The following is a 138265-nucleotide window of genomic DNA, read 5'->3' as shown; positions in this document are numbered from 1 at the left end:
CCTAAATCATTTACTCAAATGGCGCTCTCGGCTTCTGTTGCTTTTTATTACTCCGCTTGTTCAGACTAGAAATCTTTACATCCTTTTGGAAAGTGGCAAAGGACAAGAACCATAGTTTTATAGACCGTTGCCTTAGGCTGTTTAAGTTGTCATTTTGCATTGGTTGGTTGTTTCATGTTTGTACCTCTTTTGAGCTTTTACCTGTTCTTACAATTTATTGCAGGCATAAAGCATTTCCGAGGATTTGACAGTTTATGCAACATTAAACCTACAACAAACTTACTTTCACTGCTCTTACTTACTTTGCAGTGATCCACATAATAAATATAATTCAAATGCTGGTGAAAATAAACCAAACTCGTGTACTTTCTGCAAACAACTTAAAATGAAACATGGAGTCTGAGATAAACCGAATTCCAACATAATTGGCCACCATTTTTTTTTGCCTCTTCCAAAGTTAGGTGAGGGTTTGCTTTCAACATAATTCAGAAAGCTCTACTTGTTCTCCTTTCTATTAACGATTGCTTGGATATGATAGATTTTTGGGTCTTTTTCTTGCTGCAGCTCATCCTCTTCTTCCCTTGCGTTACTTCGCTATGCTAAAAGAAGGAAGAAAGATTGATAAGAAAAATTTATTACCTTTCTTTTTAAGTTTCACTGTCTGTTTCTAAATAAAACGATGTCAAATGGAAACAAATAATTACAATGTCAAAATTTCCTGTATGTTGAATCCGGTTGCAATGTGGCTGCAGCAAGAGAAAGAAGGTAGTTATTAATTGGGAACATCTCTGCAAAGAAATCTGTTCCAAGAAAGGCTATAGATGGACTCCTCTAAGCCAAAAATCCTTCACTTGCACCAGCCTTGGCTTAAAATTTTGTTGCTAACACCGAAACTGCTGCTACTTGTAGTGCCACTTGTAGTTCCCTTGTAGCCCAGATCTGTCAGTTATCTCCTTACTTTATTTCATAAAAGACATATCTAAGTTCCATTTTCACCCTTGAAGATAAATCCCAAGTGTGGATTGCTTTTAGTAATTGTGGAAATCGTAAGCAGTTATCAGTGTACGAGTGGCTTGAAGGTCTGAAAATGCCCTCTCTCTAACACTACTGAAACGCATTGAATGCAGCTCCTTGTGTGGTCCCTTATCAATAATCTAGTGGTAAGAAAATTCTTCTATTGATCTCTCTTCTCAATCCAATGATCAAGCTTCCTTTTTCAGGGAAAGAAAACAAGGGACAAGGAGTTTGAGTCTAGTACTATTTTGAATCTAGCCTTTTTTATGAGGAATCAAGTCCTGTTATATTGATTCTTGGCTATCGGCAGTCAAACTAAAAACAAAGCTCCCTCAGGAATCAACCGTACCGAACTTGAAGCCAACAGGCCTAATAACAGTTCCTACCAATGTTTTACCTTGCGCTGCATTGGGAAAGTAAATCCTGATCCAAATTATTTGCTGGTATCGTTCGGCCTGTTTCAGAAACTAGCTCTTTAAAAGGGCCCTAAGTTGGGTTCTACGAACCTGTTCCGTGATTTATTTTATTCATTTTTTACATTGCAAATTCTTTCTAATTCAAGCTTTACTCAGATTTACACGCACTTAAATCTCATTTTCGGTACATTGCTGATATAAACTATACGCTTTCAAAATGCTCTAAAGCGACTTCTACCAAACTTCAAACGGCTCCCTTTCATCAGCCATTCTTTTAGGTGTGAGCTTGACAAATTGTACTTGCGTTTGTTGCAACTAAACTGATTTATATAAGTGGCAATTATTGTTATGTTTCGTTGAGATTATTTTTAAATAAAGAAGATCATAATGTGAAAAAAAAAAAAAGAAGGATTAAAGATAATAGATTTCGTTGAAATTATTGATACTGTAGTTTTTGAACTTGGCAATTTAAATAGAAGATGCCTTGGATCGGATGTAAAGTTCAACTGACCAATCTCTGATTATCCATATCTTAATCAACATGAGATATTTTTTTATCATTTCACATTCTCAATTCTTGACTAGTTAGCAAATTTATTTTTGCAGAATTTAAGAAAGGCCAAATCATGAATTAAGTAACTTGCTACCTAAGTCTGATGATTAAGCAAAGGACAGCAAAATATTCATCAAATTTTTTTAGAATCTGTCCCAAAACGGTGTGGTTTTGTCTCGAGAATTTTCTCCACTTAAGCTCGTTTGATTACAATTCAACTTCCATTTGAAAAGTACAACCGAAGGGGGCCAATCAAACACCAATTATTATGTCAATATCTTGGGGTTAGAAGAGCAACTCTTTCACCGAATGTACAGGAATTAAGTTTTTAGTGACGTTTTTATTCATGTTTAACGACGTTTATAAACGTCATTGAAAGATTTATGACATTTGTCAAAAATATTTTTAAGAGTATCAGTTATACATGCATTAGAAAAATAATAACGTTTTTAAAAAAATATCGTTAATTTAGTGATATTTTTAAACACAAATACCGTTAAATTTAGCATTTAGTGATGTTCGTATCATAAAATCTCATTAAATTTAGCGGTGTTTGTGTTTAAAAATGTCGCTAAATGCTAAATTTAACTGTGTTTATAATAAAAAATAATACTAAATTTAGCAATATTTATAGTATAAAGCACCACTAAATTTGACATTTAGCGACGTTTTTAGACACAAATGCCATTAAATTAAAAAATTTCTTTTAATATTGATTATTAGCATTGAATAAAAAATGTTAAAAGAAATAAAAATGGATTTAAATTCATAAACTAAATATTATAAATACATAATTTGCTCCCAGATGTAAGAAACACAAAGTTTAATACATGCAATAACATTCAAATTTTTTTAGTACATTAACCAAAAATTTTAAATGTATGAAATTGATGACTACATAGATTTACAACACTGTCATTTGATGAAAGATTTTTTTCATCTTGGTCATTAACATGCTCAAGAACCTATTGAATAAAGTAATACAAGTTTTAACACTTAATAATAAGCTATTTTTTACATTAAAAAATATAAATAATTACTAAATATAGTACCTGAATTGGTGAGCCACCTAGATTAGTTCCTGAAAATTGTTATTGCATAAAATTCTTAGAAGTGTCAAATCGATCATGCAACTGTTGAAATCTTGCATGCTCTTGATCCATTCTAACACATTCTTCTTCAATTTTAGAATATTCCTATTCAATTCTAGCATGCTCATGTTTTCTTTCTACTTTTATTTGCTTAAAACATTATTGCATAGTTTGCAATCCCCCTTTTAATAAGAAAATGTCTCACGAAAATTGACTTATTGAGAAAGTAAATTGCTAAGAGCTACGTCCATAATAATTAGATGGTGTTGGACCCAATTCAAGGCCTTGGACCCGTCCATGTCTTTCTTTTCCAGTAACTTTTGTGAAAATTTAACTTTTCAATTTTTGTATATTGACAGAACCATCAGATGCTACTTCAATTTCAACGGCCATTTTCTCTTTTGTTTTCTCTTATAAATTAATAAAATAAAACTATCAAGTTTAATAATTAATGCATAATATATTTAAAATAGTAGATATTTACTTTCTTTATAAAACGAATCCAATAAATTATCATAATTTTTTGTGTTTTGACATTTATATAAGTCTTGTTTTTTTTTTCGTGGGTTAATGAAAAAGTTTCATATGTTCAATTTTTTCATCCATTTCAATCTCCTACATAAAAACATATTATTGTTAAACACATATTAACTGTAACTTATTTATGCATATCAATCATAGAAATCAAGTTCAATCATTTGGATAAATTTAATATCATGTATTGAAGCTATCCAAACTGTTAAAATAGAACAATAATAGCAAATTTGTAATTTTACCTTTTAACGGTACAAAAAATCTTAAACAAATGTAAATGGTAGCTTATTCACACATATCAATTGTGGAAACCAAATTCAATCATTTAAAAAAATTTAATATCATGTATTAAAGCTATCCAAACTATTGAAATAGCATAATAATAGTAATTTTGCATTATTGCCTTTTAATGTTACAAAAAAGTCTTAAACATATGTAAACAATAACTTTTTCAAACATATCAACTGTGAAAATTAAGTTCAATCATTTGAACAAGTTTAATATCATATATTAAAGCCATTCAAATTGTTAAAATAGCACAATAATAGCAATTTTACATTTTTAGCTTTTAATGACACAAAAAGTCTTAAATAGATATAAACAATAACTTTTTCACATATTTCAACTGTGAAAAATAAGTTCAATTATTTGAATAAGTTTAATATCATGTATTGAAGTCATCCAAACTGTTAAAACATAACAATAACAACATATTTACATTTTTACCTTTTAACAACACAAAAAACTTAAATAGAGGTAAACAACAACTATTTCACATATATTAACTGTAAAAATCAAGTTCAATAATTCAGACAAGTTTAATATCATGTATTGAAGCTATCCAAACTATTAAAACAGAACAATAATAGCAATTTTGCATTTTTACCTTTTAACGACACAATAAGTCTTAAACAAATATAAATAGTAGCTTTTTCACACATATCAACAGTGAAAACTAAGTTTAATCATTCGAACAAGTTTAATATCATGTATTGAAGCTATCCAAACTGTTAAAACAGAACAATAATAGCAAATTTGTACTTTTACCTTTTAACGGCACAAAAAATCCTAAACAGGTGTAAACGGTAGCTTTTTCACATATTTTAACTGTGAAAATCAAGTTCAATCATTCAGACAAGTCTAATGTCATATATTGAAGCCATCTAAACTGTTAAAATAGAACAATAACAGTAAATTTATATTTTTGCCTTTTAACAACATAAAAATCTTAAACAAAGGTAAACAATAACTTTTTCATATATAGAAACTATGAAAACCAAGTTTAATTATTCGAACAAGTTTAATATCGTGTATTGAAGCTATCCAAACTGTTAAAATAAAATAATAATAGCAAATTTATATTTTTACCTTTTAACGATACAAAAAATCTTAAACAGAAGTAACCAACAACTTTATTACACATATCAATTGTGAAAACTAAGTTCAATCATTCGGATAAGTTTAATATCATGTATTAAAGCTATCTAAACTATTAAAATAGAACAATAATAACAAATTTGTACTATTGCCTTTTAACGGCATAAAAGTCTTAGATAGACGTAAACGGTAGCTTTTTCACACATGTCAATTGTGAAAATCAGGTTCAATCATTCAGACAAGTTTAATATCATGTATTAAATCTATCCAAACTGTTAAAACAGAACAACAACAACAACAAATTTATATTTTTTCCTTTTAACAGCATAAAAAATTTTAAACAGACATAAATAATAACTTTTTCATACATATCAATTGTAGAAACTAAGTTTAATTATTCAGACAAGTTTAATATTATGTATTAAAACTATCAAAACTGTTAAAATAAAATAATAACTATAAATTTATATTTTTACCTTTTAATGGCATAAAAAGTCTTAAATAAACATAAATTATAACTTTTTTCCACGTATCAACAATAAAAATTAAGTTCAATCATTTAAATAAATTTAATATCATAAACTTACTTTTTTATTTTGCTTTTTTGAAAGCTTTTTGATTCACTCGTATTGGCTATATTTCTGTAGCTTTATAGTACCAATCCCAATCTTTTTTCTTTCCTATCATAAAAAATAATTGCATATCTACTATTCATTCTACCCTGTTTTTCTAAGCTATGCTTTTTAGCTCGCCTATTATTTGAATTTCTTTTGTCGCTTTCTTAAGGAGTTAATGCATTTGATTATAATGGTAGTTAATACACATTTTAGTGTTTTCTATTTTGAGGTCAGAGGGTAGGTTATGCTATCTTAAGCTGTTTCTAACTTAAAATGAAATTGAACTAGAATGAACGGTACCTGAAATGAGAGAGGAGGAAACAATCTAATAGAGAATCTGCTAGAAGGTCAAGGTTGAGGAAGCAGGTACAAACAAACACATCTTGTTTCTAGTATGCTTAAAACTTATAGTTCTTTCTATGAGCCTTTTTAGATTTTACCACATATGAAGCATAACAATGAATGATCCGAAGCTAATGCTATATATTCTTTTGTAGGCTGAGATAGAAGAACTTGCCCGGACAGTTGAATACTTGATTGTAGAGAATGCAACACTCCGATATGAAATAAATCAACTAACTAAAAAATCAGAGAAACTAAGGCTAGAAAATGCTACATTAGTGGTAGGCACTTTTAGCCTTTTATTTTTTTTAGTTTATTTTCCTCAACTTTTGTCAATTTTGATTTGCCACATGCCTAATTCCTAACTCCATGCTTCTTGTACTGACTTGTGAAGTCTTTTGTAATACAGGAGGGACTAAAAAATGCTCAACTGGGACAAGCACAGGAAATTATTATGAACAAGAAAGAAGAAAAGAGGGTGAAATGTATGAGAAAAAGTCAAACTCCGGTGCCAAGCTGCATTATATCGAGCTAAAAAATTTTTCCGATTCAATGCTAAAAAATTTCAAAACTGCATTATATTGAGCATTCATTGAGAGGAGAACTTAAATTCTAAATAGAGAAATGCAAAATTCAGCCTCGGCACAACAGAACAATTCAAAAGCAGTAACAATTATAACCTGAATTCAAACCACAAAAATAACAAAAAAAAGCAAGCAGAAGAAGAGTAGTAGAGTACCTGTGTTTGATTTCAGCCCCCACTGGAACAGCTCGAAACTTTTCCACTGTAGATGCTGTGGAAGCTCGAAACCAAATGGGTTTCATTTAAAAAGAAAAGGAAAGTAAAATAAAACAAAAGGATCGATCTGGGCAAAATGGAGGAAAAAGGAAAGAAAAATGAAAGTGGCAATTTCAATGAAAAAGTAAAGTAAAACAATCTGGGTAGTCAGGGGGGAATAGAGGGAAAATGAAAGAGAAAGCAGCTCAATTGATTTGTTGAAATCAGAGAAAATTTAGGGGTGTTTCTAATAATAAACGCCACTAAATTGCGTTTAATAGGCGTTGCATGTAGTTTTTTTAGAAGAATTTTGTCAATTTATTTAATTTTTATAATTTCAATTGTGGCATTTTAATCTACAAACACCATTAATCTTTACTATTTACAATATTTTGATTTAGAAACGCCACTAACTCTAATTAATAGTGGTGTTTTCTGTTACAAACATCACTATATAAATATTTAGTGACATTTACTTCATAAATACTATTAATTTTGTAAAAACACAAAATTTAACGGTATTTATTAGTGAAACGCCTCCAAAAATTTGCTACTTAATACCCATTTTCTTGTAGTGGTATCCCATTTTTTCAGAGTCTGTGCACTTTCTCAAAAAGGGAGGCCCTTTTCCCTTCACTTTTTTCTTTTAATAACTCTTCAAAGTTAAAACTTCAAAGTCTAATCCCATATATAGAAGCCTTTTCAACACGTTAGAATTTATGGTCTACGACAGCCAAGCCAAAACCCTTTTCTTCTTTCTGATCCAATTCTCCTAACCATTTGATCAGTCATAATTAGACGAAGGCAATAGTTTTACCACAGAAAGGATGAGCCAATGTGAGGATATTGCTTATGATTTGGTTTTGGTTCTTCTCTCAATCTCTCTTTTCATTCTTGGCCTGGTATCGTCCTGATCGTCATCTGCAGAAAGAAACCATTAAAATCTGATAAAAAACAAGAACTGCCTGTCAAGCTTTGTGCAATTACGTATCAAGTAACTGATATAGGTGCAGCGACGGATGGCTTTAACCATAGAAGAATCATGGTAAAGGCCGTTTAGGTACTGTTTACGCAGCCATATCACCAAGAGGGGAGCTTGTTGCGGCGAGCAATGCTGGTTTCGGGTTTGCTTCAATAATCAAAACACTTCTTTAGCTCAACATCCCCACATAGTCCATTACAGGGTTTTCACAAGCACCGGGTGAGAGAATCGTTGTAATGGAGTTTGTCGGTACGGTGAAATTGGATTTTTATTTGCATGAAAGCTCCGACGCCGCATCATTATTAGATTGGAATAGGCGTCTGAAGGTTACTACCGGGGTGGCTAGAGGGATCGAGTATTTGCATGAAGGAATGACACCAAATAATGTACATGGATGTATTAGGGCATCCACTATATTACTAGAAGTGAAACTTGTTGCTAAGTTATGCGATCACGGGCTTTGGTTCTTGGCATCCAAAGAGAAGAGGGGGCTCAAGGGTTATGTAGATGATGAGTATTGGGTTGATAGAGGAGGCGATGCTTGCAAGGAAAGCGATGTTTATGGTTTTGGGGTGGTTTTGTTGGAGCTTTTGACTGGGATGAGAAGTGGACAAGGGTTGCTTGTTAGATGGGCATTGCCATTGATTAATGTGAGAAACTTCAGTGAACTTTTGGATCCTAGACTTATAATTCCTTATGATATATAAAAGCTAAAAATCTACGTAAAAAAGATGAATTGATTGTGATTATAATTTCGATAAATTCAAATCGAATGAAATAAATTATATTATTTTTGAAAAAAAAATTACTTTTCATAAAAAATGATGTATAACGATTTCACATCTATTTAGTCCATGAGATCTTTATTATCCAAACAGATAATAACCCATTGGTAGATCGGTTAAAGTGGCTTCAGCTTGTGTTGGTAATTACAGAAAGGACAGGCCCCCTATTTCTCAAGTGGCAACCATTTTGACCAATTTGGAAATTGAGGCCTGTCATTAGAGTATTAGCTCCATTTTAACTCTTCCAAAGCAATTTTGTTATGAAGTCTTAAATTGCCAAATTGGAAATATTAGGTTTGTTTTTGACATTGCTAATCAAAAGGTTAAATCAGATTGTACAAACGTGAGGTGTCTACAAAATGGGCTTTAGATACAGTTGGCCGATGAAGAGGAATTTTGTAGGAAACATTGAAATGAAACTATCAAACAGATGGGAGCGGGGGCTTCCCCGGCTTGTCTTGTCGTTGGGCGGTGATTAATTAATTGATCTTTGTTTCCATGTGGAAAATTGGTGATCTTTTTGGTGGTGAAAGGGACCCTTTTCTTTGATTTCTTTCAAACACTACTTTATTCTGTTTACCCCTTTTTGGCTCCATCATTTGACCAATATTCGACTAAAACTTATAGTTGCACAATGTTGTTTATAAATTATATTTTTTCGGACCCCATATTCTCTTGACTAGACTTTTGATTCTCCCTTCCAATTATTCTTGTCCAAAATATCCTATAGTTTCATTAGACTCTGCTTTCCTCGTCTGTTATAGTAGCATTTTATGGCTAAAGTTTTGTTCGAAAATAATAATGTAATTTCCATGTATATACAGCATTCTTTTGTTCATAATTATCTATTAAGTCCAAATTTTCTTACTATTTTAAGTTGAAAATTGTGGCAGAAAGCAGTGGATCTAACCAATAGGATGAAGTGTGGATGCTCATCAAAATATCTATTTCATGATGAAATTATTCATAGTACTATATATATATATATATACTTGAAGAAGAAAAATATATAAATGGTCAGCCTCTGGCCGGGGAAGCTCGAGAAAAAGTCAAGGAAAATTTAGATCCAGAGCAGGCTTAGCCCGAGTAATATGCCTAATAATTAGGGTCCTGGCCCATTTAAATGATGGAAAAGTTTTCTTTTTTTTTTTTTTAATATTTTTAAACAACTATTGGTATTTGAATTTGAAACCTTCTTTAATAAGGGATTCCAATATTGAATTATGGTTCATTGGTAAGTTTTTTTATTACTTGATGTTAAAAGATTTTTTTCTTTTAAAATTAGCAATGAGATATATAGCTTATATTGAAAAAGAAAATATAAGAAGATTTTTTATTATTTAAATGTCAAGAACATGAATAATTTTTAAAAAAATTTTTTTATCATTTATTAATATCCTTTCTAAATCAGCAATGAGATTGAAATTAGCTTCCACATATCCAACTTTCAATTTTTTTTTCAAAGTGACAGTTTTAGGAATAGGAGAAGACATTATAAATGCTAAAATTTGAATTTTAAATCTGTTAGATATCGTATCTTAAGGTTAATTACATAAATTAACTGAATTAAATTTCAAATTTAATTTATTGATTAGAAGCATCACATAACAAGTTACCTTTTGTGACTTATAACATAAAATAAATCCTCATATGTAGAAAGGATTAAATTACTTTCTAGGTAAGTAGCAAATAATACCATAAAAGCTTATTAGGTAAGTAGCAAATTAATTAATATATTCTTGTTAATATAAAATTTTTAGACACAAATTAAAGAGAAAAACTTAAAAGAAGATTTTTAGGTAAAATTCGTGAAGTTTTTTACTAGAAATGATTAAATAAAAACTAAAATAAAAAATCAAAATCGAAATATTAAAAGGTTTCATTACATAAATTAAGTGTGTAAATTTTGAAATATTTTTTTTATAAATTTTGATATATATACTTTTAAATAGATATTTTTAATAAAAATGTTAATAGAATTTTTACCGTTGAATAAATATCAATCAAATTTAAATTATAAACAATATTTTTAATAATTTTTTTTATATATTATTGATTTTCACATTGAATTTTATCAATTTATCAGTTTTGATTTTTTATTAAAGTTTTTATTAAATCATTTTTAAGAAGTAATTTAATAAATTTAACCTAAAAAACTTTATATAAGTTTTATCCCAAATTAAATGCCATTGGCTTAAATAATCATTCATTTTTGCAAGTCAAAGTGTTTCAATGTCTTTTACATACTAGAAAATTCATTCCATTTCAATCAGTCAATTTGTATTATCCCTTGGTATAGTCCACAAGAAACACAGAAAAATACAAGTTGCAATCAATCATATGATTAGTTTCATTTCAAAATTAATTAATTCTTAAAATCATGGTCTAAATCATTCCTTCACCATAATGGAAAATACTAAACACATTCCCAATTCAAAAGAAATATCTCGAACTAATATATTTTCTTCATTATACTTTATCTCATCGTTTTCAATATTAAGACACATTTTTCCTTGAAAAATATAATGTAATGTAGTGATCATACATATCATCATCATTAACCATGATTTTACATTGAATATTTGAGTTTAATTAATGGTATAGTTCATTATGTTTGTCAATCATAACTAACAAAACGGTGCATACAACATGTCAAAATCACTGAAAATATTGGCTAATTAATAGTTTGCGCAACTGAAGGGCTAGAAAAATTGTTTGTGAAAAAGTTTGGAAGTTGCAAAGAGGTGGTTGATTCCCCATTAATTGAAAATAGATGACTTTGAAAGAAATGAGCTTTCACTCTCGGTTTTGAATGGAAAAGCTGTGAATTCTTACTCTTATCCCTAAACTTGGGTTGTGAATTAGAAAAAGATTTATATGAAATTTTAAAGTTTGTAAAATTTTTTATGAGAAATTTATAAATCAAAATCAAAATTAATAAATTGAAAGATCTCATCACATAAATTAAACATGTAAAATTTAAAAAATTTTATATATTTATTGAATGGATATTTTTAATAAAAACATTGACAAAAATTTTACAGTTAAGTAAATATTTATTATATTTAAATTATAAATAATATTTCAATAAATTTTTTTATATCATTGATTTTTACATTAAATTTTATCAATATATCAATTTAAATTTTTATTAAAATTTTTATTTATTTATTTTTAATAAAAAATTTCACAAACTTCGTTTATGAAATTTTTTTGTAAGTTTTATCTTACGAATTAAGCGTGGTAAACAAAATCAATCGTTCACCTGTTTGATTTTAAACTACGTTTCCATTGGATATATAGTTTTTAATTTCTTTAATACTTTCTTAATCTGCCAAACAAACAAAATTATTTTTTTTTTTTGGGTGAACGAAGGTATATGAGAAAAAAAAAAAACAATTTTGAAACAGGAGAAGCACATCTTGACAAAGTCCTAAAAAAACCGTAAGTAAGCCATAAGAAACAGCATAAGCTTAATAAAGAAGTTTATTCTTCTTGTTGCGTGGCTTCTGAGAGAAGCTCTCAAACTGACATAACATGAAAGATGAAAATGACCATTAATGTTATTCATGTCGGCTATGGTATAAGTTAATTACGTACAGCATTGTGATTTTCCAGGCACGTACGTACTTTTGCACTCCCCTACGATTGTTCACCTCTCACCCGTTTGATCAAAAACTACACCATCAGATCATCTTTGGTGATCAATATGACGTTTAAGAGAGAAAAACGTAGTTTCAGAATCGTGCAGGCTACTGATATATGATTTCATTATCCAAAATTTTCTTTCGTAACTGCTCATTGGGGTTTACTAATTTTTTCTGATGTATAATGTTTTAAATTTATTCAAGAGCTTTCTTTGAAAAATTTTTTCTCTTATTTATTACGTAATAATTGCAAAACTAAAAGACAGTGCATATACATATTACTGTCACCAACTTGAAAAATGGTGCAGTTCATATGTTACACGAAAAATATACTAAGAATGCTACATTACATTAATCTCTTATAATTATGGCTATAGGAGGAATTGTCAAAACCATAAATAACGAAACACTTTAATTAGTTGTAAACTTAATTTCAAAGTGAAAGAATTAAATTTTAATCATTAAAATTAAATGTTTAATATTCAAAGAGAAAATCACATCATTATTGATGATCAATATTGATAGTTGAATCGTATTTTTCATGTTACATTAATATTGTATATTTCGCAATGTATATTTTTCATAGCTTTAAGAATACTCCAGATTTGACAATGGAGCTAAAAGCTTTTTTTTTTTTTTTTCCAAATCCCCATCTCTGTCTTAAGAGGTAAAACGTCCTGGAAAGAATACCTGCTTGCCTCCTCGCCACTCAGCTCTTTTTTTTTTTTTTGTGGTTTTATTTTTAATTGTCAGTTATTTTAGTTAAACAAGTGTAAATCCTTCTAATGTTTAGACCAAGCCGAAAAGCAAGGTCTAACGACTGCATTTGTTCTGTCATACATATCGTATATACAATGGCATAACCAAATTGACTTGACGTCCAAGTAACATGCATCATAAGTTTTTTTATTATGATTCTGAAAAAATAATTAAAATGAATAAATCCCATTCTTTCCTTTCTTTTATACCCTTCTTTTAACCTTCTCTCCCTCTCTTTTTTCTTTGTTTACCAAGAAGGAGGAGTATATAGCACACAGCAGCTGCTATCCTGTACCCTCTACCATTAGCAGAAAGTTTGAAGGAAAAAAAGAAGAATAAAAAAGCGTGGAAGATTTAAATTCCTTTGCCAAACATCAAGCAAAGAAAAAGTGGGTAACTGAAAACGTGCTCTAATTTTATTTTAAGACAAGCTTTGCTTTTGTTTTGGTTTTGTTTTATGTGTCAATCTTGCTAGAATTTCGTGTGCGTGTTCGAGAAGTAGGGGAAGAAGATAGAATCAGAAGTCAGCTATGTGATGGGAATAAGATCAACAGAACCAGAGAGATGACATGGTGCAACAACCCTAGCGATGATAGAGCTCTACAGTTAGTTACAGCAGCAGTCACTAAAGAACCCTCCGTCTGCGTCGTAGCCCCCACCACCGTAGCCGTTGCCGACTCCAAAATCCATGATATCCCAACCATTATTTGCCCTTCATGTGGCCATAACATACCCTACCAAGATCAGGTAAACATTTTAATCATATAATTTACTCTCTAGTTTTTTTTTGTTGGTTATATATATGTAATATTCCACACTAGTTTGATACACTAAAATTTCCGTGGGGTTAGGCCGGAATTCATGATTTGCCGGGGTTACCAGCAGGAGTGAAGTTTGATCCAACTGACCAAGAAATTTTAGAGCATTTAGAGGCAAAGGTAATATCTGATTTGCGCAAGCTTCATCCGTTGATTGACGAGTTTATTCCAACCCTGGAAGTAGAAAATGGGATTTGCTATGCTCATCCAGAGAGGCTGCCAGGTACTTCGATGCTTTAATGTTACAACTATGCTTGTCAATTTACTAGCTTTCTGAACTTAGGGGTTTTCTTCGACTGCTTTTCTCTTCAGATACATTAGTTTTTCATTACTTTATTTTTAGGGCTATAACAATGATCTGTGTTTTTTGGTTTGGGCACTATCAATGATCTATGTTGGTAGATGAATTTGAGATGAAAACGTAAAAACTTACCGCATTTTTCAGAATCCAGTTAAGTATATTGTAAGAAAAGTATCTAAGTTGGCTAATACTAACTGCCGAGGATATTGCTGGTGTGTAGTGTTTCTTGGGTGGCCTAATCATGTGAGATCCTTTGGTTCTACTCAAAGCCACATATTTTCTGAGAGACATGTGAATTAGTCTAGCTTAACTCCAGGATATAGGCATTGCCCTTCATCATTCCATGATCTTAGTAATGTTTTCTAGTTTGAAAGTTGTGTTAATACCGAACCTCATGACTGGTGAATAGTCAAAGTTAGGATGACCTGATATAGGTTTTCTAGCCATTGCTTTAAGTGGCCTAACAGCTTGTCTAAAAGGCAATGAGTGGTCAGTAATCAAATCAAGTATATCTTATTTCCATTCTGATTGAATTAAGCTATGCACTCTAATTAGTTTCATGCATAAAACCAAATCCTTTGATCTGTTCACAATTTAATGGTGCAGGAGTGAGCAAAGATGGCCTAATCCGACACTTCTTTCATCGACCCTCCAAGGCATACACAACCGGGACTAGGAAGAGAAGAAAAGTTCACACGGATGACGATGGAAGCGAAACAAGGTGGCACAAAACAGGCAAGACCAGAGCAGTGTTTGCTGGTGGGGCTGTAAAGGGTTTCAAAAAGATTTTAGTACTCTACACCAACTATGGCAGGCAAAGGAAGCCAGAGAAGACAAACTGGGTGATGCATCAGTATCACCTTGGCAACAATGAAGAAGAGAAAGATGGAGAGTTAGTGATTTCAAAAGTTTTTTACCAAACTCAACCTAGACAATGCGGTCCAAGTAGTGTTAAGGACAAACTTGATAGAAAGCTGAAAAACCGAAGCCGGCATGAAAGTCCTATGGCAAAGAGTACTAGCACCCCGGCTCTTGTTGACTATTACAATCCACCTTTTATTTCATATGATCATGGGAACCATCATAATAGAGAAAGCCCACCTCAGCTAATTCCAAATTTGGTTGTTCAAGGTGATGGATCCACGTTTATCCGATTAACCTCTGATACAAGCAAAGGAGACTTGACAGAAAATAGCAATGGAAAGATCAGCATTTGGTAGAGCAGCTACGTCAAAGACTTATTTGGTTGGTGTTGTTGCTGTTGCTCTGTAATAGTCATATAAATTATCAGATTGTGATATTCCTGAGGAAAAGAGGGACTGAAAGAAAAAGGTGAATGTCTTCTTTTGTTACCATTAAAAGAGTCGGATGCTTTGGAAGATTTGCCCATGAACACGCTCTTGAGCAAAGGACTAGACAAGGCAGCTGGTGCCCTATTTTTATACCCATTTGCTTAATATTTATATACATATATATATATATATATTTGACCATATTTTATCAATTTATAGGGTTTGATGGCACTTATAGCAGGACTGTACAAAGATGACTCATATAAACTTCAACTGGTAGTCCTACAGGTTTAATTTGTTATATCATTTGCCATTTATTATGTTTCAAAATCCCTCATGATTGAAAAAAGACAATTGTTATCAATTCTATCATGGTTTTTTTTTTTTTTTTGGTGTGATTGTAAATCTGAATTATTCAAATAGGATTTATTCTCATCCCTTTTCTGCATATTTGAATATTTGAAGAATACTTGTATCGTACTTGTGTGAATTCTTTTGGTGATCCAAATGAATTACTAGCTGATCAAAGGGATAATCTCAAAGAAAGACATACATACGCGAACATGTCATGTAATTGTGTGAATATGATAGTTCCCTTACCCTAGAAGGTGCTAGAAGAATGGCGTAATAATGACCAACTTGCTTGCATCTCAATATCTATATATTTCAAGTACTGGAGATCACTTGAGGATTGGAGATTAAAAATGTCGAAAAAGTCAGGCTTTAGCTGCCATTATTTTATTGATAACGCGTTTTCAACTACGAATGGAAAAACATTCAGCAAACTTGTCACGAAAGGAAGGTTGGAATTTTAGTCAAAATTCCTAGTCAAAAACAAAAGAAAAAATATAATATTTTGGCCATTAGAGAAACCATTATGCTAACCCTCTTCGAATCAAGCACATTTTTTTTTTAAAGAAATGTGAAATTAAGTGTTGATCCTTCCTATCATTTGTAGTTTTATTTTTCTAAAAAATAAAAAATAAAAATTTGCAGTGAGGATGATTATACAGAACAAAAAACTTAATCCCAATAAATAACACCCTTTACAAAGGAGGAGATTAAGGGGATTTAAAATCACGAAACTCCATTTCCTTGCGATGGAAGAAAATGCACAGCAGGAAGGTAAATACCTATGGCGGTTCTCTTGAAGAGGCCAAAGAAAAAAACTACAAAGAGTTTAACATCAATCATCTGTCAAAGGAGACTTTTCTTAGCGGTCCTCGAGAAAGAATCATAAAAAATTTGCATCAGCTACAAACAATTCAATAACTATCTACTTTTATAAGATGTTGAATATTTTTAGCCAATAAACAAAACTCAATGTTCCCAGAACAAAAAGGACATGCAGGAATTCTCTTTTTGAAAAATCAAATTAGAAGAAAAATAGTAACGTATGTTCTTGTCTTGCAGACAAAGCAATACCAAATCTTTCTTATTTCAGGATTTAAGAGATGAAAAATACAATAAAAATTGAATATTCCTTCAAATAGGGTTCGGAATTTGGATACAATCTGAGCTGCAAAAATCACACCGTTGAATAATTCAGGCAATCAAATTCACATATACATATGCATATATATAAGACAGACAAACCTTCTCCCAAAAGTATTTAAGTCATTTTTAATCAACGTTGCTGGACTCTAGGGATATTCCAAACTTTGGACTAACAGAATTTCTAGGATTTAAAACTTCACCTAGGCTCATAAACTCATAACTCTATCAAGTAAAAATAGATTAAATGCCCCTCTATATACAAGTCATAAGTAAACTGAAAAATCTGTTAAGATTTCTGCAGAACACATTTTTCATACAGTGCGAGGATTTCTTTCTTATTTGCATTCCTCAGCGCAAGCAGCTCGCCACCAAAATTATGCTTCGTGAGTTCCTGCTTAAGTTTTTGCACTGTGAACTTGGTATAATCCTCCTGATTGTGTTGAAGATTCTGGTTGTAATCATCACCTTTGAATACTGACCTGCCATCTTCTGATTGTGAATACCTGAGGGGGCTAGTCGTGCTCCTGGGCTTCTTATTTGCTCTCAAAATTCTGTCACTTGTGTCCATATCTTGAACAGATCCCACCCCCATTTCACAATCATCTGCCCTCAATCGCTTTCCATGGGAAGCAGTTTTCAGCTTACTGTCTAATGCTGTTTCATTTAGACGAACAGAAGTCAACTCTTGCTGGAGCGAATCAAGTTTTGCCTGTGCAGCCTGTAGCTGAAGAGAGAGGGCTTCAGCCCTGTCATTTGCATCTGCATGTGCTGCACGTTCAGAGTCTAAAAGATCTTCAAGCGCTTTAACTGTACTAGCCCTCTGCTCATTATTTGTTTTTAATAATGACTCTATCTCTCTCTGCCTCTCTTCAACTCTAGCCTCTAACAATGCAACTTTAGAAACCGCATCCAGCTCTGACATACGTACTCTATGTAGTTCATCCTCCAAGTCTGTTTTCTGTCTCACTAAGTTCTCAATTTGCCTCTCGGCCCTCTCAATCTGAGCCAATCTTTCCATTGCCATCCTCTGTATCTCACTTTTCTCCTTTTGAGCAGCTACTGATTCTGCCCGAGCTTTATCGGCCAATTCTGTTGCCTTCTTTGCTTCTTTCTCAGCTACTCTACACCTTTCTTCAACTTCTGCAAACCTCCTGAACTCGGATGAATACTTCTCCTCCAAATGGATCTTCTCTTGCTCCAATATCTTTGCTTCTCTCTCAAATGACATGGCCTCGGTATTAGCATTTTCTAGCTTATCAGCTAATTCCCTGATTTCAACCTTTAGCGATGATATCTCTGCATCATAACTCCTATTTTTTGACTCAGCAGCCTGCAAAGCATTTCCCATTTTTAAATACTGCAATCTTTGCAAATGCACTTAATCAATAAAGAATGTAAACCTACTAATCCAGTCAGGGTTACGATCAAATGCAGTGGTTGAGTGAATTATCATTGTAATCATAGTTAACAATTCTTTAAGTGATCATATTCCAAAGCATTACATGGAGTATGCATAGATACACATGCATAATTATATATCTACATATATAATACACTAACCTTCAACTCTAACTTTAGAGTCATCAAGCACTGCTCAGCTTGCTCAATCTTTGCTGACTTGTCCTTTATTTCAACTTCCTGCAATGTTTATCAGCAGATAAAAATCACATTCGTCCTGCATCTTACATCTGCATGATACATGATTGTGAGAACAAGAATGTGTGTGTAAATGTGAGGTGAGCAAGAGGGTACCTTCTCTGCCAATGTATGTGAAAACTCTTCCCTCAGAGTATCTTCCCTAAGTTGAGTTTCCTTGCTTGTTCGGTCTTGCACGATTGCTGCCTTCTCCAAAGCAGCTTTTGCCTCTCTAATGGCAAAGTCATACTTTCTTTTCCACTCCTCTGCCTCCTCTTGAGCAGACTCAGCTTGCTCCCTCGCAGCAGCCAGCCTTGCTTCAGCAGCAGTGCTACGGGACTTGAGCACTTCAATTTCTGAGGTGGCTTGATCTTCTTTGGCTCTATGCTTCGATAACATCTGATCATAATTTCTTCTCCAGTCTAATGTTTCTTGCTTGGCAGCATCCAGTGCTTTCATTAAACTAGAACATCTCTCCTTCAGTGAACTGTTATCACCTTGCAAATTATTCATACGACTTGAATACTCATCGGCAAGCTTCTTCTTGTCATTGATAGCATCATCATAACGCTTCACATATTCAGATTTATATTTCTCACTATCTTCCAGTTGCTTTTTAAGTAACTTCATTTTATCGTCAATTGAACGGCATTTCAATATAAGGGAACTCCTCTCAGATCCAATCTGATCTATAACTCTCTTCATGAAATCCAGTAATGGCCCCTCCATACTGACAGTTTAATAGGATAGACAATGAAAGTTAATATCCAAACTAAAGACTTAAGCCCAGCGCAGTTGGTACAACCCTCTTCAAGAAAAAATAAAAATATTGATGCAAACCTCTGTTGTAAAAAAACAGCCAGTTTCTGCCATTTTCCAGGGCCATGGCATGAGGCTTCATACTCGGATAAAAGTGCATCAAGAACCTGCATATATAACATTCTAATAAAACCCAGTAAAAGGCATTCTATGGAAAATACCATTACCACATAATATCTCTATAACTTGTCTTCATAGATATTAAAAACAAAAAAAAAGTAACTTTCCATAGGGTCAACACGAAGGTAATTAACTATGACTGAGAAGGACAGTAAAAAATAGACAACTCCACTCAAGTTGGTTGATTAAATAGCCTTCATCCTTATAATTTTAGTGATGTAAAATCTAAATTTGGAATATCATCTCAAAACAGCAGTTAATGAAGAGCAAAAAAGTTCTGGAATTAGATTGAAGTCCTTAATATGATGGATAAGGGCAACTAGACAATAATTACCTACCTTCACAATATTATCTATGCCTGCATCAGAAGCATGGCATGCTGCTCTCAACCTCTTTCCCATGCTATGTATGGCATTTGAACATTGCAAATCTGCTTCCATAAACGCATTCTTTTTATAGTCCTGCATAAATGACCAATCCTGTAATTCAAGGCTTACCATGCATTTTGATAACATAGAAAAAACCACTTAACCTATAGATGTAGCCTTTGAGTAACTGCATACCTCAAAAGCCCTTCTGAAGAATTTCTGTAGAAGCTCCTCATATTTTTTCCTCATTGAACCAACCCCTACAGCACTAGCATTATAGACAGCCAGTGATCTTTGAACTGCTTCTTCATGAGCCTCTCTCAATGACACCTAGGACCAGCAAGATTAGAAATGATAAAAATTTATCTCAACAACCGCACAGCAATTAGGATAAAAGCATCTCTTACTTCCTCCGGTGGCTTTGAGCGGTCGAAAGTTGACATATAAATCTCCGCAGCAGAATCATATGCCCTTTGACACTCAGCTTCTTCAACACTCTGAACGAAAATAACACCAATATGAAAAATGAGGAAATTCTTAATTTTTTTTATGCTGTGTAGTCTTTTTAACTTTTTTCAGCATCTTTTTTTTATATATATATTTTTTATTCCATTAAATGATATTCCAGGTAGTATTTCTCGACAACAGTAACTGACCTGCCATGAGGAAGATATTGTGGGCACTGCACCATTATTCAACGCATCCAGGTAAGATTCAGTGATACCAATAAGAACAGGACCCGTCATTAAAGTAGCCCCAACCTGCTTTGGCCTTGTTCTCTCAAAAACAAACTTTGTCAATGCATCAAGCCCAGCTCGAAATTCAGGTCTCAGTTTGTCAAGCTACATATGAGAACTAAGGTTTTAGTAAATAAATGATGCATTCAAAGCAGAAAAGGCACAATCAAGACTGAGAGTGCAAGAAAGAGAGATGGAAGGGCAAAAAAAGGATGACAGAGAAAAGTTAGATACCAACCAAAATTTGATCAAGCCTTTGGAGATCATTTTCATTGTTCAAAGGCCTCACAAGGGGAAAGCATTCTCTATCAGGAAATAGAGCTCGAATGGAGTCTCGGATCTATCAATAATTAACCATGCATAATTAGTACCTCTAACACACAGAAGAAAACATCAAATACTTTAGTTCTTCACATCCTTTACAATAAACATTGGAGAAATGAATCTCTAATCTTTGAAGAGAGGAATACTATTAGGAAAATACTAAGGACAGTCCTCTTATTAGAATCTATGGTATATCTAACTTCAGCCAATAAAAATTATTCAAAGAGCATCAAAATTTACAATATTAATCATTAAGACACTTTCTTTTCATCATACCTCCACAGTATTGGTATTGCTTTCTTTTTCTTCCCCAATTAAAATCCATGTTAAGAATTACCTCATTTTTAGCAGCAATATCTTTCCCACTACCTTGAACTGGCCGTAAAGCAAGCTCAAGGTATTCACGGGGAGTGATTTTCCTATTATCCTCCACCAAATCCAGATAAAAATCCTGCAATTAAGAATGGCTATTTTATAAAAGAGAACTAGAAAAAGTACATTTTATAACTGATAGAAAGCTTATGACATCCATGTTCAAGAAAAAAAATGTAATAATCAATAATAAGACAAGTGTGTTCTGTGTCTGTGTGTAATTAAATATTACCCTAAGAAGCCAAACAAAGATTGGGGAGAACTGCCCAAGTTCAGAAGCTGTGGTTGTTCTTCCTCCAGCTTTGACTCGGATATGTTTTGTCATTTGAGTGACAAGAGAGAGACGATCCAGGGCAGTTTCATCTATGCCTCCCATCTAAATATCAGAAATATACAGTCAAAACTTGGGGAGAATGGTGGAAAACCTTATTGACAACCCACTCAAAGGATAATGTCCCATTAAAAGAAGGGAAAAAAAATAATTACCCACCTGGTTGTAGATGAACATACTAGATAAGAGGACAGCTAAGGAAAATATCTGAGTGCTGTATGTTCCCTGTCAAGTTTGCAAGACAAAAGCATAAGCAACTCAACCAATCAAAATAACCAAACTGAAACATAACCAAAAGCTTCCCATAAAAAAAGCAGGTGAAATCTAACCGTTTGATCATAGGCATCTATTCCTTCAGTATCTAATAGCAAAAGATTGTACTCAGTTCCATCAAGAGCAGTTCTCTTTAACGGTGCACTCCACAACCAAAGCCCTTTGGTACATGGTCGATGCGTTGATGCTACTTGAAATCCACTACTCCTTCCAAGAAGCTACAACAAAAAAATGAAAGCATAGCCACCACTCATAGGTAAAAGAGACTATATACATCAAAATGGTGATATAAAGCTGATCTCCATACAAGCTTAAATAGGGGAAAATCATACACAAGCATGTAATATTTAACTGTGATGCCAAAGATAACTCACCAATTGATGCTTTCAAAGATTGAGAATAAAAGGAGACATAAAAAGTTAATCCAGCTCAAATCTTGAAGAGTATAAACTTTATCTGGTCAGATTCAGTTCATAAGAATAAGTTTTATAATAACGTTGCATATAGTGAATATGTTCATGTTAATCACTTATATAATTTTCTCTATACTCATACTGGCTTATAAGTCATAAACTCAAAACTATAATTACCTCTATCGATGTTCTTTTGTCTAGCAAGCATACATTACCCAACCTCATTAGTTAAGCTCCACTCAAATGCACTTATATGAACTTAAATTGATGTTGACATTTTCCTTTTACAGGTATAACAAATGAAGGCTTCTAAAAATAGAAAATTCATACCAAAAGGGCCTCCAATCAATCACAATTTCAACACTTGATCTCTCTAAAACACTAAAATTAAAAAATTTTCTACTCCTAAAGTCACAAATCCTAGACTTTATTATTTCACCTAGCAAAACACCAAAAGAACATAAATTTACTCCAATTTACCTTCAAAACAAGTAAAACAAAAAAAGAGATGAAATTACCTGATTTAAAATGAAGCTCTTGCCCTGACGAGCCCGGCCACAGACCGAAACGACTCCAATTGGTTCCTTAACAAGCTGCAAAGCCGCGACGGCTTCCGGATCCATCCGGAACTTCCCTTTCTCATCGCAGTACAACAACCGAATCGGTCTCGCGGGACCGGTCACCGGAGATGCCGACGCCGACGAAGGAGACGCCGAATGACCTAACGATTGCGCTGACACATCATCGGCGGAGCCTTTTCCTCTACCCAAAAATTTCATCATCTTTGCTCAGATCCTCCGTGGTTCAGTTGATTTTCTCTCTAATTTTCTTCGCTTTGTTACTTTAATTATCAATTTTAGAAAAAAAATCGAGCCTTTGATTTTACAATGCTTTATTGGTTTTTCCACTCCACTGAAAAAGAGGTTCAAAATTGTGGGGGGGAAAAAGGAATCGAAGCGAAAGGGACCTTTGGGCTTTATTATAGGATACGGAGAATAGAGATGTAAAATTCCGCTGATACACTTGATTCTTTTGGTTATCGTCGGTGTAGAGGAAGGGTGTTTTGGTCCTTTTGTGACGATTTAGTCTCATAGCCTGAACGACAGCGTGGTAATAAAGCTACTTTATGGACTTTCTTTTTTGTTTTTTTAGGACTTTATTCTTTTTATTTATTATTAGGGTTATCAGCGGAATTTTCTTTCTCACTTTATCTCTTTAATTTGCATAATGAATCAAAATTTAATATTTAATTGAAGGAAAATAAATAAAAAAGACATTCCAATAGTTACTTTTTGTCTCAATTAAATTGTCACAAACAACTTCTTTTCATCTAAATTTTTTAACTTTTGATTGTTATTATTTTAAATATTTTAATCAATTAAATTTTACAAAATATATATATATTCAAATTAAAGTTTAAAAAAATATAAAAAATAAGAAATTAAATTTTATAATTTAAATATAGAAAGTGAAAATATGATAATTCAATTGGGATAGAGAGAATAATATTTAATTATTTGATAAGTTTAGTTGTAATTATTTAGTTTGAGAGCAAACGTGGGAGCCATGTTAAGTTGTCATTTGAAAGTTTAAGTAACAAAATCTCACTTAGCTTATGGTTCTCTCTTTCATTATTCTTTTTCTTTTGTTACTACTAATAAATATCTTTGATTCTTTTTCTTGTAGCAAAACAAATCAAACATAATTACTATTGTTAGTATAACAACATAAATAATTTTTTTACTTTGTTTAATATTGTAGACACCACAATCTGTTTAGAGTTTTGATTGTTTTTTATAGAAATAAATAATAAAAAAATTGAGTTTGTATAAAAACTGTCTATTTGAGTTTAAGTTGAACTTAAAAGCTGGAATTGAAAGAAAATCAAAATTTCTTTCTAGTTTAGGATTCTCAAACTTTAAATCCTATAAATATAAACCTACATGAAGGAGCATAAAACACAGAGAGAGATCGAAGTAAAATATATAAGAGAAAGTAGTACCAGGTTTTGTTTTTGGCAAAAAAAATACATTTGGGTTCTCGAGTTAGGAATGTTTGATTTGGGATTGAGAGAGAGATCTAGTGTTAAATTTATTTCTAGAAAAATCTAAAAAAATTTTAAATTCTAGTGAAACTTTTCAATTTTCAATGAAGATTTCGACGAAGTTTGAAGTTTTCGATGAAAAAATCCATATTCTTGCGATATTTCAGTGAGTTTTGCAAAATTCGACAACTTTCAGATACAGGTTTTCAGAATCTGGTGAAGACTTTAACTTATGTTATTGGGTTCTAGAGAGAGAGAGAAAAGAGAAAAAGAGAGAGAAAAAAAATTTAAAGAAAAAAAATTATTCTTTTATATCGTCTCAAAACGATGTTGTTTTTGCCTTAAGTAATTCCAGGATCCATGCATTTTATCACCTGGGGACCCAACTTGTAGCATCGATGTACCTTCGACCCGCATCCCTATCATTGGCTCGAGCCTAGCCAAGTTGTCCCAACCGCTTCCTCCCTGCAGTCGAACCAAGCCTATTAGTTGTCTACCTAAGCCATTCCTATTTTTAGTGTATTTATTTATATATTTATTTATTTATTTAGCTATTTTATTTGTTTTTTGGTATTTTACATGATTAAATTATATGAAGAATTGAAAAAATATAAAACAAAATAAAGTTTTTTTTAAATGAATACTAATTATCTAATGATGAAATTTTTAGAAATTACAAAAGGTTCATTTTTATAAAATTTCTAAGTGAGAAATTTTTTTAGATTTGTCCCAAATGATGAAATAATTTAGATAAAGTTTTAATAATAATAATTAATATTTATTTTCAATCTAAAAAATAAAAATAAGAAAACACTAAATTTAATAAAAATTTTGAAATTAAATACTAATTACCCAATAATGAGATTCTTAAAAATTTTAAATGGTATATTTTTTAAGAAATCTATATGTGAGAAATTTCTCTAAATTTATCCCAAATTATGGAATAATTTAGATGAAATTTCAATAAAAGTAATTATATTTTTTTCAAATAAAAATATTAACAATATAACTTAAAATTTTTGGTTGAAAATATTTAATAATTATCTAAGAATGAGAATCTTCAAAATTTCAAATGATAAATTTCTTAAAAAAATTTTAGGTGAAAATTTACTTTAAATTTGTCCCAAATTATGGAATAATTTAAATGAAACTTTAAAAAAAGTAATTATCATATTATTTTCTTTCCAAAGATAAAAAAAAAAAAGAGAGAATTTCTAAATAGACCCAAGTGATGAAAATTTTGGAAATAAAAAAAATTTTCTAAATAGGCCCAAATAGTAAAAAATTTATAAATGAAAATAAAAAATAAAAATAAAATTCAATGATAAAATTCTTAGTAATCACAAATGGTTAATTATCTAATAAATTTTTAGATAAAAAATTTCTAATTTTGACCCAAATGGTGGAATAATTAGATATATTTTCAATAAAAACCAAACAAAAATAAAAAAATGAATATTTTTCTGATGATTGAGCCTTATCAAGAAAATAAATTGGATTCTTGAATACTCTTGAAGTGAAAAAATATTTTTAAGAATTCTACCAGATGGATAGAGAATTTTAAAATGTATTTTTAATATTCAACATTAAAATTTATGACTATTAGAATCAAGACCTTAAGATAATTTAAAACAAAATGGTACTATCTTTTGGATGGGCATGTGGGGGTATTACAGCCTACTTCATATGTAACCAAAATTTCGAATCATGTTCTAATTAGTAAATTAGTACATATTCTTTTAAGATACATTAGTCAAGCTTAGAAGCTCCTTAAAATGATAGATTCATTAAATGGCCAATCACCCATAAAAAAAATATTAGTGGTGACTCCTCTTATTAAGTCTAATTATAAATTTTTGAATTTATATGTTATGATAGTTTGACGACTCCACTGGGGACAACTATAGAGAGTCAGGCTATAACATTTTAAATTTATCATATCTTTTGATCTAATGGTTTTAAGTGTAAAGATTGTGTTATTTGGTTACTAACATTTTTTTTTTGTTTCTCATTTGACCTATGGAGGTTGAAATTATATGTTCATTTACACACATTATCACATGTAATTGCATTACATGAGCTCTATACCCAGGCTCCGTCCTTCTTAGAAGGGAGTAAAGTACCTACACTCTTGTGAGATAATAATCTCCGTAATGGCTAGCAAAATACTCTCACTTAAATTGAATATTTTTCATTGGTAGTCTATGATAGGTGAGAATTGAAATGCTTTATTAGTTTGTGATAGACAATGATGTAAGGAATAATTTGAGAACCTTTAGTGGTCAAAATCACTTAGCCTAACATATAATTTACACTTAAGAGGTCAACCTTAAGATAGTGACCTCTTTACCTCTTGATAGACTTAACCTAAAGTTATTGATAAATCATATCTCATTCCTACATCTATAGAAATGTACTAATGTAAAATGATAGCTATGTAGCAAATATTAGTATATTACATTCATGCATTAAAATACCGAACATAAAGCATAACATTTCTAATAATAACACAATTATGGTACTCAAGATTCAAAGATAGCCCACTAAGTAAGAACTCAACACAATCAACTCATCAATACAAAACAATAGCTCAAGCTAGACAAATGAAGTAGAAAAATTTCAATCATCTTAAAAAGATAAAGAGAGGTTAAAAAAAGCTTGAAGGGGAGTTAAGTAAAATTCTAGAGGCTTTGAACAACTTAAATAAAGGGAATGTATATAAGAAAATACTAGCCAACAAAACCATCAATCACAAAAGGTGACTGACCCTTTATATCCGTCCAGTTATGGGCCCACTATAGTAATTCACACGCCCTATAAGGTATATATACTCTAAAATGCCATCAGTTTTAAATTCAGGGCATTACCAAAGCTATATAAATCCTATCTTTATCAAAAAAATAGTAAAACCAATCTAGATCCCTGATCTAAATGATCTAAAAAAAATGAGAAAGAGAAAACAAAAGTGGTAAGTCGTTGAAAAACTCAATAACAAATAGAAAGATGTGAATGTTGGAAGAAAGGTTACGAGCAATAAAGGGAATTGATTTTTATGATTCTGTAGATGCTGCTGGGCTCTGTTTAGTCTCAGATTTTATTATTTCTCCAAAGTTTAAAGTATCAAAGTTTAAAAAATATGTGATACAAAGTGTCCAAAGATACACATTATTATGTACTATCGCAAGATGACAACCTATGCTATTCATGAAATGTTATTAACGCATCTATTTTAAGATAACCTTATTGGCTCTACTGTTAAGTGATATGTCTAGCTGGACAGGACCCGTATTCAGTCTTGAAGTGATATAGTTTGTGACTTCATCAGTGAATATCGATATATTATAGATTTAGCTTTTAATTGTCTGTCTTTACAAAATATAAAAAAGAAAGCAACTGAATCATTTAAGGAGTATACCCAGAAGTAGAGGGATATAGCTACTTAAGTTTAGCCTTCTCCAATTGAGAAAGTGGCTATAGTATTATTTGTGAGTACTTTAAAATCTTCTTATTATGAAAAGATAATAGAGAATGCATCAAAAAATTTTATCAATATGGTAATCTCGGGTGAAATCATTGAAAATACCATTAAGAATGGCAAGTTAAAAACAGAATAAGCTTTCACTAAGAAAACCTCAAAGAAAAAAAAGACTGAAGCTCAAGCTATGAAATTTAAAAGACAACAGTTCAGGGGTTAACCTTATCTACCATAAGGTTACTCTCTATACTATCCTACTATAAATAATACTTCACCTTACCCATACCAGCCAACTCCACAGTCATCTTAACCACCAATATATCAATTCATTTTTAGACCCTAAGCTCTTTTATATAGTCTAAACATCCAACCTCCTACAAAACCCCAAATTCATCCTGTTAACCAAACAAATGGTTCGTAAGAGCTATGAAACACTTGAGAAAATTCATATTTGACCTAATCCCCATGACTTATATGAAGTTATATCAAGAGCTCTACAATAACTTTTTAATTACCCCTAATCGTCTGGAGTCGCTCAAGCTACCTTATCTCAAATGGTATGATCTTACAGCTCACTGTGACTATCATCATAAAATTACTGGTCATTCTACTGAGAATTGCACTACCCTAAAACATAAAGTGCAATGGTTGATCAAAGATAAAATGATAAACTTTGATATAAGAAGGATAATGTGACATCAAATGTTAGTGATAATCATTTGCTTAACTACAATATGAATGCTCTAAGTGAGAATCAGGAGCATCATATAAAGAAAAAAATAGAATAAATTAAAACTCTTCTCAGTCAATTATTTGATATTTTACATGAAGCTGATATGATACAACCGATCGATCTTCATAATTATCGTAAAGGATATGTATAAAAAAAAGCTGTAAATATCATAATTGGGCAATTGGTCACTCCATTGAAACTTATGAGTAATTTTGCCAAAAAGTACAGAAGCTCATGAATTTTACCAAATTGAGTTTTATGAAAAGAAAAAGATCTTAAGAAATTTTGAAGTATTCATGGTCAACAAGCCATCGAAATTGGTTTCAAAACTAGTGACAATTTACTGTAGGGAGATCCTACACCTTTATGATACCTTTAAGCTTAAAGGGTTCATATACCCAGATGCAGAGGAAGATTTTGAACTGAGTATAGATGAGGCATTCTCTAAGTTATCTATCCATGCAATTAGAGATAAAAGGGGTATAAACAAGAAATGTGGGTTTGTTTTTGTCTACTAGGTTACAAGTTGAACAATTAGAACACCATTAAAGTGCCTGTTATCCTTGAGACCATTTCAATGTAATTGGACATTCTAATAGCTTATGCCCAACAGCATTATGATGATCTTTTATGTATGGGCCATTTATCTATTATTATTTTAATAAAGATTAGAAAGAATGCATTTTCATTCATTTCTTCTATTGTTCTTATTTTTTTTATTTTTCTAATACATCTTTCCAACATATCCAATTTCATTCAATTTCAAGTCCTTAAATAAACATGAAGATAATTATGATAACGATCAAAGGGTTAATTTTAAAAATTCAATTAACACTGATGAACTTGATAACGAAGATGATTCTGAAGAATATGCCCTCCTTCAAGACCTAATAAGATTAATTTAGTAAGAAAATAAATCAATTGAGTCTCATTATGAGATAACTAAATTGGTGAACTTAGAAAATGAAGAGAATAAAAAAGAAGTTAAAATTGGCACTTCACTTTTATTGACAAATAAGCAAAAATTAAAAGATCTGCTCCAAGAATTTATAGATATATTTGCTTGGTCTTATCAAGATATGTTTGGGCTTAACATAAAAATATTAAAACATAAATTACCCCTAAAGCCAGAATGTAAACTAGTCCAACAAAAACTAAGATAAATAAATCTTGAAATACTACTAAAAATTAAAAAAGAAGTGAAGAAGTAGTTTGATATAGGTTTATTACAAATGACCAAGTATCCAGAATGAGTAACCAATATAGTATCAATCCCTAAAAAAGATGAAAAAGTACGAATGTGTGTGGATTACCTTGACTTGAATAGGGCTAGCCTAAAGAACAACTTTTTTTTGCCTTAAATTAATACACTGATGGATAATACAATTAGGCATTCTATATTTTTCTTCATGGATAAGTTGTCAAGCTATAATCGGATAAAGATGGCTAAGATGACATGAAAAAGATTACTTTCGTGACCATGTGAGGTATATTTTAGTACAAAGTTATGTCTTTTAGTTTAAAGAATGCTGGAGTAACATATTAAAGAGCCATGTTGATGTGATGCACAAAAAGATTGAGATATATGTAAATGATATGATTGTAAAATCTTAAAAAAGAGAAAATCATATCACCAACCTCATAAAGTTGTTTGAAAGGTTGAAAAAATTCAAACTCAAGTTGAACCCAACTAAATACACATTCGAGGTAAAGTTAAAGAAGTTGTTAGGCTTTTGGTGAAAGAAGGATTGAAGTCGATTCAGATAAAATATGAGCTATTTAAAATTTGTCACCTTCAAGAACATCAAAAAAAGTTTAAGGTTTTTTGGGTTGATTGAACTATATTTCTCAATTTATTTTTTAGCTTACCTATAAGTGTGATCTCATTTTTAAGCTTTTTTATAAGAATAATATTAAAGAATGGAATGAGAAATGCCAAGAAATTTTTAATAAAGTTAAGCAATACTTATCTAATCTTTCATGTTGGTACCACTGGTTCCAAGAAAATCTTTGATATTATATTTGATAGTGTGCGAGAAGTCAATGGGATGTATGTTGGGGCAACAAATGAGTCTAGCAGAAAAGAAAGAGTTATTTACTACTAGAGTAAGTTCATAGAATATGAGTTTAAGTATTCTTTTTTAGAGAAAATGTGTTGTGCATTAGTTTAAATAGCTAAAAGACTTAGATAGTACATGCTCTATCATACTACTTGGGTTATAGCAACACTAGATCCAATCATATATTATTTTAAAAAAATTTTATTGTCTGAAAGAATTGCTAGATGGTAAGTGATGCTCTTAGAATATGACATCATATATATGAGCCAAAAAATAATTAAAAAAAATGTTATAGTCGAGTTTCTCACAAATCATGCTGTTGAAAATTATAAGTCAATGAGGTTGAAATTTTTATATGAAAATTTGGTGGTTTTTTTTTAACTTGAAAAGAAAGAGCATGATGAGAAGTGTTGGAAAATGTACTTTGATGAAACTGTTAATGTCTTACAACATGAAATTAGGGCAATTTTGATTTCTCTAGAAGATGCTATTATCTTATAACAGCAAGGTTGAATTTTAATTACACAAATAACATCGCTGACTATGAGGCATGTGTCATGGGTTTACAAGCTGCTATAAATAGAAAGATTAAAGTATTGAAAGTGTTTGGAGACTTAGCTCTAGTTATATATTAGTTGAAAAGAGAATAAGAGACGAGCAATTTGAAATTCATTCTATATCATAAATATATCCTAAAGATGATCAAGTAGTTTGATGATATACAGTTTGATCATTTATCTTAAGAGGAGAATCTGATTGTTGATGCCTTGACTACACTGGTAGCAATGATATAAATTAATGATAACATGATATTTAGCCCATCAAGCTAAATGTTAAGGATATGACAGCTCATTGTTCTAATGTAAAGGAGGAAAAAAATGAAAAATCATAGTATTATGATATTTTATAGGACATTAAGAATCAGCAGTACTCAAATCAAGCAATTGATAATGATAAAAGGTTATCCAGAGACTAACTATGAGTTTTTTCTTGAATAAAGATGTCCTGTATAAAAAAAATCATAATCAAGTATTATTGAGATGCATAAATGCAACTAAAGTGAGAAAGATTATTGAGAAAGTGCATTATAAGATATGTGAAGCACATGTAAATGAACATATGATGACAAGACAGATCATGAGAGCTGAGTACTATTGATTAACAATGAAAGGTAACTGTATTAACTATGCTTAAAAATATCACAAGTGCCAAATCTATGCTGAAAAGATCTATGCTTCACCGATTGCTTTACATGTTTTGGCACCACCCTGGCAATTCTCCATATGGAGCATGGATGTCATTGGTCTTATTACCTTAAAGGTTTTTAATGGGCATATGTTTATTTTTGTGATGATAGATTATTTCACGAAATGGGTGGAGGCGGTTTCATTTGAAAGTGTAACACGATTTGTGATTTGCAAATTCATAAAAAAAAATTATTTATAGATATGGACTTTCAAAAAGAATAGATAATATCAAGAATATGAATAGTAAGATAATGTAAAAAATATGTGTTCAGTATAAGATCAAACATCATAATTCGAAGTCATATCGCTTGAAAATGAATGAGACAGTTAAGACGACAAACAAAAATATAAAAAAAAATAAAAGATAATCAAGACCTATAAATATTAGCATGCGAAGTTACCATTTGCCCTCCATGCTTATCAAACATTAATGCGTACTTCTACTGAGGTAACTCCATTTTCTTTGGTTTATGGGGATGGAAGTCGTATTGTCAGTAAAAGTGAAAATCTCATCCTTGAAAGTTTTAATAAAAGTAGGAATGAAAAAAGCTGAATGAATTCAAAAGAGCTGAGCAGTTGAATTTCATTGAAGAGAAGAGATTGATAGCATTATGTTATGGTTAGCTATATCAAAAAAGAATGATAAGAGCTCATGATAAAAAAGTCTGACTTTATTATTTTTAAGCATAAGAGTTGATTTTGAAAAAAATTCTTTCAAGGCTGACATGATAATAGAAAAAAAGTGGACTTTAAATTGAAAAAGGTCATATGTAGTGAAAAGAGTTTTCTCAGGTGGAACCTTAATATTAGCATAGCTGAATAGAGATGATTTGTCTATTCTTATAAATTTTGATGCTGTGAAAAAATACTACGCTTAAAAAAAATAAAGAAAAAATAAAAAAAGAAAACTCAAATCGAAAACCCCAAAAAGGTGGTTTGAATCAAAAAGGGTTTATCTAAGTTAAAAACCTAAAAAGGTAACTTAGATGAGGAAGGTATAATATTGAATTTGAGAATTCACTAACATGGAGGTTAACATATTCTGATGAGCTTTAAGTTGTTAGGTGTATCAATTGGTTAAGTTTTTGGAAAAGACTTCAAGATATGTTATCATAATTATTTGATTATTTATTTTAGGCATTTGTTATCCCATACCCATTTTGTAACCATTCTATCTTGTTAATGGCCACAATTGTTCTATCATTTGATTTCATTCCTTATGTCTCTCTTTTGATGACTATTTTTTATTTATTCTCAATCTATTCATTGGCTTTTCCTTTTAATACCTTGCAATAGAAAAAATGTGTGATTACATTTTTATTTTTTGAAATTGAAACAATAATTGATAAATGAATAATAGCATGAAAGATTTCTACATTATCTTAGAAAGGTTGAAAGTGACAAAAGTAAATATGAAATGTTCAGTTCCTAGTAGGGACATTAAATTTGGAGAAAAAAAACATTTTTTTAAAAAGAGAATATAAGAATTAAATGAGAGGGATGATTGAGAATTAAATCGATTTGATCTAAGTGTTTGAAGATTGAAGAGTTCAAAATCTAAAAGGAAGAAACTTGAGAATCTGTGTACCACAATTAAAAAAAAATTAATCAATTGATATTTGCATAGCATGCATTGCATTTAAAAATGTATAGTGCATGAATTTAGAGAGTAAGAATATTTAAGATCCCACATGGAGAAAATAAATATGAAGGCTTTTCAATAAAAGAATTTCAAATTCTTATTTGAAAAAAGAAGACCTCTGAGGTAAGGTTTTGATCCTTGAAAATAAATATTTCTCAATATTATGAATGATTTATAAGACCTCCGGGCATAATCTCTTATAATTTATTCTGATGGTCTATAAGACCTCTTGACATGATTGTCAATGAGCTTTATTTATTTTTTAAAGTTGTTAAGACTCTACTTAGAGGAACCCTATTTTTTTTTCAAAAGTTGTTAAGCCTTTACTTAGAGGAGCATTACTGTTTTTTCAAAGTTGTTGAGCCTCTATTTAAATGAGTCTTACTTATTTTTCAAAAGTTATTGAGCTTCTACTTAAAAAAGCCTTATTTATTTTTCAAAGTCGTTGATCTTTCATTTATAGGAGCTTTATTTTTCAAAGTCATTGAACCTCTGTTGAGATAAGTTTTTTTATTTTTCAAAGTGTTAAACCTTTGTTTAGAGGAGTTTTTATGTTATTCAAGAAGTCTAAATATGCTTTAAAAAAGAGAGAGAAAAAAAATATGTCGAGTTGATTCCTGTTTAGGTCATCTACGTTTTTGTACAATTCTTGTTTAACAAAAAATACGCAAAGAGAGGTAACTGTAAATTCCTTAATCTGTCTAAGGTTGTGATTTTTTTTTATAAAAAATAAAAAAAAATGAAAAAGGTTAAGTTTATATGAAACTATTTGTTTGAGTTTAAGTTGAACTTAAAAGTTGAAATTCAAAAAAAATAAAAATTCTTTTCCAGTTTAGGGTTCTCAGACTTTAAACCCTATAAATATAAACCCACATGAAGCAACATAAGACACAGAGAGAGAGATCAAAGAAAAATATATAGGAGAAAGCAGTATAAGGTTTCATTTTTGGTAGAAAAAATACATTTGGGTTTTCAATTTGATTTTGGATTGAGAGAGAAAGATCTAGTGTTAAATTTATTTTCGAAAAAATCTAGAAAATTTTTAGATTTTGGCAAAATTTTTCAGTTTTTGGTGAAGATTCTGGCGAAGTTTGAAGTTTTCGACGATGAAATCCAGATTCCAATGATATTCTAGTGAGTTTTACAGATTTGGACAACTTTCAGGTAAAGGTTTCCAAAATTCAATGAAGGCTTCAACTAGTGTTCTTAAGTTCTAGAGAGAGGGAGAAAAAAAAAAGATGAGGGAGAGAATAATAAGGGAAATCTAAAAAAAAAAAAGAAAAAATCAGCCTTTTATACCATCCCAAAATGATGCTGATTTTGCCTTCGGTAATTTCAAGATTCGCACGTTTTACTGCTTGGAGACCCAACTCGTAGCACCAACCCATCTTCAACCTGTGTCTCTATCCTTGGCTCGAGCTGAACTGAGTCGTAAAGCTAAGCTGTCCTAGCCACTTCCTCCTTGCAAACTGAGCCGAACTGAGCCATTCTTATTTTTGGTATTTTTATTTATTTATTCATTCAGCTATTTTATTTGTTTTTAAGTATTTTTGCATGATTAAATTGTAAGAAAAATTGAAAAAATATAAAAAAATAATTTTTTTAAATAAATACTAATTTCCAATGATGAAATTTTTAAAAGTTACAAAAGCTTAATTTCTATAAAATTTCTAGGTAAAAACTTTTTCTAGATCTATCTCAAATGGTGGAATAATTTAGATAAAGTTTCAATAATAATAATTAATATTTATTTTCAATCTAAAAAATAAAAATAAAAAACCACAAAATTTAATAAAATTTTTTAATTAAATACTAATTATCCAATGATGAGATTTTTAAAATTTCAAATGGTAAAATTTTTAAAAAATCTTTAAGTGAGAAATTTTTCTAAATTTATCCCAAATTGTAGAATAATTAGATGATATTTCAATAAAAGTAATTATATTTTTTTCAAATAAAAATATTAACAATATAAATTAAAAATTTTGGTTGAAAAGGATGAGAATCTTAAAAATTTCAAATGGTAAATTTTCTAAGAATCTCTAGGTGAAAATTTTTTTAAAATTTGTTCCAAATTGTGAAAGAATTTAAATGAAACTTTAAAAAAAATTTCATATTATTTTCTTTTCAAAGATTAAAAAAAAAATTTTAAATAGACTTAAATGATAGAAAATTTAGAAATTAAAAAAAATTTCTAAATAGACCAAAATGATAGAAAATTTAGAAATAAAAATAAAAAAATAAAAATAAATTTCTATGATAAAATTCTTAGTAATCACAAATGGTTAATTATCTAAGAAATTTCTAAGTGAGAAAATATTTCTAATTTTGGCTAGAATGTGGAAGAATTAGATATATTTTCAATAAAAAAATCAAACAAAAATAAAAATATGAATTTTTTTTTTACAATAAAGTCTCGTCAAAAAAACAAATGTGATTCCTGAATACTTTTGAGGTGAGAAAATAATTTTAAGAATTGTACCATATGGATGAAAAATTTTAAAAGTTATTTTTAATATTCAATATTAAAATTTACAACCATTAGAATCAAGACATTAAGATAATTGTACCATATGGATGAAAAATTTTAGAAGTTATTTTTAATATTCAATATTAAAATTTACAACCATTAGAATCAAGACATTAAGATAATTTAAAATAAAATGATACTATCCTTTGGATGAGTATGTAGGAAACCTATAACATTCTTTATATATAACCGAACTCTCAAATCTTATTTTAATTAATAGACCAAAATTTATTCTTTTAGAGATTTTTAATTAAGCTTAAAAGCTCATTAAAATGATAGATTTATTAGGTGATCAATCACACCTAAAAAAATTATTGATAGCAACTCTTCTTATTAAATCTAACCATAGATTTTCGGACGACAAATATGAAACCTCAACCTCGGTGGACTATTGGGATTTGGGAAGCGCTGCTGATACGGACGGGGCTGGAGAAGAAATTTGAAAAGGGGATGCTTTGCCAGTACTGTTCTTTGAAGTGGAAGCCTACAATCTTTTCTCTGGTTGTGATGGCAACTGCATTTCATCCAAAGCTCCGACAGAAAGTACTTTTTAAATGGATTTGAGCACGTCTCTTACATTAGAATCTATGGCTGTTTGAGAATTGAAAGTAAGAGTTGAGAGTGACTATCCTGGAGAGCCTTCTTGGAACTCCATATGATCCTTTTGATCATCTAGTTCTTTGCTTTCCAGTGGAGTCATCTGATACTCTGCAGGAAGCTGATATTTATTACCTTGCGGATTGACCTTGTAAGTACCCACGAGTGAATGGAGGGGAACAGCTAGAAGTGCCATCACAGTTTCTTCCTCCTATAATTTGTTGAGGAACCTTGCTTTTCTGGTGGACAAGGCATAGAACCCAATCATCCAACTAACAACAAGAAGACAGAAGAGACTAAAGCTAGACTCACAGATGAAAGTTTGAAATGCTTTCATAATGGTTTTGAAACTTTTTAAAGGTGCATATGAGAATTCTTGGGGATAAGCCTATTGTATATTTGTTAGTGGTTTCCAGCAGGAAGAACAATGTAGCCCTGCTGCATCTTACAGAGTAGACCTTCTGATTGGCCGTTAAGCTTTTTGCATTAACCAAGTCATCATTTTAAGAGATTGATGATGAGTTCGTGGCTAATCGGCAAATCTTTGTCGCATATGAGTCTTTTACTTAGGAAGAAAGTGACTTACTTGCATCGTTCCTTTGGGCCTTTGAGATAGAAAGTAATGGTGGGGAAGCCTATACTCGACCATCATCCAATCAGTTTTTACACCTTTCGGAGGACGTTCTTTGTAAAATACAAGAGCTTTCTTCATTCCAAGACATTGTGATCCAACAGAGGTGATGACTGGTTTATCAGACCCAGTGGCTTTCCAATAGCCAGATGCAGCTGCTCTTTTCGGACGTGTTCCATTGGATACTTCCAATCTCTTGGACTAAAGAGAACGACTCATTCTCCCCCAAAAAAGCCTTATCTGTAAACATAAGCCAAACAAACATGAATGAATAAGAAATTGATGAGTATACTCTCTTAATTTCTGTCATTGTAAAAGCACATGCAGTATGATGTATGCACATAAACACAGTCTCAGACACAGATGAAAAGAAAATTACTTGCTTATTCTTAATACAATGAAAGTTATGTGGGATACTTAAGGCTATTCGTCGCCAAATACTACTAACAGCAAGGTGTTTTCTTAGTGAATTATCCAGTCACGAGACCGCAGAAATTAGTTCAATTAGATATAAAAATGGGTATAACAAATTAACAACTGGACATTGATTGAGTCTGAGCCCAGCCCCAGAATCACAGGGACGCAAAATACTATTGGAATATGATGTTCTTTCCCAACAATCATAAGTCGAACAGTCAATGATTATTGGAAGTTTCTAAACTATTGTCATCATCAACTCGTTCACGTAACAAAAGGCTGTTAATAGTTGACTTGAGGAGAGCTTTAATTTGCCTCTAATTAGTGGCCAAGTTAGTTAGTTGGATGGCCAAGAAATATGATATGATTAGGTTTATCCGACGAATGTAGATAATATACCAAATTAGCGTTGCAAAAGGTACCTATTGGGAGGAAAGGAACGCCTAAGACATAGTAAGATAAGCCACTTTTTGGGGTGAATTACATGGGTGGTGGTCCTAAATCATGGAAATTAACCGAAAAGATTGCAGAAACAAAGGTTTTTAAGCTAACACGTGTGATTCATATGGACCAAATTAATGGTAAAACACAGCTTCCATACATATATGTCCTCCACTTCTGTAACGGTCCACTATATATAGTTGCCTGGTTAATTACTTATCTAATCACACTTTCTATTTTTGGGATGGCCAGGGATCATTATTGAACACATTTAGTGGAGATTACCCTTCTTTTAATCAAATTAATTCATCCAGTTAGAATCTTAAAATTTTGTTTGGTAATATGGTAAATTAATTTGATGAATACCCTCAAATTTTTGTAAAATATTTGATCAGATACTATTGGTTTTTATAATTTTACAGTTCTGCCATGAGAAAGAAATGGCCATAAATATCTGCTGCATCATCAACTTTGTTCTTTAGCATTTGATCATTCACAAACTATATCTATAAAATATGTGGCCTGCTGGATAATTTCACGAGCACAACGATCCTCCTTCGCTCCCCAATTCTTTTGAAGTAAGCACCATAAGTGATGTGATTAGGTCTAGCTTGTCAATACGAAATGCAGCCCTAATCAACTTGAATTAATTAATTGCAGAAACAAAAAGGAAAATGGGAAAGGGAGAAAATGGAAAAAGAAGAATAGACAAAGCTGGCCCTACCATGATTTCTTTTTTCTAACTCCGATCCCCCTCTTTGGCCAAGGCACCTATGTTTGGCACTTAGTGCCATTATCAACAGGATGATTTGTCAAATTAAGCCCAAGAATGTATTTTATGTGAAAGAAATCGTTGATTGATTCAATAGGAATTTATGCTAATAATTTATGATTTTTTTCCTTATCACATCCTTAAATAAATTTATCTTTGTGGTAAGTGTACTTAATTAAGGCAACATGACTCATACAATACTATTCCGCAGCATTAAGGTATTATCTGAGGTCAAATCAAAGAAAGAATTTCTTTGCATAAATTAGGTAATAATTTACATTCTTTGACAAACGCATGGTGGATGGTTGATTTGTTTGGTTTTGGTTAATTTTCTTGAATTTTAAAGACTGTCCTAATCCAGGTTTGGCCTGTGGAATATCCATATCCTGATCATGATTCAACCCTTGAATCTTGCATTCAATTTCAGTTCATTGGAAAGAAACTTTATATGATCTACTCTTAACTGCAAAGTAAACTCAACAATCTACAATCCTGAAGTGAAGCCCTTGTCTCTGTCTCAAATTCTCAACATGCAACAAGTGAAGAAGAAGAAGAGAAACAAGAGTAAACAGATACATAAGTCATAGCCATAAAGCCCCAGCATCTTTCAAAATAGGGACCAATTCACCTGAAATATGAGTAGACATAACTCTATCCAACCCACCAAACAGCTTCCCTCCCACGAAGACAGCCGGGAACTGAATTCCACCACGCTCCCCACCTATCTCACTGTTGATTCTTGACAATTCATTAAGCACGGCCTCTTCCTCCTCTTGCTCCACTTCGCAAACCGCCGGATTCACCCCAAGCCCTAGTAGCAACCTCTGCACAACATGGCACATGCAGCAACCACGTCTACCAAAAACTATCACCGCATTCTCCACAACCAATTTCGTTACACTAACAAGTCCCCCATCATTATTGGCACCATCAAGAAAGTTGTGAAGCCGCGACTGGCTGCCGCTGGCGGCGGTGGCGGACGTGTATGATTTATAAGGGATTGCCTCTTGCATGGAATATATATGTATTGTTACATGTGAAAAGATTGAAACTGAGAGTAGGTTTTTAATTTTGAGGCAGATATGGGGGTATTATATTGTGAGATATATAAATGGGGGAATGGGGAGAAGACTAACGTCAACGCCAGTTACGCACTCTGATACGTCAGGGCCTCGGGGGAACTGTGGGTGATGTTGCTGAGCGTCACTGCTTGATAGACGGATTCCCCATTTGTTACTATATTACCTATTGCTAGGTCCCTATTTGAACGTGACCTTGCCTTTATCTTCTGCACTGTGTCTAGCAAAAACCAATAGGAAGACATCTTTTTTCCAATGGCTTCACATCTTCTTGGCTCAAATTCGATGCGTAATCTAATAAGAAATAAAATGTTTAATCATTTTCATTGAATGATTATTCATCTAATTTACTTTCATGTAAATAGAGTCAAAGAAGTTTTATGAAAAATAATCATGGTCCAATTAATTTGATCTTGTCTAAGGGGAATTAGAATACAGATCTAGGTTAAGTAAATCATTAGATAGCCTTGGTCATATTGAAGATCAATATTAGCCAACAAATTCCTCGTCCGTAGCAATTTAACAAGAAACAAGTGCCTTGAACAGAATAGGAAAGTGCTCTACTGGTGCAGTGACAAAATATGGTATTTTCACTGAGACCATTCCAAAAAATTGATGAGGAAACTTTATTGCATTGGGGAAGGCTATGTACTGGGTTGTCTCTTCTTGCATGTTTCTTGTTTTTCCTTTGGATTAAAGAGAGTGAAGCTTCTCTTTTCTTTTCATTCATATATACTTAGATTTTGCCTCATCCTGTTTTTTTGCTTTAATTTGCTTTTGAAGGGTACGTTCAACTTGATTCTTAGTTATATCTTTCATGGCTAATTGAAGTCATGATTCAAACATTATTCAGCTATTACTAGTTGGCAACTTTGGAAAGGTTTTCTGGCTGCTAGTTAATTTAATATTCCTCATATTACTACCCTAACTTTTTTTTTTTTGGTGCAAAAAAAATCTAATTTAAATAGGTTGCTCAATCCCCAAATCAGGATAAAATGTATCAAATCCGACAACCTAAAAAAGATCTTACTAATTGAGCCAACCTCGGTTACCCTAATGTTTCTTTTATTTAATAATCTTGGGTGCTGTGTTTTGTCCCAAAAGAAAATACTGTTTTTAGTCTTATTAAAGATCAGAGAGGACTAAACTTGGGGTTAAAGAATCACTCTCAATTATATTATTACTATTATATAGTAGGAATTTAATATAGAAATTATAGGAAATGGGAAATGACCTCATAGGAGAGAAGAGACAAGATTCCAACATAGGGGGGGTGTTTACTTTGAAAAAATGAGGTGGTCGGTGAGTCCACTCTTCATGGAAGCCAGTAAAGAACTGGTTATTTCTTACCAAATGAAAAGAATATCGGCACATATTGAGGGAGAAACTTCAATGTCCAATTAATAATTCAACAAAAGCAAGCTACAGTCAAACGTTCAAAGCTGCAGGCAGGCGCGTAAGTTAGAAAGAGAAAACTATAAAATCCCAAAGGTAGAGTGTGAAGGGCAGAGAAAAAAAAGCTTTTGAAAACTGCAGTTGCTGTTTTCTCACGTTGTTGTAGTTGTTTTGTGGTTTGCGAGTCGTGACTCCTCCTCCTTCTCGAACCCTACCACCCCATACTTTTCAATTGTTTTGTCACTTTGTAACTTGAACAATATTCAAAGCTTCATTTGACATTATTGTTAATACAATTCATGAGTTTTGATTTCAGTCAGGGCGCTCCAAAGCACATTCCGGGCCCTGTCACTCGACCAAAAGCATGTACAAAAACGAAGAATGGGCCAATACGTTCATGTCGTAAGTTATAGAACTTAAAAATATGGCATTTTTTGTGGGATTAAAGAGGAGTACTGGTCCAGTGAAATTGGCCATCAACTCCATGGGCTTGGCTGGCTAGGCTTTGACAACATAGTAAAAGTTTTTGCTATCCGGGCCAAGCCTGAAACGACATGTTCATACCAACATGTTTGGTACCTAAGCTCACTTTTATAGTTGGAAAAACAATCCAAATGCAAAACATATGTTGTATAATGGACATAGAGTGGAGTTGGCCGAACCAGAAATTGCTTTAGGGACCAATGTTGGCGACATTTATGTTCTAACTTTCAAGTTCAGGACAGTATAGCTTCTAGGATGCTGGAATTTTCATCAGAATGTTTCTAATCCTGTTTTATTGTAAGATTGACAAATTAATACTATATCTACAGGTTTTTATTGGACTGGCATAATGTTCAAGGTTCAACTTCTTTTTCCTCGACTTCAGCCAACTGCAAGAATCCCTCTATGCCAAACTTATTAATTGATATGGCCAAGGGTCACGCTCAGGGATCATCTCAATCAACCTCACTGCCATAACCACTAACCAGTTTAACCGCGGTAAATAAATATAAGTACTTGATGTGATGATATAAAAAAACCTTGCTACGACTGCAGGCAAGGTTTTTTTTATGGACCATTAAAGAATGCTTGATATGGAACATATAGCTCAAGACTGAGAAAAACAAAGATTAGAAAATTTTAAACTTCAACAAAACAAAAACAGAGGACAAGACAATCTTCAATGTAGCTGATTGGATTCATCAGTCAACCTCAATGGAATATAACTGCGTAAGATTTGAATAGAATACCATCACTAAAGGTTAATATAAGGAGTTCCTTACCATAGCCACAACGCAGTTAAGATGCAATCAAGTCGTTTCATAGAAATAATTATAATTTTTCAATTTTAGGTCATAAGCTAGATTCTTGCAATGAAAACACACATGCAAATTAGGGAACTTTGTAAAACCTTTTCATCCTTTCTCCCATCAAGTAAGCAGCCTGATAAATGTTAGGGATTCCCAATCACATCATCATACTCATCAAGCTCTAGGCATCCAAATCCCTGTCCACAGAACTCCTTACTGGTAGACCTGCACTCCCTACTTCATGACTACACTACAATGCAATATCAAAAGGAATGTCTCTAACAGCATAGAGGTTGCTTATTTTGGTACAATTGCTTCCAACCGAGTTTGTCACTGCTGGAGGCTTTGGGTGAAGCTGTTCTCCAAAATACTAGGTAAAAAGGCTCCAGAACTTAATGAAGAGGTTGGTTGCACCATGTTTTTCTCCGTAGTAGCATCATGCCTTCCCTCGGTCAAGGAGAAACCAAAAAGTCTGCAGCTACTTTTACACGCGGAAGCTAGATTTTGACTAGTCCTAAATGTTGGTTGAGCTGCCAGAGGTTGCGAAGCACCAAGTTGAACAGAATCATTTGATTGACCAAATGAATTCAAGCTTCCTTGATCCCTCACACAGGAACCATGTTCACTAGTTGAAGATGGCAATAACTTTCCCCCATAAGTTTCAGGAGCACAGAAAGAACTCCGATTGTTCACACCATGCTCCTTTTCCTGGCTATTGAAGTTATAAATACGATTGAAGTTTGGAATTGAATTGCTTGTTTTTTGGAACGTTAACACTGAAGATGGTGAGGACACTTGTACAGATGGTCGTATATGACTATTAGTATTATAGCCCTGCATCAAGGAAGACCATCTATTGCTAGTTCCTGACAACTGACCAGTATCAGGGAAATCACGACTGTTGTTAGTCACAGCTGCAGTTGGACCTCTTCTATATGGAGGGCTTACAAAAATTTCTTGACCTTGCAAGACCTTATGGAATCGGAAAGATTTCCCAAAGCCTACACCTTCATAGAAAATATCAGGATTCATCAATGTGTTTCTACTAACATTTCCTATTGCAGCAATACCAGAAACATTAGAACCAGGAAAGCACTGCCTTGTTTCAGACCGATGCATATTCTGACAATTAGCACCATCATAAAGTGTGTTTAAACCCATAATTTCTTGACCTTGCAAGACCTTCTGGAACCGCAAAGATTCCCCAAAGTCAGATGCTCCAATTCCATCTGTTAGAAAAATGAAGGACGACATCAAATAATGTTGCATGACACAGGAAAGAGAATTAGTTATGCAGAAGAACCTACCAGAAATCATAAATTCTGGTTTTCCTGAACGCAATCCAACCCTGTTCCTTTTTGAACCAGGTGAGAGCAAGCTGTTAGTACTAGAAATTAAACCAGATGGTTCAATTTCCCACGGAGAAACCCTGCTATGCCTGTTGGCATCAATATCATCCCAACTTACCTGCAAAAGTGAGCCAGAAAACTCTATTAGGTTAACTCTAGTAACGTTTCAATAAAATCATATATTAATGAGGGGATTTTGAAGACATTGTCTAACAAAGACTACTAGCCGGCAAGATTAAACCAAAGCATCCAAAACAATCATGTAAAGCTCTGCAAGTTGATGAACTCGACATTATACTTATACTCAAAGTGCAAGCGTCATGGGCGGGAGCTTAAGCCTAGCAACCGTGCAACCTTAGGCAGGAACTACGATCCAGTATGCCTCTTGGGCTAGGACTTGCGCACAGTCCATGACACAAGCACTTTCCACATATGCTTACCTAAATAATTGTCATCTAAGAGTGATTACAGCAATTACTTCCCTAAAACAAGAAGGTGCACCAAACAAGGCTATTTTCTGTCACATTCATTTGGCTTAATGTCTAGTCTAGAAGTCAACAAAATAGAGGTAACTATCGATTCTCCACCAAAAGTTCTGTTTTGCAGGATAGCTAGCAGGATTCCCTGGCAAAGTATTGAAATTGATTCTAAACTAGGATACACACTGTCTCTACTTCAAATATTGAGCAAGATGCCGCAAGTCTACGTGAATAATATAATAAAAAAAGTTATTGGCCTGGAACAGTATGCTTTCAGGTCTATCAACTTAACTTCAAGCAATGACCATTAAGAAGGCTAAAAAGTAAAGGTAATAATTATGGGACTTATCATATTTGTTATTACTATCATAAGGGGTAAGCACATTACCCCATTTTCCTAATAATAACCTTAAGGCTACACCTTGACAGTAACTTTATTATGACAACATTAAAAGCTTATAACTGAAAGGCACACTTTGTTAGAAATTTGTACAAAATTTTATCATATATTAGCAAGGTTTGCCATCATACCAGCAGGCATCTCCATTTTGAACCAGGCCATCTAACAGGATCCATATCACTGATTCCAGTTACTAGTCCTGTGTATCTGCAAAGAAGAAAAATTCAATTAAGGCATTGATGGCATGGTAGAGGAAGTCTTTCCTCCCAACTTTAGGCTAAAAATCATATAATTTAACTGAAGAGTTGCAGGTTCAATAAGGTCACACCTTCGTTCTGCTGCATCTTCAGTTTCAAAGCGCATTTTGAACCTCATTCCAACAGAAAAAGAATGATTGAGACTCTTCCAGAATTTATGCACTGGTATTATGAACTCAGATGAACTGGCCCTGATAGACATCAATAAAAAAATTTAGTTTTAGATCACATTGATAAAGTAACTCCAGAGCATGACCAAGAAAGCGTTTGACTACTTGCACAAGAAAGAATGATAACAAGTAAAACATACAAATTGTACCAAACAAAAAGCTTAAAAGTACAGTAAGCACTAATGGACAGTAAGCAATTAACTACAGTGACATATAGAACAAATGGTTATTTAACCTTTTTTTCTGGGGTAAAAAAGAAATGCTACTTCCCGTTGTTAGAAATCCATGATGACAATGAGGATTAAAGGACAAGCTTATGAAGATTTTCCAATAATGTTGCTAGTTTGTATACATGACACCATATATAACTTTTAGAAATTTCTTTTGTATTAGACATTATAAATTATTTAGGGATATTAAAATGATGTCTGAATAAGGTACAGTGTCATTCAGGCTTTAAGTGAACAGAAAATTGAGGAAACAAGCGAAAAATGCCAGCCCAACATTAACCACTTCGAACCAAGTTTTTATGAGCATATCAAAGTAGACATAGCTGCACATAGATGAAGCTACAAGCACTAAAACCATTTAAATGTTTATATATACCATTCTCTTATTTCAAATTATTTTACCTCCCCAAGGCCAGCATTGCACAAAAATCTAGAAGTTCACTAAAAGTTTCAAATTGCACCAGTAGAACATTGCTTGTCAGATATACTGGAGCAGCAACATACCTTGGATTGTAGCAAATGCTGAAAACGCTTTTCATAGATATAGCATGGATCACATCTGCAAAAGTGCTGCAGTTCAACTGCAGGCTGTACAAAGATGGAAAAGAAATTCTGCTTTTAATTTGAGCAGCTCTTCGGATTCCCAGCCTCAGTTCCCCATCCTCACCCCTGTCATGGACACCAAATAAGATTCGTATAGGATTTCAATTAAAACTTCACGAAAGGAGAAATTTCTAACCTAAGAAAAAGCACAGCATCTCCAGAGACAAGCTTCTTCTTATTTACAAAAGCACTCCATCCAGTAGTGAGCAAATGCCTCCGTGGTTGCCCTACCCAAACCAAAAATATATCACAACAGCAAATACAGAAATGAACAGCTAATCAAGGCTCTGATCCACACGCCTTTGCTCCATGAGAGGAAATCCATCATTAGCAAAATGTTACATTAAAATGCATCTGATATTTAGTGCATACCCCTGTAGATGTGCCGAAACTTCCATTCCAAGCCATGCAGGTCTTTTGCAACAAGCTCCTGTGAGGGCCTCTGCCGATTATAATCCTATAATACCAATCTACTTAAACTCAAAATGCTATGCAGAAGACGGTTTTACCAAAAGATAATGAATTGTCTAAAAATACATAGAAATAAACAACATAAATCTAAAAATGAAATAAGGAGAAAAGTGCACGAGAATAACCAAGGGAGGGAAGCAGTCTTCAGCAGCTCGACGAGGAACAGAGAAGCCTCCATGAGTACTGGTATCAGAAGCCGTAAGGGTCTTGCAGAACATGTGGGGAATGGTTGACTTGATATCTGCTTCAACATCCTCCTCTTCACCATCTGCCTCTATCTTCTCTTTCGGCGACTTCTGCCCAATTTGCTTCACAGGGCATAATTTATGCAAAATCAGACAAAATTTTGGAGGTAACCAGAATAAAGAACCATGAAAACGAAAAGAGAAGAAAACAAGCACATTAACAAACAAAATGACACACCAAAATTAAGAATTTAGTTCAATTCATCATTGGACAATGAAATCTAATTCAGAATGATGTCATTGTCCATTCTCCATCCGTTTCAAGGAAATGAAACACTTAAGCTAAAGCAACTTGGCCCAAACGAATTATCTTTTACGGTTAATATTTTTATAAGCAGCCATTAACCAAACAAACAAGAAACTAGAATCAAGCCCACCTCACTTTCAGGAACCAGCGAAACTTGCGCGTAAACCTCATCTGTTCCAGCCTCTGCCTGCCAACAAAAACGCACGTTATATAGCAAATTCATACTAAAAAAAAAAAAAAAAGCACATAGACACACACTGCAGCACTCTCCTTCGTCCCATAGGCCTTGTTGGGAAAACAAAAATATAAAAAAAACATGGTAACTTTCAAATACTTGCAACACACTAATTCCCCGTAAAAAAAATAAAAATCAACTTCACACGGCCTGTCACATTTCCGCAATCCTCATAGAATTAGCTTCATATGAAACCCAATTCTCTTGAAAACCAAATCAACCCCAGATGCAATACCCAAAAACCAAACATAATTGAAGAATTCAAACCCATAAAACCACAATCATAATTTCATTTTTTCAAAAAAAAATTCCCAAACTTGGAATCTCTCCCCTTAAAAATATTTTTCACAAAAATAAAACCCAAAAACAAATACAAATCATTAAAAATTTTCCCATAACCCAAAACCTCAACAGAACACTCATTAGACAAGGACAATAAAACATGTACAAGGTTGCTTACATGGAGCTTGATATCAACAACCCGACAAAACACGTGGGGAGGGAGATCATAAGCTGCAGCTACGCCGGAAAAATCGGAAAGTTGTTCTAAGTGGCCCTGAGGGAAGTACACAACTACACTTCCTCTCTTTGGCAAAGATATAAGTGGACCAGCACACGCATGCCAAAGCTCTAAACAAACTGAAGAACTTGAACTTGAACCAGAAGCAGGAGCGCCAGAAGCACTTAACACGGAAGCTGAGGACGAAGATGGAGATAAAGAACCAGATGACGCCGTTTCATCTTCTTCTGTAGTGTTCAGATCGATTAAACCCGCCATTGGGTAGTAAAAAAATGCTTAGAAAGAAATGGTTTTTTTTTTTAGAAGGTGAGGTAAAGGTTTTTTTCTTTTTTTACAAGAAGCGAGTAATGGAGGAGAGGGCATTTCATGACTGCATTTTTACATAGTACGTGCAACTTTTTGGCATTTGCTAAAAGGAGAAGTTGAGTCAAGACCCTCAAAAAAAAAAAAAGAAACCGAAGGGGCCGATGGGGCTTTAGTTTTTTTACATATCAAATCAAGCTTTTATGAGCTTTAATTAAGTGGAATTACAATTAAAAATAAGAACATTAATATCAAATGAATGTCTATTTATACTTAGATATGTAGATATAGTAGATCATATAATATAATACTTTTTTGGATTACGGTGAGAGGGTTTTTTCATGTTTTTGTTTTGAGGTTCTTGACTGATAACTGAGCAGCAGCAGTGTTGCTGCCGCTGCAATGCTGCAAGTGCTGGGAGTGGTGTGTGGCAGAAAGAAAGAGAAAGTGAAAGAGAAAGAGAGAGTAATGTGAACTAACAGAGCTTTTAAGTGTGGTTTTTACATTTATTAAGGTGTTTTGTTTGTTAAATTCTAAATTCTAACATATAAAACACCAACTGATTATTAAAAAAAAAAAAAAGGGTGAAAGCTGAGGGTTCCTGTGCGGCTCCCTGTATTTCCGGGCGGATGTCTAATCTGTCCCCCTCTACTTACCCAAATCTCACTCTTGTCCCTCTCTTTTATTAGTAAGTAGTCTTTTGCACCAATTAAACATCATCGAGTGTTCTTGTGCACCAATTAAACATCATCGTTTCTTGAATATTACAGCTTCAAACTTTTTCTCCTGTTACTTTCATGGCATTTGACATTTTATTTTCTCAGAAAAACAGGATGGAAATTACTCTAAATTAGCCAGACCCTGATAGAGATCAGAGTTAGCAAACCTTTCTATTCGAGGGACAAACTTTTTCCAACTTCGAATCCATCTTATATTCTGTCTGAAAAGCCCTATACCCCACAGCTTCTTTGGTAGAGTTTGGTATTTAGATTTGATCGACCATGACCCCCAACTTGCCAAGTTGTAATCTTATATATTTATAAGGATTACAATATTGCTATTTTCTCTTCCATGATTCCTGCCTGCCCAAAGTCTTCACTTTGATGCATAGTCTTGTAGGCCATTATGGTTTTGTTTTCTTGGGTAAAAAGCAATGAGAGATGCAGACCATTTTGCCTGACCAATCAGGGAATGTATTAATCATGGAAGGAATGACCCTTTTAGTCCGATGATTAGGGTGACAAAACCGTTAATCCATGTCAAATTAAAAGCCCGTTAAGTTGTAAACATTAACTTGGAACTGTAATTTTATCAACAAATCCTACTTGCTCTGTATAGTTTATTGCAACAAGAGACAAAACATTGTACGCCTGCCTAATTAACAGCTCCAATCCGGGTCAACTCAAAAGATTTTTTTTTTACTTTTCTTAAATCAGCAATAACTTAAGTCGACGAAAAAAACAAAAAAGGGCTAAAGTACATTTAATACTAGACTCTAGTGCATTTGTCAACTTCACTAAGATTAACAGAACAAAATAATATGGTGTAACGAAAATCAATCAATGAATGAAGAAAAAAGTAATCCTCTCTTTAGGGTTATGTTTATTCTAGTTGAAAATTAAATGAAAAATAAATCTAGTTAGAAGGAAAAAGGATCCTTAAGAAGAGTACCTCACGGAAATAATAATTAAGGGAACATGAAAATTAAATTTTTGAAACTCATTTTGATATTTAAATTAATGATTGTGTAAATAAAAAAGATAGCTAGGTAGAGTAGCTTATATTTGAGGTAAAAACATATATGTCAGTTGCCTAACTCTCACAAAATATGTAACTGTTGAGGTATTTATGAGGTGAGTCCAAAAAAGTTTTAACTCGGAAAAAAAATAGTATGTCCAACCTTTTAAAGAAGAAAAACAATTTAAAGAGTGTGGAAATTAGAATTTTGGAAGCACTTCAATGCTTAAGGTTTATTTAGATAGATAGTAAGATTAATTTTAGTAAAATTAAAAATAATGATAAAAATGATATTAATTATTATAGTAATGAGATTAAATATTATAACGATAAAATTAAAATTAGTGATAAAATATATATTTTGATAAAAAATAATTGTAACGGTGAGGTAAATTGTATTGAAAACAGAAAATGATAATTAAAAAAATGAAAGTAAAAGTTATATTAATAAAAATTTTAAATTATTTAACATTTATAAAATTAATTAGAATTATTTATTTATTATATAATAAATAAAAATATTTATTATAATAAATTAATAAAATTATTTTATAAAATTTAAATAAAAAATAAAAAAGTTAAATTATAAGAATATTTTTATCTTTGTAATATAAAATGAAGGACAAAAAAATAAACAAAAAAAATATGAAAACCTATGTTTGCTTACTGAAACTAAATCATTAGTAAAAAAAAAATAGCAAATGCGATACTACTTCAACATTCAAATGCAACTTTAACATTGGTGGACATAAATTTTTTTGACGATTGCATCTCATTAGAGGTGAGGTTAAAATCAAATGGAATCTAAATTAATGATTATACAAGCAATCATGATAATTAGAGAAAAGAGTAAGGATAGTCTTATTTTTTATTTTATTTTATAACTTTTATATTTATAAACATAATTATATAATTATATAATACGTATTTATCGTCTTTATTCCTAGACGAGATGAAATTAAGACATACACCACTTTTGTTGAGTATAAGAGGTTTAATAATATCTTAAACATTTAGCTTAAAGGACCGTTGGGCCTAACAGATATGAAAACTCTAGTTTAATCAATATTTAATAATTCCAACCACATTTTCCTTTTGTTATATTGCCACGTGGAAAGTTTTTTTGTAAAGGTCTTATGGAATATTAGCGGATAGTCCCTTAATCAAACAAATCCTATGAACTAAGATTAGGGTGTAGATTAATAGGTTGTTAGAATATAAGCAAAGGGATCCGTTAAAATCTGATGCATCAATTTAAAATAAATTTAATAATTTATGTTTTTATATTATATAAAATATTAAAATTTTATATATTTAAATTATATATTATAATTTATATAAAAATAAAAATAAAAATATTTTTTATTTTATTAAATTTATTTATAATTTTTATTAAAATTTTACATCATTTTTATTTTGTATTTTGTATTTATATTATTTTTTATCATATCGTGTGAGTGTACGGACAAATTCGTCACAGTAACGACAAGGGTCAGGTCTTTATCAGAGCCATCAATCGCAAAGAACCCAACCCACGTCTACAGGCTAGCTGGCTGGCAGGGCAGGCCGGCCTTACGCAGAGAACCCGGACAAAACGGGTTGCAATTCAATGCCCCAATTGGTCCTGCCTTTTATCCTATAGAAGAAAGAAAGCTTCTAATGCCACTCGCAACCTTGGAGCGTTTAAGGCTGTTTAAATGAGTTGTTTGCTTAAATCTTTTGCGCCAGTCCCACCCACCGCGCCAAGATTGTTTCGTCATTAGACTTGCCGTTGATTTGGGCGCCCGCCCTACTTTTGGGGCGGCTCTGCTCTCATTAATTAAACAAAACACCTTTTTAATATCCAAAACAAACAAATCCAAAGCAAGCATTGCACCGCTTAATCAGCGAACCTGTAATTCATCATGTTTAGAGGGAAAGGGGTCATGAGATATTCAAAAGAATTATAGTTTAAGTTTAATTATTTTATGTAATTATTTAAAAATAATATTTAATATATTTATAATTTATAATTTTTTATTCTCAACTTAATTACAATTTTTTTATAAAAATTTTCCAATAACAATAACCCCTTTCAAGGGGTTTTTGATATTTTTGGAAAACCATAAAATTATTCATACTCTTTTAATTATGCAAGCTTTTTAATTATAATTTTTATTATCATATTATAATTAAGAATTATGTGAGATTTTATTATTTATAAAAATAAATTTTACGTAATATTTTGATAAATTTTATATAAATTTAAATTTTAATTGATTATTTAAGAGAATCCAAAAGCAGAGCCTTTTGAGAGTAAGAAATGATGGTGCCAGGTCTCACGTGCACCATAGGATAAAAAGAAAAAAAAAAGTAATAATGCTTGAGATATTATAATGTTTTGTTAATCATGATTATTATTTATATTTATATATAAATCTTATCTTAACCAAATCTTATAATGATGTTCTTTGATGATGTTTTTAAGACAACAACTGGTCAAATTTTTGTCGCATCTAAGGTTGGTAATGAGGAGTTATTATTTTATTGTAAACGAAATCAAAATAATTACTTGTGCGTGGGTTCCCCAAATTGATAATTGCCATTTGAAGCGACAATGGAAGTACCATAAAGTTGTTCTTAGATTCACATTGAGATTGATCAAACCAATGTACTTGTACTGTATTGAAATTAGCCAAAAGAAGATTGGCATTCGGGCCTACAAAGATATAGAACATTTTTTTTTCCTTTTTGTACTAACCCCTTTTTTTTTTATCATTTTATTTTTTATAATATGTTTAAGAGTTTTTTTTTTTTATTTTTTCTTTCTCAAACTATTCTAAAAGAATATTTTTTTCCTATCAATTTAAGGGCCTTTTATTATCAAGATGAAAACAAATTTTATTGCATCATAATTATATTTTAAGATTAATTTCTTCTCTAATCGCGCTATCAAAACAAGATTTAATTTATTTAAAATTTCACTTTAGATTATTTAAATTATGGAGAAGCAAAAGTAATGAGAAAAAATTAAAAAAATTTAAAATTAATTTAAAATCGTAATATTTAATTTGATTTGGATTAATTTTTTTTATTTAAATAAAATTCAGATATTAAATATATATAATAAATTCAATTTTAATTTCGGATTGAGATATAAAAAATTAAATAAAATCGAATTGAATTATATATTTTTATTAATTTTTATAAAATATAATAATTATTTAATATATAAATATATTTAAATATATTAAAAATCTTATTAAAAAAATAAAATCGAATCTGATTCAATCGAATGATTATTACCCTTAAAAAAACAAGATGTTTGGAGTTCATTTTGTCGTCTCATATAAAAATCATTTCCATGTGGAACATTTTCTTTAAACAGATGTTGTCTTTACCTTGTGGCGAATTGCAAATGATGTTTATGATTTGATTTCTAGTTCAATTTCTTGACTCAATTTATCCACAGAAAAAAACATGCAACCAATTCCATTTTTAAAGATATTTTTTATTCTTTTGATTAAAGTATTTTTAATTTTACTTATAAAATTAAAAAATTACATTAATAATATATAAAAAAAATTAATTGTATATAATTCGGCAGGACAAAAAGTAACATATTCCATTTCTTTTGGTTTAACCAAAACTATGCTTTTTCTAGCGTGGGTTAACCAGCCAAATCAGAACATTCCGAACACAAAAAAAGTAATGTTGTCATGTTACAGACAAAACGTATCAAGCTTTTTGGATCACTTTGATTTCATTGCCTAGATTAGTTCATACGCAACTCTCTGCAGTTTTGCACTATATTTTCACCCCTCCCCCACTTATTACCCTTCCCTCTTTAATTAATTTTAATCAAGCTTCCTTAATGCTTACCATTTGTCAAATTTGTTAAGACAAAGTATTAGAATTAGCTTTTCTAATATGTAAGGGATTCTAAAATTTCAAATTTTCTGTAGTTTGAACAGTTTTTCTCGGACGATATGCAAAACCCTGCATGTAAGATCAGCCAGGGATGGACCAATAATCCAAGACGAAGCCAAGACCATCACAAAAATAGAATAGAAAAAACAACAGCAAACCTAAAGCTGAAGCATCTCTGCTGCATGGTTATGGAGTATGCAGTTTTCAGCTGAACAATCTCCTTCCCCGATCTACATGACCCTACCTCAGTGCCCTCTCTTCGCTGCCTTCAAGTTGCATCCTTTTTCCCCAAACAAGATTCTCTGCTGTCCTACTCCCATCACATTATAAAACCACCCCACGTTCCTCGAATATCCTTGTTTGATATTTCATTCATTTGTCATCTTTACTTCTCATGCAAGCATATATAATTCGATTTTTACGAACCCCCGAAAAAACTTAGTACTAGTGCATGATAGTAAAAGGTCTGATTTGAAATAACATGTGAATTCACCTGTGTTGAGTTATGTAGCATGGATATATAAATCGAAATTCGACAGCAATGTCTTCTGTCCTCCATTTAAACACGATCGACTTATTCATGCCGTAACGAGTTAGTTAATTGACGAAGTAAAATTTCTTTGAGTATATCAACTCGACTTGATTAAATCTTCAAAACTACATTAGCAAAAAGTAAAGATTGTTAAAGACTTAAAGTTATCACAAAAGACAAAGATACTTTTCTCAAAAAAAAAAAAGGGGAAAGACAAAGATACTACTCTAAAGTGAGTTTGAAATGGAGGAAATGTGTTCATAATTATGTTTTGGTTGGTTGTGAGGCTGAAGCAAAGCCTATGGGGGCGCGTGGGAGTGGTGGGGAAATAGGGATGTGTTGCAGCGAAGGGGGCCCAAATGACTAAAGTTAGGCCTGTTTTCTTCTGCAGAGAGACCCTCGACTTTTACGCGGGTTGCAGCTCCCCCTCTGCGTCCCTTTCTCTCTGCGTTTGTCTCAGCCTTTCACCGTACTTTAGTCATGTCAACTCATCCTCGCACGCGCCCCTATGCTCTTTTGTACCTACGCTCTGCCTCGTTCTTCACCATACACGTGTAGGTTCCTCAAAGGTTTCAACATCTGATGGAGGACAGTATCGCCATTTCAGCTTCCCGCGGCCCCAATGCGCTGCTTGCCTGCTCGGTCTTAACTGTGTTTTGTTTCCAAGCTTTTTCTTCTTGCTCCTCGAGAATCCCCAACTTTCTCTCCCACAGCGTTTTTTTTTTTTTTTTTTTTTTCACGCACTCTTATCCCAAGATGTTGCATGGACCATGTGGCGTACGATGTTGGTGGGTATGACCCACATTAGACTTGCCAAAAGGAACTAGACCGGTCTTTGTCTGATCAGAAGCTGTCAGCTTCCCATTAAGGTTTATGCATTTGTAGCGTCAGGGAATCAAAAGCAAAGGCTGGGACGCGGGAGGGAGGAGCCTGAGCCTGACCCTGACGGACTGTTGGCACACAGCACGCGAACTCCCAGAGCCACCTCCACAGTCCACGAGACTAGACTAAATTGCTCAAAACGGTGTCGCTCATGTCGATTCCTTGTATTATCCGAGTACACTGCAAGTTCCACGTTCTTATCCATGGACATATCAGAATTCAGAAGAAACCTTTTACTTTTTTTTTTTTTAAATTAAATGTTGAAAGCTCAACTTGGGAGTGAGGTTTAGATTTTGGAAGAGATAATAAAAACTCCATTACTATAAATTTTATGACTTTGGAATTCTATTGCTATTGATAAAATTTTATTTATCAAATTCATTCTTAATAAAAATATTTAAATATTCGGACTTGAATAATATTCATTTCGAATTTGAATGTCATGTGATAAAGATGGAAAAATATCGTTGTTAGGAGTAATTATAATCATAATAGGGAATTGCATATGATATATGCAACTTCAACTATTGTTCTGTTTTGATGCGTGACAAAGAAAAGGGGGCAGCAAAACTGTGAAAGCCAACAAAAGACAATGACTCCTTCAAACGCTAGGTTGGAAGGCTCAAATGGTGGGTTATAATGGACAACCCACAAAAGAGAAGAGGGCCTGGAATTGTCAAACCAGACAGCCCATAAAAGTAAAAAAAACGAGAAAAGCTCGAGTCCAAAATCATGAATTCTTTCCTCTTGGACCTCTCCTCTGTTTTAGGGCTTACAGAGAACTGAAATTGCCATTTTTTTGGGTTGTTTCCCTTCAATCGTATCTCTTGCTTCGTGATTTTACCCTTTCAAACGGTGGAAACACCAATCTTCCTTACTGGGTTTGTCTCAGATCGGTGGCAAAGGTAGGAACTAAGATACCAAGTAAAAGTTAATGCTTTTTTTCTTTACCTGAATTATCGCTAAAGAATTGTTCTTTGAATGTTTACAGGATATAAGTTACTTCATTACTTGCAATATGTCTAAAGCTCATGATCCATTTTACATCGTCAAAGAAGAGATTCAAGAATCTGTAAGTTGGGTCTTTTCTTTTCATTTGTGCAACCCTTTTTGTGAAAAAAGATTATTTGATCTCCTTTGTAGTTGTCTTTTTTTTGGGGATTTTCCGTTAGATGACATTTTGGTGCTCTTTTTGTTGGTTTAGATTGATAAACTGCAATCAAGTTTTCACCAATGGGAAAGGATTCCTCCTGACAGTGGTGACCAAGTACATCTCACAAAAGAGCTACTTGCTAATTGTGAGAGCATCGAATGGCAGGTATTCAAATTAAGTGTTCTTTCTTTAATTGGATTGGATCCTTGAAATGGGAATAAAATTATGTTGGGATGATGTGTTTGACATTATATTTATGGGTTAATTGAACAGTTTTAATCCAATATGCAACTGCTGAAAATGCTTCTTTCTTGATAGGAAGGTAGATGAATTGGACAAAGCAATTTCGGTGGCAGCTAGAGATCCTTCTTGGTATGGCATTGATGAAGCAGAACTTGAAAAGCGGAGGAGATGGACCAGCACTGCTCGTACTCAGGTATCATCTTTGTAGTTGTTACATTTTTTTAAAGAGTGAATATATATTCAGTAATATTTATTCGCAATTGGTGCATTGGCGGCATTGTCCTGTCATTATAACTGATGAAATTTCTGAACTATGCAAAATTCAGATAGTTCAACACACGGTGAATCTTAGTCTTATTATTATTATTATTATTTTCTGTAATGGATGCCCTTTAAGGAGTATTTTGTTTGATCAGGTGGGCAATGTGAAGAAAGCTGTTGTATCTGGAAAAGAGAATGGTAACACCCCAAGTGCAATGCGCCGAGAATTAATGAGACTGCCAAATTCTCATCAGCCAGATAGATCCAACCAGTATAGTGCAGAATACAATGATGACTTTATAGCATCGGAATCAGATAGACAAATGCTTCTTATAAAGTAGAGTTTTCTTGACTTCCTCTACCCTGTTTCTATTACTATTCTCATAAACATGCTTCCTTCTCCAATTTTACTAGTTTTTTTCTTTTTTTTGGTTATCAACTGGTGGTTGTAGGCAGCAGGATGAGGAGTTGGATGAGCTCAGTGCGAGTGTTGAGAGAATAGGAGGTGTTGGGCTTACCATACATGAAGAACTTCTTGCACAGGTGAGTACTTACCCATGATCTTCCTTGTAATTCACCTATTATAATCTCTAACTTATCATGAGTTTTAAAGAACATATATTTTTATCTTTACATTTTCGTGAACGAATTTCTACTGTAGTCATTCTGTTCAATTTCAGCATAGGATCAATGTTGTCCATTTGATATGCTAATATTTGAATCCCTTGTTTCAGGAGAAGATAATAGAAGAGTTGGGTACAGAAATGGACAGCACAACAAATCGGCTGGATTTTGTTCAGGTAATTCTCTCAACGTATTTTTGCAAATATAAACAATCCTATGCATGAACTGAAAATTAAATATTTGGTCTTTGGTGCTTATATGCCAACTTGAGCTGAATATGCTGCACTTTAATTGCATTGTTTCTCTTGAATTATTAGATTTATGAAAATTCTTTCATTTTCCTTGCAGAAAAAAGTGGCTATGGTTATGAAGAAGGCCAGTGCTAAGGGCCAGATTATGATGATATTATTTTTGCTAGTTTTGTTCATTATTCTATTCATTCTGGTCTTCTTCACTTAGACTGGAGAGAAGGCCTATTCTTATGATGTTCATACACGAGAGAGGGATCTGATATTTGGAAATAACCCTGGGACTTGTGGAATACAGAGGAATTGGTTGGTGTAATCTCTAGTGTTGAAAAACTAGGATCTGACAAATGCTGAAGAAAGAAAATTGTGTTCTTCTGGGTTTTCAAAAATTTGTTGTAAGAGAGGCGTATGTCATTCTTACTGTTTAATTCTCCTTTGCAATGTGGTGTTTCTTCTTTAATCGTCTATGGCTAGATCTTAAAGGCTTGCAATATATAGTATGCATTGAGTTTTTTTTTACTGGCATCTGTTGCACAATGAGCTTACAATGCTTCGCAGTCCGATAATTTTTTCGGCTGTAAGTTCTTATCAACACTTCCATGCGGAATGATATAATTGAAGCATGGTTGGTTTTGCAATATTTGAGAAATTCTTCTTGTTAAAATGTTGTGGTTGCATTTTCCATGACTCTCGGATGTACCATAATGGTTCTTTCAGGATTTGAGATTTGTAAAATGAGGGTAGGGGGGGGAGGGGGAGGGCATGTAAAATTAAAAAGAGAATGGAACTCAGAATCAAGTATTATCAGGTTAGGATCATATGTGACCCCAAAGGAATTAATTTTCCTGAGATTATTCTTACGGTCAAGTCAACTAGTTAACAGTCGGAGCTCAAATAGTGCACCGAGGCTGCCGGGTTGCCAGACGACACACGTCCAAAATGAGTCATCAACTTGTCTTATATCAAAATCATTAAATGCGGTTTAATCATTGTTTGCATAATATATTTCAAACAATATACTGATTTAAGCGTCACAACGCGTTTATAAATGGTAGTTCCGAATTAGTCGTAGATTATAACCTTTCTCCCAAACCTCATTTCCTCCTCTTTAGCTAAGACACTAAAAAATATCAACAACAATTATAATACTTGAACTTTATGTTAAAAATACGTACATCCCCCCAGAAGGACTTTGTTTGAGACATGAGAGTTCCAGCCGACCAATCTCCTGCAGGAATAGGAATTAGAATAATCAAACCTAGAAATGTCATGCATTCAGAACTGGACTCGCCCAGTGAGGTGGGAGCAGTCATCGGTTATGTGAAATTAAAAAAAAAAAAAAAGCAAAGAAAACGACAATCCATTTCACCAACGGCATCTCCTTCCTTTGACTTGCCTTCTTCCAAAGCCATTAAATGAAAAAAAAAAAAAATCCCATATCTTTCTTATCAAGAAACTCAAAGCCTGACGAATTCAAACCCAGCAGCCATCACCCATTTCCTCTTTGTCGCTTGTAAGTTTTCCCGTTCCTTTATCTGTTTGTTTAGTTCATAGAGAATAATCAGATCATAAAAATGGTACTCCCACTGTTAAAACTAGCAACTTTGGCCTTAAAAACTCTCAGTAAACCGGTGGCTAATAGGCTCAAGCGCCAGGCTGGGTATGCCCCCAGGTTCCAACAGTTCATCGTTAGCTTTGCTCAGGTACATATTGACTAGATTTGCCTGTTATGTTTCGTTACTCTTTGCCGCTTTCTTCACAATTTCATATGGGTGGCTATGGCTAACCCCTTAATTTGTTTGCTAAAAAAAGGGTCTTTCTTTTTTCTAATTTCCAATAACATTTTAGCACCAATCTTAGAATACATCACGATACAACAGCTTCATTGATGCTGTACTGTAAAAAATAGCTTAACATTCATGCGAAATCTACAGATTTTGCAGTTTGAGATTGGGAATATTATGGTTTGCACAAAAATAAAGAAAATAATTGCAATTAAAATGCCAAAGGAAGGGGATGATGATAGCTATGAGTAATAGATTATACCATTCTTGATTTTAAATATTTAGCCAGAAGTGTCATCTAAATCGATGATTCATTCTGTTAAAGAATGGAATCAACGATATATTACTGTTTTTTAACCTCTTTTTAGCAAACTGAATCACTAGGAATCTGTAGTGTTTCATTTCTAATTTTTTACTGCCAACAATGTTCAAACATGCATTTCTATTATGTTTATAGATTTGATTCAGATGATGTAATCTATCTCTTTCTCCTTACATTCATTTTCTGATACTCCTTAAATAATTTTCCTTTTTCCCTTCAATGTCCTTCAAAAATTCAGTGCCAACAGCATGTGACTTGTCAGTAGAGTGCCGGACTCTTAGTTGAGTGACCAAAGATTAATCCCTTGTACCCTCAAGTACCAAAAAAAGAAAAAATTAAGCTGTGAAGATTTGTTTCTTATTTGAGCTAATTTTTCCCAACTTGTTGATCAAGATTGTATTATAATACTATTGTATAGTTTCTGCTGAAAATTAATGGATTCCAATAGGGTGATCCTAATGCTAATTAATGGAACCAGGCAAACCATCGAATCACAACAAGAATGCAAAGAAGTATTTATGGTCATGCAACTGATGTGGAGATTCGCCCCTTGGATGAGGAGAAAGCTGTTCAGGCTGCTGTAGATCTTATTGGGGAAGTTTTTGTCTTTGCGGTATTAGTTGTTCCCTAGCTATTCTTCTCATTACTGTTTCTAGAAGTCTCCAAAACTTCTTTCTTTTTTGCATGTTGTAGATTACTAGATTGATGATGCAGCCATCAAAGCTTTTTGTTATCTGCTTTCAAAAAAAAGAAAAAAAAGGAAAATGAACAAGTAATGAGAAGAAGAGGGAATCAAGCTGGAAACAGCACTAAAAATGTTTTACACTGGCACATATTTGTGTTTGCATGTATGTTGATGCTTTTGTATATCTACCTGAACTAAAAGTGTTCTGCAAATAGTACTGCCAACCAATACCTTGAATTAGACATATGCTCAGCCTGGTAGAGATCTTACTTCTTCTTAGGAGCAGTCGTTTGAAGCACAATATCAATCACATGAGTTACGTTGCACTTAAATTATAAGCATCATTAGTGAATTGCAAATCTACCTATATTATAGATATATCACCTGTTCCCTCGAGTAGAATGTGTATGCTGCATAAGGTGTAACAACTAGTGGAACTTAGCAATCATGAAGCGTTTCTGCTCCTTTAGGTGGGTTTGAGGTGATAGCTGACTTCATTACTCTTGCACGTAATGCGTGTATGAAGTGGCAATATCTATCTAATGTTGTTGCATGAAATTCATGCAACAAACTTACCATACATGCACTCTGTTCTATATATACTACACATGAAGGTTTCTGAATTTGTACATGTCCGAGTCTGTATATAGGTTGCAGGAGCTCTCTTGATCTTTGAGGTTCAAAGAAGTTCTAGATCAGAAGCCAAAAAGGAGGAAGTACGCAGACAAGAATTGGAGGTATCCATTGAACAATCTCCTTCTTTTTTTTTTGTTGCTTCTTTCTCAGGGTGATATTAGTATGATGCTTGACCTTGTGGAGCCAACTTGGAGTTTAAGTTAACGACTTATTTATGCATGAAGATCTAGACAAGTTTCTTTATGCATGAAAGGAGCAGGGTGATCGAGTATTTTGCATCTCCTGTTCCTCAGGGAATTATTGATTTGTAATGCCTCCTGATTCACAAGCACAATCTTCCCTGCTATTTCAGGTAATAAAGCAACGAAATGAGAACCTAGCAACAGAAGTGGAACTTCTTAGGCATAAACTTGAAGAACTGGAGCAACTTGCTAGACGACAGGGACTCAGTGGTATTTTCAAATTTAAACATGCTAATACGGAGGGCATAAATTTGGCAAAGCCAGCTTGATTGATCTTAACGGGAGACTTGACGAATAAGTTAAGTATTACTTTTTGATTCCAATTCTGATCTATTATAGAGTTCCCTGGTCAGCCCCTAACAAGGGAATCATTCTCCTTTTTCATTCTTTTCCACATTGGGCCATCTTTTTTGGTCTGGATTCTGGTTTCACCTGGTCCATTGAAAGATTATACAACCAAAATTAATAAGTGTATCAGGATAGAGATTGTATCACAGTTGCTTTAATAAGTTTATATTCAAGGAAGTCAGTTGGCATGGTGTGCTAGTTTTAAAGTTTAAACAGATACATCATTCTAAAATTTACTTTTATGAATTGAAATGTTTATAGCTTTGCCAGCTATGAATGTTAACCTATCTTTAGAACAGATTTGCTCTTTACGGAACTCTTTCTCAGCCACACAAAGAGCACATGGATGTGCTGGGGGTGGAAGTGGAAGGGTTTATATGGGTCCATTTTTGCTTAAAACTTTGCTGATAAGTATTAGGTGCTTTCAGAATTTGGACAAATGACAGTAGCCAATCTATTTTGGAACTTTGTGGAGGCATAGTCTTGATATTTGAAAGTTTGTTGGTTTTATGTAGCATTCCTTTTCTACATAATAGAAGGCCTATAACGTCTAGGATCAAAGTTTGAGCCATTTCAATGGCTAAAGGACTGCTTTATCTTCAACAGTGATCATTCTATTCTTGAACACAGCCAATAGGGGTTGGCGCAAGTGGTTAAAGTTTACGATCTAAATTCAAAGTGTCTAGGTTTAAACCCTTACAGTCTCTTCTTGGTAGGTTATCTGTAAGTCCAAAAAATCCTAAAAAAAAAAATTGAAAGAAAGATCCGTAAATCTCCTTGTGGGTTAGCAATTTGCTTGGCCTTGAAAATGGGATAATCTCTCCTACTTCTAAACTTTTCTTGACAAAAAAAACGAAAAAAAAGCACAGCTATCTTTAAAGTCTCATCTGTATGAAAGAAGGCATCAAAACCGCAAAGAACTAGGAATCTGGTGGGTGGTAGTGGGGATTGTCTTTATGCCTTTCTTGTCCAACTCATCTTTCGCTTTCTTACCCCTACAAAAGGGATCATCCCTTTCACATTTCTTTTTCTTTTAAAAGCGAATTTCATGAATGAGTTGAGCAAAATCCAACAACAATAAGAGGTTAAATCTCGTTCAATTTATGAGCCATGTGCATTGCTCTTGTTTACCTTAACAATTAAGAAGTGAACCGAATTCAAATCAAATCCATTGTAAAGACTTTAGTGGGCACAGGGTCTGATGGGAAAATCTATTATAAGGACCTATGTGGGCACTGGGTCTGATGGAAATTCGAGATTCTGACGATGTAACGTAAATTAGAATATTTTTATCATATAAAATATTAAAATATATATGTATTATATTTTATATAAAAATTACATATAATAATTTATATCAATAAAAAAATATGAATTTTTTTATTTTATTAAATTTATATATAATTATTGTTAAAATTTTAAATTATATAATTTTATATTTTATATTTTAAATTATTAAATTTATCGTAAAAAACATCTTCTATTGCAATGTTTTATCATGTCAAATGGCATGAATTTGATTTGAAGTCGAAATAATGGAAATGATGATCATTAAATAATTAAGGCTTCTTTTGATAATTAAGGGTATAAATGATACATTAGTATTTGTAAGTTATTCGGATTCGATTAAAAAAAATTCGAATTTAATTCGATTATTATCGAGTCGAGCTCGAGTTCGAGTAGCTTGACTTATCGATCAAATCGAATTTAAATATTTTTATATCTGACTCAAGTAACTCGCGAGCTTAATCGAATTTTTATATTTAAATATATTTTTATTATGTTAATTAATAAAATATTTCGAGTTCGAGTTCAAGTTTGAGCATGAATAATTGAATTTTTATCGAACATACGAATCGAGCTTATTTTTACATATTAATCAAGTTTAATAAAACGAATTCGAATAACTCGAATTCAATCACGAATTGAGTTCGAACTTAAAAAATAAAATTCGATCGAGTTTGAATCAAGTATCAAACTTCGAATTATAAATCAAACTCGAACTCAAATTTTTTACTATTCGATTCGACTCGACTTGATTATACCTGTTGACAACATAAATAAAAAAATATTTATTGTGTTTTGACGTCGTTTTATGATTAATCGTTTAAAAATTGAATCATTAAATGCCATTATGATACAGTATAAATTTTGAAAGGAACCAATACCAAACTACCAAATGAGCAACGAGCCGTACCCAAAAAAAAAAGTTGAGCAACGAGCAACCGCCTCTTGTGTAGAGTCAACTTCTTTGTTTGCCATAGCTCTTCTGCTAAACTGACGAGGGCGTCAGTGTAATAATTCCTAAAACAGAGGGCATATAGCAAAACTAAATTATTCTCTATTCGCCAATCCATGATAATATTAAGGGGCTTCTAAGCATAATCTATTTTTTTCTCTTCATACCTTTTCAAAATCATTCCTAAATTAAATTATTTAATAATTTTTTAAATCTCTTTCTACTTTTAAGTTTCAAATTTCTTGGAAGATTTTAAAATTTTTAAAATTTATAAATTAAATTTTTTTTTAAAGTTTTTATCATAGAAAGTTTAAATTAAAAAAAATCTTAAGATCCACATGCATAAATTTTCTAATGAACTTATAATTATTTGAAACAAATTATTTTTTATATATGAAAATTTTTTATGATATGAATTCTTTTTATTTGTTTTTTTAAAAGTTTTAAATATAATTCATCGGATATGAAGATTTCATAAATTATAAAATTTATATAATATTTATATGAAAAAATTTTAAATTAAAATGAGAAAAAATATTAAGTAATTTTATCTAAAAATAATTTTAAAAAATAGATGTGAAAAAAACAAAGTGTATTCAGAAGCTAATTAACTTTTGCCGCGTTACTGTATTACGACACAGTGCTCTCTTCATTTCTATCTTCCTTTGGTTTCCTTAAGCACTGTCACTGTCACAAATGCTTACAAATTTCAATTTCCTTTAAAAAAAAAGAAAAAGAAAAATGAAAATGAAAATGAAAGAACCTTCCTGTCTGGAATTTGGGAATAAAAATAAAACCATAAACTCAAAAAGCAAAAATCCAAAAAAAAAAAAAAAAAGAGGTGAGGGGCATCTCTTCTTTTAGTATTTTTCTTTGGATGAAAGAACAGTTGCATGTTTTATTTAATCCAATATTTACTTTTCTTTCTTTCTTGCAATTTCCCAGTACTTTGTTTTTCTATTTCTCTCACTCTACTTTTGTCTCAGAGCTTGTTACATACAAAGTTGAGGCAATCTCTGGTTAGCTTTCTAAGATAACTGTTTCCATCTCTTTTGATTCCACAATTTGCCTTTGATCTCATGCTGTCTTCCTTTAATCTCTCTTTTAAGATATTTGGAAATTTGGGTTGCTTTCCTATTTACTTATAATTCAGATTTTGGTGTGTTTTTCCACTTATTTTCTAATTTTTCTGTGTTTAGGGGAGCTTAGTTTATCTGGGTATGCTCTAATTTTATTTATCATGATTTCAATAATCTTCTCTAGCTTGGTTTCATTTTAATCGGAGTTACATAATTGTGGCAATCTCTGGCAATCTCGGTTGTTTTTATTTGAAGGTAGGGACTTTTTTGTGCTATAAACGTTGTGGATAATTGTGTTTCTTTTTCTTTTTCCACTATTGTTAGTTGTAAACTGAAATTTAGTTAAAAATTTGACGAATAAAAATAATGATAATTGGATTAAATTTTCATCTGTGTTGATCTTAAATTCTGTTTTATTGTGCTTTGAATTGCAGGGTTTTGGTGGGGGTTGTTGAGGGCTGTTTATTTTAATGGGGAAAGGTTCGAAAAGCAACTGCAAGTTAGCATCCCACAAACTCTTCAAGGACAGGGCAAAAATCCGGGTGGATGATCTGCAGGGAATGTTATTGGATCTGCAGTTTGCCAGGAAGGAGAGCCGCAGCGTCGATGTCGCAGTCCTTGAGGAGCAAGTCCATCAGATGCTCCGTGAATGGAAAGCTGAGCTCAACGAACCTTCTCCAGCATCTTCATTGCAACAAGTTAGCACTGCTCATATAAATTTCATTTGAATCACCTGTATACATTTATAGGAGTGTGATTGTGTGCGAATATGTGTTGTAGTAGATTGTATGTTGTTTAAAGGGTTTGGTGTGGTGGTTACAAATTGTAACTAAGACAAATGCTAATGAGTCTTGATCTTAACTGGTTGAAAATACTGTCTAAAATGTTTGATTATGAATTGTGATCTTATGGTGATTTGCAGTATGGGAGTCTTGGTTCATTTTCATCGGACATTGGTCGGCTTTTGCAGCTTTGTGAGGAGGAAGATGATGCAACTAGTGCACAAGCTGCACCAAAACCTGAACCCAATGATCAAAGCCTGCAAGTAGGAGATACTGCTGCTTTCCAGGAGGTGATTTCTTTTTGTCCTTGGAGTCTTTGCATTTCATTTTCTTCTAGAATTTGCGTAACGGTTGCACTAAAAACATGTTTCTTGAGTTTGGTTTACTACCGTCTTACTTCATCAGGCATAGGTGATAAGACTAAGCCTGGCATGTTAGTCACGTGGTTTGGGGTGTGTGCAGTATGGAATTACCATGTGCGCAGATAAGGGGGACCAAACTTCTGCCTAATAGGGCCTACGTGCCTTGGAATGTGCTCCTGGGCTGCTTTGTTGTGTAGAAATGATAAGTTTGAGAAGTTGATGAAATTTTCCTTATTTAATTAGAAGACATGGTAAAAGTTGAAACTAATTGTTAATGGGTATTTTCCCTTTTGTTCAGCTTTATGTCTACTTTCGTACCTAGATTTTGGTTTGACCTTACTGGGGTTTTAATTTACCTTTTCTTGTTTATACTTGTAAATTAAAACATTATCTTTCCCTAGAGCAGAAGTTCACGTCCTTTAGTTTTTCTCTTAATTATATATAATGAATGTTAACAGTCTCCATTTTTCTTTGGCATGTTATTATGTTTAAAAAGGCATTCGCAGGTAAGTTTTATGATCAATTTGTTCTTGCAGGGTTATGGAGTGAATCAGGGGCATCATGAGCGTGGCTTTCCATTAGTTGGTGATTGCAAAGACTCGCCTTCCGGAGTCCGGGCCTTGCCAATTAACAACTTGGAAGGGGCTACTCAATTGAATTACCATCAGTTTGATTTGCATCAGGATTTTGAGAACTTCTATACGGGTTTAAATGGTACAGGTTTCGGTGGGGAGGATTCCATGCCTCATACTTCTAGCTATCTGCTAAGTATATGCCCACCACCATCTGCATACTTAGGTCCAAAGTGTGCACTTTGGGATTGTCCAAGGCCTACTCAAGGATTGGACTGGTGTCAGGACTACTGTAGTAGCTTTCATGCTGCTTTAGCAATGAATGAAGGGCCACCTGGAATGGGCCCAGTTCTACGACCTGGTGGCATAGGCCTAAAGGATTGTCTGCTCTTTGCTGCTCTCAGTGCCAAGGCACAAGGAAAAGATGTGGGTATACCAGAATGTGAGGGAGCTGCAACTGCAAAGTCTCCATGGAATGCTCCTGGTATATCTTATCAATATTGCTTTACTCGGTTCTAGTGGCAACTTTTATAAGTGGGAACAGAATATATTCTCTAATCATACACAAGTTTCTTTATGACTTTTCTGACTTTAATTAATTTTCTCCTGTGATTGCAGAGCTCTTTGATCTTTCAGTTCTTGATGGTGAAACAATTAGGGAGTGGCTCTTTTTTGATAAGCCTCGAAGAGCATTTGAAAGTGGGAACAGAAAGCAGAGGTCTTTGCCAGATTACAGCGGGCGTGGCTGGCATGAGTCAAGAAAGCAAGTCATGAATGAATTTGGAGGACTGAAGAGATCATACTACATGGATCCACAGCCACTGAACCATTTTGAGTGGCACCTTTATGAATATGAGATCAATAAATGCGATGCTTGTGCCTTGTATAGGTTGGAATTGAAGCTTGTTGATGGTAAGAAAAGTGTGAAGGCGAAATCAGCAAATGATACAGTTGCTGATCTGCGGAAGCAGATGGGAAGGCTTACTGCAGAGTTCCCATCTGACACCAAGCGCTATCTCAAAGGAAGGGCTAAGATTAATGCGATGGTTGGTATTGGAAATATTTATTCCACTCCAAATGATGCTGCACCAACAAATGAGAAGTTCGATTATGGCCTTGACGACTATCTTGTTGACAATTTAAGTGGTTATTATCTAAGATAGTCGAAGAGATGTGGATAAAAGCTGAAGTAGCTGCATCAATTCATCTATAACTGGTTATACATCGGCTGAAGCATTTTAACTCATAGAAGTAGTGAGAGACTCTGCATTTTTACCAGTCCTTTCTGCAGTTTTTCATTATCAGAAAAACAAGTCAAGCTCTTATTTTGGTGGCCATAAATTTGTAAAGTTCATTTGCACACAGTAGTGCTGCATTAGTCTTTTTGACGATCCTCGGTGCAGTCGCCCAGTCTAACTTCTGGAAGACGGTTACAAGCAAGAGAAATGGCTGATTTTCGTCAGTTCATTTTTATACCTATTATTACGACATGTAAGCAATAAAAGCTAATTATATTTCTAGGGTTTTAATACAGTATGCTAAATCTTTCAGCTGCTTATGAAAAGATATCTGTCAATAAGTGGGCATATAATCAAGTACATCAACAAAAATTAGTTCATACAACACGAAACAATAGCTAACAGCCATTCAATTAAAGTGGCTCAGTTATCGTACAATAGATCTCTTAGGCTATTAATCATAGGTTGCTGTTAGATGTGCCCTACAGAAACCAACATTATCACGGCCTCATCAAGTTCTAAAGCGTTCCTGGCTATTGCTAAGCTGATACCACTCAGATGTTGAAAACCGTTTTTGGGGCATCAAACCTTCATCTTAATCTTCATCATCTTCAAGATTGTTAACCCGCTCACATTCATCAATCCATTCGCTATATCTGGCAAGTCACAAGAAGAGTAAGCATACAAGGGAGATAAAGTGAGATAGACAGAGAGTAAACACCACATTGATAGCACTTACACTGTTGCTTCAGTCAAAGCTGCAAATAAAGAAACAAAAGAAACATTGGATAAGTTAACAAGATACTGCCAACTTGCATTCACAAAATTTTTAACTTCTTTACAAGCCAAAAATTAACGGGATCATAAGTACCCGTTACAACAGTGCTGAAACTTTCCTGGCATATTCTGCAAGAGGCTTCGCCAATCAAGTTCTTCATATAACTGGAACAATAAAACACCAACATTACTTTATGAAAAGATAAAATAGTTCAAGCAAGAGACCAATCCACAAATTTCAAAGATCTTACATAAACACCAATGTTTTCCTTTTCCATATCAGTCAGACCAATAAGAGTAAAACTTCATATCAAACAAATAAAAGAAGCTTATACTTACAGGCGGCATTCAACGCTGGTGCCATGGTTGCAAAAGGGACAACTGAAAACGGTGTCAAGCTTATCCATTCGCTTCTTGGGAGTAGGCTTTGCTCTGGATTTCCTCTTTCCCATGCTTCATTCCCTTCAGTATGTCAATTTAGAAACAAAATGAGCGTAAAGTTTTCGACTTTACTGCAAATTTAAAGAATTCTTACAAAAAATCAGATTCCTCACTTCAAATCCTAACTAATTCTTTCAGTCTTTGTTCTTTGGGATAAAAAATTAGGTTAAGCGGCAAAACCAAATTTATTTTCTTTTCCCTCAAATTTCTCACGAAAGTTTAAACCTTTCCTTAATTTTCTTTTCTTCTTGGTAAACCAAATCTATTTTCGTTTCTTTCCTAATATTTATAGCAGTTACAGTGTGGGCTTATTGTACAGAAATGATGACGTTTATGAGAGTAGTTGAAGCCCAAAAATATTTTACATGGCCCATTTGATTTTTCTTCCTGGTTGCCAGTGTTGTGTAGCAAGCTAGGCATCAAGTCCACGCATTATTGTACCATTAGCCCTGCAACTGTTGGCCATTTGATTAGTCCAACAAGAAAGATTCTTCAGAAACGTTTGACAGGACCGGATCTTATAGAGCCTCCAAGTTACGCGGCCATGAAGCCCGAGGACTAGCCGCTGACACGAAAAAATAATGCGGAAGTGGTATGTCATCGTGGTGCACCATTTAACTTTTTTAAATGAATGTAATGCTATTGGTTTCAAGACATGCAGGGAGATTGAAGGGCCTTATTGTAATTATATAGAAATACAATTTGAAAAACCTGTGATTTTGGCTGGACCAGTAGTGCCGGAGCCACCAAATGAGGCATTAGAAGAACGATAGGTCAAGCTCAAACTTTGATACTATTAATAGTTTAGAATATGGTATATTTTGCATTAGATAAAAAATTTTAATTATTAATAAATAAAATTAATTTTTATATTAATTTTATTTATAGTTTAAATAATTATGTTTGAACAAAAATAATTATTATATGATAAATGGTCATAACTATTTGAATATAAATAAATTATTATTCATAAAAATCATGGTTATGTAAAAATTGTTTTTCACGTCTTAAAACCAAATTTTTTTCTCTTATTTATTTTTTCTAACAATTTAAAAGCAATTATGCTTTTGAGATATAACAGAGTCTCAAACTTTTTAATCAAAAGCAGTAAAAATAATTATACTAAAAAATTTATTTATAATAAATGAATAAATGTAAATTTTTATTCAAATGATTACGATATTTTATATAATCATAAATTATTGATAGTTTAAAATGTGGTACATGTCACATTGGATAGAAAGATAAAATTATTGATGAATAAAATTAATTTTTGTATTAATTTTATTTATATTTTAAATAAATATATTTGAACAGAAACAATTATCATATGACAAATAGTCATAATTATTTGAATATAAATAAATTATTATTCATAAAAGTTATGATTATATAAAAAAATGTTCTTTACGCGTCAAAGCCAAAATTATTTTTATTATTTATCTTTTATTATTTATTTTTTCTAACAATTTAAATGTAATTATGAGAAATTTATATTTCGTATGAGAAAGATACAAGGAAAAGAAATTGATATGATTTGGAGATCAATATTAGATAAGGTTCAAGGTATCAAATGATTAATATTTCTATGGACCAAAATACTAATTTTCATAAATATCTTCATTAGAGGTATATATTTTATTTTTTACATAATTATTGGTAAAAAGATTAACTGAATGAGATAACTCGTTAACAATTTATTTCATTAGTCTGTAACGTTAAAACATAATATGTAAAATATTGATTACATTACATAAGTTTATGTATATACATTGCATAAGTTTATCTATATACTTTTGCATATACACAATATCCAATTGACTCCACAATTGGATTTAATAGATTGTATTATATTTATTTGAAAATTAGATGCTTATAAAGATTAGGATGAGAAATAGCCTTAAAATATAAAAGAAAAAGACAGGAATTGATTTACGACTAAAAGAATTATTACTTGTTATCAAGTAACGAATTAAATTAGGTTCTAATGAAATGACTGATTGGTTAATTATCATGTCTTAGTTATATATAAAACAGACAAATTGTCACATAGTTTTTATGAAAACAAACAAAAATGGGTAAAGAAATTTATCATAAAAAATTAGATGAAATTAGAGAATCTATGCAGAATAATAAGATTTGGTTGTAAGATTAGTTTTATTATATATCATGACACTAAAATTGAGATAATAAGTTGAGTTAAGCTATTTGTATGATTCTATCTTTGTTGTCGTTTATAAATCAAATGTTAATATATATATTTAAAATTTATCATTGGTTCAAAATTTGACTTGTGTTCAATTTTCATGAAAACCAATTAAAATTAAATTGATATATATATGAATAATTATTATTAAGATATGATGTTTCATGGATTAATTGGTGGATAATAAATCACATAATGATTATTATCAGAAACATGGGCAATGTGACATGTATTTTAAATGCTGGGTGTATTACACTAGAAGTGATTTTACAAAATAAAATTTTATTGTGAACAATCACATAATGAAAATCATAAAAAACAGCCAAAGAGTTAATCAATGGTTACAAAAAAATATTATTGTTTTTCGCATATGGGATATTGATTAAACGAAAATGCATGCCATTAAAAAATATTGAAGCATTCGTCGATTACTAACATTTTGAAGGATGCTTATTAATGTCTAATTAGGCATGTTTATAAATAGAAAAAACATACAAATTCAATTCTCCAAAGACACCAATACATGCATGTGTTTCATTTTGTGATGGTATGGAAAACATTTGTACAATTTACCATATATTATGAAAATGAACTGAATGTGATAGAATTTTCTTTCTTATACATATAAAAAAGATATAGACTATGGAGATAGAATGCCATCATCCAATTAATGCATTATTGGTTAAAGACAATGAATGTATTTTTGCTTCTTATACAAAAAAAAATGACCTTTTGCAGACTATTAAAATGAAAAAATGAACAAGTTTTTAAGGTTTTCAATAGTTTTATGACAATGGCAAGGATGTGGATAGTTATATGCCATATTAATATATGGGCTTAGATAATAATATTGATTTGTAAAAGCAGTAAGCTTTCGAATTAACCAATTAATGATTTAATCAATCCAAATTCATTACAAATTTCTGCATGAAATAAGAGTAGAACTCATATTATAATTATAGTTTATATTATTTTATGAAAATGATTCTTTGGATTCATGATTTATGACTTGCATTGAAATGGTGATTCAGATATGAACATATTGATTACAAAATGATTGTGAAAGTATTTGAAATTAGAGTTAAATACATTATGGACTCTTATTGTTTACAAGCATATTGGTCCTATGAGTAAAGTTTGAATTTATTATATATTAAAAAATGTTATGACCAATTAAAAGTGATAAATAACAGAGATATGTAGGCTACACAATGTTGGAGAAATAAAATTCTTATAAAATTTTGAAATCAAGTTTAGAGGTTTCAATAATAATGAACTTGGAATTAGGCATTGGGCAATTACTATATGCATTGAAAACTCATGATAACATTTGAGATAGTTGGTTTCACTAAAAGCTATCATTATAAATGAGATAATTTTAATAGCCAAATTTACATAATTTGTAGGTATAAGGTGGATTATTATGGTTGGCTTAAAACAACTATAAGCCAAAATTGATGCAACAATATTGATTATGTTATGGTAATTTTTGTTATGTATATGGTCTACTTCATAGATTGTACAAATGATTTATCATTTATGGTTTTATATAGTAAAAATTTTAAAGTATATTTACTTTGGAAGCTAAGAGTGATTCCAATATCTTATGAATTTGAAAACTTTTATAATAGCAAAAAAAAATGCTATTTGATTTATTTGGGTGATGAAAATGGTTTGTTCATGGTAATAAAATATTATTAATAATGTCCATGATGAAATAGATTTATATAAGTATTTATGAATTAACATAAAAATTCATAAAAGGAGACTATAGAAGCATAATTATATTTAAAATCTGTTTATTGAATGTAAACATTTGTATTGAGTTAAAATATAAAAGTTTTGAAATTTTTACGGAAATATTAAGATATTTGTTTGTTATCTTTCACTAAGGTTGGATTCAGAGGCCTCTTACTTAAAAAAAAAAAAAAATCAAATAGTGAAAAGATAAATGAAATGGCAAATTGATTAGATATATATGATATATTGGTAATTGAATAAGATATTCTTTAATAAAAGAATACATACTTGCACATGATGGGGGAGATAAAAATTAAAAGAAATAAAAATTACCACCATAGTGTTGTAAGATTTGAGTATAATTTTATGAGCAAATTATACAACTTAATAAATTTAGAAACTTATTAAAGTCATAAAAAGGTCTTTAAAATCTTAAAAAGACTAAAATCATTTGATTTATTCATTGAGTTTATCAAATTGTACTAAAAGTATAATTGTATTAAAAATATACAAAAGTATGGAAATAGAATGGTTGAAATTAATAAATATAGAGTTGTGGCCACAACTGAAATCAATTATTTCTAAAAATGATAAGAATGAGGCAACAATGTCTGGAGTATATAAATGATATGTAAAATGAAAAGTTTGAATATATTAACCTGAAGTGATTATAATAGAGATTTAATTTTAAGTATGGATAATTACCATAAAAGAAAATTAAATTTCAAGATATTTGGTTAGTAGTACTATAAGTATAATGGATTTAAACCCTTATTATTAGACACCAATAATGGGAACCCAACTTTAAATTAGTAACCTCTAATTACAAAATTTAATGGGTAAAAATAAGTTATTGTTGTGTGTCTATTAAACACTAGTAAAATTCATTTAAATTTTAGAAACTAGTATAATGCATTGTGTAAGGAGGATGAATTTTTATATTCTTAATTGAGTTTTAAATGTCTAAAGCAATTGAGACATAATGGAACTTTACTTATATAAACATAAAAGTGGTGTTGCTTCAACAAAATGAATTAGGATCTTTCTTGTAAATGTTAATAAATAGGATAAGCACGTGATTATAATAGTGCTAAAAGCAATTATAAACTTCTGATAGGAGAATAAATAAGTATTATGTGTTTTATATCTTTAATTTTAACACTAAGATTTGAGGTTTAATCTGCGGATACCATCAACTTCGTTAGAATTCTAAGATATATACACTAATTGAAGGTTTAAATTGAGAGATCTCTTCTTATATTCATAATATTTATTTGTATGAAAAGTAAAAATTAGGCATCAATATTTCAAATTAGTGGGAGATTATTGATAGTTTAGAATGTGGTGCATCTCACATTGGATAAAAATATTTAATCATTGATGAATAAAATTAATTTTTGTATTAATTTTATTTATATTTTAAATAATTATATTTGAATAGAAATAATTATCATATGATAAATGATCATAATTATTTAAATATAAATAAATTATTATTTATAAAAATCATGATTATATAAAAAATGTTCTTCACGTCTCATAGCTAAATTTTTTTTTTATTATTTATTTTTTCTAATAGATACGCTGTGCCTAGGGTTGGCATCGGGTCGGGTTCGGGGCGGGTTTTGCTCGTCCCGAACCCGACCCGACTTTATCATCAATAAACACGACCCCTGACCCGACCCGAATTTTTTTTTATTTTTTCATACCCGACCCCGACCCGAACCCGATATTATATAATCCGTACCAGATCCGACCCGACCCGAAATTAATAAAAATATTATTTTTTAAATATAAATATTTAAAAATATTATTATATAAATATATATAAATAAATAATTAAAAAATTAATTAAAAAATAATTTTTTAAATAATATCGGGTTGGGTAGGGTCGGGTATGCCTAAAACCCGACCCCGATTATTCCCTAACATTACCCGACCCGAAACCCAAAATTCAAAAAAAAAAAAACCCGACCTCATAGGATCGGGTCGGGTTGAAACCCGCCGGGGTCGGGTTGAAACCCGCCGGGGTCGGGTTGAATTCCCATCCCTAGCTGTGCCTCGGGGAGTGAGTGTGTTCTCAAAAAACGTCAGTTCCAGGAATTGGTTTTAGGCCCTAAGCTTACAGGTTTACCATTCTTAGTTGCCCTGAAACCACCAACAGGGGCTGAAATAACTGAGTGAGCATTGCCAGAAGGATTCCAAGAGAGATTAAAAGGACGAGGGTTTGTTCATGGGGATGGATTAGGTGTTGCAGCAATTGATCTTGAGGCAACCTTCCCTGGGGTGTTTCGTGACCCATTGTGGTTCTGGGTCTTTATCAGAGGCTATGGTTAATGATTCTCAATTGGTGCTGTTGCCTCATGTTAGAGATCAGATAATTAATGTAAGATTGATGGTTGGAGATCTGAAAGTTGGAGTAGAAGTTGAGAAAGGTGAAGAACATGGACTTTTCTTAGAGGACGATGTTTGCAAGGCAGTGATGGATGATGATAGTGAGGTAGGAAAAGAGGCCAGGCCAGTCCAGGGCAATTTATTTCAAATTGAAGGAGTTCCTTCTAGGAAAAGGGCTTGAAAACTCTTACACTAATAGTTTTGTTTGCATCAGCTTTATTTGTCAAGTTAATAATTGAAGTACCTGTAACATTGTTGCAGTAAAAAAAATATAATGAATTTCTATTGGATTATATTACAATCGTGATTCTGTATAATGTCTGGTCGATGCCAATTGCGATTAAAATGACTTGATTTTTCCATCAAATTAAAAACACACATCAAGCTGTTTAGAACCTTCGAACATACCTACTTCGACGCATCACCTTTTCATACAAGCGGCCATGTTAAGTTGGTGGAAACTCATCCTTTATATGGAGTACTTGCCCCATTAATCAGGGCCAAAAAATTGGCTGGTGCAACTACTCCAAATTTGGCATATTTTGGTTTTCTTTTTTCCAAAAGGGTCTTCTCACAGTAGTCACCAAACAGAGTTTGAGTACTGATTTTCTGTTTTGCAAGAAGCCCAAAACGGAGAAACCAGACATGTTTTGAAAAACCGAAGGCCCAATAATTTTCCAGGCATTGTATATAGGCAATGCAATGATTGAATTTGAGGGGGGACTTGAGTTTGTTTTCTGATTAGCTGAGCAGGTATTTGGGACCAAATTAATCACGACACCATGGCGCACAAAACCTTTCACATTGCGATGTATCCATGGTTTTGCCCTTGGCCATATTACTGCATTTGTCCACGTTGCCAACAAACTAGCAGAGAAAGGCCATAGAATTTCCTTCTTCTTGCCGGGCAAGACGCAGCACAAGGTTGAGGCTTTTAATCTCCTCCCGGATCTCATAACCTTCATTCCTATCACCGTTCCACATGTTGAAGGCCTGCCTCTCCGCGCTGAAACAACAAATGATGTTCCTTTTCCTTTGCATCCTCTCATTATGACCGCCATGGACCTCACGGAACCTGAGATTGAAGCTTCCCTCCGTGAACTCAAACACCATTCGTTTTCTTTGATTTCACTTCCTGGTTGCTAGCCTCGACTCGCAGGCTAGGCATCAAGTCCGTGCTTTTATTGTATCATTAGCTCCGCAGCTATTGGCTATTTTCTTAGTCCAGCAATAAAGAATCTTGAGAAAGGTTTGACAGGGCCTGATCTCCTGGAACTTTCAGAAGGTTTCCCTTCTGCAACTATCAAGCTACGCGCCCATGAAGCTCGAGGATTAGCTGCAGTAACAACTATGGATTATGGAAGTGGTATTTCTTTTGGGAAGCGCCTGCTAAGGTCTTTAAGTGAGTGCGATGCAATTGGTTTCAAAACATGCAGGGAGATCGAAGGACCTTATTGTGAATATATTGGAAAACAGTTCGAAAAGCCAGTGATTTTTGCTGGTCCGGTAGTGCCAGAGCCACCAAAAATGGCGTTAGAAGAACGATGTGAAAAGTTATTAATCAAATTTCAAGCTAAGACCTTGATATTCTGTGCCTTTGGGAGTGAGTGTGTTCGCAAAAAGGAAAAGCTCCAGGAATCGGTTTTAGGCCTTGAGGTTACAGGTTTACCATTCTTGGTTGACCTGAAACCACTAATGGGAGCTGAAACAATTGAGTCAGCATTGCCAGAAGGATTCCAGGGGAGAGTAGAAAGAAGAGGATTGGTTCATCGAGGTTGGGTGCCGCAACAACTGATCCTGAGGCATCCTTCTGTGGGGTGTTTCATGACTCATTGCGGCTTTGGTAATGGATGATGATAGTGAGGTAGGCAGAGTGGCAAGTGCCAACCATTCCAAATGGAAGGAGTTCCGTTTAGGACCAGGGCTTGAAGACCATTACATGGATGGTTTTGTTGAGAAGCTGCATGCCTTGGTTGTGTGAGTATTTCGTTGATTTTCAGATCAACAAGGTATTTTGTTATCCAAGCTGTATTATTTTCCTTTTACTATCAATTCTGTTGCAAGAGAAATTTGTTTTGTAATTGAATTCAATGTCAAAAACTCAAGATATACCTCAAATTGGGTGTAAAATTTCAAATATATATTTTTTATGTTTGTAATTGAATTCAATGTCAATATTTTTTCTTAAGATATATATTTTTTTATAAAAATTATAATTTTTACGATTTCAAAAATGTTTTTTTTCATATAAAATAATACATTTACAATTTTATTAGTAAAATATTTTAAAGAGGTGTATTTCTGCTTGAAAGAATAAAACTCTGAAATGAAACAAAAAAAGAAAAAAAAAAACGATTAAAGATAAAAATTAGAAAGAGTCCCAACATTTATATTTCACAAATAAAAGACCAGCATAGGATAAAAAAAAAAAGAGAACACAAAGAAAGTGAAAGAAAATAAGATAATAAAATGGTACCTGAATTTATTTAAACCTATAGAGAAAAGGAATGTGGGCAACCTAATCTGCCTAAGGTAGTCTTAAGTTCAGGATAACTTGGTAGATTAAGCTGATCTGCAAGTTAATTGTTCACTTTGCTAATGGCAAGGTAGCATTTAAGGAGCTTACTAAGTAAATAGATGAGCTAGCTGAGTTATCGTAGTCTTGTGAAATTAGCTTGGTTTGATATGTTAATTTAATTTAAATATTAAAAATATTTTTAATTATTTATTGATAATTTTTAATGAAAAAATTATTTTATTTTTTGGACCTAAAAATATTTTTAATAAAATAAAATTTTAACAAAAATTTTTTTAAAAAAATTTTCAATAGCACTAATTATTTTAGAAGTTTCTAAAATACCTTTAAATTCCATATTCTTTTTGGAATATACTGTTCAATTAAATTCACATTATTCTTTTGGGATACTTCATATTAAATTCACTAAGAAGTTTTTTAATGAAAAAAAGGAAATAATATTACCTTCGAAAAAGAAAAGTGGAGCCCAGTACGTGTCGCATCCACCTCCACCGTCTGATCATTCTCTCCGCAATATTACGCCTCATATTCGCATACAATCAGAAAAAAGGGTTCCCATACAATCTCTCGCAAAGTAAAACAACAGCGCGGGTTGACTAACGGCTAGGGTTCTTCGAATCAGCGACTGAATTATTTTTTTTTCCTCTGCGAAAAATTATCCTAAAAGTTAGAAAAGAAACCTTTCGTGCTTGTTTGTAGATTTTGTTTGTCTCTGTTATTAACAATGGGAAGAGGAAAATTTAAGGCAAAGCCCACCGGTCAACGCCACTTCTCCACTCCAGAAGAGATGCGTAAGATTTTCTTCTTATAAAGTTTTCAATTTTTATGTTTGTTTGGATTTATTTTACCAAGAAAATTCGAGTAAAGGTAAAAAAAATTCAGATCTTTTCTGTTATTTTACTGGAAATCATGGAAGCATGTAGACTCGTTAATTTTATTATTGACAAAGATAGTTGAAATTGCAAAATTTTTATTTCAATTTGTGAAATTTTGATCAGGTCGAGCTTTTTTTCCGTGGTTTATTGAATATATATAATTCCAAAAACGATGCTTAAAAAAGTTAGAACAGTTGTTTTTTTAAATTTTAGGATAATTCTTGCTTGTAAAGATATTCGATGATAATGAAACATTGTCTGAGTTAGGGCCAGGGACGGATCCAGGACTTGTACTCAGTGAGGGCAATTTATTATATTAACTACCAATAATATTGGTATAATAATTTTTTTTTACATTGTGAACCATTACTTTACTCAGTTTTTTTTTTAATAAATCCATATGCCTTTCAATATTATAAAAGACTCACACTTATGTATTTCTTTCACATTTAATGGGTCTAAAACAAAAAAAAAAAAAGGATTTATTTCTTATAATTCTACTTATTTTTTGATATTTAGTAGGGGGAAAATACAAGAATCATTAAAATTTTGGATAACTTCATAGTGGTTTAAATTAATTTTCAAGATTTCCCACTGCCCCCACCTTGGATCCGTCCCTGGTTAGGGCTAGACACTGCCTGAATGAAACTGTGTTTTGTTTTGATTCTGATTTTGTGTTTGCAGTTGCTGGTACTTCTACTCGTCCTCGCACATTTAAGCGGGTACTCTCTCTCTATCTTTCTCTTAGACGGGCTCGTGCACACGTTGTATAGGCATGTGTGTTGCAAAACAATAAGAACTCACTCTTTACTCTTTATTCTTTAATGTTGTTAGCAAGAAGCTGAATACAAAGAGGAGTTAGAACCTGATGAGGAATCTGGACAGGAGTCTGGAGAGGAATCTGATGATGGAACTGAAGTAAGTATACTGGCAATCAGGGTTTCTTTGTACCATGTGATTGTTTTTGCATATAGGTTGGATTATTTTTGTAAATGACTAATGAAATCTGTAATTATTTCTTATTGCCCACCGATAGCAAAAGCGGAAGGGAACTCAAGGTGTTATTGAGATCAACAATCCTAATCTGCAGAAGCCCAAGAACGTGAAAGCTAGAGATGTTGATGTAAGTTTCAGGAAATCTCCGTATAAATTGTTTCAATGATTGTATGGTTTACAACTAATTCTTTATTTTACGTTTTGATTTTTTTTTTCTCTCATGTGCAGATTGGGAAAACCACTGAACTATCAAGGCGTGAAAGGTTTTTAAATGCTCCTTTCTCTTTCCTTTTAATTTCTGCTTTGATACTCTTTACCTCTGGTTCATGTTTAGGTCCATATATCTGTCATGAGCTAAAACTTTGTATGTTTTTAATGTTTCTTGTCCAAATGCTTTTGTCTTATACATCTCTTTTTTTGTAGGGAGGAACTAGAAAAGCAGAGAGCTCATGAACGATATATGAGGCTGCAGGAGCAGGGGAAAACAGAACAAGCAAGGAAAGATTTAGGTAAGCTAATCAAGTATCCCTATACCTCTTATCAAACTTACACATGTTACTTATCCTATCTTATCAATAAAAACGGGCTAAGCTGTAGTTTCTGACCTCTGTTTCTATCCTATTTTGATCATTTAAGGCAATAACCATAGCTAAACATATTTCAAATTACTTCAACATATATGAAAAGGAATTTACTTACCGTGGCAATCATCAATTTATCGTGCAACATATGATTCCCTTGCCTCTGTATACTCCAGTTTAGGGTTTATTTGACATTTTTTTCTCTTTGGTTAGATGTTAGGGAGATGTTACTGTGGGTTAAAATACTTAAAGGGCTGCGATAATTGTTCTTCAATCTGAGGATATATATTTGCCCGTAGTAAAATGAACAAGCTGAATGCCTTTTAAATCTTAATTCATGCGAAGATTGCTTCCCACATCCTAACTTACAAGCACAATGGCCTATATAACTAACCTTCACTGTTCACTGGAAAAATATAACTCAGTCTAGTTGGTTCGTTTTTGTATGATGGTTATGGACATTATTTTCTTTGGGGCTTTAGTTTACTACCATTTTGCCCTTCAAATTTGGAGTTTTATTGTGATACAGAGCGCCTAGCCCTCATACGACAGCAGAGAGAAGAAGCTGCTAGAAAACGGGAAGAGGAAAAGGCTGGTAAGACATTCGGAGCCACCACTTAACTTGTTTTCTGGAATTAGACATTTTGAAATTGATGAAGATTCATATTTAATTGTTTCAGCCAAGGAGCAGAAGAAAGTTGAAGCACGGAAATGACTTTCCTACGAAGCTTCATATACAGCAAGTGTTTCCTTCAGCAAAAGAAATTTGTGCTCTCTACGATTTAGCTAATAGATGGTTCACATACAAGGACCTTTTTTTTATTTATTAAAAGTGTTGCTCATTACACAGACATATATTTTTTTTCCATTTGGTGGCACATAATTTAATCATTCTGGTGTGGTTTTTGAAGTGAATAGATTTCTTTATGCTCTGCTTATTTTACTGGCTGTCAGGGAAAACGAGGGCTTCAATCTCAAAAGTGAAGCAAAGAGGGCATCCAGTATGTTGAAGAAGAGAAGATTATACATTTCCTCTGGTCGAACTGACAACAACATTCACCAAAATTATAATACTACTAGACAATGGTAATGAAGCTACACCTAATCTTAACGACTTGTAGTAAAAGAAAATAAAATGCTACAATTCTCTTGTCAATGTTACTGATACGAGCGGAGCCTTGGTTGGATCAATTCCCTGGCTGGGGTCTCGTTTTTTGCCCTTGGTTGGATCATCAAGGGCTCTAATACCCTGTAATTGGGACAAGTAATTTTTACGGTTGGCAGCCGTGTGCGGCCGATCTATGGGCAAATAAGATGATCGGACCCATCATAGTAAGCACCTCAACAATATCAAGAGGCTAGTTTCAATGATTTACGGAAATAAGCATAACTGAGTAAACAAGATACTATATGAGGAGCTTTGATTTTCCAATATCATATACCCACTGCCATCACAGGCTCAAAGCATAATAGCTTGGCGTTCCATCAAAAACCAACAGTCAGGCAATGATTCGAAACAAACTGAACTTGTATAAAATTAAGATGGTTTAGCACTTAAAGCAATGAACAAAGAAGGAAACAAAAGCAAAATATTTGAAATTAACAAATAAAACAACATTAAACCATTAATCAAGTAACATAGACGAGTTGTGTTTAGCATCCAAAGCACGATGTCAATTTGTCAATGCATTGTTGATGTTCGCTTTTTTGTGCTGTAAATTGGTTAATTTTCAAAGACAAATAACTCTAGACTTCTTCTCCATGCTTAAGCTGAGCAACATCCAACTTGCTTCACAGCTGATACATCGTCCTTTGATCCAACATTGATCCTCTGCCCTTTGGGCAAAGTTGCCCGGTCATCTCCAATATCAAGAGCTTTCCTGCTTACAACACGATAAATCTGGGTCAGCACTTCCGTGAAGGCATTCTCAACATTCAAAGACTCAAGTGCAGATGTTTCCATGAAAATGGTGTTCTCTCGTTCAGCAAAAGCTTTGGCATCTTCAGTGGCAACTGCTCGCAAGTGTCGCAGGTCTGCCTTGTTCCCAACTAGCATAATCACAATGTTGGCATCAGTGTGATCCCTAAGTTCCTTCAGCCACCTTTCTACATTTTCAAATGTAACATGACGGGTGGCATCGTAGACTAGTAAAGCACCAACAGCACCACGGTAATATGCACTGGTTATCGCACGATATCTTCAGCAAAAGAGAGTAGACAGAGAAATTAGAAGATCGTTCCTAGTGATTCATGATTTGCACCCAATTCAGAAAAAAAGTACATAAAAAACTTCAAGAAATTTGTAAAAAGGTGATCCAAAAAAGAAAAATAAGTCATATCATACTGCAGGGAATTGTACAAAAATGGCTCTCTTTCTGTCTTCTTTAAAGCCTTTCTTTGGTAAGCCAAGATTAATGCATTAAAGGTCACTCTCCAACACTTACAAGTATAGTGCCAAGAGGAAAGAGAGCTGATTAAAGCACAGAGAAGGAATATTAGGAATCAAAGATTCTCTCTTCCATCCTTCATACCCTCAATGGCAGTAATAGTCAGTTTTATTTATGAATATTAAGCTTTCAGAACTGGATAAAAAAAAAACAACAAAAAGAAAGAAAAAGAAGAAGTTTATTGGATAATGATCTATAATAATATCCATTCTAGACCATAATTAATATGAGAATAAAAGGCCAAATTAACATAAAATTTAAATGCCAATTTCGCAATGTTATCACTCCAGCGATGAAACAAAGAGGTGGCTAATACACAAAACAAAGCAGGCAACCACATTACAGGAAAAGGTCCAGTTTCCTATTGTGGGGGTGACGACTTAGGCATTATAATCTACAACTCTAGCAAAAAGAGCACGTTAGCCATGTATTATTCCACCAAAATTCGATACAAGACAAGAATGAATAGCCAAGCAAGCAATTTCATGTAACAAGACAATCTATTATTTCCAATTGAAATCCGATATGTGTTTCATTAACCAAGAACATTATACAATTTGTTCATTTGCAGGAACTAAATCTCATAAATTTCCCATTTTGCAAGATCCCAACATTCAGATAACAGCAAAAAAGGATCCGAGTCCTCAAATTGAGCAATAACAAAGCGTAATGTCTAAAACCCAGATCAAGATCCGCACCCCAGAAACAAATGGCAAAAAACAAATACCTTTCTTGTCCAGCGGTGTCCCAAATCTGAGCTTTGACAACTTTATCATCAACATGAATGCTACGGGTGGCAAACTCAACCCCAATAGTAGACTTAGATTCCAGGCTAAACTCGTTCCTTGTAAATCTAGACAAAAGGTTGGATTTTCCAACCCCAGAGTCACCGATCAGGACAACCTTAAACAAGTAATCGTAGTCATCATCCGCCCTGTAAGCTCCCATTTTTCTCTTGTTTTTTTTTTCCTTCACCTTTCTCCTCTTGTTCTTGTTATATGTCGTCCGATGTTGTCTTTGATTGGTGTCGAAGTATTTAAAAAGCAAAATAAAAACAAAAAAGAAACGCCTTTTTCTTTTCTTCTTGTTATTTGGGTAATTGGTATGTTAAAGGTGGCATTTTGTTTTGCTTTTCGGGTTCTGGGTTTGGGATGGTCTGGAGAAAAGCTTTAGTTGGCAAATGGCTATGAACTATGATTATGATGGCTGGTGGCGGGTTAACCAAAATTAACCCTTTTTCACGAGATTTTGGAGAAAAGTTTGGATTTTTTATTTTTTAATATGTTGGAGAAAGTTTGTTTGGTAACCTTAATAATTAAGTAACCATTTTTCAGGCAATTTTTCTTTTTTTTCTCTTTTTTCACCTTTTTGTTTTGTTAAACAAATTAGATTAGTTACTTTTCTTAGCACATGTGAAAACTAGAATGGAAATTAGTGGACATTATCAAACTACTTGTTGAATCTTGTTTTTTTTTTTTTTTTTATATGATTTGTCAATTTATGGACACGAATTTTGATCAAATCAAAGGATAATTTTTGACCAATTACATTGAAACATGCATTTTATTATTTATTTTTTTATCACATAAATATAAAATTTTTTTATAAAAAAAGTCACATAATGAAAATAATAAAATAGTTTGAATATTAAATTTAATAAATATTAATTTTTAAAAATAATTATACAAATTAAATAAATTAAACTTTTGAATTTAAGCATAAACTTCTTAATCATATAATTTTCCGTAGTCTTATTATATGATGTAACATGCCCAAAAAGACTGCTTGACATTGTGAAATAAACAAGTTTTGCTGTTCTTTTCTCGGTCGTTAATGTACGTATATAGAATTGTTAATTGTGGGACTAGGAAGATTGTCATACTATGTCGAAGGATTTAGAACATAAAAAAAATGGAATTATATGATAGTATATCAAAAACAAATTGTTGTTTTCTTACAGTTTGGTTTAGATATTTTTGTTACAACTAACAGGCTTTGCCTAAAATCGTGTAATTGTTAAGGAATGGGAAATGGAAAAGAAACAAATTAAGATCCAACTTTAGTGGAATAATCAATTATACTAAACCTAGGAAGCAACCAGTGTGAATGTTTGCATCAACAACATATAAGGAGTTTATAGCGTGAAAGAAAGAACATTTTACTAATAATTATCTTGAAGAACTCAGTAAAATGGTTCAACTTTGTGCATTTAATGGAAGAAAGACCGAAATAGAAGATTGGTTTGGTCAGCATTGTCTTGCCCAAGGCAATCGTATTCAGCCCAATGGGCAAGAATCAAACCATGCTGATCCAACTTCAAAATTTTAAGGAAATATCAGACCAATGGACTCGCCATTACGTGCTTTTCATGGCGGATGGAGAGCCTGCCTGCCTAGCTTAGCACTAATGTCACGCCGTGGGCGGATGTGCAGGCGCACAAGCTCGAGCGTCCAAGGTTGAGGCTCATGTACCAAGGCATTAACGGGGGTATGCGCACTAGGTTTTGGAGAGGGTCCAGATCGTCCGCACAGCCAGACCAAGGCCCGCAAGATGCCCGCACCACATTAGAAAAGGCCTAAGAGAGGAAGTGCGCAAGGAGATCTTCTAGAAGCGCACGGGATCAACAAGAGTTTTAAGCAGGATGTGGTTGATCCTAAAAATCAAGAAGCAGAATCTTGAATTAATGTAATCTGTGTAATCGTTGATTGATTGTAATTCCTTGATTTTAAGGATTTAGCCATAAGTGTAGCTAGAGGCCTCAACTATAAATAGAGTGTCACCCCACCCTCTTTTATATATCATACACACTTTTGCTTTAGTAAAATACAGAGTATATTTCAGCAATTCTCTTATTCTCTTGTTTCCCTCAAACTTAAGCATTTTATCCTTTCCATTGTTCTAGTACCCGCACGTTTGTGTTTTAAGCTGACTTAGGCTAGAATGAGGCGATTCCAAGCTTAAGGTTGCACGGATTCTGAGTCTTAGGTTAAAGCCCCTGACAGTTGGTATTAGAGCAGTTTTGGTTCTACTTGTTTGTGTGTGTGCAGGTTAGATCGTAGTCGAAAAGATGGCATCCTAGAGCGATGTGGCTAGCTAACAACCAGAGGCCCATGAGCAAGGTCGCAGAAAGGGCAAGAACGCCAGTTCGAAAGACATCTGATCTACCATAGATGGGAGGCTATCCAAAGTAGAGGTGACCATGGGCGATATAAAGGAGAAACTTAATGATGTAGAGACTCACATTGAGCTGATAGACTCCATGAAAGAGAAGCTCAAGGGTAGATTACAAGCTGCTCTCAATTAAAGCCTGGACGTGATCACCTAAAGGAATGAGACTTTGAAAGCTTAGGTGGAGACCATGCGCGATGGCATGAAGGCCATACGCAAAGAGATAGAGGAGCTCAGGAGCGAGCTCATTACGTGCAAGACTGCCATTGCGAATGATATGTTTGATGGAGCGTCCAAGACTCGTGTAGAGATCTCTAAGCCCAAAGAGTTCAAAGGGACCAGGACAGTCAAGAAAGTAGACAACTAGCTACCTATGAGGCATGGAGTAGTATTTTTAAGCCATGAGCATGTAAGATAAGGCTATCAAAGTAAGCACCGTATCAATGTATCTTACTGATGTTGCCTTATTGTGGTGGAGGTGCAAGTGTGATGATGAGAAGCACGAGGGTACCATGATTGGAATCTAGATGAAGTTCCAAAGAGAGTTCAAGGAGTAATTTTACCCAGAGTACGCCAATGATAAGATACGAGAAAAGCTGCACAGGTTTACCCAACAAGAGAAGATAAGGGACTATGTCAAAAAATTCTCTAAATTGATGCTTCAGATCTCGGATTTGAGTGAGACGAAAACATGGATGGGCTGAAGCCATGGGTGAAGCACGAGCTACAAAGGTGTGGAGTTCGTAACTTGGCTAAAGCCATGATTACTGTTGAGTCCTTGGTGGAGTTCAAATCACTAAACAAGTTCGAGTCTACTAAGCCCAAGGGAAAGGGCAAGGATAAGAGAGACCGAGAGCAACAGTTCAAGGGAAAGGATCGTGACTGATAGTCCAAAGATAGGGATTGAGATCATTCAGACAAAGATGGTGAAAAGAAGCCATTGACAGGTAAGTAGAAGGTAAAAAGACACCAAAAGTCACTTGTATGCGACCTATGTGAAGAGAGCCACATAACACGTAACTGCTAACAGAAAGGTAAGTCGACTGCTATAGATAAAGAGTTTGACGAAGTGCTAGAGGTAAAGGTAACAAAGCTTAGGTCATTGGTACTCAATGCTGTTTAAAATAAGGGGAGTCGCAAGCTAAAAGGCTTGATATTTACGGATCTGATGGTTATGGCCAGAAAGTGAACGCACTAGTAGACACAGATGCCTCACACTTATTTATTTCAGGTGATGGAGCCTAGAAGCTCGAACTAAAGGTGCAAAAAAGGATTGGTACCATCAAGATGGTGAATTCCAAGAAAATTCTAGCCATTGGAGTTGCACGAGAATGGAGTTATAGCTTGGAGACTTGAAGGGCGAGGAAACCATTGAGGTAATACCTTTGGACGACTGTGAGTTTGTGATTAGGTTAGATTTTTTTGTTTGGATTAACACCCTCATTGTGCCTTTTACCAATTATATTTGCATTCGGATGCATGATGCCAATGCCTTGCACCATTGAGGCTAGGATCTGAAATTGTGTCTAGAGTAATGTTAGCCATTCAATTTGCCAAGGCAGTGAATAGGGATGAAGACACCTTTTTGGCATCTCTGAAGTATGAAAAATCGAAATAGGAGGAGTCTAACACCCTTTTCGAGGTGTTAAAGTTGCTGGAGTCCTTTAGCGACGTGATGCCCGTAAAGTTACCTAATAAGCTATCACCTAAGAGGGGGTGGACTATAAAATCGAGCTAGTGCCCGAGGCTAAGCCACTAGCTAGAGCTTCTTACCAAATGCCTTTACTAGAGTTAGAGGAGTTAAGGAAGCAGCTTCAAAAGTTGATTGATGTTGGCTTTATCAGGCCATCGAAAGTGCCATATGGTGCATCGATTTTATTCCAATTCAAGCATAATGGGTCATTACGATTGTGCATAGACTACCAAGCTTTAAATAAGCTGACCGTTAAGAACAAGTATCTTATCCCACTTATTGCAGACTTGTTCAACCAACTTAAGAATGCAAGGTGGTTCATCAAGTTAAATTTAAGGTCAAGCTCCTACCAGGTCAGGATTATAAAAGGAGATAAGCCCAAGACAACATGTGTCACTCGATATGACTCGTATGAGTTCTTAGTCATGCCATTTGGACTCACTAATACCCCAACAACCTTCTGTACACTCATGAATAAAGTACTTCAATCATTCTTTGATCGGTTTGTTATAGTTTATCTTAATGACATTGTAATCTATAGCCAAACGTTAAGAGAGCATGTAAACCATTTGAGACAGGTGTTTAAGGTGTTGCAGGTGCACAAGCTTTATGTCAAGAGGGAGAAGTGCTCATCACCCAGTAAGAGATCCCGTTCTTAGGTCATATAGTAAGAGGTGATAGGATTCGCATGGATTAAAATAAGGTGTGCGCCATCCTAGAATAGGATCCACTAGCCAAAGTCATTGAATTGAGGTCATTTTTTAGGCTGGTCAACTACTACAGATGCTTCATCAAAGGCCACTTAGCCATAGCGATGCCATTAAATGACTTGCTCAAAAAATAGAGAGCATGAGAGTGAAGCACAGGTTACCAAGAATCTTTTGATCGATTGAAACAGGTTGTGATCGAAAAGTCTGTCTTGGCCTTGCTAGACCATGTCAAGTCGTATGAGGTGTATATAAATGCATCAGACATGTAATATAAGGTGTGTTGATACAGGAAGGTCATTCGATTGCATTCAAAAATTGAAAGCTCAATGAGATTGAGCGTAGATACATGATCCAGAAGAAAGAGATGGCTGCAGTGATGCACTGCTTGCACACTTAACGTCATTACCTATTGGGATTGAAGTTCGTAGTTAGGAGGGATAATGTGACGATCAGCTACTTTCAGTCATAAAAGAAGCTGTCTCTCAAGCAGGTGAGATGGTAAGATTTTTTTATGAAATTTAATTTTCAGATAAAGCACAAGCCAGGGCGAGCAAACCTGGTGGCAGACGCCCTGAGTAGAAAGGTTAACCTTATTGCCATTAGCCAATTAAAAGGGTTTTTGGTCGTATATCAAGAAAGAACTTATGCATGATCTTACAGCTAAGGCTCTTATAGAGTACGTTCAGCAAGGTAAGACCATGTGGTTTTGGTTGCATGATGGTTTGTTGTACACTAGAGGCAGTAGACTATTTATGTCACAGCATGAAAAGCTTTACAAGGAAGTCATACACGAGTGTTATGATTCAAGGTGGGTTGGACACCTAAGGGTGAGCCATACCTTAGCTTTGCTAGAAGACTGATACTACTCACCACACATGAGGAAAGATATGGAGGCTTATGTGAAAACTTATCTTGTGTACCAATAAGACAAGGTGAAGCTTAAGAAACCAAGTGATCTTTTAGAGCCATTGCCAATGCCAGAACGACCATGGGAAAGCGTCACTCTGAACTTTATAGTTAGTCTACCTAAGGCAAAGGGATTCAGAAGTATCATGGTAGTGGTGGACAAATTTTTCAAGTATGGAAATTTCATTCCAGCAACCAAAGAGTGTCCAGTCAAAGAAGCAGCCTGGTTGTTCCTGAAAAACGTAGTGAAGTCATAGGGAGTGCTGAAGATCATTATTAGCGATTGGGACGGGCATTTCACGAGTATGTTCTGGATTAAGTTGTTCAAATTGTTGGGGTCAAACTTAAACTTTTTCACTAGCATGCATTCACAGACTGACAGACAGACTAAAAGTGTGAATAGATTATTAGAGATTTCTACCTCAGGCACTATGTGAGTGCCATGCAAAGGGACTGGCCAAAGCTATTAGATGTCACCCAATTTTCTTACAACTTGTAAAGGAGCAAAGCAATGAACCATAGTCCATTTGAGGTGGTAATAGGTCAATAATCGCTAACACCAGGTTCGATTGCTGCAAGTTATAAGGGCTGAATCCATTAGCATACAAGTTTACCAAGGCTTGGTAAGAGCAAGCTGACTTGGCTAAAGTTTATCTTTACAAAGCGACAAAAAGGTCGAAGAAATAGGTAGATTAAAATAGGTGGGATGTGTAGTTCTAAGTAAGAGACTTGGTATTGGTAAAGCTGCATCCCATTGTGAGCCACAGGAGGTTGCATAAAAACCTAGTCTAGAGGTGTAATAGACCTTTTCGAGTAATAAAAAGGGTAGGTAAGATTGCTTACAAGCTAGATATACCACTCAAGTTGAGAGTACATTCGATGTTCCATGTTAGCATGCTCAAGTCGTCCCATGAAGATGAGGGAGATCCAGGATGGGCAGAGTCAAAACGTGTGCCATTGGGAGCTAGGGCCTTATATGAGAAAGAGGTCTATAGCATCATAACTGATCGAGAAGTGAGGTAAAAGAACTACTAACCAAGACATGAGTACTTGGTGCGCTGGAAGGGACTTTCAGACAGTGAGGCAAGCTGGGAACTAGCATAAAACTTATGGTAGTTTCAGGACTAGATCGAGTAGTACCATAAAGAGGACGCAACGAGGGCGTTGCGCAATCAGGTGAGGGAGAATGTCAGGCCCTGGGTGGGCGCACCGGGCGCACAAGCTCGAGCACCCAAGGTTGAGGCTCGCTTACCAGAAGCATTGGTGGGGGTTTGTGCACTAGGTCTTGGAGAGGAGTCCGGACCGCCACACAGCATGCAGACCTGTTCGCATAGCCAGGCCAAGGCCCGTAAGATGCCCTCACCACATTAGGGAAGGCCTAAGAGAGGAAGTACATAAGGAGATCTTCTAGAAGTGCATAGGATCAGCAGGAGCCTTTAGCAAGATTTGGTTGACCCTAAAAATCAGAAAGCAGAATCCTGAATTAATATAATCTGTGTAATCCTTGATTGATTGTAATTTTTTGATTCTAAGAATTTACCATAAGTGTAGTTGGGGGTCTCAATTATAAATAGGGGGTCACCCTATCCTCCTTTGTACATCATACACACTTTTGCTTTAGTAAAATATAAAGCATATTTCAACAATTCTCTTGTTCTCTTGTTTCTTTTAAACTTGCACATTTTATCCTTCCCATTGTTCTAGTGTCACATGCTTATGTTTTAGATTGACTTAAGTTAGAATGAAGTGATTCCAAACTTAAAGCCGTACAGATTATGAGTCTTAGATTGGAGCCCATGACATTAGCAGCACCCTATCTTTGTTTGTTTGCACTCTGCGGTATACTTGGACAGAAGTCTTCTGCAAAGAAAGAACAAAACAATCCAACCAAACCTACCGTTGACACATCCAATCCCACGTGTGGACATGTACATATAAACCTGATCACTTTGCTTACAACGTGTCCTGTTCATGAACATATCTCCCATTTCTCAGCCTCTGGAAGCTGATCTCCAAGCTGAAAAAGAAAGGGTTGCAAGTTCTTGACTTTGCACGGCCATTGCCTTTCCAAGTTTGAATTTCGGGATCGTAGTTGTCATGATTATTATTATGATGGTTCCTGGAAAAACCACAACGTGAAATGTGACGTTGTAAGGGAAAGGATAGCCTAGAAAAAGTAGAGGAATTTCATTTTTGGCATATCCAGCTCGCTTTGTCAAATCGTGACTGTGATGGCTAATGAAGAGAGGGGTTAACACTGTTCTCACCAGAGTGCACGTCAAAAAATCTGCAACACTCAACACCAAAATTGACTCCCCTCCTTCAACTACTCACCAGATCATAGCTAGCTCATTGTCGTTGCAATAGGAAAAACAACAGGGAAATATTTACAGACCGATCAAACACTTTTTTTTTTTTGGGGGGGGGGGCGGTCAGGGGGTTCAGTCTTTCAGATTCGTGCGAGAAAATGGGTTTGAAACAACCAGGATTTTGGTCGCTCTAACAAAAACAGATGGGCTTTGAATAGGTTGTTTGATGTTTTGGGTGAATCCTAAGTAAAACCCTATTTCTGAATTACAATGGATCAACTGTAAACTCTTTTGCAAAATTGATCGTGTAGAAGAAGTAAGACAAATTGGATTTGATTAGGTATCATGATTTTTTCTGATCTACGCAGAGTTTTCTAAACCCTAAATATTGGAAATGAAAACATTCTAGTCGTCACTCGAAAAAATCCACCTGCTATTCTTTGAGCTATTAAGATGGCTGCATTTCTAAGTGGCAAATATATTTAATATGACCAAAAAGAGTTTTAGCTTTAAGTTCAAAAGAAAATAAAACGAAAAATAAGTAAAGTAGGTAACTTCTATGGTTCTTTCATGGATATTAAAAGTAAATTAAATAGCATATTTAATTCATACATATTGCCTTGACAAGAAATTAATTGGAGAATACATTGGTCCACAAAGTTTTTCAAACTATATATTATTCCAGATACATATCCATGATATAGAGAGCCCTAAGGACTATACCTAAAGCCAAATTTCAAGCTTGAAAGAGAGAAGCGAGGGAGAGAAAACCAAGAAAGAGAAGAAAAAGATAGTAGTGTCAGCCTATGTGATCCATTTCCTCAGCAATTCAAGAATAAAACACACTAATTAACAAAACTCAATTGGTATGCAAAACCTTTCCAGCGTTTACACGAGAAAGGGTCCTAATTATCTTCTTTGAATTACAAGCTGTCATGCACGTGTAATAACTTATGTAAAAATACTACTATAAATAATAGCATTGCTGAAGATATAACAAATTTAAGAGAAGGTTCTTCAAAGTTTGTCACCTTCAATATATTACTCCGAGACGGGGCTTAATGAGCGAACCAGATAGTAAAATCCACCATTTTGAAGAGACTGAAGGGTTGGCCGCCACTCGTTGGTGAGAAAAGGCTGACCAGCTGAGTTGATCAAGATAGCATCATCACCAAAAGCCTCCCGCACCTTGAAGGGCCCCATGGCCACATCAAAGGCTACATCATTGATAAACACCGTTGATCTAGCCGCACCTCCAGGACCCACTTCATCCGATTCCCCAACACCTGCCAACAGAGAATCACTCAAACATATACACCAACGCAGTAGTCAATTCCAGTGAGAATAAGCCATGCACACGTCCATCTAGAGACAATGGTCACAAATCCCGGTCCTAAATGACGCTTTATCCCCATTATTTAACACATATGACCAAATTATTCCATCGTCGTGTGCATAAAATTTGGTAGTACGTCAATTAGCTGGTCCATGAAATATTAATTGGTGTATATTCTTGTACTAACTTTTTTTATTACTATTAAAGACAAATCTTATGTTAGCTAACATATTTAATTGTGAAAGAATAAAGAGAATTGAAAATTTTACCTTGAATGTGGTGATTATTAGATGGAACAGTAATTGTAGCCGGGCTAGAAACAGTTGGAGGAGGAATAGCGTGAGTACTAGGAGCAGTGGTCACAGCACTGTTACTAATCTGGAGCTTCATCTTCATCTTTTCTTCATGTTCTTTCCTTGAAGCCCCATGGTTCGATATCTCACTCAACAAAAGAGTTGTACAGGGTCCAACTGTTTGTTCAGGAACTTGAATCACATTGGTTAGATCAGAGAAGTCAAACCCTTGTGTAAATCCGGCTCCTTCGGTAGCCTGTTGCGCAGGAAAGAAAAAGGGTTCGTTCAAGAACTCGTTTTGAGGCTGATGAAAGTAGGTCTGGTTCACAAAAGCAGTCGGAGAGTTGGAAACATCCATGACATTTGGAGAACTCAATGAGATAGTACTCTTGTTAGGTCCTTTTGGTGAAGATTTCTCGGATGAGGATGATGACGAAGAAGGCGCAGTGATGGTGGTAATATTGGTGGTAGGAGTTTGCTGGGTTTGTTGATTTTGCTGGGACTGTCGTTTGGAGTTTTGGAGGTTGCGCTGCTTGTGTTTGCTTCTGGATTTTCTATTTTGGAACCAGTAAAACACATTGGCATCGCCTACTTGGCTATAATCCTGCAACTGAGCTCTGATTTTCCTTATCTCATCCCTTGGTGGGTTAACCATTCCGGAGTTGAATATGGCTTCCAGTATGCGAATTTGTTCGGGTTTCGGGTTCCATCTTGGTTTAGTGTCACGACTACGCTCTTCACATCCTGCAACTGTTTCACAAGACGTTAGCATACAATTGTAAAGAATTCAAACAACATATTATAATTATTCATCTCTTTCTTAACTAGGGTCAAGCATTCAACATAAAATTATCAAGTAGTACTATAACAGATTATCTGTTTGAAGGAGCAAATTAATGAGATAACTGACGAGTTATTTATGTAGGTAATGACAAATCCTAGATGTCTAAAGTAGGAAGGATATCGGGTAAGCTAGCTAGATGACTTTAGCAGGCCCTTATTCAAGCTTGAAAATGGTTCAGCCAACTATTGAGCGTAGCAGAGAACAAGAACATAACAAGATGGAGGTTCTCATTTCTACTGCAAATTGTGTCATTTACCTGAGATGTAAGGTGCTTTGTAGCAACTACTTGACATGAGAGATGGGTTGCTGTCATGCTGCCATTGGTGGTGAGTGTTGCAGGGCTTGGATTTGAACATGCTAGGCCAATGTCTCTTTGGCGAAGCCATGATATTGATGAAGATGCTGAAGATAGTGGCCAAAATCTAAGCTAGATATCTAATCTAAAGTAGCCCACTAAAAGAGAAACAAGAGATAGAATTGCCCTTTTGTTGTTCTAATTTTTGGTAATTGGTACTGCTTTGCGCACTAGGCAAACATAACATCTCTTCTTATAGCCTCCTCACCGACCCGTGATAATTTTCTCTCAATTAACTAAAACAATCATTCCCATTTCCCAAAGAAAATATAAAAATCATTTATTTATTTATTTTATATAAATAACTATATAACAGGCAAAACCCACAACAGGAATCCCCTGGTGAAAGATAAACAAGAAAGGAAATCAAAATAAATTACAAGGGGAAGATTGAAAGTACTGTCCCATCCCTTCCTTACCCATTTTACATTAAACTGAAATACTTCTTTTTCTACTCAAAGTACAAGCCAATTCCCCTGGACTAGAAGCAAAGAAACATGGATAAGAATACATGGTGGTGTTTAACTGGAATCCTCATCAAAGGTGACAGAGAAAGCTCTTAATGCAAAAGAGAAGTGAAGTGAGTAAGGTTTGTAACTGCAAAGAATAGAGACAGAAAAGAGGTTGTTTTTTTTTTTTTTTTGCTTTAGAGAAATGGGTTGTTCTGATCAGCTTCTCTTTTTTCTTTTTCATATACTAGTGTTTCTTTTTCCACTTCTCTTCGGTTTTTGCTTGCATTGCATTAATGGAAGAGTGTAGGGGTAGATGTAAGTATTGGATTATTCTAATGGAAAAGGTGGTTGCAAAGAATAAATAGGGGTTGGGTAGTAATTGCAACTTCACAAGTTATGGTTTCTTTGGGCAAAGTAAGGGGGACCTTGGATTGACTCGAGGGATAGTAATTGCAATTTCACATCTTCCTCTTCAAATAATCAATGTTGCATCGGAGTGAATTAAATTGAGTAGTTCCAAAATTATACTGCAAACAGGGCAAGACAATTGTGAACTTATGCAAAAGGATGTTGCATTTGCACGAACATAGGGTAGTGTTGGTACTGAAAAACTGGGAATTTGCGGCCTCGAATGTTTATTTTGGAGTTGGTGATCATGGCGGTCAATGGTCATCCTCGAAATTCTCTTCCCTTAACTCGGCATGAAATGTTAGAAGGAAACAAGCATATATAGAAGTCAAAAGTCTTTTCAGAGTCATGGTATATTTATTAAGTAGAATAGAATTTTATTACAAACTGGAAATTTTGATTTATCCCATTGCTATGCCTTCAGTTAAATGGTTCAAATCAAACTGTGTCTTTCAAATTATTAACCTATAGATTTACCTACATAAAATATATCATGCTTGCATAGGATAGGCTTAATAGAAGATAAAATCACCCAATTCCAAGCGCTGATACGAAGAAATATGGGACCATGTCCTGTTTTAAATAATAGTATAATAATATGTCTGTTTTGCTCTCCGTTTGGGGAGACAGACAAGAACGTTTACAGTAAGTGCAGAAGACGATCCCATCAAAGGTCTTTAGCAAACTGAAGTACTATACTGGGAAAGTAGTTTTAGTTTTGTCTTTGCCTTTGCAAACGTGTGTAGGGGCTTTTGGCTTTGTTAATGATGATGATTGAATGAGAGTCTAGCGATCGTACACATTATTCATAGGCTACTTACCCCCTACCCTCCTCTTTGCTGGCAGGACTATGGCCTGTGGCTGTGGGGGGGGGGGGTCTCTGACTCTGCTCAAATTTCGTGCATTGTTATTTCTTTATTACACTTGTTTCTATTTTGGCGTCATTTGACTCATTTTCCCTTTCTGCTTATCCTTTTAACCTGAGCCAAACTCAAATTGCTTGGTCTTGCAGCAAGGAGTAATGGCATAATAATCAGGCTCGAAATGGTTTTGTTGAGCAAAAAAGGTTCACTTTTAATGAACTTGATTAGTTAGTATTAAGAATCGTTTTAACCACTGTTTCCAGGCCATAGCTGTGTTTTGGAAGAAAAACGAAAAACTTGTTAAGTAAATTAACAAGCTTGAGCGTTGTTATGGTTGTTCAATTAAGAGAATTTTCAAGTATGTTATTGGAGCTGAATAATGTTCAGTTAGACCACCAACTGCTTGTATTGAATTGCAAGCAAGCAAATGTTCTTCTATTGAATTGCAATCGAAGCTATAACAAACAAAATTGTGAAGAGGCTTTGGCATTTGCAAAGCTAGCCACGACAAAGAGGATAAAATGAACTTGTACAGCAAAATTCGAACTCCTTCAGTAATCGATCATCTGAGAGACTTGTAATCTCCCCTTGCAATCATATGAAATTTATGTAAATAATAATAATAATAAAGTGTATAGCCGATAGTGTTTATCTGCAGACATTTTTTGACAAGTAATTGACCCTAATGTTGATTGAAATTCAAAGGAAAGCACATGATCTTCGCTTGCGAGGCTTTCTCTTTGGTTTTGGTGGCCTCAAAGCTACCTTTATTGCAGCATCAAAAACAGCCTTCACATTCTGAAGAAATAGAACAAAAGAAAGTTAGCCTTTTAAAAAATTTCAGTTCTACACAGTTGATTAGGAAATTCATTGAACAAATTTTCTAGCAACAGATTAAATTCTTACTTCAAGGACAAATCTATTGAACTAATAAACTTACTATAGATAAAATGATCAAGAGAATTCTGGAAAATTTGGTAAATTAGAGGATAAAGGGTGCATAGAAATAGGGTACCTGTTGGGTTTTGGAACTGCATTCGATGTAAGTAACAGCTCCTATCATTTTCTTGAGTTCCTCTCCCTGCTCACCGAGTTTCATTGAACCAAACGATAAACTATCAGGCATTAGTTGGAGCAATATTCAAGTATATTTGTGTTATGCATAATAACATAATTACTTAATCTTGGTTTAATTGTTAACTTGCCTGAGAAGTTGTGATTATTGTTGCTCCCGGATGATTGCTCAAGAACTGCTCGTCATCTCGCAAATCTGCACTCAATTAGAGTCAAAGATAAAACAGGATTGTACAAAAAAAATTGAAAGACAGAACTGAATAATACGGGAACGATCTAGTATTCTAAGCTGTAACTCCTTTCGTTCCAACAAGCACAATTGGCACGTTTGGAGCATGATGTCTTAGCTCGGAGATCCACTGTTAGCCATGAATTTAGTATTTATGTCTAAGTCAAGGAACTTGAGGATGTTGGATTAAGGAAAAAAATATCGGAAAACTGGAAACAAGAACGTTGCTATGCCAGCAAAATTACCTTTTTGTAGATATTTTCATAACTGGCCTTGCTAATCAGAGAAAAGGCCAGCAAAAACACGTCGGCTCCTCTATAACTCAAAGGTCTTAGCCTGTTGTAATCTTCCTGTCCTGAAAATCACAAATTTACTGAGAGGTCACAGCATTGATTTGAATGATCAGTATAATTTCACAGAAATGCTGGAAGCTAGGATTATAAGGTTGCAGACTCATGAACTTACCGGCAGTGTCCCATAGGCCAAGGTTCACTGTGCTGCCATCCACCACCACACTGGCGCTGAAGTTGTCAAATACTGTTGGAACATAATCCTATATCCAAAAGGAGAAAACCAAAAAAAAAAAGGGCATTGCATTATTATCACTTTTCTTGTGATGTCATAACAATCACCATGATCAAATCCCCCACATCATTACCGTTGGAAAAGTATTGCTAGTATAGGAAATAAGCATGCAAGTCTTTCCCACGGCTCCATCCCCCACTGTGACGCACTTGATAAATCTCGCTGTGCTCATTTTCTCCCTGGGGATTGTGAAGTATGAAAAGAAATGGAAGTTGGGGCCGGGTTTTAACAACCTGCTACAATCCCATCACCCAACTTTAGCTGTAGCTGATCCTGATCCAAAATAGAATGATTGCAGGGTGGCTTTTCTTTTCTTGAAGTGCAAGGACATGGCTAGAAACAGGTGATTAAAGTAGGTTTGGTGCTGGTGTTAGTTGGTTTAAGTGTTGAGGAAGGGAGGCCATAGAACTAATGATGATAATAACAAATTGATAAGAAAGGAGTTGCTTGATTAGCCAATAACTATGATTGAATTAATAACAAGTCTAAAGGTTGTACCATCCTTCACAAAAGTGTAATTTGGGTGACGTCATAATTTTTAAATTCATAAATTTTAAAATTTTTTTAATGTAATATTTAAATTGTAAATATATTAATTAACATGATATTTATTTCTTACATGATTAATTTCAAGTGAATTTTTAAAATATGAAATTAATTAATAAATCACATTAAAAATTTTTAATAATTTGTGACATTTTATTATAATTAAAGATTATTTGTGACATTATCTATTTTTGAAACTTCAAAACCGAAAAATAAAAAACAATGAAATTAGTGAGATTTACTGCAGATATACTCATCTTTACAATAAGCTAACCTTACTAATTAATAATTATTCGTTTGAGATGGTTTAACTTGTAAGAGAATGTCCTGATAACTCTATCAATCTTGGATTAATCCTAAAAGATTTAAGCGTCATTGGACATCACGGTGCAGTGTGATGAAGTTACCATTTGGAATGGCAGATCCCATTCTATGAAGTTATACGCCTATGCCTGAATTGAGAATGGTCGAACTCGAATTGCTCACTACGAGGAAGCTCACGGCAGGAGCAAGCATTCGGCCAGCCCAGACTAAAAAAGAAGAAGAAAACCATGTGTAAGAAAGCCATGGTGTATCGACCAAGGGGTGATCCTTGTGTTTGTCCATGTGCATGAGGTTTAGGCTTTTTAGCCCTATTCAAATTAGGTCAATCCAAGATGAAGCTGAATGAACCGCAAATGACCCACTTTATGAAAGTGATCACGTTTTATTTTAAAGGGATTTACCGATTTAGCCCAAAAAAATTATTAATTATTCACAGACCCAAATCCAAAACAAATTTACAAGATTTTACTCGTGTTGTCAATCAGATCAGATGACCCTTGTACCGATGAAAGGAAAGGATCAAATGATCTCGTATACAATTAAATAATCAAACCTAGAGTAACAGTAACATATACATTCCTGCCAACAAGTAATGTATAAAATTAAACTAGTATTATGCCTATGATCAACCAATCTCAATGTACAGTAGTAATCTTTCAAATCTTGTATCCCTTCAAAAGGAAGACAGCAAACTCTCCAAATAATCATTCCCCAAATCCTGAAACTCAAGTACATCATCATATCCATCCTCAAGCACCTCTTCCACACTTGCAATTCTCTTTAGAGTAGGCTGTTCAACCATCACAAACTCACTGTTTTCCTCCCAATCTCTAGACTCTCTTTTTTGGTGATTGGTGAAATTTTCAATGTAGCTGAGACGTGTGCAAGCAGAGTCATTACCTTGACAAGTGCAAGACATACAACAGTTGAGGTCAGTTTTTGTGTAGTCAATACCCATAGCCTTGGCAACTGTCTCTAGCGGGAAGTTAAGATATCCCTTGGGGCCTCTAATTCTCAAGGCAGCCTTGTCGTAGGCCATAGCTGCTTCCTCAGCTGTGTCAAAAGTCCCAAGCCAAACTCGAGCTCCTTTCCTTGACGAGTCTCTTATCTCTGCTGCATACTTGCCCCAAGGCCGCCTCCTCACTCCCCGGTAGTGTCTTGTTGCCACCTTCTCTACTGTCATAGAATTCACTTTAAGTCCTCGAGTGCTTATATCCTTGCTTGTATTATCATTACAGGATTGTTCCATATTGCCTGCAGGAATAATTCCATCAAGAAGATCCTCCCATATGTCAGCTCCCATTGATATCCACCTCCCAAGACTTGGTAGCCTTTGTAAAATCTCCAAGGATCCGTCTCTCCCATCCAGGCTTGGCAGTTCTTCCCATGATTTGGACGATTTTGTTGTATCGCTAGTGGTTTTATCAGCTTTTTCTCCACCAACGAAGTTCGCCCATACATTCTCTAGTATTGACTCAGAATCTGGATGGTGGCAACCTGCTACATCCATCTTGCTATCCACAAATTTCAATCCCCCGGTGTCACCAAATTTAGGATAGAGGACTTTTAATCATGAATTGAGAAATATAAAGCTGCAAATACACTTAATTTGAATCTTTATCCTACTCTATGACAAATTCCAGTTAGAAACTTGTCATTTAATCAACTGACCCGCTTAATTCATGGAAAGGAATTGGAATTCAAACAACAAAGAATTAAGTGGATTTGTGTATTTTACGCCTCTAACGTTGACTTATGTGGTTGGTCTAATCATTTACAGTCTTAATTTATGCAGATAACTGCATTTTGTACATTTTTTTTTCTAAAATCCTTCCTGTAATTCATGTTCAATTACATAAGAAATAGGGGAAGCTCGGGAATTGAAAGCTGGCTGAAGAATCAATCCATTTTTTTATATTGTTCAACGACTGCATTTTGGTATTTATAGTATTCCACGTTATAGCACTTTCTACATATGTATCACCCAAAAAAAAAACCTTCCCATCATTTCTTTTATGTATTCCTTCAACGACATAAATTTGCCTCAATTCGATATCTGAATTAAGCACAAATTTCCCAGATTATAAGAGGCTTAATACCCCTTTAACCTGTAATCCAAGTTACTGAAATATCAAGGATAACGACTATGTGTACGTTTGAAAAAGAGGGTTAGAGAGGGAATACTAAAGAATTCTGAATTTTTTCTTTGGATATACATCTTATAATCATAGCTTTTTAAAATGCATGTTCCCACTGAATTTCCTGGTTTAAAAGTTTAAAGGCACTGCCCTTCCCAGACATTCCTTTCCATCTCAGCTGTTGCTAAGGATATACTTTTATCTGCCCTGTTACTATCAGTTTAGGATTTGGCCAGTGACATATGCTATGTTCAATGATTTTATGCTAAATGTTTCCTATAATAATCAAGTAAAGATTAAAAAAAGATTAATTTATAGTTTAGTTCACTTGGTTCTATAATTACTTTTAAAAAATAACATTTGATATGTTTAGATTCGAATCTCAACATCTACAATCCTTTCTCTTATCTTAATGTTATGACCTATTTTATTAAAAAAAAAAAAATTGGGCTTATTACATGTGTTACTTCCACAATAACTAGAAAATTTTCTGAATATTTTGTTTGTGTCATCTAAATTGGTATCAAGAATTTCTCCTTTTCCACTGGTTGATGTTTCAAATTAGTCTGTTTTTGTGAATATAAATGTGGTAGGTTGCTAATATGCAAATCCATTTTTCTTGGGATGCAAGCATTGACATCCTTAATTAAGGAATAAGACCAAACTAATTGCAAGAGATATGTATTATAGCATTTAAAAAAATGAAAAATTCGACTGCAAAAGGGGACGATTAAAGGCTTAAAATCGAAGAAAGATGGGAGAGTGTCAAGCAAATGCGGCGTTTAAGATTCGATGTATTAGGGGAAGAAAACTTCATTGACTAAGGCAAGTAATAGGAATCAACCGATGTTACTGTTTCATACACAATCAAGGGTGTGGTGATGGCCACAAACTATTGGCTCATGCTTTTATGGTAATCATCAATTCATTATCAGAGTAAAATATACTTGCAAAAGGGCTGTTTGGTTTGACCACTGCCCATGGTGAAGTAAAACTAAAAAAATGGGTATCCTGGTTGGGCTCTCAAGTCTCACTTTTAAGGGTTATGAGCCAGAGATGGTTTTTGTGTGATCAATGGCAGCAACTACAACCATACAGGAATATGGTCAATGGCACCAGGCCCGCACCCCCCCCCCCCTTTCCCCATTGCTAGTGTTGATAAATCGGTTATAAAAGGAGGATCACTATTGCCTTCCATGCATTCATGATGAAAACTTGCACGAATCATATCATACAGACAAAATCAAAGAGAAAATTTATTGAATGATGAAGGAGTTGAGGACTCAATTACTTGAATGTAAGAATATTCAAAGTACAGAAAGAAAGAAGTCCCAAGTTAATTTCTTCACAGTTTTGATTCGCTTTTGCATTTTCACAACATTCTTCTTCCTTGAATGCTGCCCCAATTTGATTAATTAGTATCTCTTTACCAAAGGATTTATGGGATGAAGGAGCTCGGAAAATCTCAGTTACCGGGCTGCCTCCAATGGGTTGTTTGCCGGTTTTCATCACCCTCAACTCTGAAACGCCATCCTCCAGCGTGGTTGCATGGAAAAATATTCTCGGGTTGGAATGGAATACAACCAAATGCACCAAACTGATGTGAATTCCATGCGTGGAAGAGATTAACGATCATCATGGTGCAAGTTTCAAGGCCTTGAAAAACATGGTAAGCCTGTACCAAGTTATTCATTGCCAATCATCCTGTGGTGGATTCAATGATACAGGATCGATATTTGAATGATTGAGCATATAATATTTATATAGAAGGCTTGCAGTTTATCTTTGTCATTAGAATTATTTTTTGTAAATTGTATTGCTACATGCAAAAAAATTAACAATTATCTTATATAAGTTTTGTTATATTTTCGTATCGTTATCCGTTGTAGTCTAGTGGTTAGGATATTCGGCTCTCACCCGAAAGACCCGGGTTCAAGTCCCGGCAACGGAAAACTTTTGTAAATGAAGATTATTGGGAATTTGAATTGAAAATTCCAATTAGTTTCCGATTTTTTAATATTTTTCCATTTATTTCCCGATATTTTTCCACTTTTTTCCCGCCAAATATAAATAAATCGCGTCTAATCTGTGCATCTTCAAGAATGAGAGACGTAGAGAGAAATTGAAAAGAACTAGGGTTTCGAAATTTAAAAGAAAAGGAAATGGAGAAGAGAAAAATCAGAAATAATTGCAGCAATGGAAGAGTAAGGATCAACAGAGGGGGCATGGAAGCGAAAACTTCAGCAATTCTCGACTCTGCCGAATCTCACAAAGATTCTCAAGACGCCAAAGGTGACCGTTCGTATTCTCTCTTATTTGAAATAAATTTTAACGATAATTTTATTACTAAATTGTAGATTTTTTTTGTTATTTTGTTTGTTTGAATTTAGGTATTGATTTTCTGGAAACCGTGCGTAAATCTATATTCTCACTTTCTCTCTTTCTGTTTTGAAAATCAAATTATTTTCTTTTTTGTTTTTTGCAATAAAAAGATTGATTTGCCTGGATTTATTTATTTTTATCCTTTGCTTCTTTTTTAAATAAAGAAAAATGGTTGAGGCAGTGTTGCAAATAATGTCTAGCTATGAGCTTTTGAATGAGATCGAAATGGTAACTGACTTTGATTTGTATTTAACTCATGATTTCGTTACTTAATCCATTTGAGAAAAAAAATGTCTGATAACATTTTTTTATATATCTGAATCATCTGGTAATGGTTCGCATGAACTGGTTATAATTAATGAGGTAAATAAGAATCTTCATGATGTTTAATAAGGTTTAAGTATTTGTGTATTCTGGATTTTAAGTTGATTGGTTCGTTTATTTATTCAATTTAATCTTGGCTTAGGCATCGTTGCCATTTGTGGTTTCTTCAGATGTTATGCGTAGTGACAGAGAAGCCACTCGGAAAAACTCCTGTGAATTGTTTGATTCCAATGTGAGTTGGATTTGTTGTTTTAAACCTTGGAATGCTTATTGAGGATATGAATAATTGAGGTTTTCTATACGTCGAACGCTTTGTGGATGAGAGGGAAATTGCACTAATAGCAGGAAAGCTAATTGTAGAAACTATTGTTGCTTGAGCATAGCATCGTTAGCTTTTGTTTGACTGTCAGTATCGTTGGCAGGGTTTTCATGAATTAATAGAATGCCTTGCTGAATTAACCAATGAAACAATTTCAGAGAGACAGGATAGTAAGGTTTCTGTACTTATTCCTTGTATTTCATCTTTCAGTGCTTTGGAAACTTTTCAGATAGTAGTAAAGTTCTCTCTCATAATTGCTCGTTACAACTTTTTAGTGATTCCATTGGCAAAGCTGATTGTAATATTAATTATTCCGTTGGGTTGTTGCTATATTTTCTGTCCTATAACAATAAATGTTTATATCTTTTATTTTATAGGTAGATAAGTTTTGACTGTTGCTAACACAACTTTGTTGCAGTCCTTAGGAAATGTGTTACTGTTTCAATATCTTATCAATGTTCTTGAAGGAGATTTTCTACCCTGTATCAATATATATAAAGGTAAGCCAATTTCTAATGTTATGCTTTTTAATCATCGGGAAGGTTTGACAGATTATTGTTATATTGCAGAAACCATGAACTGGAACCTTTGGAGGGAGTGCTTACTCAACATGCTTATGGTTAGCTTTAGCTTTTAAGCCTTTAATTTCTCTGCTACCTTTTGTTTCTTACATTCTTACATATTTCATTAAATGGGTTAAGTTATTTTCTCACTGAGTCTTCTATTTGGCTGCTCATGCTAGATTTAGTGTCCTTTTGGATTCTACTGCACTTTCGATACGATGCGATTGAACTCACCGCACTATCAATTGAATTTAAATGCTAATTTTAATGAGATCAATTCAACATAAATTTTTCATTAAATTTTTTTTCAATTACAGTTATAGTAACTGTTTTTTTTAATCGTAACTATAACAATTTTTATTACTATTTTCAATCTCACTACAATCAATTTCACTGCTCGTTTAAATAAAGCCTTATTTTGTGGGATTCAAGAAGAGTCAACCAAAGGTTTTAATGAAAGATTGCTTGTCTACAATCTGTGGGCTGTGCCAAGATTATGCTGGAATCAGTAATGAGTCTGACTGTTCTGAGACTTCTATGGGAAAATCATCTGAGAATCATAATACTGATTTAGCAATTGCTGTACTTGAAGTAAAAAATACTACTTCTATGGGTATGCAGAAACTTCTGATAATGGTTAGATCCCAAGATGTTATTGAATATAAGATATTTCTAAATCATTTTCACTATCATCTCTGACTTTGTGGACCTCTTTAGATTATGGAGCTTGACATCTGTGACATGACATGAGATTAATAAGTGGCAGGTGCTTGGAACGATGACTTTTCCATTGAAAGTTTGTGGGGTTGTTTCCATGGTCCCTTATTCAAAATGTTAATTGATCTCGCGTTAAGTTTTGCTCAACTCCTGATACGAGGCTAATCAAGAATTGAGAAACTTAATCAGAATTATCTTCACTGAAAATGCGTGCTTTGTTGTTGTAGTCTTGTAGATAGGACATGACAGTCACGAGACAACTGCAAATCTAAGCTTGAAGCCAAAAGCTGGAATATTTTTGTGATATTACCTCTGAAAATTGGTCTTGTAGAGTAAGTGGTTTTTGAAACAAGAAATTCAACGATTAAAGATCATTGTTGAGCAACAAAGCAAAACTTTTATGAAGTTCATCTCCACAATTTTATTCCTTTTTGTTTTTATTTGATTAAATCTTGTTATTTCTCTTTCAGGCCTACTTGTCCATGTCATCACAGCAACATCTTTGGCACCTCTGATTGCAAGGAAGCTGTAATATAGCTCTCTCATGGAAGTATCTAAGAACGTAATTGCTGCTTTGAATAGTCTAAGAGGAGCAGATGAGTAAGCTTCTTCATCCATCTTTGTAATTTTATTTGTATTATTTCGCTAATATTCCATATTTTCGTTTCCGCCTAGGCGTGTAATATTAGTACATGTTGTGTGTGCAACAATTATGCTAGTGTGAGCAATCAAGCTCTAGGTTGATTGGCTGAAATGCAAATGTTGATTTTTTGGCACCTTATGTCTTAAAGAAGTGCATTGTATATCTCATGTTGTAGGAGCATTGAGATTTCATCCCTTGGAAAAGCATTGTTTACAGCTGCAATGATGATTTCAACAACTTCATAGGAGTTCAAGAAAACATGCAGATGACTTCTGGTTTTCAAAGGGTCGCATACTGAAGGTAACTTCCTTGGCCATTGCTGTATATAAATGACGGGCTTCAGTAAACTTATTTAATTGTACCTAGCTCTGTTGTCATCCAAAATTGCAACTGTGACTTCTTGACTAAAGAAAGTATATATCCTGCATCATATCATTCAAACCTGAGGTTCTCTTTTCTGTTCTTTATAAATTTCCATTATAACTGAGAGGTTATAATGGAAAAATTTCACAGAGTGATAATAAAAATTTCACCAGTCAGGTATAACCAGATACTGAAGAAGCCCTGACTTTTTTGAATCCCTAATTCAGTAGAAAAAAGAAATTTCTAAAAGCTGTTTCATATAGAAAGGTTGAGCTTTCATCTGAATAGTAGTAAATTATGGTCTTACACCCACGAAACTATCTAAAAATTTTGTGTTTGTGATAAATTCTAAAAAGATCTGTCAACAAAATAGTACCCAATCCACCATTTTAGGATTCTTCTGCCACCTCAGTTGTATTCCTGAAAAGGTTCAAACTAGTTTTAGTATGTAAAGTTCTAACTCAATTGTGGAACACATGATAATAACTGAATGTTACGCAATTACAGATATCACTAAGGTTAGTGATACTCACTTTGATGGTTGCGATGAATCAAGCTGCATCGTTACTGGCCCATCATTGACCAAACTAACCTTTAAACAATTAAAAAGATCCGAATCAGAATACATCCTTAAGAAAGTTTCTACTCAGAAAGAAGAGAAATGACACTTTTGGGGGTGGGAGAACCTCACCTTCATCATTGCTCCAAATATTCCATCTGCAACAAATAACCAAAATGAGTCAAAATAACTTTAAACACATCATTCATCATCTATCAAAAAAGTCATGCTATGTTTGAGACAATCTTTTGCTGTGACAACTTGGTCTGGGCACAACATCTCAAGTTACCTGATTGAATGTTTGCAAAACAACTATTGAATTGCATATATTTTGTCTAAATGACATAAAAAACATGACAGATTTGATTCTGACATGGTTCTAAACTATCATAGGTTTTTGAAAATATTTGTTACTTTGTGTCTTTGAGTATGAGCTTCTATATCCTATGCTGTTACTGCCTATCATACAGATCTATCTATCAACATAGAATGATGGTCTTATCTATCAAAGTATATCTTGTATATCTCCTTTCTGCATGTTTTAGATTCAAAGACAGTAAATGAAAAAAAAAATTTACCAATAAAACAATGAAGGAAAGAATGGATGGTAAATGAAAATAACCTTTAATTGCGTCTGGTTTATAAGCTTTTCTGAAATTGTCAACTAAACCTTCATAGAAAGGCTTTGCTTTTTGTGGTGGCATTGCCAAATGGAAGTCTGGCTTGTTACCCTTCAAGAATCCATACAATGTAAATTGACTTACTGCAAGGACAAACAACTTTCGAATATAATTATTTTTTATTGAAGGGAAAAGAAACAGTGAAAAAAAAGGAAAAAAGAGGCAAACCCTAAACCTCAAGATTACCTAGTAGAACACCATAATTGCGTTGCATGACCTGAAAATTATCCCAAAATTGAAGCCACGACTTTAATCTTAGTGTAAAACCTCAACCCACTGAACAGAAATTTGGAAAGTAAAGGAAAGGAAAAGGGGAAAATTACATTTTGGTCCCATCCTTTGCCAGTACTCTCATTTGGGAACAATCTCATGTTCAAAACCTTTCGACAACTATAAAAGCAGTAAAAAAAAAATAAAAAATATAATGAATTGAATAAGTTAGAATGCATGGAAATGTTTTATTACATGTAATCGGCGTCAGATTCGGTGTCGGAATCGTGGAGTCCAACGAGAACGAGGAGACCCGGTCCGATTTCCGACACAATGCGACCATCGACCTGGGAAAATTGCTAAGTTGATGAGGCTTAGCCATAAGGAGATTTAAGTATAGTTTAAGAGAGACAGGTTTTAGACTGACCTCGACGCTGGCAGAGCCAACTCTTTGGACCACGGCTCTCATCGCCCTGATTTGTAGGTTTCGGTGTTTGTTCAATGGTGAAAGAGTCTTGTGCTTATTTTTGGTGCGTATTACGCAGGCATAGCAGGGGGAGATGGAAAAGGAGTGCATGGGTTTTGCGGCCCTTTTTCTTAGTTCACTTAAAAGGAAGCTTTTTGTACTCAAAATTTGAAGACACTTTTTTCTTTTTCTACTTCATGATCGAACATATGTGAATTTTATTCATATTTAATAAAAAATTTAAATTTTTATATGAATAATGATTTATGGATATTATATTATGAGTATATAATAAAAATAAAAATAAAAATAAATATGATATTAAAATTTTATTGATTATATTTATAGGGATGGATAATTTAATACGTAATTCAATATTTGTATCCTATATATATTTATATATAATTAATAAATAAATTTTTTATTAAATAGTATAAATTATTATTTCATATTAATTAAAGTAAATATATTTTTATTAATATATATTAATAGATATTTATAAAAAATTACTTAAATATACAAATTAAAAACAAACATTTTTACTTAAAAAAATAGATATTTTTTAGTTTCATGGTATGAAAAAACATTTTTACGAGGAAAAAGCTCTTGGCTCACGATAGCAGGACTTTCTTCAGTGGAGGTTTTCCTCACTTAAGCCATTGATTCTAGTGTAAACTTCATCATTACGAGCTATTTCATCTAATTTCTTCTATTTTAGTAGTGATTTTTTTGATTCCGGAATAAATTTGGTGAGTTGGTTCTTCATTGAATTTAAATTGGCGTTTTGAGAAAGTAGCGATCAGCGATGTCAAAGAAACCATCCCTTGTTTCCTAATCCTTTTACTTTGAAAATTTTGGTAAGAGTCAATGTAACACTGAGATTATCAATGAGGATTGCATAGATGTTGGGTTGAATGTGTCACGGGTCGAGACTTAAGTTTCGAATCCACGCGGTTTCGGGACTCGGATATTCATCCTTCCGACGTCTTAGATTAGCCTTTTTATCACGATTTACATCCTTGTGAAGTATTATCCGTTCTGCCCCACTTGACCTCATGGTTTTATCCTACAAAAGGTGCTTCACAAGGAAGAGATGGTGTAAAACTTTTTATATCCCAGTGACCCTTCTATTATGTTCGATGTGGGATTTAGGACTCTCCCTTAGGTCTGTGATATTTTTCCGTACTCAACCTCGTGACGCCCTCGTCATGGAGGCTGACCACCCTGTCTACCTCTTTCGAGGTGCTTGACGTGGATCGAACGGTTTAGGGTTGGCTCTGATACCACTTGTCACGGGTCGAGACTTAAGCTCCGAACCCGCGCGACTCCGGGACCCGGGCATTCACCCTTCCGACGTCCCAGATCAGTTTTTCTGCCACGGTTCACACCCTTGTGAGGTATTGTCCGCTCTGGCCCCCTTGACCTCACGATTTTGTCCTACAAAAGGCGCCTCATAAGGAAGAGATGGTGTGAAACTTTTTATACCCCAGTGATCCTCCTATTATGTTCGATGTGGGATTTAGGATTCCCTCTGGATTGTGTGTTAATGCAGAATGAAAGGGTAATTGCTTATGCTTCTAGGCAATTAAAAACCTACAAGCAGAATTATCCGACTCATGACTTAGAGTTAGCTGCCATTGTGTTTGCTTTGAAAATATGGAGACATTATTTGTATGGGGAGCCTTGTGCAATTTATACGGATCATAAGAGTTTAAAGTATTTGTTTACACAGAAAGAATTGAACATGAGACAGAGAAGATGGTTGGAATTAATCAAAGATTATGATTTGACCATCAATTATCATCCGGGCAAAGCTAATGTAGTTGCTGATGCTCTTAGTAAAAAGTCCATTGGAAGTATGGCTGCTTTGTTTACTTTGCAACTAAAATTATTGGAGGAACTTGATACGTAGCAAATCGAGGTGATTATACAGGGAAAAGGTGTTGTTATGGCTAGTTTGATGGTTCAACCAACTTTGATCGAAAAGATAAAATTTGCACAAAAAGAAAATAGTGAGTTAGACAGAATTAAGATAGAAGTACAGAATGGTTTGCGGTCTGAGTTTAATCTTCACGAGGATGGCACATTACGTTTTAGAAATAGATTGTGTGTACCAAATGATCTTGATCTAAAACGAGAGATTTTTGAGGAAGCATATGGGTCTCGATTCACTATACATCCTGAAGGCACTAAGATGTATAAAGATTTAAAAGGAAGTTTTTGGTGGAATAATATGAAACGTGACATAGCTCAGTTTGTGTCCCAATGTCTAGTGTGTCAGCAAGTTAAGGCTGAACACCAAAGACCATAAGGGTTGTTACAACCTTTGGAGATACCAGAATGGAAGTGAGAGCACATATTTATGGATTTTGTGATGGGGTTGCCTAGGTCATCTAAAGGGAATAATGCAGTGTGGGTAATTGTTAATAGACTCACTAAATTAGCTCATTTTTTACCTATCAAGTCGATTACTCAATTTGATAAACTAGCACAATTGTACACGGGTGAAATTATCCGATTGCATGGAGTTCCAGTGAGTATTGTGTCAAATAGAGATTCTAGATTTGTTTTTAAGTTTTGGGTAAGCTTATAGCGAGCTATTGAGATAAATTTGAAATTGAGTACAGCCTTTCACCCTCAGACAGATGGGCAAACAGAGAGAACAAATCAGATTTTAGAAGATATGCTTCGAGCATGTGTGATTGATCTGAAAGGTAGTTGGGATGATTACTTACCTTTAGCGGAGTTCGCTTATAATAATAGTTACCAATCTAGTATTGGGATGGCTCCTTTTGAAGCCTTGTATGGTAGAAAGTGTAGATCCCCTTTATATTGGGATAATGTTGGGGAAAGAAAACTCCTAGGGCCAGAAATGGTGCAACTGACTGTAGAAAAGATCAATGTGATTAAGGAGAGATTTAAAGTAGCACAAGATAGTCAGAAGAGTTGGGCAGATAAAAAGAGAAGCGAGTTAGAATTTCAACAAGGGGATTTTATTTTTTTAAAGGTGTCACCCACAAAAGGTGTTATGTGGTTTGGGAAGCGAGGAAAGCTAAGCTCACGTTATATAGATCCATTTGAAATTCTTGATAAGGTGGGGAAGTTGCATATAGGATAGCCTTGCCACCTCAGTTATCTGGTGTGCACAATGTTTTTCATGTGTCTATGTTGAGAAAGTATGTCTCTAACCCAAGCCACGTGATAGAGTATGAACCTTTAGAAGTTCAAGAAGATTTAACATACTTGGAATATCCTATTCGAATAATTGATCGAAAAGAGCAAGTCTTAAGGCATAGAACTATTCCCTTTATAAAAGTCTAATGGAGCAATCATACACCAAGAGAAGCAACTTGGGAAATGAAAGATGATATGAAGAAACAATATCCTCAGTTATTCGAAAATGAAGGTAAATCAAGTTTCGAGGACGAAACTTTTTATAAGTTGAAGAGATTGTAATACCCGAAAAAAAAAGGACTATTTTAAGTATTTTTATAAGTGGAGAGACTCTTTAATAAAGAATGAGAAGTGCAGAGGACTTATTGATAAATAACCCAATTTTTTTTATTAATAAAGTTAACTTTTCAGTTTTCAGTCGACGATTAGTCGTAATAAAAACATAAACTTATTTCTCATATGTTTCTTATACAGAAAAGATCAATTGAAGGATTCCAAGTGAAGGGAAGAACAAATCTACAAGGAAAAATTATCTGTTAGAGGTGAGTAAATAATCTTTTTTAATTTTTGGAGTATTGATGGTTAAGTCTTAAGGTGTAAATTATAATCGAGAAATCCTAAAATTTTAGAGTTTTCATTATCCCTCTTTGGGCAGAGGATTTAGACTTTAATTAGAGTCAAGTTAAGTGTTGAGAAAGTTGGTAATGTGAATTTATTATTGAAACAGAAATTTGATGGGAATAGAAAGAAAAATCTTTGTTTCGTATAAATCCTAATATGAATCATGTGTTTGTAGTGATGAATTAAGGTTATATTCTGTATTAAAGGGTTAAATACTACTATGATTACTATATATGGTTGGAAAGCATGTTGAATCTACTTTCTAATGAAATAAACGGGAGTCGAATTCGAGTTCTCTATGAAGAGTTATCCAATTTTTACCTAAGGAGGTGCAGGCTGCCTAGTAGCAGCAGTAAGGGGGAATTACGAAATTTCCCTAAATTTTTAGACAAGGATTTACAGTTTAAGCTATATATGTTTGGAAAGCTTATCGAGTATACTTTCCAATGAAATAAGCGAAATTGAATTTGGAGTTACCTATGAATAAATACATAATTTTTATGAAAAGGTATACAGGCTGTCTGGCAGCAGCATATGACGTGGATTACAAAAATTGTTATAATTAATCCACAAAGAATCACGAGATGAGCCATATATGGTTAGAAAGCTTATCAAGTCTAGTTTCTAATGCATTAATAAGATTTTAATTCCGAATTGGATATCTTGAGTTATGGTCGTTTTAGTGAAAGTAGCGCAGACTGTCAGAATTAATTACTCGAGTTATTACTTGTTTAACTTAATTGTTTTGGTATAAGTGACCTCAAATGGGTTGATTAATTATTGTTATGTTGGAATTATCTTGAATAGGCCACTAAATTTTGAGGGAGAAAAATTAAGTGGTGGAATCAGAAGGAGATAAGTAGAATCTCACACATTTTGCTTATTTTCGAATCTATGTATATATATATATATATTTATAAATGAATGAATATTTTATTTTTTTATTTTCGATGTATGAAAATATGATCAAGCATATGATTATTTTGTGTTTCTCTATACTAATGATGGATTATGCTTATGAATGAAATGAAAAAATGATTTATGATTAAAGAATGATTTTGTGATGGCTACGTTTTTACATCCCTAAAAAATGGGATCATCGACACCAGAACTAGTTCTACGACCCTGGCTAACGGGTAATAGTAGTTAGCAAAGATATGATCATACGACCCTGGCTAACGGGTAATAGTAGTTAGCGTAAGCCCTGGCTAATAGGTTATAATAGTTAGCAATGATCATGAGAATGAAATTGTCGATACGACCAATGTCACGGGTTATAGCAGTGACCGTAGCTAACGATTTGAATGATGATGATGATTTACGATGATTTTTAATGATTGATCCATGATTTGGTTTGACTACGATATTTGAATGATAACATATTTTACAATGATTTATGAATTTACGAAATGTTTGACAGAACGATGATATTGAGATGTTTTGTTATTATGATTTGATGAATATTTTGAATGATCTATATGACATGTATGAAACGATGTTTGATCCGGTAAGGTGTGTGAGTCTTTACTTATTGAGCTGTGGTTTGCTTGTTCCCTATTTTCTTTTCTTTTACAGATGTTATGAATGATAAGTATGATTAGCTTGAAAAAAAGTTAGAAGAATCGAACATTGGAGAACTACTTAGAAATATAGAATTTTATGAAGTATCGTTTATTTTAGTTGTAATACTCGACTTTGAACCTTTGGAGACTTGTTATCTAGCTATGTTACTTAATGAGAACCTTTTATATTTGAGAGTTGTTCAATGGTTATGGATTAGGCTTCGTATTGTTGTGGGATTTTACTTCAAAGTAATATGACCGTGTTATGCCTCGTTTTGAGGCGTGACAGAATGCGGAGAAGATTGTAAGTGATTCAAGTAAGAGTGTGACTAATTGGAAGAATCTGTTCTCTACTCCGACGGATCAGACATTGCAATATTTTCTTCTAGAAAAGGAGAATGGAAAGATTCTGATCAAACCGACTGATGAGGTGTTTGAAGAGGGGGTTCATCAATAGAAGAACTCGTTAGTGGCTCAGTTCATAGGTAAGATTCCTAATTACAGTCAATTTCAAAGATTGGTAAGTATGTTATGGGGAAAGGAGGGAACTGTCATTATCAAGTCGACTGGAATTAATTTGTTTGTGCTTCAATTTTTTTCAGAGAAAGATAGGGTTAGGGTATTGAAGTCAGGGCCATGGCATATTCAAAATAAGCATATTATTACTCGTAAATGGGAGCCAAGCATGAAGACTTTAGAGTTCAAGAGGTTGAAGATGGTATTGAGAAAGTTTAACTTCTCTCATTTTGGGGACTTAGTTGAGAAAGTTAAAGTAAAAAGGGCAGAACTGGCAGAAGTGCAAAGTGCTAGACTGAACCAAGATTTCAACATGGATACGGCAAAAGAAAAAGAGCTTCAGTTAGAATTGCTGGGACTATTACAGGCGGAGGAAAGCATGTTAAGACAAAAATCAAGAATTAGATGGATTCAAGAGGGAGACCAAAACGCAAGGTTTTTTCATAAAATGGTGATTGTTAAGCAAAAGAAAGGCACGATAAGCGTGTTATATGATAGGGAAGGGAATAGACTGGAAACATTTTCATAGATATCTAAGGAGGCTATTGATTTCTTCAAGCATTTATTAGGTACTATTGATGATAATGTAACAGGTTGCTTTAAAGAATTGCTTGCAAATATCCTACAAGTCACTCTGTCAAAAGAAAATCAAGTAAAGTTATCTCAATATGTAACTAAGAAATTCAACAAGGTATCTTTTCACAGCATAGTGATAAGGCACCAGGCCCTGATGGGTACAATGCATGCTTTTTCAAAACTGCATGGAGTATTGTGGGGGATGATGTCACTGATGCTATCCTGTATTTTTTCCAAACTGATGACTTACTACCTGCTTTTAACTCCACTATCATTGTTTTGGTACCAAAAACTCAAAGTCCAAGAAGTATATCAGAGTATAGGCCCATTTCTTGTTGCTCGATCATTTTTATAAATGCATTGCTAGAATCTTGGCAAGCAGGCTGCAACAGTATTTGCCACACCTTATCACTAAAAATCAAAGCGCCTTTATTAAAAGAAGAAGCATAATAGACAACGTGCTTATGGCCCAAGAACTGGTAAGGGGAAATAGTAAAGCAACACTTTCTCCTCGATGTGCGATAAAAATATACTTGAAGAAGGCATTTGATTCCTTAAATTGGGAATTTCTAATAAATGTTCTGTTAGCTATGGGGTTTCCAAAGAGATTTGTAGGATGGATTAAGAGTTGTTTAACTACTCCAAGATTTTTTTATCCATCAATGGGGGGCTGGTAGCTACTTTTGAGGTGCAAGAGACGTCAGGCAAGGTGACCCTTTGTCGCCTTATCTATTTGTTATAGCAATGAATGTCTTATCGAGGCTCTTGGATGCAGCAACACATTATGACGTTATTTCTTATCATTCAAAATGCAAGAAAATAAGATTAACACACTTGTCCTTTGCCGATGATCTGCTAATCTTCACAAAAGGGAAGTTGGAGTCCATCTCTGGGATACAACAGGTACTACAATTATTTTATTCATATTCGGGACTTCAGCTTAATTGCGAGAAGAGTGAACTATTTTCTATAGGTGTTCCAAGAAGTGCATTACAAGAGATAATGCAGGTGACAGGATTCAAACTAGGCACACTTCTTGTAAGATACCTTGGGGTTCCATTAGTTACACGTAGGATCTCCATAAAGGATTGTACTCCACTAATAGAGAAGACAACAGCCAGAATACGTAGTTGGGTAGCAAAAAAATTATCATATGCAGGTAGATTGCAGCTGATACAATCGATCATATTTAGTATTCAAAGCTACTGGTGCAAACATTTTATGTTGCCAAAAAGGGTGATCTAAAAGGTTATACAGCTATGTTCAAGGTACTTCTGAAAATGGGAGAATGAATCAGCTAAAGGGGCAAGGGTTAAATGGCAAACTCTATGTAGGACTAAATCCGACGGAGGACTCGGGTTAAAAGACTTGGTCATTTAGAATCAGGCTTGTATGATTAGAAATCTATGGTCTATTTTCTCACAAGCAAGTTCATTGTGGATTGCATGGGTGCATAGTTATGTGTTTAAAGGGCGCAATATACGGGAGGTACCTATTACACAAAGTAGCAGTTGGAGCATGAAAAAACTATTACAAATAAGGAGACATGCCACTTGATTGCAAACAGAGGAAGGCATAGGATGGAATGGGAAAGGTACTGAGAACTCAGTTACAATTATACAGAAAGAATTAAGACCGAAACAAATGAAGGTAGTGTGGCACAGGCTAATATGGTGCAAGATGCATGTACCCAAACATGCAATCATAGCTTGGATGGCGATATTAAATAGACTCCTTACTAAAGATAGATTGAACGCATGGGGATTACAAATGAAGCAGGGTGTGTGCTATGTAAACAAGAGAATGAGTCTAGGAGCCATATCTTCTTTAGTTGTAATTACTCTAAAGTTGTGTGGAAACAGGTTTTACAACTCTGCAACTTACATAGAGAGGTATTTGGTTGGGAAGAGGAATTCCATTGGGCTGTAAGCAGGGTGATCTATCATATTGAGATTGGCATGGGTTGTATACATTTTATCTGATTTGGAATGAAAGGAAGAAGAGGCAGTTTGCTGCTGTGGAAAGTAATGAATAACAGATCCTTAGAATGATAAAAGAAGTGATACAATTGAGATTGATGGGGCTGAAAAATATTGCTTTTGATAGTGTAAATAAAGATTTATGTGAGAAATGGGGTTTAAGAAAGAATATATTTGTATAGAAGCCAGAGTAGCAAATGAAATTATATGAGTTGTGTATGGTAGCGAGTTGTATATTAGTAGCAGTGAATAATTGTTTTTAGGTAATAAAATTACAAATTATACAAAAGAAATAAATAAAAAAAAACTAAAAAATAAATTTTTATTTTTATTTATTTTCTTAAAAGTTATAGGTATGTGATTAATGATCCGATGATAGGAATAGAGATAGGGATAGATTTGAAATACCAATTGGGTATAGATATATGAATGAATATAATATAAATATTCATAGATGAGAATGATGAATACTCTACTCTTCTCATATTTTATTCATTGATATTTTTATGTCCAAATGTTTTATACTTTGATGGGAGTTCACATAAATAGAATAATTGTGTAAAATAAAAAGATAGACGTGAAAATATAAAAAATAACATGATTTAAAATTTTAATAAAAAATTATATATAAATTTTATAAAAATAAAAATATATTTCATATTTAATATATTATGATAAATTATAATATGATAATTTTCATATTATATATATTTAACACGAAATATAAATGACATAAATAAATAAATTGTCAAACTATAAAAAGAAAAGAAACACTAGGCAATTATAGTTTAATGGTAAATCTACAAAATTCCCTTAACTTGGCTGTTAAAATTTAAAAAATGAAAATTGTTGATAGGTAATGGGAAGTTATATTAACTTGGGACAATAATGGTAAATAGTAAGTCTCCCATATTCTTTCGGGATTAAATAAACTCTCAAAACATTCACAAAAGCCTCATCTATAACAAATCCCACACGATCAAAGCCAAAACCAACCTAAGAAACCAGTAAATAAAATAAAAAAAAGAAGAAGCCTAGAACCCAATAAAAGAAGAAATCTAAAAGGGAAAAACCATAAAAGAGGGGAGCGACAGGCTTCACATGTGCATGCTACAATCTATCCTTTTCTCTCCATGTCTTCTTCCCCTTTTGACACCAATTAAGCCCATTTTGTCCATGGCTTCTGCGAAGGCCTGGAAGAACTTTGCCTTATCCTGACCAAGAGCTTGGACCAGAGGCTTGGTCTTTGGGTCCAAAAACAAACCTTGATCTGAAGCCAACAAGCCCAATTTGGCCTCCAAATTTGCATAATAAGCATGGTCAAACAAGAACGGGGTGGTGACGTCAAATGGAGCAACAATGTCAGCATTGCCACCAACTTGTGGGCATGACATTTTAAGGGCCTTTAGGAGCCTTGGATCAATGGAAGCATCAGGTTGCTTGGTCCCTTTATAGTCGTAGAGTCGGCCCACAAAGTGCTTGCAGTGGGCAAAGCCTATAGTGTGCGCACCTGAGAGCACAACCAGGTCCTGGACGGTTAACCCCTTTGAGATAAAGAGTTCGATCAGTCTGTCGACGGTTGAATTTGCACGTGGGAGGTTGTAGGTGACCCTGGATGCCATTGATATTTTCCCATCCCACCTCCCTTTCTTCACTTGGTAATAAGGCCCCCCTGCCTGGAAATACATTGATTTTGGAAATCAGAGTAAATGTAATGCCCATTAAATTTACTAGAATTCCCTGCTCCGTTTTCAAAAATGACAATATTTTAAGATGAATAAAACCAAACGACTCAATTATCTTAACATTGATAATGATTTAAATTCAGTAATCTTGAAGACACAAAGATCGAAAGTCAAGATCAGGAAGGACAATTTAAAAGCAGAGTCTTGGCTGTTAATGACACATCTTTCATTGTAGACAAATTAGGCACATGAAAATATGAATATTTTTCATGTCCAGCTAGAGCAGAGAGTAAACTGTTCAGTACAGCTGTACTGCAGAAAATAAGTAACAAATATTTTTTTTCCTATCCCTTCTACTCTGGAAGCATCATCCCAATTTGGAAAATATGCGTACAATAATTGACTGAAGGACCAAAGTGAAACCTAAATATCTGCATTCTTTAACTGATGATTGTAATCAGAAATAGTATCAAATGCATGAGAAGCAAATCGATACCAATGAAAGTAAAAGAGAAGAAGTAGAAAACGGAAGCACTAACCAAATGGACAAAATCTCTGGCTGCAATTGCAAGAATATCAGCACAAGAGACAACACCAGGGCACTTGCTCTCCACCAAAGTCTTGGCTCTCATTATAGTATCAAAACCTTCAGTTCTCAGGTCCTTGTTGTCATCTGCATCCTTCTCAGCTAATGTCTTACTTCCAGGCTTTGTTGCTATAAGGACAGACGCATCACAGCCCTACAATATAACAATGATCCATGCAAAAATTTGATTAATCATCTGTTTAAACTTCTGTGGTTGGAAGTCCATGGTAGCATTAATGCTAACATGTACATGCATGTAAAACTAATCAAACGGAATATAATTTGCATTACTTCTACAAAACAGTCATGGAAGAAGAGGCGAATGGTGGCAGGTGCAGAGACAGGGGCTTCTTTGAATTGTAGAGAGGTTATGGAGCCGATGAGTTGCTCAAGTTGAGGACAAGATTTTGCATAGTAATTGACAGAAAGTTGGCGTGGGCGGCGCGTGGCATTGGTGGTGATGGCTAGACAATTGGAAGAGATTATAATTAGAAAGAAAATGATGAGCAAACAAGTGAAAAAGGAGGAAGAAGAAGATGGACAAAGGACAGGCATGATTGTATACTGTACAGTCTATAGTGGGCAGCTTAGGACAAAGAAAGCAATAGTAGTCGCGAATATAAAAGTGTTAGACCAGCTGCACAAGTTTGAAGTGGGACAAATTGCCGTAACCAAAGAAGAAGATAATCAACTCCCGTGAAACCCAATCGTACAAGAGAAAGAGAAAGAGGAAAATAGTGTTCAAGTAGACTCAAAATGAATTGGGTGAGGATAGAGAAAATCTGACGCAAAGAATATGAGTAAAAGATTGCCCTTTGAACACTATTCTGATTTACAATTAGAAATATAATATAGAATCTGCTTAATCATGGTCTGTTAGAAAAACAATAATTGGTATGGCGAATCCATTCACGGGTTTGAGTAATGATTAAAACCCACATATTTACCTTTTTTCAGATAAGCCACAATCTAAAAATAAAATAAGAGATTGCAAGTTCGAGATATGAACTTTGCATTTGCTAAATATCATTGCTCAAGATAGCAGAACCCATGTTATCTTCTATCACATAAACATTAACCTGTTTTATACAGCAAAACAAGATGGGGAAAATGGGGCAGTTAGTTCTTAATGCCGATTAACAAGGAAGCAAACAGGCAAATAAAGCTGATGGGAGGAGACAGTACTGAACCCCACTTGCCAACCAAACTTGAGTTCTTAAATGCAATACATGTGCAAGCGAGGGAAATCACCAGATCATAAATAACTCTTTTGACAAACTGATTAATATATCGACTATCAGAGCCATTTGCTTTATTGCCTCTCTCTACAGTATGCATCAATTGCTATTTTACTTACCCTTTTCAGTAATGTGTTCAGTGGAGCCAGGGTAAGATTTTCCTTGTGAGCATAGTAAAAGCTGCTAGGACCATCTCACGCTCAAATTCCTTTTTCTTAACTTTTTGTACCACAAGATCTATGCACGTGAAAGAAAGAGTAGCTTGGCTTTGCTGCAGGATCCCACTTTTGGATTACTTTATTCAATTTGCTAGACTCAGTGCAGGGGTCTGGTGAATGTTTTTCCCACCCAGATTTTGCCACATCTGAAATTTGGTCCCAACTCCCATTCAGCTTTTAGTAAACACATTTCTCTTCTTGGAATTGGGTGAAACTACAAAAGCCAAAATTATTTTGTCTGCAAGAGAAACAGGTGGTGTGATTGTGGCTCTCTTGTGTAGTATAAATCAGATATTTAACAATAAAATTTTGTTGCTTTTCTTTCATTGTCCTGCAGCCTGCTTTGATAGTTAATCTGATCCCAGTTCTAACTTCCAGATAATGACCTCTGATAAGAATTCTAAAGTCAATGTCGAAAGAACAGAAAAGAAAACTAAAAGCTCATGAACACAATGGGTAGCTGAGATTGCTTGGATTTTTTCCGCTCAAAACAAAGGAGCAAAAGTCTAAGAAAAAAACTGTGTTCTATATTATTGAATAAACAAGTCGGCAGTGGCAAATTGAAAACATTTTTCCTTGAGAATCTCTTTAGTTAACAGGAAATGCAGAACTGTCACCCAGAACAACAACAACATGTGAAACTCAGTACATTGTCATTTAACCATTGCTATTACTTAAAAGGCTAGCTTGGATTCGGTTTGTCTATTTTCAAGGAACGATTGTTGCTGGCCTCCATGCAAAGATGCAAAATTGGTTGGCCTAAACAAGTACTAGTTTATAGTATGGGTGTCAATGGCAGCGGCGTAGCCAGAGGCCTGACAGGGCTGAGAGGGGTCATGGCCCTTCCAATTTTTTTTTTACATTATTGTAGTAAAGTACTGCACCCCACAAAAAATAATATTCAGTCTTTTTTTTTTCTAGTAAAATTGGCCCCACTTTTCTCTTATTTCTGTCTTTGTCTCTGGTCCATGGATTATATAACCACTGTGTTTTGGCGGATTTGCATGTTCATTTTGCAATATCTTGGATAGATTAATTTGACAAAAGAAACAGATGAATTATAGGCCAAAACCAAAATTGTCATTTTTTTATTCACGGGAAGTCAAAGTGGCAATTTTTATTATTAATTATGTTTATTTTATGTTTAAATATTAAAATTAAAAAATTAATCATAAGATAATTATTAAATATAACTTGTATTCTTGTTTTTTATATTTATATATATAATTTAATTTTTCATCTTTATTCATGTATAAAATTCTAAAGCTATATAATTGCTAAACAGTAATAAAAAATTATGTATGAATGAAATTTATTAAATTAATTTAAAAATAATTTATTGTTTATAATTATAAAAGAAATATTTTGATTTTATTTTTAATATTATTTAATTTTTAAATTTTAATAATTTTTTTTTATAAAAAATTCTCCAAGAGAAAAATATATTGGTTTGAAAAGTTATGTCTACCCAGCCTAATTCATGGCATTTTCCAGTGGCCTAGAGAGAGTATCATTAGAATCTGATAAAAGGCTCAACCTAAGGCTAGCCCAAAATCCTGCACAGAAATTATGGGCTTTACAGGATTGCAGTTGCATTTTCCAAAATTATGGACCAAAAGCCCAAAACCCTACACAGAAATTAGAATAACAATAAAACACGGTCGTTTTAATGAAGGTAAGGGTATAATCGTAATTAACTAGGCGAGTCGAGGGTCCGTTAAAACGGAAAATCGCGTTCCTCATTGTTTCTTCGATCCTTGAATCAAAAGGCAGAATAAAAAAAAAAAAAAAACGGTCTTCTCCAAGTACTCTCTCAGGTTTCTTCCTTTCACTCTTATACTGTTCTAGCTTTTCTCTTTCGTATTTTTTTTTCTCTCAGTTTCCCACTAACCAAACAGAGAACAAAATAAAAACCTGAAAAACCCACTCAAAGTGAATTTTTTTTTAATTTATCGTTCTCTCATAATAGTATAATTTTTTAGTTGAATTCTTTTTTATTTAAATGTTAATATTGTTGAATTTCCGGTCTCGCAGTTATCTGCATCCTTAAATATACCAAATGACTAACGCTTCCGAGGAAGCCAATCAAATCGAGAAGCTCTACGAGTTCGGCGAACGCCTCAACGAGGCCAAGGATAAGTCTCAGGTTGGCCCCTTCTCCTTCTCAATTCCTAGGGTTTTCCTTTTCTACCTTCAAATTCTCTAATTTCTGACACAGAATGTGAAAGACTACGAAGGAATCATCGATGCCACGAAAACAAGCTTAAAGGCGAAGCAATTGGCTGCGCAGCTAATTCCTCGCTTCTTCAAGTTCTTCCCTAACCTCTCAAGTCGTGCTCTCAATGCGCATTTCGATTTGATTGAAGAAGAAGATTTGGCGGTTAGTTAATATATCATCTAATAACTTTTTATTAAAATAGTATTCTTTAAATTTATTTTCTTTTTCAGTATATTGGCTACTGACAAAATTGGGGAATTAAAGTAGAATTTTTATTGACTGTTTTCAATCTAATTAAATTTAAACTTTTTATAGGTCCGGGTTCAAGCGATTCGGGGGCTTCCTTTATTTTGCAAGGATACAAAGGAGTATATTTCTAAAATAGTAGACATTTTAGGGCAACTCCTTACTGCTGGTAAAAATAGAATTCTTTAGTTAATAGTTTGTGCTTTGTACAATTTCTTTATAAATTCATGTGTGTTTTTTTGGTGTATTGAACCTTGTCTTTGCTTTACTTTGTTTCTTCCAGAGGAGATCGTGGAGCGTGATGCTGTTCATAAAGCCCTAATGTCTGTATTGAGGCAGGATGTGAAAGGTAATGTTGGATTCTCATGAAGTCTGTTAGATGAATGCATTAGTTTTTTGTAATGGTGAAATTTGGCTATAATTTATTGGTAATGTTACATGTGTGAGTTTTTAGACCAAATTTCTTTGAACTTGAGTTTGGTTATATTGATTCTTTGAGTAGATAACATTCTTTATCGGTCAAGGCACATTTCATTGGTTTTTAATGTCTCTAAAATTTATGACATTTGGTGACTGCTTTTCTCAATTAATTGCTTCTTTTAATGTGGCTTTTTCCTATCGCTAAATATGTGGGTCTTATGGTTCGTATTGCCTCTATTTATTTTGCTCCTCAATGGGCAAGAAGATGTCTAGGTTGCCTAGGGTAGGTCTAGAACTTTGTAAGTAAAAGAACTTTTGGCATCTGCTTAATGAAATACTAAGTTAGATTGCAATGATTATCTAGACTGTTTTGTGAATGCAGAGTCCTTAACAGCACTATTCAAGCACATTTGGAATGTTGAGGACCCAAGTCAAGATGACACTATTCGTGACAAGGTTTTGTGTTTTATACGAGATAAGGTTAAGACTGCTTCTTGGTTTGCCCATCGTTGCTATTCTCTTGCTTTCTTTTATGATGATAATTGAGGGGAAACCAACTATGTTTGCAGGTTTTTCCTCTCAAAGCTGAACTCTTGAGACCTCAAGAGGAAATGGAAAGGCATATAACTGATTTAATTAAAAAGGTACTATTTTGATTTTACTACTTAAGCAGTCATTATTTTATCTAGTCTCTCCTTATTCTCCCAGAATTATGAGCTTTCTATTTTGTGGAAGATGCAGGACTGATTTTATTTAATTTCATTCCAGAGTTTAGGAGATGTGACTGGAGCTGAATTCAGAATGTTTATGGACTTTTTAAAAAGCTTGAGCATATTTGGGGAGAAAGCTCCTCCTGAGCGCTTGAAGGAACTTATTGGAATAATTGAAGGGCAGGCTGATTTAGATGCACAATTTGATGTGAGTGCTTGTTTGCTGAATATTGGTTTGGAATCTTTTCTTTATAATGCCTGACTTGATTCTTTATGATGCATTACATATTCCAAATTACCTCTTTGCATAAATTAGAGTAGATATTTATTAGAAAGGATGTGGCACTGTAAAATATTAAAAATAGTTTTACTAGTCAAGATTGCCTTGTTGAGGTTCACCGTTGCACTGTCATTGTTATGAACTTACTTTGTAACTAATCAAATGGCTTTTAGATGCAGGTTTCAGATGCAGATCATATAGATAGGTTGATATCATGCCTGTTCATGGCTCTTCCCTTTTTTGTGGTAAGGACTACATTTGATATTCTTCTGATATGTGAACTTTCTTAGCTGTCGCTTACCTCTAAATCTTTTTGCAGAGGGGTGCATCGGGCAGCAGGTTCCTGAACTACTTAAACAAGCACATTGTACCTGTTTTTGATAAGGTGAAATACTATTTTGTGACCTCAAGTACTGAACAGATGTAATCTAAGTTCATTTTGCATGAATACTGATATCAATACAGCAAATGTACATTCATTCTAGTTAGTTCCTTTGTCTTTACTGTTGTCACTGTTATTTTGATGCTGAAAGAAAAGTGTGTATGGTTAATTTTGTAGTCTTTTGTGATTATGAAGATTTGCATGTTGTCGTAGATGTGGATGAATCTTAAAAGTATTTCTCTTGGTACCTTTTAGTTAATAACCAGAGCTCCTGAAATTGGGATTTTCCTTCTTGTTGGTGGGAAATCTGGAGGCATGGAAGTGCTAATGCAAAAGTTGAAAGTTATATAGTTCAGACTAAATTCTGAATGGCAACAGTGTTTGCTGGAAAGCAGCTTGTTGGCAGTAATATCGGCTGCATTTATAAAATTTATGAAGACCTTAACATATACTAACAACCATTCACTGCAAAATTTGAAATGCTAATGCCTTAGAAGCTCTAGAAATGTTTCTTAAATATGATGAGGTGTCTCTTGGTCATTTTTGTACATCTGAATGTTCCCTGAAAATAGGAAATTCTTTTTACTAGAAATTCTTGAGGAACTCTGTATTGTGAAGGCTCTGGCATGACCCTCTATTTGTTCTACTGAGTAGCTAGTACTGTAGTAAGGATTATATTCTAAAAATAAGTGTCTTACAGCTTCTGGAGGAACGAAAGCTAGATTTGCTCAAAGCTTTAGCAGAAATTTCTCCTTACACAACACCACAGGATTCACGCCAGGTTCTTCCTTCTATTGTTCAGCTTTTAAAGGTATAGGTGTGCATTTTCTTATCATATCTTGTTGAATTCTTGGAGTTTTGTGATAATATTTGTCTCACACATGTTTATATTTATATTGACTCTATTTATAAATATATCTTTCTTTCTCAGAAGTACATGCCTCGGAGGAAGACTGGAGAAGAAACAAACTTTACCTATGTTGAATGCTTGTTGTTTTCATTTCATCATTTAGCTCACAAGGTTTTTCTTTTCCCAAAATTTCATTCCATCATTTCCTTTTTCTCCATTCTGCTGCATAAATTTATATTGTGTAATGCTTATTTGGTTATTATTGTTATATAGGCTCCCAATGCCACAAATAGTCTGTGTGGTTACAAGATTGTGACTGGTCAACCATCAGATAGGCTTGGGGAAGACTTCTCAGAGTATTATAAGGACTTCACTGAGAGGTAACCTAGCCTCTCTTCTCCCCTATGCTATAAATTCTTAAAAATAAAAAAGAACTAATTCTTTTCTTCTTACTGTATTTTGATGAAAGTTTTCTCTGATTAAACGGTCATAGTTTATTTGAGTTTATTGATGTAAGTACAGACCAATGAGTTGATCTTGTTGAAGACATATTCTTTGTTTCTTTTTATATTCTTGCTTTAGGAGTGAACAGAAGTTGAGCAACAGCAATTTTATATCCATAAAATCTGATGTGAGCTATTTAGGTATCACTAGATGGAGTAGATTGGACAGATATATGTTAATGACCTGTTTCTTTCTTATTCCCAGTTCTGAACAAGTTCTTAAACTAATATGTATATTGAATCAATGAATTAATTGAGATATACACCAATGACAGAAAGTTAAAAAAGTTACAATCTGCCAAATGAACTTACACAATTTGTCAAGGAACAAACAATTGCTTTAGGATTGCCTAAGATAGGGCTGTAATGCATTGTTTGCCTTCAACATAGAGGTCCAGGATGGTTGCAACTTCACAAATCAGCCTAGAATGCTCCGACGGAAAAGAAAATATGAAGTGTTCTCAAATCTATCATCCTCAGTTGAATTGTTGTCATCATTGTTGATAATGCTTCTGTATGCTATTCATTCTTTTTAATGAATGGTGATCCAGATTGAGTAGTGTTGAAGACCTAACTAGGGCCACCATGAAGAAATTAACTCAGGGAATGGCTGAGCACAACAAAGCAATGGCAGCTGCTAAATCTGATGAAGCAAAGGAGAGCATTGTAAGTTTATTCTTAAAAAACCCTTATTTTAGTTTGTTTTCTGTTTCCTTTTGAATTTATCCTTCATTTTCTGCTTGCAGAAAACTCAAAAGCAGAATACTACAACTGGATTGCGTACCTGCAATAACATTTTAGCTATGACAAAGGTTAAAGGGAGTGAAATTTGTCTTCTAATTATATAGCATGTGGCATGTGTGCCTAAAGTCTCAGCAGCTTATCTTTTATTATTTACCTGTTCAGCCCTTACATTCAAAAACACCTGCATTTATTGGAGATAAGAGTGTTAACCTTTCTTGGAAAGAAGCTATAAAACCTTCTTTGCCCTCCAGTGCAACTGCAACTGCAACTGGGTAAGTTACCTGTTTAGTCTGCAACTGCTCATTGTTGGATTTCTTTCTGCCCTTCATGTATTTTTGGCTTTACCGAAAATCAGACTCACATGATTAACCTGATGTGGGGGTTGATGAGCCGCATTAACTTTAATAGAATTGAACCAAATAAAACTACATTCCTTTTCATGCATGTGTCAAGTGGACTCTTGCTACAGTTGTCCCTGAAACAAAACAATTTCTATGTTGCATAATTGTTGTTCAGGGTGAAGCGACCTGCTAATGCAGCTAATGGATCCAATAATTTGGCAACAAAGAAAGGCCGTGGAGCTGTTGGCATGCAAAACCAGCTTGTTAATAGAGCATTGGAAGGTATATCTTATGGTGGGAGGGGTGGTGGAAGAGGCAGGGGGAGGGGTTGGGGAGGACGTGGAAGAGGAAGAGGCTACCGGTAGTTTGATGCATGAAACAGTGTACGATGATGATCTAAATTTGGAGAATCTGTTTGTACCTGAAGAATACGAAAAGAAGTCATTGATTTGTTAAAACGTACACTCTTTTCAGGGCAAGTTTTGTTTGATACAGGATGCTGATGAGTTTCTAGATTCATTGTGGACTAACAACAGTCATTGTAGTCTTCCGGAGATTGTTTTAAAGTTTATTGGATAGCGTTAGGGATTTGAGTTCCCAATCCTATTCAAGTTTAGTGTTTTTGAGGAACCATTGGCCACATCTTAGAATGGATGGAGAGCTGTATCTTAATGACAGTTAATTTCTTAGATAAATATTCAGACCTGATTATGCAGAATGTGACCAAGTTTGTTAAGTTAAATGGTGAACTTATATTATCATTACACTGTTCTTGTGCATCATTTGTCTGGTTCACCCAAAACAACTCAACTTGACTGTTGCACTTCGGACTTGATCATATACTTTGGCTTGGGCGCAAATCTATTCGCCTTGATCCAAACACTCTCATAGACTGGGGATAACTTGCCTACAGAATCCTATGATGGCGGCAATATTTCTTTACGGTGGTTGCGACCACCGATAAGGTAAAGACCCCAAAAACTGTGGCTGCTCAAGCTATCGGTTCTACTGTCAACATTTGTAACAGGTGCCCAAATGCCGTCCTAATAACATGTAGCAAAACTTGATGCACTTTGTGAAGTTATGTGTTAAGCTGAAAAACTCATTCAAATTTGTGAATTCATAATATATGGGGCTGACTTTGAATCTGAAGTGAACAAATGTGGTCCAGCTAAAATGATAACATCAATCTCTCAAAGACTAAGATACCTAACAGTCCTAATCGCTTCATCCCCGACATTTTCATTAACATGGATGCAAGTTGTCTTCAGTTTCGTCTTGATCACAGCAATAACTTCTTTTTAGGTTGATGAGGAAGAACAAAAGACAAACTGTTGAAGTGGCACCAAATATAAGATAAATACCCCAGAAGCTGTGGGAGGCCAAGCTATCACCGTCAATGTCATATAGATAGGCTGAAGACTGGTCCGAATAAGCAAACCTATTTTCTTCCAGCGATCTTAGGTTTCCATCTCGTACAGATTTAGAACGTCCCTTGAAATTCCGTAGCTATTGAAGGGCCTTTCTTGAATGCCTTCAGTGACAGCAAAAACAAGTTTCGTCTTAGCCAACTTTTCTAACTTGGATGAGATTTTGGAAAATGGCATACTATACAAAAGAATGTGAAATCCTAGTGATGATATTAATATACTCACAAAGCTGAATTCTCCAAAGATGTATGTAGGTGCAGCAGCAATAAAATGTTTGTGGTGTTGACTGAAGAAAACTTTCCCATCTGGAATTTCAAGGAAGGCTGCTGCTCTGTTGATGCTCCTAAATTGTCCTTCATATTTGTATTTGCTGCTGCCATCCTCGATATTCTGTTTTTCAAACCCAAGCACCTCGTCAAAATAAGTCGTTGTGAAAGAATCAGCGGCAAATCCAACTTTCGAATTGGCCTTTTTGAGCCTTTCAATGTCAGAGATATTTGGTTCCAGTTGCTGAAAGGTGAGTATTGAACTCACTCAAGCGGTAAAGCTTGGCTCTAAGATGAATACAACGTATGCTTCTTCTTCAAAACTTGGGATAGCCCTACTCCAACTGTAGAAATGAATGATAGTTGCAAAGCACTTCCCGTGTTCGAAATCATTCATTGTCAATTTTGCCAAGGCAGGCCGACCGAGGGACGATTGTGTTGGTGGTGCAGAAGATGCTGCGAATGAAGCCCCTTCTTCCCAAATGTCCATAACTTCGTCTGGTTTTTCAGCTGCAATCAAGTAACATATATATCCTTGTCAATACAAATTTTCATATAGCTGCACTTATCAAAATAGAAGTAATAGACGTAAAGTTATAGTCAAGATCATAACTAACCTGTAATACTAGCTTTCAAAGGGTTACTTCCAGGGTTCGTAAAGAGAGAAATATTGAAATCTTGAACTGCAATTTCCATGGCTGTTTTCCCTTCCTTTCCGACTGGAGAAGTAACATCAAAAACAGCACCTATGTTTGTAAGTTTATAATATTTGGCAACTTCAACTCCAAAATAGAGGATGCAAGCAATTGCGATCAATGCCTGGTAGAGATGCCAACATTTTAAAACACTGGAACTGCAAAAGAAAGGCAATCCGCCTTTAAAATCATTGCACAACATCTTAGTCATTCGGTTATGAAACTTCATATTGTTTTGAAGTACAAAAAAAATGGACTTGCCTTTTGCTTTTCATATCTGAATTATGAATATATATTATGCTCAGACTTCTTTAAATCTACCAAAGAATTGCACGGAAATGATGGGCATAATTCCGCGTAGTTTCATGATCCGGAAAAGTCATCTACAATAAAGTTGAAACTTTAAGTTATCTTGATTCTTGAGTATTCAATACAGAAGTTGACGGGATGTGGTTTCAGCTTGGTTCTTAATTCTATATTTAAGTGATAAAATATTATGACAAAATATTACTAAAGAATTGACTTTTTTTTATTTTTTTTATTTTATAAAACGGTGAATTCTAAACTTTGTTTTCCATAAAAGATGATCCATTAAACGCCTAGTGTTTATAAATATATAAAATCAAATAAAAAAGAAACAATTAATTAAATTATAAATTAAACTTAAAAATTTAAAACACGATATATAACATGATACGAATATATACGAAATAAAAAATATGAAAATAATACGATTTAAAATTTTAATAAAAATTATATATGAATTTAATAAAAACAAAAAAAATGTATTTTATTTTTTTCGTATTGATATTAATTATAATACATAATTTTCGTGTATAATATAATATAAATACAAAAATTTTCAGTTTTTTCCATATACAAGTACATGAATTGTCCTTCTCCACATTTTAGCATAAATTCAAGATTAAATACCAAAATAAATCTTTTTGCCTGTGACCAAGGTATATAAATCTGTTATGTCCTTTCTTATATAATAATGTTAAGAATAAGCATGTCCTATGCTTAAATCAGTGATTTATTTGAGACGGAAGGAATGCAAGCTAAGAGATAAAATCTGTTCAATATCGAAATATTCAACATAAATATATCTTGTAATGATAATATAAATATTATTGTTGAATTTTGTGAGCTTAGTCTTATTCTGATTTTAAGCCTGGATTATTATGGTATAATTATCGTATGTCTTAAGTATTGGTTATTATGGTATAATATGGTTGATACTATTAGTTTTAAAATACATATATTTTTACAATTATTTGAAGCAAAAAATTTTGTTACTTCAATTATTCCGCATGCATTGGATTCATTACAAGTGCTGTCTGTAAAACTAATGCATTGATTTTCACATATCTTATTGCTGCATATATTCTTTGCACTCAGAAAGGTTCTAAACTTAAATATAATAATAATAATAATAATAATTTAAAGATAAAAAATTATAAAATGAGTTTACCCATCAGTGCCTCTCTAAATCTTGACTGCCAACTTCATCTCCATTACTTTGAATCTTACTTGACGATATCGTGACCCTGAGCTTGGTCATGATGGTCCACCGTCCTTTTCCACTTGGACAGCAACATGGGACGCGTTTTCCTCTACGGGGGAGCCATGGGTTGAAGGCTGCTGCCCAATTCCTTGTCCTCTGACTGGACCGTTGGCTCAGCCACGGTGCGACATATGGGGCAAGTTGTGTGTGACCCAAGCCACGTTTCTATACACTCCACATAAAAGCCTGACTGTGGACTCCTCCATGATGGTTCCCAAACAAGCGGAGCATTCTGTAGGCTCATCATCATCATGATCAACCTGACTGGTGGTTAGCTTGTATGTGAACATCGGCAATGAGACTATGTCGACCAAAGGGTCGAGCCCTGTCTTGGGTGGCTTGTTGATGGAACTTTCAATATCAATCGATGCAATTTGATCAGTTCTCTGGAAATGAATGAAAAGAGATATTTATATGCTCTTAAATGGGTATATGATAAGAAAAAGTATAGTTCCAAAGTCTACGGCATGTACCAACATTTTCCAACGATTTGGTGTAAAATCTTCAACCGTAGGTAATGCCGCTTGTTTTACGCAACCCATTGCCTATTACATCTTGACGTCGTTTTCCATATGCAGACTAAAGACAATTAACTCAAAAGTGTGACCACCACTTTCATGATCAAGTCCTGATTTGAGCTAGAAATTTTCCTTCTATATATTTTGATGCATAATACATTTTTCTATATGAATATATTGTTATATCTTGTAATTTGTTAACCTTATCATGTTAAGAAGCTTACAATTCTTATCGTTTGTACTAATTTCCAATAAAAAATTGAATTTGACGAAACAAAGAACTATAGAGAAATTTGGTCGAAACAAGAAAGCAGTACAAGCAAGAATGAAGTTTACCCAAATAAATAATAAGAGGTTGACCACAATCTCAATCGGGTCCCGTAGCTCAGTTGGTTAGAGCGTTGGTCTTATGAGCCGAAGGTCGCGGGTTCGAGCCCCGCCGGGACCAATCAATTTATCGTTTTATCATAACCAATCAATCAGTAATCAGTCAGTTAATGACGATGCGTGAACCAGTAAACCACGTTAACGTTTACCAGTTCAAAATCTGACCAGTCATTATCCAAGAAAGAACCCAACGTCAAGTTAACTCTCTTGATTTCATCAGACAAATCAGAAATTCACATTCCAAAAAAAATCTAGAGAAACAAATGTTGTGGGAGGAACCAGTCAATCATACATAGGCACAGTCTATCTACATCAAAAACATGTCATGTTTGTTGTCCTGTCCCATCTCCCTTGTGTTGAATTTTCTCAGGAAAAAAAATCTAAAGAGCAACCAACACTCACTGTGGCAAACCCCCCAGCTCTTCATATCAGTTGTTGAGCCCTTGATTGATGAGAGAGATATCAAAAACATATTTTTAATATGATTTCTCTTTTTTTTTTTTTCTCTCTTTTCTGTTAGATCAGCTTTTTATTCTTTTTGAGACCAAAACAAAAAATAGAGGAAAAGCTGGTAATGGGCCATGGTAATCCACATTCCACACCTACCCTTTTATGATTCTTTTCTTTGATTTCAGGCTTTCCTTCTTCTTTACTACAACTTGTACTATTGTTGTCACCACCTTTCCCTTTTGTACTCTTCCAAAATCTTTGTTTTCAGTGCCTTCCTTCCTCCAAAAGTACCTCCTTTGACAGCTTTGTTGGTATGTCATTAATTTCCCATATTTTTAGTTTGGTTTCTTATTGCTTCGGGTTTTGTTTGCTTTCATAAGGAAAAAAATGGCATTTTGGGGATACCCATGATTGGGAAGGATACTGGGATCTGGGTTCTGGGTTCTGGATGTTTTTAGTATTAGTAAGTGAATTTTCATGGAGTCCAAATTAGAAACTAATTTTTCCTCTGAAAATCAAATCTTTGGTTTATGATATGATGGGGTTTATGTTGCTGCTGCAATTTTCAGATTCTTACAATACCGTCTTCATGTTTCTGTTAGTGGATAGAGGGGTTGACTTTGATAGTTGCCTATTTGTTCATTTGGTGACATGCTTGCTTCTTGAGTTTGGGAACTGGTAGTTACTTTCCATGAATAAATGTTCTAACTTTCAAATCAAATCTTTCTTTTCTGGCATGTTCTTCTACCAAACTGAATTATTTGTGTTCCAGTTTCTGCTTGCTGTTGTTTCTGATTATATTTGCGCTGAAAATACGGTCAGGTTGATGCTTAGTTCAATACAGACACTTACCATCAGCAATGGGTTCTGGAAATTTGTTGAAGACAATAATAAAGATAGTAAAAGATGACAGCTCAAAGAAAGTGAAGGTATATACTAGCTTCCAAAAGCTTTTACTAACAATCATAAACTAAGCTATACAACTTTCTGTTTTCTAGTTAGAAATAAATCTGAGTTTGCTTCTCAAATAATTAATATGCAATTTTAATATTTTGGATTAATGTTATCCTTCATCCAAACCTGTTGGAAGGTTAATCTTATTTACCATTGGAATGATATTTTTGAAGCTTTTAATTACTTCTATCTCTCATGAACACCCAATTCCTATTCACCATAACTGTCACTACCACCTTCCGTGGTACCATTTGCTATGTTCACTTTATCATTTATTTGATCTCTTTATTGAGGTAACCTTTACCTTGTATTGTCTCATCCGTTTGGCACAGGGATCTTCAGCTTCTACAAAATCCAATGGCTTCAAATGGAAGAAACGCCAGCAGAAGGCTTCCTCTAAAACAAGTTTTACTAGTGGAAATTCCAACACTCTTGGCATGCCAATTGAGGATTTTGCAGCAACTCGGATTCAAACTGCATTCCGAGGCTATAGGGTATGTTGATTTGCAAGTTCTATAAACTAACATATGAGAGCACATGTGCTTATGTTTATGCATTTACTCATCTGTAATTCTGTATGCATATATGCCTTTGCTTGCAATGGCGGTTGTCTCACTGATGTTCCTCACAAAGCAATCAAGAAACTCTTCTAGTTCAAATTGTTATCTGTTATTGTTAGAGAAATAGCACGATGATGTATCTTGGATATGTATGGTATTGTTGAAAAGAATTCCTGTCTTTTAGGAAATTTTGGCGAATACTACTATTGTCTATGTATTGGTTATGAGTATGGATAGTAGACATTCCTCTGTAGATAAATATATTACACTATTAAAAATGAATGTTTACCTCTTTTAAGATCATACAGTAGTTCATTAACCTGATAAAAGATGGTTTGTACACTATGGAGTTATTTTGTTATAGCATCATGCCAAAAGGAATCTTCTTGCTCTCTTTGTTTGCTTCCCCATAAAGTCTAGTTGTCATATACAACCCGATTCTCATTTACTTTTGGTGATAGAACTTTCTAGAATTTCAACCCTGTAGCTGTAACACATTGTACAAGATTCGGTGTGTTAATGCATCGTTCTTAGCTAATTGACTCACCAAGTTGGAATGACCGGTGAAGCCACCTTCTCTAGTCTTTCCAACATGAAATAGCAGCAACCATTAAGTTTATTTGTGCAAATCTTTCAAATAGAGGAATGATATAGGTACCTGGTATTTGTTATTAATTGATGTCATGAACATGTATTTAAATATCTCCCCTGTTTCTGATTTCTGTTATATGTTGATAATGGCAGCATGGCTTTGATTCTCCTCTTTTGCTTTTTAATCCACTTGCAGGTGTCTTAAGGTTATAAGATAGATGTTAACCCAAGACTTGGTAGAATGGTTTAATAATTTCTTTTCTCATGATGCAGGCCAGAAAAAAATTACGTCAATTGAAAGGTATAGTAAGATTACAGGCTCAAACCCAAACTTATTCCATCAAACAACAAGCTACAACAACATTGAATTATCTTCATTCGTGGAGCAACATACAGGCTCAGATAAGAGCTCGTCGACTCTGTATGGTAACAGAAGGCCGTCTTAGACAGAAGAAAAAAATGGCTCAGCTAAAGCTTGAGGCGAAACTACATGACCTAGAGGTTAGATCAACTGTCCTGGCTCATGAGAACTTGCATGGACTAAGATCTTGACAGCAAGCTTTCTTAAGGCTATTCATCTTAAACATGTGAATTGTTTTATGATTGCAATTTTAATCGTCTTACTACTGTGGACAATTAGCATCACCTTATTTTCCGTGGGATCATGTTTTACATATAATCGTCTGTATACTTTAAGAGGTTGGGAGGATTTGAGTGGGAGAAGTTTTGACACTGGACATCAGTAGGAATGGTCTTTTGGCATGCATATTCTAATGTATCGTCCATGGTAGTTTCTGTTCAGCCCAAGTCACCTGTCCATTTTCTGCAGAAATCTTTTGCTATAATTTGTTATACTAAAATCTCAACAAATCACCATAAGCATAGATCAGAAGACCAACTATTGAGGTTAAAATCTATGACAGCCTTTAATCTTGACTGCAATGACTGAGTAATCTACTTCGAATTCTCTTCAGTTGTTGCTTAAATAATTTCTGATTCTTTTTGCATTATAATTCTTGTGTGCCATCTTTATATATCTGTATCTTAGGGGCCATTTTCTCCTTTATCAGCTTTCCTGATATGAATTTTACTTCAAGAGGAACTTATCATGTAGAGACTCCAATTCCTGTATATTTCAGACTCATTTGATGCTCCTGACAGTTTGTAACAATTTGTCTGGATCCTTTTATGTTCTGTTTCTGCAAGCTGGTTGTGGAATTATTGGATGAAGATTCATTCTGTTTCAGAGACGTCTTGATCCTTCTGTACTTTTCTTATAATAGCAATTTTTATGTCCTAATGATCTATAATATCATTAGCATTTTATAGTTTCAGATGTTTGATGTTTTATTCATTGTCTAAGTGTATAAAATTTTGACTTGATTTCAAATAATCCTAGGTGCTCCTACATCCTGTTGAAAGCCTCCAGATATCTCTGTTTTTCTGCCTCTTAATCTGCCTGCTTGAGGCTGGCGTGTTCAGCTCTTTCTCTCTTTCTCTCAATAATAGTTTAAATCTATGACAGGTGGAATGGTCTGGTGGCCCTGAAACAATGGAGGCAGTTCTTACAAAAATACAGCAGAGAGAAGAAGCAGCTGTCAAGCGGGAGCGAACTATGGCATATGCCTTTTCCCATCAGGTATGCCATTCTCAGAAGCTGTACTTTTTGTTATTTTGGCGAAAGTTATATGATGGGATATGCATGATTTGCAGTGGAGGGCCCCGAACTCTACCAATAATGGGCTTGGTAATTATGAACTTGCTAAAGCTAATTGGGGTTGGAGCTGGGTGGAACGCTGGATTGCTGTTCGCCCATGGGAAAGCCGCCTCCCTACTCACTCCATCACCCCTAAGAAAGCGCAGAATAGACAGATAAGCAAGGCTGGTAAAAGCTCAAATTCACCCAAACCAAAAGCATCAGTTTCGGTTAAACCCCCTCTGTCCGACGGGAAAGGAACCATGAAACCTGGGAGGTTGTCTTACCCTGGTGCTGAGAAACCGCCTGCACGTCGAGAAAGCACTAAAGCTGAAGAAGTGAACAATAAAAAAGAAGACATACTGGTGACTTAGCAGCAAGCCAAAGCATTTGGTTTCCCAAAATTCATGTTGCCGATAACTTACCGGCTATAAGCGAGCACATCCTATTTTCTTTTGTTCGGTGTTGAAAAATATATGTACTTGTACAATGGTTTTGTTTCTAGCTTTTTGTACATGAATTGGCGAAGGTATGCCTTGCGTAAGAACAGAAATTATAGAATGGCTTGGTTTTGTGACACAAATGGTGATTCTTTCATTTTCTTATTTTTGTGTTCATTTCAATCATCATGAAAAGAGAATATGTTTTCTGGTAATGTAAATATCCCGATTCAAATTCACTTTGTATGATTCTGATACCATCTTCTCCTTCCATTAGTAAAAGAAATTAAAAAAGTTGTCTAGCAGAATTTCAAGTATCCTTTCCCCCATTATTGGAATCAAGACTGAAGAGTCAGATATGATCCCTTCCTAATGAACTGAAGATTTGTGCTGGGAGCTGGTGTTGGCTGAAGTTGCTCAGCTTTTATCAATGGTTGCTTTAATTTATAGCTCTTTCAAGGCGGCCCGGTAATCGCCAACCTTCTTGTTCTAGTTGAACTACTGTAAATTCTAATGGGAACTGATCCAACTTTATATTGAAGATGACCCTCTGCAATGGAGAGCTTGGGACCAAGTAATTAATTGATTCTTGAAGACAACAACCAGCTTCCTGGAGGCCCCTAGCTGTTGGCCCTTTTTTGGGAGTTAATGCCCCTCCGACCAAATTAAAGTTTTGTAGCTTTGACTATCTAATAAGAGGTTAAATTTGATAGTTTGTGTATTTATCTTAAATAAAATATTAAAATTTTACATTTATATAATGCTTTAAATAAAAATTATATATTTAAATTTAAATTTTTATTATTTTATTAAAATTTTTATATATTATTATTACTAAAATTTTAAATCATATTATTTTTATATTATTATTTACATATCATTTTTATATCTTATTATTACATCATGTTATTATTTTATATTTTAAATCATCAAAAAGCTCTATTTGCAATCACCAAAAGAGGAATACACTACAAGGCCTCTTTCTATCTATCATTGGGGTAGTTCTGTTCCTAATCCAAAATTTTTTTTTGATAAAAAAAATTTAAAGATAAATAAATTATTAAATTTTGAAATTAAAATATTATATCTAATAATTTAAAATAAATAATTATAAATCATATGTTTAAAATGATCATAATAAATAATATGATAAAATTCAAACTTAAATTTTTTTCATTAAAAAAAATTATTTTAATAGATTGAATTAAGTATTTATTGATTGCTAATCCAAAAATGAATATGCAGTAGTTGCTGCCTGGTTTTGTGTGGTTGGTGTGCTAGGTAATTATTGTCATTAATGGAGCATCAGTCATCTGTAGATATGACAGTCCAACTATTCTCAACGGTTTGGACTGGATTCAATTTCGTAAATTTTTATTTTTAAAAAAAAAAATCGGATTAAATCGAAAATAATAAAAAAAATTAAAATCAAATTTTAGATAAATTCATTTCAACTCAATTTGATATATATAT

At 33.9% G+C, this 138265-nt stretch overlaps 18 protein-coding genes, 2 non-coding genes and 5 pseudogenes across 43 annotated transcripts; 13 read left to right on the top strand and 12 right to left on the bottom strand.

Moving 5' to 3' along the window:
* The first annotated feature begins 7163 nt into the window (after positions 1-7163).
* Positions 7164-8709, top strand: LOC111278482 (proline-rich receptor-like protein kinase PERK3; annotated as a pseudogene).
* Positions 8710-13077: 4368 nt separating this feature from the next.
* Positions 13078-15690, top strand: LOC111278164 (NAC domain-containing protein 73-like). 4 transcript variants are annotated; one of them, XM_089764925.1, is made up of 4 exons: positions 13078-13284; positions 13398-13642; positions 13747-13936; positions 14621-15690. In XM_089764925.1, the coding sequence occupies exons 2-4, from the start codon at positions 13460-13462 to the stop codon at positions 15232-15234; spliced, it is 987 nt and encodes a 328-aa protein (XP_089621051.1). In that variant the 5' UTR covers positions 13078-13284; positions 13398-13459; the 3' UTR covers positions 15235-15690. The 4 variants fall into 4 exon arrangements, with proteins under 4 accessions (XP_089621051.1, XP_022720442.1, XP_022720441.1 ...); XM_022864707.2 differs by having other exon boundaries at positions 13395-13642; XM_022864706.2 differs by having other exon boundaries at positions 13371-13642.
* A 1131-nt stretch (positions 15691-16821) lies between these two features.
* Positions 16822-23287, bottom strand: LOC111278163 (uncharacterized). 3 transcript variants are annotated; one of them, XM_022864702.2, is made up of 14 exons: positions 22714-23287; positions 21839-22000; positions 21669-21734; positions 21411-21554; positions 21144-21257; positions 20721-20822; positions 20402-20587; positions 20153-20242; positions 19941-20075; positions 19716-19838; positions 19279-19364; positions 18556-19168; positions 18364-18441; positions 16822-18133 (listed from the first exon to the last, which is right to left on the bottom strand). In XM_022864702.2, the coding sequence occupies exons 1-14, from the start codon at positions 22975-22977 to the stop codon at positions 17090-17092; spliced, it is 3207 nt and encodes a 1068-aa protein (XP_022720437.2). In that variant the 5' UTR covers positions 22978-23287; the 3' UTR covers positions 16822-17089. The 3 variants fall into 3 exon arrangements, with proteins under 3 accessions (XP_022720437.2, XP_022720438.2, XP_022720440.2); XM_022864703.2 differs by lacking the exon at positions 21411-21554 and having other exon boundaries at positions 22714-23219; XM_022864705.2 differs by lacking the exons at positions 20721-20822; positions 21144-21257; positions 21411-21554 and having other exon boundaries at positions 22714-23234.
* A 15081-nt stretch (positions 23288-38368) lies between these two features.
* Positions 38369-40165, bottom strand: LOC111278731 (glutaredoxin-C9-like). Of its 2 annotated transcripts, XM_089765148.1 has the most exons (2): positions 39413-40165; positions 38369-38644 (listed from the first exon to the last, which is right to left on the bottom strand). In XM_089765148.1, the coding sequence occupies exons 1-2, from the start codon at positions 39795-39797 to the stop codon at positions 38619-38621; spliced, it is 411 nt and encodes a 136-aa protein (XP_089621274.1). In that variant the 5' UTR covers positions 39798-40165; the 3' UTR covers positions 38369-38618. The 2 variants fall into 2 exon arrangements, with proteins under 2 accessions (XP_089621274.1, XP_022721090.2); XM_022865355.2 differs by lacking the exon at positions 38369-38644 and having other exon boundaries at positions 39023-40154.
* A 2490-nt stretch (positions 40166-42655) lies between these two features.
* LOC111278481 (auxin response factor 3-like) lies at positions 42656-48117 on the bottom strand. The gene is given in 11 exon segments (XM_022865094.2): positions 42656-42914; positions 42917-43779; positions 43858-44017; positions 44910-44985; positions 45107-45226; positions 45940-46104; positions 46175-46265; positions 46411-46495; positions 46635-46817; positions 47132-47188; positions 47697-48117. Coding segments are annotated over 11 exon segments (2232 nt in total). The 5' UTR covers positions 48015-48117; the 3' UTR covers positions 42656-42800.
* Positions 48118-55824: 7707 nt separating this feature from the next.
* LOC111278632 (syntaxin-61-like) lies at positions 55825-58167 on the top strand. 2 transcript variants are annotated; one of them, XM_022865253.2, is made up of 8 exons: positions 55825-56024; positions 56111-56191; positions 56324-56437; positions 56595-56708; positions 56932-57113; positions 57229-57319; positions 57511-57576; positions 57749-58167. In XM_022865253.2, exons 2-8 carry the CDS (start codon positions 56138-56140, stop codon positions 57857-57859), a joined length of 732 nt encoding a protein of 243 aa, XP_022720988.1. In that variant the 5' UTR covers positions 55825-56024; positions 56111-56137; the 3' UTR covers positions 57860-58167. The 2 variants fall into 2 exon arrangements, with proteins under 2 accessions (XP_022720988.1, XP_022720989.1); XM_022865254.2 differs by having other exon boundaries at positions 55884-56024; positions 56591-56708.
* Positions 58168-58886: 719 nt separating this feature from the next.
* Positions 58887-61842, top strand: LOC111278162 (uncharacterized). 2 transcript variants are annotated; one of them, XM_022864700.2, is made up of 5 exons: positions 58887-59161; positions 59273-59351; positions 60233-60367; positions 61090-61176; positions 61428-61842. In XM_022864700.2, exons 1-5 carry the CDS (start codon positions 59064-59066, stop codon positions 61584-61586), a joined length of 558 nt encoding a protein of 185 aa, XP_022720435.1. In that variant the 5' UTR covers positions 58887-59063; the 3' UTR covers positions 61587-61842. The 2 variants fall into 2 exon arrangements, with proteins under 2 accessions (XP_022720435.1, XP_022720436.1); XM_022864701.2 differs by having other exon boundaries at positions 59038-59351.
* A 2915-nt stretch (positions 61843-64757) lies between these two features.
* On the top strand, positions 64758-68228 carry LOC111278160 (transcription factor VOZ1-like). Of its 4 annotated transcripts, none has more exons than XM_022864695.2 (6): positions 64758-64923; positions 65168-65238; positions 65418-65681; positions 65906-66055; positions 66664-67183; positions 67318-68228. In XM_022864695.2, the coding sequence occupies exons 3-6, from the start codon at positions 65454-65456 to the stop codon at positions 67860-67862; spliced, it is 1443 nt and encodes a 480-aa protein (XP_022720430.1). In that variant the 5' UTR covers positions 64758-64923; positions 65168-65238; positions 65418-65453; the 3' UTR covers positions 67863-68228. The 4 variants fall into 4 exon arrangements, with proteins under 4 accessions (XP_022720430.1, XP_022720428.1, XP_022720431.1 ...); XM_022864693.2 differs by having other exon boundaries at positions 65104-65238; XM_022864696.2 differs by lacking the exon at positions 65168-65238.
* A 74-nt stretch (positions 68229-68302) lies between these two features.
* Positions 68303-69396, bottom strand: LOC111278161 (transcription elongation factor 1 homolog). Of its 2 annotated transcripts, XM_022864697.2 has the most exons (4): positions 69054-69396; positions 68809-68879; positions 68677-68695; positions 68303-68593 (listed from the first exon to the last, which is right to left on the bottom strand). In XM_022864697.2, the coding sequence occupies exons 1-4, from the start codon at positions 69164-69166 to the stop codon at positions 68533-68535; spliced, it is 264 nt and encodes an 87-aa protein (XP_022720432.2). In that variant the 5' UTR covers positions 69167-69396; the 3' UTR covers positions 68303-68532. The 2 variants fall into 2 exon arrangements, with proteins under 2 accessions (XP_022720432.2, XP_089621049.1); XM_089764923.1 differs by lacking the exon at positions 68677-68695.
* Positions 69397-70687: 1291 nt separating this feature from the next.
* Positions 70688-76149, top strand: LOC111278480 (UDP-glycosyltransferase 79B30-like; annotated as a pseudogene).
* Positions 76150-76277: 128 nt separating this feature from the next.
* On the top strand, positions 76278-77476 carry LOC111278479 (cyanidin 3-O-galactoside 2''-O-xylosyltransferase FGGT1 pseudogene; annotated as a pseudogene).
* A 1102-nt stretch (positions 77477-78578) lies between these two features.
* LOC111278159 (uncharacterized) lies at positions 78579-81398 on the top strand. Its single transcript, XM_022864691.2, has 8 exons — positions 78579-78822; positions 79591-79628; positions 79741-79824; positions 79943-80029; positions 80131-80165; positions 80326-80411; positions 81013-81078; positions 81164-81398. Exons 1-8 carry the CDS (start codon positions 78756-78758, stop codon positions 81196-81198), a joined length of 498 nt encoding a protein of 165 aa, XP_022720426.2. The 5' UTR covers positions 78579-78755; the 3' UTR covers positions 81199-81398.
* Positions 81399-81990: 592 nt separating this feature from the next.
* LOC111278158 (ras-related protein RABA1f-like) lies at positions 81991-84118 on the bottom strand. Its single transcript, XM_022864689.2, has 2 exons — positions 83658-84118; positions 81991-82681 (listed from the first exon to the last, which is right to left on the bottom strand). The coding sequence occupies exons 1-2, from the start codon at positions 83876-83878 to the stop codon at positions 82249-82251; spliced, it is 654 nt and encodes a 217-aa protein (XP_022720424.2). The 5' UTR covers positions 83879-84118; the 3' UTR covers positions 81991-82248.
* An 8273-nt stretch (positions 84119-92391) lies between these two features.
* Positions 92392-94679, bottom strand: LOC111278742 (WUSCHEL-related homeobox 9-like). The gene is made up of 3 exons (XM_022865367.2): positions 94446-94679; positions 93322-94095; positions 92392-93002 (listed from the first exon to the last, which is right to left on the bottom strand). The coding sequence occupies exons 1-3, from the start codon at positions 94573-94575 to the stop codon at positions 92758-92760; spliced, it is 1149 nt and encodes a 382-aa protein (XP_022721102.2). The 5' UTR covers positions 94576-94679; the 3' UTR covers positions 92392-92757.
* Positions 94680-96665: 1986 nt separating this feature from the next.
* LOC111278631 (rac-like GTP-binding protein RAC13) lies at positions 96666-98423 on the bottom strand (annotated as a pseudogene). The gene is made up of 6 exons (XR_016344133.1): positions 98036-98423; positions 97816-97925; positions 97615-97700; positions 97473-97542; positions 97283-97348; positions 96666-97065 (listed from the first exon to the last, which is right to left on the bottom strand). The product of XR_016344133.1 is annotated as a rac-like GTP-binding protein RAC13 (transcript).
* A 725-nt stretch (positions 98424-99148) lies between these two features.
* Positions 99149-100573, bottom strand: LOC111278754 (ethylene-response factor C3-like). Its single transcript, XM_022865379.2, has one exon. It carries the CDS (start codon positions 100533-100535, stop codon positions 99699-99701), a length of 837 nt encoding a protein of 278 aa, XP_022721114.1. The 5' UTR covers positions 100536-100573; the 3' UTR covers positions 99149-99698.
* A 2469-nt stretch (positions 100574-103042) lies between these two features.
* TRNAE-CUC (transfer RNA glutamic acid (anticodon CUC)) lies at positions 103043-103114 on the top strand. Its single transcript has one exon. It is a non-coding gene; the product is annotated as a tRNA-Glu (tRNA).
* Positions 103115-103187: 73 nt separating this feature from the next.
* LOC111278157 (negative regulator of systemic acquired resistance SNI1-like) lies at positions 103188-108642 on the top strand. 4 transcript variants are annotated; one of them, XM_089764919.1, is made up of 9 exons: positions 103188-103455; positions 104040-104101; positions 104292-104363; positions 104607-104688; positions 104758-104807; positions 105696-105800; positions 105939-106068; positions 106287-106411; positions 108469-108642. In XM_089764919.1, the coding sequence occupies exons 1-6, from the start codon at positions 103326-103328 to the stop codon at positions 105705-105707; spliced, it is 408 nt and encodes a 135-aa protein (XP_089621045.1). In that variant the 5' UTR covers positions 103188-103325; the 3' UTR covers positions 105708-105800; positions 105939-106068; positions 106287-106411; positions 108469-108642. The 4 variants fall into 4 exon arrangements, with proteins under 4 accessions (XP_089621045.1, XP_089621044.1, XP_089621046.1 ...); XM_089764918.1 differs by lacking the exon at positions 105696-105800; XM_089764922.1 differs by lacking the exon at positions 105696-105800 and having other exon boundaries at positions 103328-103455; positions 104012-104101.
* LOC111278156 (uncharacterized) lies at positions 106715-108500 on the bottom strand. Its single transcript, XM_022864685.2, has 8 exons — positions 108351-108500; positions 108179-108270; positions 108037-108103; positions 107900-107930; positions 107656-107796; positions 107166-107191; positions 107008-107066; positions 106715-106894 (listed from the first exon to the last, which is right to left on the bottom strand). The coding sequence occupies exons 1-8, from the start codon at positions 108498-108500 to the stop codon at positions 106864-106866; spliced, it is 597 nt and encodes a 198-aa protein (XP_022720420.2). The 3' UTR covers positions 106715-106863.
* Positions 108643-117658: 9016 nt separating the features above from the next.
* Positions 117659-119909, bottom strand: LOC111278478 (peroxidase 19-like). Its single transcript, XM_089765147.1, has 3 exons — positions 119380-119909; positions 119042-119242; positions 117659-118493 (listed from the first exon to the last, which is right to left on the bottom strand). The coding sequence occupies exons 1-3, from the start codon at positions 119641-119643 to the stop codon at positions 117915-117917; spliced, it is 1044 nt and encodes a 347-aa protein (XP_089621273.1). The 5' UTR covers positions 119644-119909; the 3' UTR covers positions 117659-117914.
* A 2380-nt stretch (positions 119910-122289) lies between these two features.
* On the top strand, positions 122290-128002 carry LOC149517672 (apoptosis inhibitor 5-like protein API5). Of its 5 annotated transcripts, none has more exons than XM_089764914.1 (17): positions 122290-122361; positions 122579-122690; positions 122763-122924; positions 123078-123177; positions 123292-123357; positions 123811-123908; positions 123998-124072; positions 124197-124346; positions 124598-124663; positions 124738-124803; positions 125501-125611; positions 125732-125821; positions 125924-126030; positions 126705-126819; positions 126900-126965; positions 127060-127169; positions 127414-128002. In XM_089764914.1, exons 2-17 carry the CDS (start codon positions 122604-122606, stop codon positions 127601-127603), a joined length of 1659 nt encoding a protein of 552 aa, XP_089621040.1. In that variant the 5' UTR covers positions 122290-122361; positions 122579-122603; the 3' UTR covers positions 127604-128002. The 5 variants fall into 5 exon arrangements, with proteins under 5 accessions (XP_089621040.1, XP_089621036.1, XP_089621041.1 ...); XM_089764910.1 differs by having other exon boundaries at positions 124592-124663; XM_089764915.1 differs by having other exon boundaries at positions 122360-122476.
* A 1066-nt stretch (positions 128003-129068) lies between these two features.
* LOC149517671 (uncharacterized) lies at positions 129069-129995 on the bottom strand. Its single transcript, XM_089764917.1, has 2 exons — positions 129552-129995; positions 129069-129444 (listed from the first exon to the last, which is right to left on the bottom strand). Exons 1-2 carry the CDS (start codon positions 129856-129858, stop codon positions 129203-129205), a joined length of 549 nt encoding a protein of 182 aa, XP_089621043.1. The 5' UTR covers positions 129859-129995; the 3' UTR covers positions 129069-129202.
* Positions 129996-130971: 976 nt separating this feature from the next.
* On the bottom strand, positions 130972-131606 carry LOC111278155 (RING-H2 finger protein ATL39-like; annotated as a pseudogene).
* Positions 131607-132088: 482 nt separating this feature from the next.
* TRNAI-UAU (transfer RNA isoleucine (anticodon UAU)) lies at positions 132089-132162 on the top strand. Its single transcript has one exon. It is a non-coding gene; the product is annotated as a tRNA-Ile (tRNA).
* Positions 132163-132553: 391 nt separating this feature from the next.
* On the top strand, positions 132554-136935 carry LOC111278154 (protein IQ-DOMAIN 9-like). Of its 4 annotated transcripts, XM_022864681.2 has the most exons (7): positions 132554-132685; positions 132820-132862; positions 133374-133480; positions 133838-133999; positions 134930-135157; positions 136182-136295; positions 136370-136935. In XM_022864681.2, exons 3-7 carry the CDS (start codon positions 133412-133414, stop codon positions 136724-136726), a joined length of 930 nt encoding a protein of 309 aa, XP_022720416.2. In that variant the 5' UTR covers positions 132554-132685; positions 132820-132862; positions 133374-133411; the 3' UTR covers positions 136727-136935. The 4 variants fall into 4 exon arrangements, with proteins under 4 accessions (XP_022720416.2, XP_022720418.2, XP_089621042.1 ...); XM_022864683.2 differs by lacking the exon at positions 132820-132862 and having other exon boundaries at positions 132644-132685; XM_089764916.1 differs by lacking the exon at positions 132554-132685 and having other exon boundaries at positions 132722-132862.
* The last annotated feature ends 1330 nt before the right edge of the window (positions 136936-138265 follow it).

The sequence above is a fragment of the Durio zibethinus genome, chromosome 8, assembly GCF_047325235.1.
Source record: "Durio zibethinus cultivar Kanyao isolate XHJ-2024 chromosome 8, ASM4732523v1, whole genome shotgun sequence".
NCBI classification, from domain to species: domain Eukaryota; kingdom Viridiplantae; phylum Streptophyta; class Magnoliopsida; order Malvales; family Malvaceae; genus Durio; species Durio zibethinus.
This window is presented reverse-complemented; position numbering and strand designations above follow the sequence as displayed.

Coding starts and splice junctions, on each gene's coding strand:
- LOC111278164 (XM_089764925.1), top strand. CDS start 13,460: ATGACATGGTGCAACAACCCTAGCGATGATAGAGCTCTACAGTTAGTT. Junction 13,643..13,746: donor ACATACCCTACCAAGATCAG/GTAAACATTTTA, acceptor CCGTGGGGTTAG/GCCGGAATTCATGATTTGCC. Junction 13,937..14,620: donor TCATCCAGAGAGGCTGCCAG/GTACTTCGATGC, acceptor TTAATGGTGCAG/GAGTGAGCAAAGATGGCCTA.
- LOC111278163 (XM_022864702.2), bottom strand. CDS start 22,977: ATGATGAAATTTTTGGGTAGAGGAAAAGGCTCCGCCGATGATGTGTCA. Junction 19,839..19,940: donor TCTTCAGAAGGGCTTTTGAG/GTATGCAGTTAC, acceptor TCATTTATGCAG/GACTATAAAAAGAATGCGTT. Junction 19,365..19,715: donor GCATAGATAATATTGTGAAG/GTAGGTAATTAT, acceptor TTATATATGCAG/GTTCTTGATGCACTTTTATC.
- LOC111278731 (XM_022865355.2), bottom strand. CDS start 39,797: ATGCAAGAGGCAATCCCTTATAAATCATACACGTCCGCCACCGCCGCC.
- LOC111278632 (XM_022865253.2), top strand. CDS start 56,138: ATGTCTAAAGCTCATGATCCATTTTACATCGTCAAAGAAGAGATTCAA. Junction 56,709..56,931: donor CCAGCACTGCTCGTACTCAG/GTATCATCTTTG, acceptor TTGTTTGATCAG/GTGGGCAATGTGAAGAAAGC. Junction 57,577..57,748: donor ATCGGCTGGATTTTGTTCAG/GTAATTCTCTCA, acceptor TTTTCCTTGCAG/AAAAAAGTGGCTATGGTTAT.
- LOC111278162 (XM_022864700.2), top strand. CDS start 59,064: ATGAAAAAAAAAAAAAATCCCATATCTTTCTTATCAAGAAACTCAAAG. Junction 60,368..61,089: donor GGGAAGTTTTTGTCTTTGCG/GTATTAGTTGTT, acceptor GTCTGTATATAG/GTTGCAGGAGCTCTCTTGAT. Junction 61,177..61,427: donor TACGCAGACAAGAATTGGAG/GTATCCATTGAA, acceptor CTGCTATTTCAG/GTAATAAAGCAACGAAATGA.
- LOC111278160 (XM_022864696.2), top strand. CDS start 65,454: ATGGGGAAAGGTTCGAAAAGCAACTGCAAGTTAGCATCCCACAAACTC. Junction 66,056..66,663: donor ATACTGCTGCTTTCCAGGAG/GTGATTTCTTTT, acceptor TTGTTCTTGCAG/GGTTATGGAGTGAATCAGGG. Junction 67,184..67,317: donor GTCTCCATGGAATGCTCCTG/GTATATCTTATC, acceptor CTGTGATTGCAG/AGCTCTTTGATCTTTCAGTT.
- LOC111278161 (XM_022864697.2), bottom strand. CDS start 69,166: ATGGGAAAGAGGAAATCCAGAGCAAAGCCTACTCCCAAGAAGCGAATG. Junction 68,880..69,053: donor ACCAGCGTTGAATGCCGCCT/GTAAGTATAAGC, acceptor TTATTGTTCCAG/TTATATGAAGAACTTGATTG.
- LOC111278159 (XM_022864691.2), top strand. CDS start 78,756: ATGGGAAGAGGAAAATTTAAGGCAAAGCCCACCGGTCAACGCCACTTC. Junction 79,825..79,942: donor AATCTGATGATGGAACTGAA/GTAAGTATACTG, acceptor GCCCACCGATAG/CAAAAGCGGAAGGGAACTCA. Junction 80,030..80,130: donor TGAAAGCTAGAGATGTTGAT/GTAAGTTTCAGG, acceptor TCTCATGTGCAG/ATTGGGAAAACCACTGAACT.
- LOC111278158 (XM_022864689.2), bottom strand. CDS start 83,878: ATGGGAGCTTACAGGGCGGATGATGACTACGATTACTTGTTTAAGGTT. Junction 82,682..83,657: donor GACACCGCTGGACAAGAAAG/GTATTTGTTTTT, acceptor CTTTTGCTGAAG/ATATCGTGCGATAACCAGTG.
- LOC111278742 (XM_022865367.2), bottom strand. CDS start 94,575: ATGGCTTCGCCAAAGAGACATTGGCCTAGCATGTTCAAATCCAAGCCC. Junction 94,096..94,445: donor CAAAGCACCTTACATCTCAG/GTAAATGACACA, acceptor CTTGTGAAACAG/TTGCAGGATGTGAAGAGCGT. Junction 93,003..93,321: donor TAATAATCACCACATTCAAG/GTAAAATTTTCA, acceptor CTCTGTTGGCAG/GTGTTGGGGAATCGGATGAA.
- LOC111278754 (XM_022865379.2), bottom strand. CDS start 100,535: ATGGATGTAGCAGGTTGCCACCATCCAGATTCTGAGTCAATACTAGAG.
- LOC111278157 (XM_089764918.1), top strand. CDS start 103,326: ATGGAGAAGAGAAAAATCAGAAATAATTGCAGCAATGGAAGAGTAAGG. Junction 103,456..104,039: donor AGATTCTCAAGACGCCAAAG/GTGACCGTTCGT, acceptor TGGTTTCTTCAG/ATGTTATGCGTAGTGACAGA. Junction 104,808..105,938: donor GCTTACTCAACATGCTTATG/GTTAGCTTTAGC, acceptor TTTCTCTTTCAG/GCCTACTTGTCCATGTCATC.
- LOC111278156 (XM_022864685.2), bottom strand. CDS start 108,500: ATGCACTCCTTTTCCATCTCCCCCTGCTATGCCTGCGTAATACGCACC. Junction 108,271..108,350: donor TTGGCTCTGCCAGCGTCGAG/GTCAGTCTAAAA, acceptor CAATTTTCCCAG/GTCGATGGTCGCATTGTGTC. Junction 107,067..107,165: donor TATTTGGAGCAATGATGAAG/GTGAGGTTCTCC, acceptor AATTGTTTAAAG/GTTAGTTTGGTCAATGATGG.
- LOC111278478 (XM_089765147.1), bottom strand. CDS start 119,643: ATGCCTGTCCTTTGTCCATCTTCTTCTTCCTCCTTTTTCACTTGTTTG. Junction 119,243..119,379: donor TCCATGACTGTTTTGTAGAA/GTAATGCAAATT, acceptor GTTATATTGTAG/GGCTGTGATGCGTCTGTCCT. Junction 118,494..119,041: donor CCAGAGATTTTGTCCATTTG/GTTAGTGCTTCC, acceptor ATGTATTTCCAG/GCAGGGGGGCCTTATTACCA.
- LOC149517672 (XM_089764910.1), top strand. CDS start 122,604: ATGACTAACGCTTCCGAGGAAGCCAATCAAATCGAGAAGCTCTACGAG. Junction 124,073..124,196: donor TAACTGATTTAATTAAAAAG/GTACTATTTTGA, acceptor ATTTCATTCCAG/AGTTTAGGAGATGTGACTGG. Junction 124,347..124,591: donor ATTTAGATGCACAATTTGAT/GTGAGTGCTTGT, acceptor AATGGCTTTTAG/ATGCAGGTTTCAGATGCAGA.
- LOC149517671 (XM_089764917.1), bottom strand. CDS start 129,858: ATGAAGTTTCATAACCGAATGACTAAGATGTTGTGCAATGATTTTAAA. Junction 129,445..129,551: donor TTTGAAAGCTAGTATTACAG/GTTAGTTATGAT, acceptor ACTTGATTGCAG/CTGAAAAACCAGACGAAGTT.
- LOC111278154 (XM_022864681.2), top strand. CDS start 133,412: ATGGGTTCTGGAAATTTGTTGAAGACAATAATAAAGATAGTAAAAGAT. Junction 134,000..134,929: donor CTGCATTCCGAGGCTATAGG/GTATGTTGATTT, acceptor CTCATGATGCAG/GCCAGAAAAAAATTACGTCA. Junction 136,296..136,369: donor CATATGCCTTTTCCCATCAG/GTATGCCATTCT, acceptor CATGATTTGCAG/TGGAGGGCCCCGAACTCTAC.